The sequence below is a fragment of the Phyllostomus discolor genome, chromosome 6 (assembly GCF_004126475.2).
Source record: "Phyllostomus discolor isolate MPI-MPIP mPhyDis1 chromosome 6, mPhyDis1.pri.v3, whole genome shotgun sequence".
NCBI classification, from domain to species: Eukaryota; Metazoa; Chordata; class Mammalia; order Chiroptera; family Phyllostomidae; genus Phyllostomus; species Phyllostomus discolor.
In genome coordinates, this window is record NC_040908.2 from 29,311,205 (window position 1) to 29,455,383 (window position 144,179).

Consider the following 144,179-nt stretch of genomic DNA (forward strand, 5'->3'; position numbering starts at 1 on the left):
CGTTCCCCCCCCCCCCGAACCCCCAAGGAAGTCTCGATGAGGCTGTGAGGTATGAGAGGTGTCCCAACCCTCGTGCAGCTGGGGCCCAGCTGGAGAGCCCAGGCCACACAGAGCACAGCCTGGGCACATCGGGCCTGTCTAAGCTGCTGTGAGGGCAGCCCAGGGAGGTCTCCAGGAATACACCTTTGTCAATCAGCGGATGGAGGGGGTTGGGTGGGGGTAGGCAAAGGAGGAAAAAGTGGGGACGACTGTAATAGCATAACCAATAGCATACAATTTAAAAAAATAAACAGATTGGGAATTAAAATTTATTGTTCAAATCGGGACACTCTTGAGAGTCGGCTGGAAATGATGCTGAGCCTTATGCTGGGCCTCGTCCAGATGGACAGGCTGGATGCTCACTCTAGGCACCTGCTAGGTTCTGTGCTCAGATTCTCCGAAGAGTATAACTTAGGGCCAAGGCGGCTCTATTTTAAAAGCTGATTGTGTTGTCGAAGAAGAGGCTGTGCTGTCGCCCCATTTTGGCTATGATCCGGGGCTGCTTGGGGAACTGTGCTGAGGCTGTGTACGCTCCTGGGCCCGGGGTTTTCTGAAAACAGAACAGAAAGTGGGAACTGATGAGAGTGTGACGCCAAAGCCCTGGAGCCTCCTGGGCCTGGCTGGCAAATCCCCAGGGAGGGGGACGAGGGCCGCACAGGTGTGGGGGGAGGCCCGTGTCCTTGCAGCCCAGAGCGGTCCGTCAGCTGCTCTCCCCAAGGCTGCAGAGCTGCCGAGAGACAGTGGACAACCAGTGATGGCCTGGACCCACGGGCGAGGAGCCTCACCTGCCCCACAAAGCACACTATCTCCCACAGGCAAGTTGTCCCTGGGAATGCCATCGTCACCCCTCAGTCTAGGAGTAAGGGATTGGAGAGAATGGATTCCCAGCCTGAGAGGCTGACCTCGAAAGCCCAAACTCGTGTGTTTCTAGCGCTGACCCAGCATGAGCGGCAGGGTATTTCCCTGCCCTTGTCTGTGGACCACGGGGTCAGGAGTATTTGCAAGGAGTCCATGCATTCCACTTTTTGAAAGTCATCCTTTCATTTTGATGAAATTCTTTAAAAAATTATTGCGCCGAGTATTTAAACAAAGCTTCTCTTCTGCAGTGATAAAATGCAAATGACTGTCATTTTCATAGACTAAGACTTGGACGTCTTAAGGTTAGGGTTTTCCATGCTGGGGCACACACACATATTCTCGAAATCCAAAGGGACTTTTTCTCGGGTTGCTGGAGAGACCCCAGGGTCTCTGTGTGTGGTTAGGGGAGGATTCTATTGTCAGAAAGGCCTGGGTTCAGGTCCTAGTCTCGGCTCCAATGGCTCGGTGTGACCTTGGGCCATGGGCTGCCCATGCCTCCGCCAACAAATGAGGCTCTGAGGCTCACGGGAAGCCCTCCGGGAGAGAGAGCGCTGCAGGCCAGGCACTCCACCGCTAGCTACCACTGCTAGTATTATCCCCGTTACCACCTTCTTGTCATTTCCTTCCTTCCTTGCAGCTTGTTATCTCTTCAGGAGACAGTGAGAGTGGAAACCGGATTACCCTGAGAGTGGGGTGGACAGTCAGCCCAGCGTGGATGAGGTCAGCTGCCTGCAGAAGCTGCTTTAAATGACAGGATGTCTCCCTTGCCAAAAGCAGAGCAGCAGCCTGGAATCTCATCAAGTCCTGGCCGGATGTCAAAAAAGCTGAAGCCTTTATTATGCTATTAATGAGCAAGCAGCCTGTGTGAGGAGTCCTGGAAGGCCAGCCCACAGATAGGTTTGTGGGCCTGCCCCCCTAATCCCCACAAGAACCACCCCTCAGGAGGCTGCCAGTTATGGTTCTCAGCCCTTGAGAACATCTGGCTCCGTTCCCCAGCCCTGATTTCATTGTCACCAAGCAACCTTCTGGTTGTCCTTGGCTTCCATGAAGAGTGTCCTGTAAGGGGAGACACTCCACAGTGCAGCAGCCCTGAATGCCAGCGACCCCCTTGTGCACACTTGAAGATGAATGCCGCCCCTTCTGGCTTCTGGATCAGTTTCCTGGGCATTTGGTTAGCATGACTCCAACCTCCTGAGGACGCCCAGCCCTGTGAGCTCCAACAAACTCCCGTGTCTGGATCACGGTGATGCCACTAGGGTATGAAGACCAGATTAAAGGGTCCACCAGCCTTCTGTTGTTGGTCTGTTTTTAACTTTACTGGCAGGGACTCCCCAGTATTCACACCTCCAGATAAAGACCATATTACCCCACACTGCAACTGGCAGCTCCAGAACAAAATCCTGAAGGCGAGGGCCTGGGCCACCACAGGTGGGGCTGGGGAGGGGTCCTGCGGCCCAGACGGCGGCAGCACCAGCCCTCTCCTACCCACTGCCCAGCTCCGCCCCCCTCCTCCATCCCCCAGGGTGGGCCTGTTTCCTTACAGGCAGAATTTGTGTTTCTGTCTCCCAACCATCTCAAACAAGGCTACATACTAGCGAGTTTGAGGAACTTTCAGACTGGGGTGCAGGCTAGAAACACCGAGGTTATGGAATTAAAACTGTCTTTTAACATTTAAAAAAAAAGCCACTGTTCATAAATTCCATGTTATGCTTCTGAGATCTTCCCTAAGCCTTTGAGGCTCTCACACACTCCCAGATTCTCCCTTCTCTATGTAACTCCAAGGACCTGGGCCTTCTCCCTGTCTGTCCGAGTCTTTAAAGGCAGGACAATCACTCATGCCTTAATGGTCTCCTTTGGTTCAATAATGATGTTTCTGCCCTCAGTTTTCGCTCTCAGGAGCCACACACACAAAGAAAGGCAGCTCTGGGTGGCTGGGGACAGCCACTGTCCACGGCTTGCCTCAACTCATCAAAGGCGTTTCCCTACAAGGCATCCAGGTCACAGGACGGATGGCTGATCGCTGTGCTGGCCATTCTCACCCGGACCCATAATTCAGCTGCAGCCTTCAGGAGTCACTCTGCACCCAAACCTGGCCGAAGGGCTTGCCAGGTGTTGGAGCTCTATACCCTTTGCTGCCTTGACAAGCACTTACATATATACTAGCATTGTATATGATACCCCCACCCCATGCCCACTGCCCACTGCCCCTAATACGCAGCCATAAAACCTATAGCCATCATCTGTCATTTCAAATACTTACTGAACAGGAGGGCAAGAATCGAGGTACTTTGGATTGAAAACAAGAAGTAACAGCACTTGCTGAAGGAATGTTCAAGTTGTAATGCCCTGGTCCTGGACCTTCGTGCTAAAATGTAAAAAAAAGAAGAAGAAAAGTGTTTCATAATTACTAATATTTGATATATTTTAATGCCTTATTTGCCTTCTACATATAAACACAAATCAGTGTGACACTGTAAAAAGCTGGATTTGGGCCCGGAAGATCTCATCAGTGTGTGCCCCAGCACAAGTCACGGGGAAATGGGAAAAATACTTGCTTTATCTACTTTACCTGCCTGGTGGATGGCGGGGAGACTAAAGGTGAAGTGACTGTGAAGGTCTCCCCTTGTCCCTGCCTGGGCACCCCCCACACCGGCAGGCCTCACTCCCCACTAGTCCCTCTGACTGTTGGTAGTGACTTGCTGCTTCAAGCTGCTAGCTTATAACACACACTTACTCTTTCATATAAAATCTAAGTCCAAACAAGTACTCACAGCAATTCATTGCCATAAGTACGATGCTATGAGATTAATATAAATGGGTGAAGACAATTTTAAGAAGACAAACATCCCAACAGAAAAATTAGCAGAAGGCAATTCCCAAAGAGGAAATACAATTGTTCAAAGAAGAAATGATTGGGTGGCTTTAATCTTATTAATAACCAAATAAGATCTCATTAAAACAACGAGATTCTTTTTAGGGGGGAGGGGGAGATCTAGAAAATTAGCGAAGGTTAAAAAAAAAAAGGAAGGGTTAGGGTTAGGGAATGAGAGAATGAGAGAGAGAGGGAGAGAGGGAGGAAGGAGCCCTGACGCGTGTGGCTCAGTAAGTTGGGCATCATCCCGCAAAGTGAAAGGTCATCGGTTCAATCCCGGGTAGGGGCACATGCCTGGGCTGTGGGTTTGGTCCCCTGCTGAGGTATGCTCGAGAGGCAACTGATCCATGTTTTTCTCTCATGTGGATGTTTCTCTCCCTCTCTTTCTCCTTCCCTTCCCCCTCTCTAAAAAACAAATAAAATCTATTTTAAAAAAAAAGATAAAACAAAAACTTTAACCACCAGCACAGACACTCTTACTGATTTCGATGGAAGTATAAATTTGATTAACTTTTCTGGAGTATAACGTGACAGACTATGAAATAGCTTAAAAACATGAATACCTACCTGAACACAGAGAAAGTGAAAGAGACCGTTACAAGACTGCTGCAGAAACCCAGAAGAAAAATGAGACCTGGTCCCGGGGTGGCAGGGAGAATGGAAGCAGCCAAAACACCACAGGAGACAACGGGACGAGGCGTTAGCCTTTTATTTCATTTTCTAGTCATTCACTTTTTTCCCTTCCCATTTTCAAATACTGGTGCAATTTGACAAAAATGAGTCTTTCTGGCATGGTCTTGAATCTGTTTCTAAATAGCACAGCCACTAGGGGAAGCGGGCGGAGGCAGAGGTGTGCCAGAAACGGATCGCTGTTGAATGGGCACTTGGGGTCTGATACAGCATTTTGTCCATGTGGTGTATATTTTTTAAGTTTTTATAATACAAAGTTAAAGAACATATATTTATTAGTTTGACCTAGCAATGCCACTTTTAGGAATTCATCCTGAAAAAACAACTGAGAATGTGGGCAACTATTTGCTATAAAGACATTCACTAGAACATCATTTCCAAGAGTTAAAAATGAGAAACAAACTAATCCTGTGTGCCTGGTTACATAAATTGCTATTATTTCATCCAGTGTTGACGGATTTTTATGGACATAAAAACTATTCCCAAATATTCTTCTATTCCCAAATAGAAGCTTAAAAAATGTGCTTAAAAAAACTGGGAAAGGAATGTTTACTAACAGTTTTCTTCAGGTAGTAGCATGTTGAGTAAAAAGAAACATTTTTACCTGCCAGAATGACCACCATCGATAAACCAACAAACAACAAGTGCTGGCAAGGATGTGGAGAAAAGGGAACCCTAGTGCACTGTGGGTGGGAATGCAGACTGGTGCAGCCACTGTGGAAAACAATATGGAATTTCCTCAAAAAGTTAAAAATGGAACTGCCTTTTGTCCCAGGGACTCCACTTCTGGGACTATGCCCTAAGAGTCCCAAAACACCAACCAGAAAGCATACATGCACCCCAATGTTCACAGCAGCATTACAATCACCATGATACAGAAACAGCCCGAGCGCCCATCAACACAACAGTGGATAAAAAAGCTGTGGTACAGTTACACAATGGAACACTATGCAGCTGTAAAAAAGGAGGAACTCTTACCCTTTGCAACAACATGGACGGACCTGGAGATTATCATGCTAAACTAAATAAACCAGTCAGAGAAAGGCAAATACCATATAATCTCACTTATATGTGGAATCTATTGAACAAAATCAGCTGACGAACAAAACAGAACCAGAGGTATGGATACCTGGAACGGGCTGACAGATCTCAGAGGGAAGCGGAAGTGGGGGGGACTGGATGAAAGAAGGTGAAGGGATTAGCCAAAGAACACAGACGAATAATCCATGACTCAGACAACAGTGAGGGAAGTGCAGGGGAGGGGAGGGCAGAAGCTGGGTGGAGGCGGACAAACCAGGGGGCAGGGGTGGATGGGGGACATCTGTAACAGTATCAACAATGAAAAGAAAATAAATGTGTCCATCATTTAAAAAGAGAAGAAACTTTTTTTGCTTATCAGCACTTTCTAATTTTTCTACACTGGACTTGATTGCTCTTAAAATAATAAAAACAATTATACCTAATGTATAGATGACTGAATACGGAAAGGAGTAAAAGAGAAAAGGAGGCAGGAAAACAAGACAAAATTAAGAGAACGTTAGAACAGAAAAATGTGTCCCGTGAGATCTTGGGCCACAAATTAGCCAAAGGATGTGGCGGATTTGGCGGGACAAGCACCCAGCTGCAGGCCCTCCGCAGGAGTCAGGGGCGGGGCTTCCCATTCGTTCTTTCCCGTGAGCGGCACAGCAGTGTAATTAGGCTCCGTTCTCAATTACTCCGCCAAGAATGGAGTCTGTTATTAACAGCCAAGCACAAGTCTGATAATCAAGGGATGGATGTGCCTCATAATTTTACAACCCATGGCAGAGAGATAAAAACAGTAATGTTTTCAAACCACTGCATACGCGGGACGGAGACTGTTTTCATATGGAATGACCTCTGCGCTCCGACTGGAGAAGCCGGAGCCACCATGAAAAGAAAGGCACAGAGAGCCGAGGGGCCCCGGGCAGGAGCAGTCTGCGCAACGTCCCCTTGGTTTGGACGTAATAAGCACAGTACTCTCAAGCCAGGGTGGTAGATGGGACAAAAGATGCTGCCGTGTGTACCACCATTGACTCCATGCCTATGACAGCCCAGCTAGGGTGGCCAAGCAATGCCACCATTTGCACCCTTTCTCCCCAAGCCCCACGTGGCTTTCATTCCTAAACTTCCAACTTGTGAGCTCCTGGGGAGTGCAGGTGCTGGGCCCAGCGAAGCATGGATGTCTGCCTGTGTCATCCAGCAGCCTCCCTGCGTGGTCTTGGTCACCTGAGGCAAAAGGACTAAGACCTGGCCCTGGCTGGGTGACTCAGTTGGTTAGGCCATCATGGTATGCACCAAAAAGTTTGCCGGTTCCATCCCCGGTTGGGATACATATGGGAGGCAGCCAGTTGATATTTCTCTCTCTCCCTCCCTCCCTCCCTTCCTCTCTCTCTAAAAATCAATAAAAACATATCCTCAGGTGAGGATTTTAAAAAAATGACTAAGACTTAGGGCAGAAAGAGATGACTGAATGCTATTTGCGCCCCCCCCCCCCCCCCATGTGTCAGATGAAATCTTTTAAGTGGAACATTAGGAAAGTGGATACAGGCCCAAGTCCACATTCCAGAAGCCACAGGGATGCTGTTCTAAGTGAAAAGTAATGATCGGGCCAGGGTCCCACCATGGGTGGGAAACAGCTCCAGCAGAGTCCTGGCTCCTGTCCCATCCAAGGACACGTGAGTGGGCAATTTTGGACACCGAAACATACACACACAGGGAACACACCATGTCAAGATGAAGTCAGCCATCCTGACAAAGATTGCCAGCAAACCACTGGAAGCTCCGAGAGAGGAAAGGAGTAGAAGAAACCAACACAACTGGCACCTTGATCTTGGACTTCTGGACTCCAGAACTGTGAGACAATACTCACATATTTCTGTTGTTGAAGCCACTTGGGTTGTAGTGCTTTGTTACAGAAGCTCTAGCAAATGGATCCACAAGTGTTCGGCTCATTTCTCCATTCAACTAATACCGCACAGTTGCTGGGAGTTGGGAATGCAGCAGTACATAATGGTTTCAGTCTCCTTTCTCTTATTCCTTGGTATCAGACAATTTTTAACTTGTTCTGATACCAAGAACAAGTTGTTATACCCAGAACAAGAATAAGGTTGGTTAGGGCACATGTCTATCCAGAATAAAAACTGAATTTCCCAGCCTCCTTTGCAGGTAGGTGTGGCCACGTGGCCTATTTCTGGCCAATAGGATGGAGGTGGAAGAAGTGTGCACGCATTCCAAGGAGCCTCCTTAAGGAGAAGGCAGCTGTCCATCTTCCCTGCCCTCCTGCCTGCCAGCCTGTCCCCTGTTCTCAGCTCTCTGGAACCGTGGGAATGGAAGCCATGCTTAGCGGAACAGCACACCGAAATCCGATGCTGTGGAATTGCCACACCAGCCCTAAACTACCTACAGCAGGCACTTTGTACAAGAGAAACATATATTCCTACCTTGTTTATAAGTTATTTGGGGTCTTTGTTATTGGTAGCAGAACTCAGTCTTAATGGAAAAAGATACACATGTTTCCCACTCTCATGGGGCTTACATTCTAATAGGGAGTATATACTTCACCAAAAAGTATACTGACAATATGGAGTATCACGCATAGGAACACATACGGTGCTGTGGGAGAACATGTTAGAGGGTAAACTGACCTGATCACAGGGGTCTGAGAAGTCCCTTTAAAAAGCCCATTTGAGCAGAGACCTAAAGAACAAGGAGGAGGAGGCGTCTGCGGGGAGAAAGGCTGAAGAAAAGTTTGTGTAGGGAGCAGTAATAGAAAGGTTGGGCCTTCAGGCAGGCCTAGGAGGAGGGCGCTATTCATTTTAACCCTGTAGGGACAAATGCACTGCATCAAAAAAAATGAAATGAAATGAAATGAAATAAAGTGCATAGGCTCCCGCCAAAAATATAGTTAGGAATGTGAAATTCAGCTTTCTCTCTACGGTTAATCACTTCATTGTTTTTTATGTGCGTGTTAACACTAAGAATAGTTTTACAATTTAATTGCACATGTAAAATGTTAAATGCCACCCTTTTACTTCCAATCTCCGCAAGTCGTCGGCATCCTGGAGCCTCTTCATTTGCCCGCCGGTGTGCTGATCTAACAGGGCACCCCTCCAGCCTGCTCTGAGGCAGGCTCCCCACCACGGACCAGCCCCGGGCACTATGGGAGAGCTGCCCTGTCCCTGCTGCCATTTCTAGCTCACATACCTGCTCTCATTCGATCCTCACAACAGTGCAGGGAAATGCTCTCACCTCCATTTAACAGATGAGAAAGGGGGGCTCAGCCGGGTTAGAAACAAAAGACTTAGCCCCTCAGCTGTGACAGCCAGAGCCAGTTACTGACCCTGCTTCTCCACACTGGGCAGTGTCAGTGTTGGTTCTAAGCTATTTTTTTAAATCATATAGCTAAAGAGAACCTAGAAGAAGCACATAGTCTGTCCTTATTGATCCTAGGCACAAACAACTTACAAATCATACTTGGCCCTAGCTGGGTATCTTGGTTGGTTAGAGCATTGTCTCCATACGCCAAGGCTGAGGGTTTGGTTCCCAGTCAGGGCACACACAAGAACCAACCAATGAATGCATAAGTAAGTAGAACAACAAATCGATGTTTCTCTTTCTCTCTCTCCCCCTAAAAATCAGTAAGTAAGAAATTTTTTAAAAACACAGACTTGAAAGGGTCAGAAATAAAATTTACAGCCCATAATGTCTACATACACACATAAAACATAAGTAATATGCAACATAAATTGAAATTACCACATGAGATAATGAAAATGATCCCCCCAAATGTGGTGGGATGGGTGTGAGAGGAGGACCATATTGCACAAAGAAGAAAACAGGTGTCTCCACAAGGAGGGTAGGGTCCTGTGTGCAGGTGGACATAGAGAGAAGCCGGGGGCTTCTGGGAATTCAGGAGGAGGCAGGTGGCAGGGTGTAGCCAACCAAGGAAATCTGAGGACTCTGCAAACATCCATTCGTATCTTCAGAGGAAAAGAAGGGAGACAAGCATGTGGGTGGGTGGGGCACAAGCCAATCTGTCAGGGGCCAACAGGTATTCACGTTTGTGAAATTTAAGAATTGAAGTCTCACTTGGCACTGTTTATTTCTACCGAGAGAGGAACTGTGGCCGTCTGGGTTTCCAGGTACGGGCTGCGTGTGGGTGGGGGGTGGGGGGTGGTGACACTGAGTGATCACAAACCTGCCCACCCTAAATATGCAGCTAGTTTAGACATGCAGGTGCCAGGGCCCCCCTCCCCCAGGCAATTCAGAATTGCTACAGGTGTTTGCTGGCCCACCCTCCCGTTACTGCACGACCCTGGGAGCAGAAGAAAACCCACCATCATTAGAAATATGTGGAACCCAATGAACAGAATAAACTGACGACCAAAATAAAGCCAGAGGCATGGATACGTGGAACAGACTGACAGGTCTAGGGGGAGGGGGCAAAGTGGAGGAAATAGGGGACATATGAAATAGTATCAAAAATAACACAACATAAAATAAAATAATTTTAAAAGAAATCTGGGGTCATACTTCTGCCTGGGACCTTCCAGTCAAGCTGGCAAGCCCCTACTCCTGGTCACAGAGATTGGTCCAGGATCAGGCACAGGACCACCACATAGCCAATCAGAAGAGCCTGCCTTTTCACTACCTGGCGCCAAGCAAGCAGGTGTGCATCTGGGGCTGCTGGAGGTGGTCTCACTCGTGGAGAGGACACATCCGAAGGATGGAGAAAGGCAGATATAGCCTGCGTGCCTGAGGCTATGTGCACCAGTAAATTCCACCCCACCTTTGTGTTTTCATTTTTTGCTTAAGCTAATAGGGATGGGTTTCTGTCACCTGCCACTGAATAAAATCCTAATATATTCTTTCCCCAGTTCCCAGTGAAGACACTGTTTTAAGAAAGGAGCGCAGGCAGTTCCTCTCACACTCACAGCCAGGCAGGGATCTATGACTCCGCTGGTGTCAACAGCATCGGAAAAGTGGCACAAATTTTTTAAAAAGAAAAATTTTCCAGGAATTCTTTTTCTTAACACATCTGTAAGTATATTTGAAAGGTTATATTTTCCCAAAAATGTTACCTGCAAGTGAACTCATCTTTGAGGACACAGAGACGAGACCTGCTTTCATCATTTTAATGTTCAGGTGCCATCCAGTTGGTGCTGGACTCATGCCAGACAAGTTGATCAATTATTTTTCTGCCCCGCATGAAACTTTAAACTATTGGCTTAGTTTCTTTTTGTAGTTAATTTTTAAGTACAGTTAGTATATAGTATTGGTTTCAGGTATGTAATATAATGATTCAACATTTTTCTACCTTACCATGTGGTCACACCACTAATTTTAGGAATCATCGGTCACCGTGCAAACTTAACACAATATTACTGACTACATTCCCCTTCCCCTTTTTCACCCATCCTCCACCCTCTCCCCTCTGGCGACCATCCCTGTTACATCTGCTTATGAGTCTGTTTCTGTTTTGTGTAGTTTGCTCACTTGTTTGTTTAGATTCCACATACACGAGAAATCATATAGCATTTGTCTTTCTCTGTCTGACTTATTTCACTTAGCAAAATACGTTCTAGGTTCAGCCATGTTGTCCCAAATTACAAGATTTCATTCTCTTTTTAAATACTGCAAACTATTTCTCTGTATGTATATACTAAATTTTCTTTATCCATTCATCAGTCGATAGATACTTAGGTTGATTCCATATCTTGACTATTATAAATAACACTACAGTAAACATAGTGTATTCTTTTGTTAGAGTTGTATGAGTTCCTTATATATTTTGGGTACCAACCCTTTTATTGGACATATGATTGGTGAATAACTTCTCCCACTCAGTAGGTTGTCTTCTTGTCTGCTTGATGGTTTCCATCACTGTGCAGAAGCTTTTTCTTTTAAGTCCCATTTGTTAGTTTTTGCTTTTGCTTCCCCTTATCAGCTTAGTTTTTAATTAAACTAATTCCTTAAGTGCAAAAACAGCTGGAATGATTCAGCATTCTTTTCTAAAGCTAGTTTTAATGCAGAGAGTATGCCACAGATGTGATGTCCCTTTGCAAACTTCTACTATTAAATGTGACTAGAACGGACAAATCATGTAACGCTCATTTGTGTCTGTAGACTCTCTCCTGTTTATCTAATCCCTTCCTTATTCTTTATAGGCTTGTCAGGTTTTAGGAAAAACAGAAACATCTTGGAATATTTCTGACATCAAATAAAAGAACCCCATTTTCACTTGACATTGTGAGATTGTATCCCTACTGTCAGGAAGGTCGTGCACGTCTCCTCTGGCACTTTACGTGCACCTGTGGGAACTGACTGTAAAGAGCCCACTTAGCCAATCGCTGCAAGCCCCAGGTCACATGACCGGCTGATTTCCAATTAAGTAGGAGGAAGTGGCACCATGTTTAGTTAAGTAACAAAATATCTTTATGTTGACCATTTTAATGGCTTTTTTCTCAAATGTTATCTATTTTCTGACTTTTAAAAATTGTATTTGGGAAAAAAAAAGAAAAAGAAAGAAACAAAGTCAACAACTACCCTTAATCACAGCACCTCAGCATAGCCACTAAAAGCATTTTGGTGCATTTCCTGTTGTTTATACTCATTATTTTTCTTATATTATTTTAATCATAATATACATACCAATCTATATCTTGCATTTTTTCACTACATATTAGATCACAAACTTTTGTTCCTATTTTATAATTTTAACAATTGTTTCAATGGCTGTAAAATATTTCTTTGAGAGATATGCAATATTCTTTTTTAATTATTTCCCTCCTATTAAATATTAAACTGTGGCTGTTACTATCTTGCTATTATAAATAATGCTTTAATAATATCTTTGTATAGATTTATTTCTGTGTATAATATTATTACTTTAGGGGGATTTTCTCCAAATGGATGTAGTGGGCTAAATGATAGAAACAGTTTTTATAGCTCAATACATACTGTCAAAATGCTTTCCAAGGGGTCATGTTAATGCATAATTCCACCAGCAATTAGATAAGAAAAGCACTGAGTCTCCACAGTCCAAGTAGATAGTAGGGAAAAAAGGTTTGGGAAAATAAAGTCTTCCTTACTTTTCTTTACCATAACAGGAGAATTAACTAGCAACCCCAGTGGCCCCTGCATGTCCAGAGAAGTTGTGCAGAACATCTGGTGTCCTTCACACTTGGGAGGGAACAGAACTTATGCAGTTTGCTGGGAGGTCAGGAGATTTATTTGGGTCATTTATAAAAGCAGTTAAATCAATTAAAGGGCAAGAGGAAGAAAAATCACCAATGACAAATTTTATTTTGTTCAGCATGGATATGACTAGGATTTGTTGCCATTTGCTTTCCTCCTCTTAAAAAAAAAATCCTGAGGAAATGGGCCCTTTGGGTCTTGGGATTCATGGGGCTTGGTCATTATCAAGGTGCCCAAAGGGAATGGTGGCTGGGAGAAGTCTCCAATACAATTTTTTTCTGTGGGTGCAAAAAGGCCTCTTTTCCTTATGGTAGAACATCTCTCTGGCATGTATTCCTCAAAACGCACATAAATACTCTCCTTCTCACAGTCTTTTCTATGGGCAAAACAATTATGCTGATCCATAATCAATGATTATGACTGCAACAATAACTGAAACAGCCAATAAGTATACAACCTTACAATGGTAATTTGAAGATTAAAAACTGTTTTCCAACCAGATAAATCCCTCACCAACTGCTTCTGCTGAGAGCCACCTACACCCTGTGGACAAAATATAATCCACCAACTGAATCCCTGACACAAACAAGAAGGTTGCATTTTTTAACAGGTGAAAAGACTCATGAGAGGCACCTAAGATCCTAGAGGATTTTCAACTTCATAGTTAATGTACCTTTGACCCAGCGATCCCACATCTGGGAATATATCTGAAGAAACCCAAAACACTAATTTGAAAGAACATAAGCACCCTGTGTTCATTGCAGTGTTATTTACAATCACCAAGACATGGAAGCAGCCCAAGTGTCCATCAGTAGGTGAGTGGATGAAACAACTGTGGGACATTTACCCAGTGGAATTCCACTTGGCCAAAAAAAAGAAGAAAGTTTCATCATTTGGGACAGCATGGATGGACCTAGAGAACATTATGCTAAGTGAAATAAGCTAGTCAGAGAAAGACAACTGCCATATGATTTCACTCATATGTGGAATCTAATAAACAAACTGAATTAACAAGGAAAATGGTGGCAGACTTGTAGATGGAGAGCAGGATGACAGCTAGTAGGGATGGAGGGGTTGAGCAAAAGGGAAAAGGATTCATGGTCATGGACAACAGTGTGGTGATTGCTGGGGGAAGGGGAGTATAAAGGGGATAAATGGTAATGGAAAAAATACAATAAAGATTAAATTTAAAAAAACAAAGTTAATATATTTTTACAACTAAAAAATCATATAGTAACCTGCTATGCCTTCACATGTCATCTACCCCTTTTTTAATAGGCTGCTCCTGGAGACCTGATGCATAGATGATTAACAAATTTCAATGAGCTAGTTTTCATGGATGATGGAAAGAAGAGAGGAAGAGATGTGCACCTGTACATATCCATCTTTTATAACCTGCCTCATTCTGGAAAGGGCTTAAAGTGACCCAGAGAATGTCTGTAGGTTGTACTGTGTTGCACCAGATCCACAGGTCAGATTTCTGGTGATTGCAGGTTTCGTGTACCAACAGTGAGACCGCGGTCCTGGGTCTACAGGGCTCACATGGCACCACGTCCTTACCACGCAACTGCACACAGAACACGCCTTGGAAGAGTTAAAGAGTTACGAGTGTTTTTAAAAATCAAATAAATGCAAAAAAGTTAAAGTGAACATTATTTCTTGGGAGGGAACCTTTTCAGTGGTGGGAGAAAGAAAAGAGGAAAAGATGTACAGATTTTGTTCAACACCTTTTTTGAGCATTGTACGAGGGCCTGGGTGTTGGTGAATAAGACAGCCTCTTTCTTCATGTACTTATACTTCAGAGAGTGATGACAAACTCTCTAATTCAATGACAGAAACATTTTACATTTTAAACTCCTATATATATAAAAACACAAAAATAAAAAGCAAAATCCCTGAAACACTTTGGCAAATATGTGTTAATATTTCTTTACTATAGAGTTTATACAAAAAAGATCAACAAGAAAGAAGGTTAAAACTCCACCCCGCAGATGCCTGGGAAAAGACTAACCAGGAAGTATGCAGGAAGGACCAATAAGGGATAATTAGAATGTGTACCCTCAGATCCCAGATTAAATTAAAATAATAAGAAGCCATTCTTTTACTGTCAAATAAATATTTTTAAAAATAACAATAAACAAGATTTCATAAAATGGACACTGTTTTGATTGCTGGTAGAGATGTAAATTAATATACTTTTTAAAAAGCTTTGGAAGTATAATCTCTATCCCCATAAATCCCATTTGTGATAATCCATAGAAGTGACCCCAAAATTTAGAAAAGACTACCCATTGTCCTGTGATAGTACTGGTCTTTTGACCTGAATATTCAGTATGTGTCCTTGCATAACAAAGTACTGAATGTGGACAAAAGATGTCATAACACAGAAGAATTCTCCACGGAGCTGACCATTTATAAAAGTTTATCCCGTCAAATACCTCTGCTTAACGCGGGGGCCCACCGTCACACACAGAATGGTGTCTTTGTGAGTCCATTTCTCTCCCTCACTTTAAATGAAAATAATAAATTGAAAATAAAATGCAATCCACTTCAAAGTGAAACTGCAGATTTTACCAAAATATGCACTATTTCATGAAGCTGATAAAAATGATAGAGAAGTGCCCACATGATGGGACAAGTCTTTGACTGACCAATGAGAATCCAACAAAGTTAGGTAAGTTAACGATGGAGAAGTGGAGAAGGTCATGTGAGGGTGGGGACACTGTCGGCACCTCGGAGAGCGACTTGGAGTCCCAAAGGAGGGGGCCTGGGGAAGACTGAGGAAGCTTCCACCAGTTTTTCTCAAATGTCCCTCCTGTGGTGTCATGAGAATGTCAGACCTGAAGTGAAGAATATCACTGCACTATTGTAAAATACTGTCAAAGATAGGCCTGACGGGTATGGCTCAGTTGGTTGGGTGTCAGCCTGCAAAGCAAAAGGTCACCGGTTCAGTTCCTGGTCAGGGCAACTGATTCCACTGATTGGGGTTTCTTTTTCACATCAACGTTTCTCAGCCTCTCTTTCTCCCTCCCCTCCCCTCTCTCTACAAGGAAATAAAATATTTTTAAAAGTGTCAAAAATATACTAAAATCAACACAATTTCCTTTTTTATCTAAAAAGCCCCAAGCCTCCCTGTCATTCTAAGGGACAAGCAGGCTCCCACCCCTCCCGCACCCTCCCTGCCTGGTGCGTAGCTTCCAGCTGTCTCTGCTCTCTGTCTCCCAAAAATACTTGAAATCTCTTGTTTGCCAATGTTTCTCTTTATCCACGTGAACTTCCTTATTCTTTTACTATTGTTTTATTGAGATCTGAGAGTGAGAGGAGATGGATGTATGTGGCCAATTTGCCATATTGGGCAGGGAATCACACATTACTCTTAGCACAGAAAATAAAGACTTTTGATCAAATAGCTATTATCCACATAATCACATAAAACAGGAATATTCAAACGGTACATATCAGTTTATAGCACATAAATAGGAACTCCATCCATTTAACTTATCGATTTTCTCTGAAACTATTCTACTTCACATTTAGGCCACAATGGGATCCTCTCATAAGTATCAACAGACATCTATTTTACAAGAAAAAGTCTGTGAACATTCCCAACATAATGCCTCTTTGTAAATTTTATTTTTCCTTATTTTGTAGATGCTTTATGAAATTAAGGCTAATGTCTACAAGTATAGTATCCATGTTTTGTGCACAGAATGGACAGTTAATAATAAAATGTCTAAAAATTGGGGCCCCTTCTCATATTTTCCCCTCTTCCTTTCCTTTCCTTTATCCCAGGTACCCTAATTCTCATTGCCTCATCTGTATTCCTGGGGGCATGACAGAGGGGAAAGAGGATGGATCTAACAAGTCACTAATACCTTAGTAGTAAATTGGATCAATATACTTCTCCTTCGAGGAGCTTTTGCATTTAAAAGAAGACACAAGAAAAGGAGAGCTCCCTCCCAAAGACTGTTCAACAATGAAATCACGAGGAACACATGTCTCCTGTCTCTCAGACTCGCACATCAAAATCCCTGCTGTGGAGTCTGAGGCTTTGCTGCAGTGGGTGGGGAAGTACAATTTAAATACAAGTTTCCCTTCTGGGCCCCTCAAATACCTTGTGGTAAAGCCCTCGGATCCAAAAACTGAGAGGCTAGTGAGCAGTGTTGTTTCTTTGACTCCTGCTTAGGCTATGGACGGGCTCTGAAGGGACAGGCATGGGCGTCCCTTTCCCCAAACAAGGCTTTTCCTCACCCCTGTCCTATCTCCTTCCTCCACCTGGAGTCAGCCCTTGCTGGGAGGCTTACGAGCGACTGTGTCAGAGAGTTTGGGAGGTGGCTATTGGAAGGAAGACGGTATGGGCACTTCTATCAACAGATAATATTAAACTTGAGTCACCGGTGTCTAATATTGGGTGCTTTGTTTCCAGTGGCGCATGCTAAGCCATTTGGTCCTGCACCAGATACATTCATCATGAATCATAGACTCTTGTTTAATACGTGTTAAGTTTCTGGGTGCTGGAATGTGTACTTGGCTGGGTTGTTGACTTTTGAGTGTCCCTGCCCTGCAGGAAGGCAGAGGGAGCACCGATAACATGTCTCATCTGCCTCGGAACGTTGAACAGGGCTACCCGTGGGCCTCACACACAGAACCACCAAAAAAAGATGTGTAGAGGGGATGAAAGAACTTCTGTGGAAGTCAGCTAGACTCAGCTGAGTCCAGCTTTTTGCAATAAGGCTTTGCTGAGAAAAGGCTGGAAATTCTATCATCTTAAAGATGTCCCAAGGGAAAAAATATGGCAAGTGAAGAGAAGTCAGTATACAAGATTCTCAGCAGGAGCCTAAGCTCCATCCATCCATCCATCCACCCATCATAAGGATCTTGGATGATCAGGACCGAACAGTCAGGCTGGCAGGCAGACCTTCCAGGAGAGAGAAGCCTCCTCCCTGTACACCCATCCTACTGCAAAGAGGGCCAAGCAGGCCAGTCTGGCCCCATGAACGAGCCTCAGGGGAGTTGCGACTCCAGAGACGACATAATGTCTGCCACGTGGACTTGACCCCAGATCAGCTCCACCTTAATGCTTCTACCAAGGCATTAAGCAAGTCACTTGACCGTGCTCACTTACCAGGGAGCCAGCTTACAGCCCAGGTTTTGAGGTTAGTATAGACTGGGTCGAAGTCCTGGCTATACCTCTTAATAACTGTGTGACCTCAGACAATTAACTTCCATTTCCTAAGCTGTCAAGTGGGGATAATCAATACCACCCCGGCACGCTGCCGTGAGGGCTGAGTGAAACGGGACATGTCTGCCACCGAGCGTTGTGCCTAGCACCAGAAGTCACTCACTGCGACATCATTAAAGTTGGCCCTAACAGTAGAAGCAGATTTGTAAAGTTTCTTCCAATTCTAAGAGTCCTTAACAGCTCTGTGACCTCGATTTTAATATTTATAATCATTTAAGCTGAATGATAAAATCAGTCAAATGAGTTTTTCAGATAAAGGCTTATAATGGCCTAAGGATTAGTGCATTTACCTCAAGAGGCTTCGAGATAATGTCCTCGCAAGCGTCATTTCTTTGCCACACTCACACCACACGCCACCATCTCCCACTGCTGGGATCAAAGAACTTTCCTCTGCAGTTCATAAATTGGTGGATCTAAACCAAACCCATAAGTCTGCTCTGGGAATGCCTGTTTAGGACAGACACGAATCGCAGCCCTGGGCTATTTCTTTGTTTTGAATATTTTAGTATTCTTTTCACTTAGTTGAAGGACAGGATGTTCCAAATCAGTGAATCACTTTCATTTATAAACTGGAGTGAATGAGGTGACATCAATGAAAATGGCGGAATAAGGATCTCCGAAAACTTCTCCTCCATAAAAGCCATGAAAACAAAGGCAAAACTTGTCAGAATCAACTGCCTTGTGCTATTTCCCACACCAAGCTGCTTATCGTGCAAGATACGTAGCCTAAACTAACAGCAAATTACTTTCAATTGAATCTGTCTTTACTAAGAGTAAACAAATGCTTATTTACCCATGGCATCCATTTAAAGTGTGTATTCCAAAGGAAATACAATATCACCCAGTAGGGAAAAAAACTGGTGTCTCGACTGCATGCTGCCATGCCAACTGTGTAAAGCATTTACAATAATCTCCTTCCCCACACACATTCACACCTGTGCACACACACATGCACACAGAGAGCCAAGGAAGGGATAACAGCCAACAGAGATAACGTGCTCTTGGAAGGCACAAAGCAGTGTGGAGGAATGCAGCCTGGCACGGCAGGGTGGAGAAAGCTGAAGAACAAATGCCTGGAGAGGTCCTGCCAAGGAGAAGGAGGCCGATTTGTTCCACAGAACCCAAAAGAAGCTTGGGAATGTCAGGCATCATCGAACGTTTTCTCCCCTAGTCCCAAGTCACCTCACCCTCAGCGGCCAGGTAGCTTACCCATCCTACATCCCTGTAGGAAACAGAGGGTTTAGTTTCTGGGGAGACTGCACCAGAGATCTGGGCTCAGGAGCACAAGACACAGTGAGGACAGGGGCCTTTACTGAGGACAGTAATTAAGTGAACTGCTGCCTTAGAAACAGTGAGATCTCCAGCCCCGTCTCCCATTCAGTTCACAGAACACAAGCCAGTGGCTTATATCCCAGGCAGGAGAGGCTGAGGAGTGGTTCTGAAGCACATGATAGGTCCAAGAGATGTAAACATTTATGGTCCTCATCCCATCCATCTCCTGTGAAATCCAACCGGAAATAACCCCTACCTTACTGGTTTCCTGCGGCTGCTATAACAAACTACACTATATATTTGATAGCTTAAAACAACAGAACTTTATTCTTTCAAAGCTCTGGAAGCTAGAAGTCCAAAATTAATTTCACTGAGCAGCAATCAAGGTGTTGACAGGGCTGTGTTCTCTCTGGAGACACCAGGGGAGAATCCATTCCCTGCCTCTTCCAGCTTCTGGTGGCGGCTACATTCCTTGGCTCGTGGCCGCATCACTCCAGTCTCTGCCTCCTGGTCACATTGCTTTCTCTTCCTTTCTCAAATCTCCCTCTGCCTACCTTTCCTAAGGACACATGATTACATTTAGGGCCCACCAAATAATCCAAGATAATGTCTCCATCTCAAGACCCTTAACGTAATCACACAAGTGTCCGCCCTATAAGGTGACATTCGTAGATGCTGGTGATTTGGACGTGGATGCCTTTGGGAGCCATTACTCAGTCCACCACACCACCCGAATACAGAAAATTTCCAGTCAGCCTTCTGGTTTCTCGCACTTAAGTGTTAGTGACATCAAAACTTTTTCACCTTTGTAGGATATCTGAATTTCTTGTTTGTTTGTCTGTTTGTTTGTTTTTTAAAGAGAGAGAGAGAGAAACATCAATGTGTGGTTGCCGGGGGCTGTGGCTTGCAATCTAGGCACGTGCCCTGACTGGGAATCAAACTTGCGACACTTTGGTGTCGCAGCCCGCGCTCAATCCACTGAGCTACGCCAGCCAGGGCTGAATTTTTTGTTTTATTAATTACCCATTCATGGCCTTTATCTGTTTTACTTTCTACTGATGTTTTTCCTATAGGCTAAGAGAACTTGAGATAAGACCATTAACCCTTTATCTGCTATGTATATTGAAAATACTTTTCCTAATTTGCACTTTCCTATTAACTTGTTTACAGTTTGTTTTCTAATATATGCAAAAATTTTTAGTGTATATAATCAAATTTAATACCTCTTTTCCTTTGTAATTCATCCATTGCTATTGTCAGAAAATCTGCCTTATCCTAAAATTAGATATATGCTAATATATGTTCTCCTGGTTTTATGGTTTGAAAAGTATTTACTTATTTAATCAATATGAAATTTATTTTAATATGTGGTATAAAGAATCTAACTTAGATTTCACTTCCAGCAAGATGGAGGAATAGGTGAACGCACCGTACCTCCTCGTACAACCAAGATTAGAAAACCAATAATTTACAACAATAATTTACTATCAGAATAACACCCAGATCCGGCAGAGGATTTATCTGAATGGAAGTCGGGCAGCCAAGAAGTTGAAGTAGACGCGTTCATCCGGACTGGTAGGAGAAGACGAGCCGGGTGGGCGCGGGGCTGGCTCAGGTCGGCGGTGGGCGGAGGTCGGGGGAAGGTTTGGCTCGAAATCGGCGCAAAAGCCATCCGGCGCGCAAGAAGGCAGCGGTGATCCCTGAGTACGCAAGCTGTGGCTGGCAGACCCAGAGGGGTAGCGATTGTGCACCAGGGCAGAACTCGAGGCCTGGAAGCCCAGACAAGGGTCTGAGTCCAGGGGAACGGAACTATCGCCATTGTTTTCTCCCGCCCCGCTCCCGCTCCCGCCCCACCCCCACATATAACGTCACAATCTAGCAACTGGGGTGCCCAGCCCCAGTGAGCACCTAAGGCTCCGCCCCCCACCGTAACAAGAGCAACCAGACCGGAAAAAAAAAAAGAAAGGAGAGACAGGGGGGAAAAAAAATGTTTTCAACAGAGCAGATCAGTCCCCCAGGACTCATCCTTTTGAGCGACCAAGAATTAGCCAGTCTATCAGATGCGCAGTTCAAAACACTGGTGATCAGAAAGCTCACGGAACTGGTTGATTTTGGACGAAATTTAGATGAAAGAATGCAGATTACCATAAAACAGATGCAGGAAGACACGCGGAGGAGAGCCAATAGTGAAAGGAAGGAATATGAGTCTCAAAACAATACAGTGGACCAGAAGGAAGATAGAATTAACCAAGCAGGAAAGCATGATGAAATAAGAATTCAAAAAATTGAGGAAAAGATTAAGAGCATCCAAGACACCTTTAAACGTCCCAATATCCGAATTATAGGGGTACCAGAATTGGAAGGGGAAAAGCAACAGATTGAGCACGTATTTGAACAAATAATAAAGGAGAACTTCCCCAATCTGGCAAAGGGAACAGTCTTCCAAGAAATCCAAGAAGCTCAGAGAGCCCCAAAGAAGTTGGATCCAAGAAGAAACACACCAAGGCACATCATAATTACATTAGCCAAGGTAAAAACGAAGGAGAGAATCCTAGAAGCAGCAAGACGTAAGGGGACAGTAACCTACAAAGGAGTTCCCATCAGACTGTCAGCTGATTTCTCCAAAGAGACCTTACAGGCAAGAAGGGGCTGGAAAGAAATATTCCAAGTCATGAGAGACAAGGACCTACATCCCAGATTGCTCTATCCAGCAAAGCTCTCATTTAGAATGGAAGGGCAGATAAAGTGCTTCTCAGATAAGGTCAAGTTAAAGGAGTTCATCATCACCAAGCCCTTATTTTATGAAATGCTAAAGGGACTTATCTAAGAAAAGAAGATAAAGAAAAGACATGTATAGTAAAAGGACAGCAAACTCACAAATATTAACAACCACACCTAAAGCAAAACCAAAAGAAACTAAGTAAACAACTAGAACAGGAACAGAGCCACAGAAATGGAGGGCACATGGAGGGTTAGCAGCAGGGGGGTGGGAGGAGGAGAGAGGGGGAAAAGGTATAGAGAATAAGTAGCATAGAATGTAGGTTGAAAATAGATAGGGGGAGGGCAAGAATAGTACGGGAAATGTAGAAACTAAAGAACTCGTAAGTATGACACATGGACATGAACTAAAGGGAAAAATGTGGGTGGGAGGGGGGCACAGGGTGGAGGGGAGAGAAGGGGGAAATGGGACAACTGTAATAGCATAATCAATAAAATATATATTAAAAAAAAAAGAATCTAAGTTAATTTTTTGAAGTTATTTAACAACTGTCTAACATAAACTATCTCTTCCTTTCCCTGTGGATTGTCATATCACCTTTCTCAAATATATAAATTTTATATATTCTAGTGTCTATTTCTGAGCTCAGTTTGGTATCTTAATTCCTCTTTCAGATGTTTGCTGTATCTCTCCTCCCCCTACTCCCAAGTTTCTAGTTACAAATAAATAACTATTGTCCATCAAACCATCCCAAAATAATTTCACATTTTTCTCATTCTTTCTAAATGTTTATATAATTATTTATTTTTTGGCATTCTACTGGTCACTTATCTAAAAGGGTTCATTTTTATCATAATACATGTACATGTCTTTGGACATTTTTAGAAATAGGAAAGCATGTTCACATTTTTTAAAGAAAAGCACCTAGAGATACTTTTCCTTTTTTGTTGTTAATACAGTGATCTGCTGAATGTCTCTGATGATTTTGTGTGTCACTCATTTTTCTGGGTGCAAGGTATAGAGGACAAAAACAGACAGTTCTCTCCAACTTCATGAAACTTACTTTCTAATAGGGGAGATCGACAAAAACAGGATAGGCAAAAATTTAGATGTAGTGTGTCAGACAGTGATGAGTTCTATAGAGAACAGAAAATAAAGGAAGGGAGGGACAGAAAATTCTGAACAGGTGACTGGGGATGACGTCACTGAGCTATTATGAGTCAAGACCTAAAAAAGTAAAGACACCTTTACTTCTTTCCTGTAAACTAACATAAATGGTTAATTGATATTGATATCGCTGTTATAGCTTCAGGTATACTTTAAGTATATTTTAAATCAATTACATAATCATTCATTGTTTATCTACTTCAATGAGCAATGTGTTAATCTTGATATAGCAAAAGGCATTGCATATTTTAAACCTCAAATTTACCATACTTACAGGAGTGAAATAAGATGTTGGAAATCTCTGAACTGTAGAACGAAATACAAAGTTCCTATATTAAAAAAAAGATATGATTTACTAAATTTATTTATTTTTAAAGATTGTATTTATTTATTTTTAGAGAGGGGAAGGGAGGAAGGAAGAGAGGGAGAGAAACATCAATGTGTAGTTGCCTCTCACACACCGCCCAACTGGGGACCTGGCCCACAACCCAGGCATGTGGCTGACTGGGAATAGAACCAGTGACCCCTTGGTTCACAGGCTGGCACTCAATCCACTGAGCCACACCAGCCAGGGCGATTTTCTAAATTTATTTCTATTATGAGGGCCTTTGTTAATTTATTCCCTATCTCTCATTAAGTATTTAAGAATGCTCATCTGGATATAAGGGGCATAAATGAGGTTGAAAAGCCACCAGTATTGATTGTTAAGTATGTATATAGAAAGGCATAAATGCAATTATTAAAAGCAACTTAATAAGTAATAAGTATATTATTACCTGGAAGCATACTTGGGAACTGGAGGAGGAAGTACATCATATTGTCCTGGTGACAGCTGAATTGACTGCACAAATGGACAAGCACACAAATAATAGGTTATCATAAGTCTTAAACTCACTTTTCTTATTAGCTATCATTCATAATCCTCTATTTTATTACTGTATAACATTATATAATTTATTATCTGTTCTAATAGTGGAAACAGCATATTTCCAAAGGTGGAGCTTCAAAACATCCCAGACATTCACATTTCATGGTGAATTTTATGACTGTATGCCTAAGATGATGTGTTAAAAGCCATTATACAATTGATCATATTCTACTTGTACTGGATTCAACAAACCATTCAGCCATCATTTGCTGAGCTTGTCTTATGGGTAAAGAACCCCACTAGATGTGGTGGGGAGTACAATGGTAAGAGAGAGATTGTCCCTGACCAGCAGGAGTGAGAAGGTATGTACATAAATAATTCTAATATAAAACAATATAATCAATGCTGAAAAACAGATTGAAGATTTAGGAGGTAGGGAGAGATTAAATCTAACTGGATGACCCATACATGTGATGACCCATAACATCACAGACAAATAGTGATAAACTAAAAGCTTTTCCTCTAAGATCAGAAACAGGAGAAGGGTGCTCACTCTCTCCATTCCTGTTCAGTACAGTACCAAAAGTCCTAGCCCGAGTAATTAGGCAAGAAAAAAGAAATAAGGGGCATTTGAATTGGGAAGCAAGAAGTAAAACTGTCCCTGTTTGCAGATGACATGATCATATATATAAATATAAATATATCAAATATGTATTTATAAATGTGTCCATAGATAAATATATAAATATAAACAAACAAATAAATATATTTATATATAAATACATCCTTATATAAATGTAAATATATATATATATTTTAAAACCCTAAAGACTCCACCAAAAAAAAACCCTGTTAGAACTAATCAACAAATTCAGTAAAGCTGCAAGATACAAAAACAACATACAAAAATCAGTTGAGTTTCTATACATTAACAATGAAGTATCTGGACAAGAAATTAAGAAAACAATCTCATTTGCAATAGAATCAAACACAATAAAATACTTATAAATTGAACTAAGGCAGTGAAAGATCGGTATACTGAAAACTGTAAGAAACAAATTGAAGATACAAATAAATGGAAAGATATCCATTTCTTTGGATTAGAAGAATTCTAATGTTCATGGATTAGAATAATTAATATTGTTAAAATATCCATACTATCTAAAGCAGCCAATAGACTCAATGAAATCCCTATCAAAATTCCAACAGCATTTTTCACAATTCAGAAAAACAATCCTAAAATGTATATGGAACCACAAAAGAACCTAAAGTCATAGCAATCTTGAGAAGAACAACAAGGCTGAGGGCATCACACTTCCTGGTTTCAAATTATATTACAAAACTCATATATGCAGTATGATACTGGCATAAAAACAGACACAGAGACCACTGGAACAGAATGGAGAGTCCAAAAATAAACCCATGCGTATCATCAACTTATTTTGCCAAGGGCACCAAGAATACACAATGGGGTAAGCACAGTCCCTTCAATAAATGGTAGTAGGAGAACAGTATATCCACATGCAAAGGAATAAAACTAGACCCTTATTTTATACCACTCATAAAAATTACCTCAAAATGGACAGAACACTTAAATGTAAGACTGGAAACCATAAAACCCCTAGAAGAAAAAGGAGAAAGCTCCTTAACATTGGTCTTGGCAATTTTTTTGGATATAACACCAAAAAAAAAAGCAAAATAAGGCAACAAAAGCAAAAATAAACAAGTGGGAAGACATCAACCTAAAAACCTCCTACATAGCCAAAGAAACAATCAACAAAATAAAAAGGCAACATAAGGGATGGGAGAAAGTATTTACAAACCATATATCTGATAAGGTGTTAATATCTAAAATATATAAGGAACTCATACAACCCATTAGCCAAAATAATCCAATTAAATTGAACAAAAGACCTGAGTACACATTTTTGCATAGAGACATATAATGGCCAGTAGGTGTGAGAAAAGGTGCCGAACACCACTAACCATCAAGGAAATGCAAATCAAAGCCACAATGTGATGCCACCTCACAGCTGCTAGGGTGGCTGTTATTAGAAAGACAAGAGATAACAAGTGTTGGTGAGGATGGAGAGAAAAGGGACCCTTGTGCACTGTTGGTGGGAATGTAAAATGATACAGCCAATATGAAAAACATGTCCCTCAAAATATTAAAAATAAGGAACAAAATGAGTGTGTGGAAGAGATCTCCGCACTCCATGCTCACTGCAGCATTACACACAACAGCCACGCTATGGAGACCACCTGCACGTCCACTGACGGATGGGTGGATAATGAAAATAGGATATGTGAACAACTGAAATAAATAAATAAATAAACGTAAAATTCGGCCATAAAAAAGAAGGAAATCCTGTCTTTTGCAATAACACGGTTGAACCTGGAGGGCATGGTGCCAAGGGAAGTAAGCCAGACAGAGAAAGACAAATGCTGTTTTGTATGACTTATACGTGGAATCTGGAAAGCCTGTCTTTGTGAAACAGAGTAGAACGGTGGTTGCCAGGGTCTGGGGCGGGGATGGGGGTTTGGTCAAAGGGCTCAAAACTTCACTTACAGGGTAAGTTCTGGGAACACAAGGTATAGCATGGGGGCCATAGTTGATAACACTGTGTTTGTGCACTTGAAATTTGCTCAGAGAACAGATCTTACATGTTCTCATCCACACTCACAATGGTAAGTCTGTGAGGTGATGAACGTGTTAATTAACTTGATTGTGGTAATCATTTCACAATGTATACGTAGACCAAATCATCACCTTGTATGCCTTAAATATATACAATTTCATTTGTCAATTATACCTCCATAGAGCTGGGGGGAGAAGTTATGTAAATCCAACCAGGTGATCTAAAGATGGTGAAAACAATGAGATTCGAGTGGTGTTTTAAGGAAGACAGAACTGCCTCGAGGGGAGCAAGGGAGGGATTCTGAGAAACACTGCAGAAGAGACTGCCCCTCTGCCCGTTGTCAAACGTGCTGCAAACTACTTGTGTGGCTCCATTGTCCCGGGTTTATGGATACTAACTAGCTCAGAGGTGCAGGAAATAAGGAGCGTAAGGGTCTGGCAGGCACAGAGACTGGGATATGCAAAGGAAGGGAGGGTGAGGAGGAGGAAGCCAAATGAGGAGCCAGGGGAGACTGACAGGAGCTGGTAGGAAGGAATTATATTACTAAGTCCTGGGAAGAATCCTTCCTGAAGTGAACAGTCTACTCCCCATCCTCCATTATTTTAAAAATCGGATTTAAAAATACAATACTGCCTTTGCTGAAAATGAGGCATCCATACGTATCCTGGCATTTTATGCCACATGCCAGTTCCGTGATTATATTTCACCCTGCTGCTTTCATTCACATACTGATACACAATTTTGATTACAGACACAGACTTTTGTGGATACGGTGATAACAACAGTAAATATAAATTTTATGATGAACTCCACATTTTGTCCTGATGCACCTGTACCTTGTTACTTGTTCACTTGACATAACAAACACCCAGAAAATGCTGGTGTTGTTTTTTATCCTCATGTGGAAGCACAAAAGTATATTTTAAGTAGGGGGCTTTTGGGGCTGCAGCATACTATTTCTTGATTTTGATAATGTTTACATGTGTTTGCTTTCTATTTAGTTTATTTCTCTTAAAGATTTTATTCATTTATTTTGAGAGAGGAGTGGGGAGAAAGAGAGAGAAACATCCACATGCGAGAGATACATCAATTAGTTGCCTCTCACATGCCCCCAACTGGGAACCTGGCCTGCAACCCAGGCTTGTGCCCTGACTGGGAATTTAACCAGGGACCTCCTGGTTTGCAGGCCAGCACTCAGTCCACTGAGCCACACCAGCCAGGGCTTTCTATTTACTTTAAATAGTGCATTATGCTTTATATGCTTCTTCTAGCATGCTTGCTCACTCTCGTGTACATATACACACATACACAGGAGGAGAAAGAAGAGAACTGAGAAGTGAAAATAAAAACATTAAAGCAGCTGTTTATCCCTCTATATTCAGCAACCACATAGAGTTTTGATTTAAAAAGTACTTATGAAAAAACTCTTGGACAGCATTAGTCTCAAAAGAAACATTGGTTCCCATAACTTCTGTATTTGCCCTACTTTACTTGGCACTGGCCATTCTTTGCTATTTAGTATAACTGAGAGAGGGCTGACTTTTTTTTTCCATAGTCGTGACTAGTCAGCTGCCTTATGCAAGAGACTATTTCTCTGCACATTGCTGAACTTGTTGCAAAATATCTGGGTGGCTCCATTGTCCTTGGAGATTTTATATATACACATGCATTTTTCTAATTCTAAAATATGCTTCTCAGTACTTCATTTGCAATGGAGCTCAGAAATCTAGACAATGTGCCCATAAAAATGCCTGATTCTAGTTATTGTTTCAATCCATGTTGACAAGGTACTCAGAAATCTTGCAATAGCTGCCCTGGCTGGTGTGGCTCAGTGGACTGAGTGCCAGCCTGCGAACCAAAAACTCGCTGGTTCAATTCCTAGTCAGGGCACATGCCTGGGTTGCGGGCCAGGTCCCCAGTTGGGGGGTTTGTGATAAGCAACTACACGTTGATGTTTCTCTCCCTCTCTTTCTCCCTCCCTTCCCCTCTAAAAATAAATAAATAAAATCTTTAAAAAAAGAAATCTTGCAATAGCTTGGAACCATACAATATGGAAAGATGATATTAATGTGGATACTTAATTCAGTTCTGTTGTACCAACACCATTAATGTCAGAAACTGGACTAAGTGAAAAAAATCTAACCCTACCTCTTAGGCTCTTTGCATGACAACATTCTGAGAACCCACATCCATAAGGAGGTGGGAGAGAGGGGAACATTTTCACTGCGTCAGAAGCCCTGTCGGAGTGATCGTAAGGGAATGCAGCCAAAGGGCTGGCAGGTACGACACTTTTAGGTATTATTGATAGAAATTTCAAGTGTACCTACTTTCTGAGAAGTAAAGTCTTTTGTGTTGTATGGAAGTGTCACTGAGTCACTGCTAAGACTTTTTTGTGGAATGAGAACTAGACAACATAGGACTTGCTTAAAACGAAGTATGCCTGATGATACTGTTCTTAACTTTACCAGTACCTTGTAATTTCCATCAGTTCCAGATGAACTAAGAATTACAAGTGGGTCCCAATCCCTGAGATACATTCTTTCAAAAGAGAAAGGTATCCATCTTTCAAAACCCATTTTTTAAAAGATTTTATTTATTTATTTATTTTTAGAGAAAAGGGAAGGGAGAGAGAAAGAAAGGGAGAGAAACATCAGTATGTGGTTGCCTTTCATGTGCCCCTAACTGGGGACCTGGCCCGCAACCCAGGCATGTGCCCTGACTGGGAATTGAACCAGCGACCCTTTGGTTCACAGGGGGCTGGTCAATCCACTGAGCCACACCAGCCAGGGCATCAAAATCCATTTTCATTTGCCACCTTCTTGACATACTTGCATGTGGCATTAGTGCTTTGCCTTGCACTTGCTCTTTGGGAATTCACCCTCTAAAGTATCTGCTAAATGAGCCAATTTTTAGGGCCCTTTTTCCATTTAAATGGTGTTGCTGTTGGTACAATGAAATGCCCTGTCGTATCTATGTTTTGCTCTTCATTCTCCCAACATTTAAGTCTTGAGTTCCCTACATATTACTTGCCAGCTTGGTCTCGGGCACCAGGTTTCTCTCTGTTGTTACCTTGCTGAATGAAAAACCATCCTGTTGAAAATCCCTGCAGTTGTTATTTTACCATGGAGTGCTTCCAAATGAATGTGTTTTCAGAGATATCGTCAGCATCACAGCTATAAACACCACTGTCAAAGATCAATGAACTGGCAAGATCCAGTGCAAAGACCTTGAGGTGGGAGTGAGGGTGGCAATTCAGGAAGCTTCCAGCAGACCAGTGGGGCAGGAGAGAGAGAGAGAGAGGGAGCAGTCAAACAATGAGGTCTGGAATGAAGCCAGTTCACAGTAGGACCTCGGACCCTGAGAACAGCCACTCAGAGACAGCAAGCACAAAGATTTAAACCCAGCAGCATTCTCAGTCAAGAGGGGGGGTGGCGGGGAGAGGGGCGGGGGTTGCCCTCCAGGGAACATTTGGCAATGCCTGGAGACAGTGTTGTTGTTACAACTGAGAGGGGGGATAGCTAACGGCATCTAATTATCCAGGAATGATGTTAAACATGCTACAAAGCACAGAACAGTCCCCCCATAACAAAGAATTATTCTGTCCAAAATGTCAGTAGGGCCAACGCTGAGAAAGCCTGAACCAGACATGTAAGTGGAGAAGTCAAAAAGCAGTTGGATATATGAGTCTGGATTTCAAGAGAGAAGTCTGGGCAGGAGGTGTGATTTAGAAATCACAAAAAGATGGTCTTCAGAGCCGGGACTGAATGAGATCACCAGGGGAGGCAGTGTAGATAGGGAAGGGTCTGGGTGTAGGAGCACTCTACACGAGAGAGGTCGGGGAGAAGGGGCTGAACAGGCAAAAAGGCTGAGAAGAAAAAGTAAGCCCTGGATGGTGTGGCTCAGTGGATTGAGCGCCAGCCTGCGAACCAAAGGGTGGTAGCTGGTTCCATTCCCAGTCTAGGGCACATACCTGGGTTGCAGCCAGATCCCCAGTGTGGGGAGCATGAGAGACAACCACACATGGATGTTCTTCTTCTCTTTCTCCCTCCTTTCCCCTCTTTCTAAAAAATGAATAAATAAATTTTTTTTTAAAAGAAAAAGAAAAAACGAGGACTGAGGAGGAGGTGTAAGGGATTTGGAAAGAGATGTGAGATAAAGCCACCCAGAGAGTGGGAGAAGAAACAGACTGGAGAAGTCCATTCAGTGGCCATGTGAGGTGAAGTCTGTAAAATGAGGCCAGTCATTCGCGACCTGGATGAAGGTACAAAGTTCCCAGAGAGTTAGATTTAACCAGGTTTGTGGCTTTGCCAAACAAGTCAGATATACATACCATCAGGGGTAAGGGAACTGAGGGCGTATGCAGGGAGCAACTCTGATGACTAACTATGGGATTTAAGCTTTGCAAGGAGGAAAAACACCAGGAAGCAGAGAGGCAGTGTAAAGGTAGTAGGATCAGTGGACTATAGATTGGGGAGAACAGGAAAATTTGGAGGGCTGGGGTACTAGAGTGAATGAGGCTGAATACCAGGAATGATCAGAGTGGGTGTATGCAGTTGAGACCACACAGGGTTGAAATGATCAGTCTTGAAACAAATCTAAGAAGTGAGTTGCTGAAGCAGAGGAGAATTCAAGAAACTGAGAAGCGAGATTTCTGGAAGATCACCCACACATGTACAGCAGCTATGACAGGAGTAGTGGACAGAATGACAGGTAGCAAAGGGAGCTAAAATCATCCATAAATAAGGAGGGTGAGCCCTAGGGTTGGTGGAGGACTGCAACAGTGGGGAAAAGCACGTCACAAAACTATGTACGAGGTCTGTCCAGAAAACGTCCAGCTGTTGTTAACACAATGAGAACAGTTTGTGTGACATCCATGTAACCTGGCAGCCAAGGAGAGTGGACTGGAATGCACAAACATGAACAGTGATAACCCCACTGCAGTGGGGGTGGTGGGCGCTATTGAGTGAGTGAGCATGTGTGCTGTGTGGCCATCGCATTCAAAATGACTGAGCAAGTAGAGCAATGAATCTGCATCAGCTTGGTCTTTTAAACCTTTAAATTTTGCCTAATACCAACCCTCTGTGTTTTCTTCTTTCCACAGTGAGCCTTGGCCTACCCTCTCAACCCCCTAAAACAAGACGAAACGAAGCAGAAGGAAAGTGAAGGATGGTGGGAATGAGGAAGAATGACTTGGCCTTGGATGTGGCCAGGATGACTGCACATGAAGCGTGGTGTCCCGATACCAAGCCATAAAAGTTTAAGCCTAATTTAGTGCTTGTGTTCATCCACTGAAGTGAATAGGGTAAGATTTACCCATTGAACTTTTATCATTCCGTCCTGTTACAAAGCTATAATTGGCAAAGCAGTAAGATGGGTGGGCATGTGGGATACAACATGCACTCATCCCACAGAAAAATTCTTGTCCATCCTACTAACCACAACCACTCCTATTTAATTTAACTTCCAATTGCAAAGCATTTCTTCTCAGATTATTGCAACGATATTCTGATGAGGTTGTGAAGACTGGCATTAGCTAGTTGGAAGACTAGCTTCCTTATAAGCAGCAGGGGATGTTAAGGCCCAAAGTCCTAAGTAACAAAGTCCAAGTCCCGACTCTGTCCCTTGAACAGGCACTTGTCAGCGCTATGCCCCTCTGTCGAGACACAGCTCTTGGATGCCGCCCATCCAAACCCTGCCCCTCGTGCATGGCCAGAGCCACAGGGTAGGTTGGAAAGAGCACCGAATTTGGGCTCAGAAGCCCTCAGTTAAAAGTACTACCTCTGCTACGAATTCGCTATGTACCACCGAACAAGTTACTTAGTCTCTATTCACCTCAGTTTACTTGCATGTAAAATGGGGATAATATCTGTTCTGCCTATTTCAGAATGCTTGGGAAGAACTGCTGGGAGACTATATATAGAAGCTCACAGTCAACTATTAAGAGCCCCATAAATGTCACGCATTATTCAAGGTCCATCTTGAGTCCTACTTCATCCAGGGAACCCTCCAACCTTTCAATCCAGCCTGCACTGAACTCTTCTCCTGAATTTCCTGCTACACTATTTATCTCAGCATTGACTACATTTGCTCTTGTATTATTACTCAAATATTTCCGGTTCAGGAACACCTTCCCTCCACAGAGCCTAGCACAGCGCCATAAGCATAGCAATGCTCCACACTGTCCATGTCATGAATGAACTGGTGGAGCTGAGAGTGGAATCTTACCTTCCTGGTACCATGGTGCTCACTTCTACAGGAAACTTTGGAAAAAGCTTTCCTATGATGTATAGTTACATTCATGCTCTAATAAGGCTACTCACTCACCGAAAGGCAGAGTTTTCTCTTTAAAAGGAGAGAGTACATTGTGTGAACTACTTAAAGAGATAAGAAGCATGGCCCAATCGCGTGGATAAGATCCCAGAGGCTCCCCCACTGGGGGAATCCTGCCAAAGTTCCCTCCAGAGGGAACATTTCCCCCCACATCCTCTCTTTAGGAGAGGAGGCCTCACAGGGAAAAATCTCGCTGGACATACAGGGTCCAGCAGAAGTAACTCCTGTTTGAGTGCAATTGGTAGGGTAATAATACGGATGTAATAATTTATAGTTTTAATCTGAACATTTCACCTAAAATGTCATATGGTATGTTTGAGTGTGATATCGTTATGTTACAGAATTACATGCTTATGATTTTGCAACACAAGAGTTTATGATAAAAAGGGGGCATTATCTGTGCCAGATCCTGTATTTGCAAATTAGGCAGGCCTTGTTTGACTGTCTGTGGCAAACAAGGCATCCTAAAGCTTGTTAATTTCTCCTGGGGAAGATACACTCTGAGTTACATAGAAGTTTCCCCCGGGCTCTTGGGAGTGTTCCCACCCAAGCCCAGGTGTTGGTAGTGCTTTACCTGATCTCTAGCCAGAGTGCCGGGGCTTGACCGTGGTTTGTCTTTAAACGAGTAAGTGGCCACTTGCTTCTTCAACAGGTCCAAGAAGTTAGGAGGCATGTACAGAGGAAGGTCATTCAGTACTGGATTGTTTCTGTGCACAAGAGGTGGTTTTTTTCTTCCTTCGTTTTTAAAATTATAGGTTGTGGACACTGGATTTAATAGGGATTCCTCAAGAAAAGTTTTCAAGTGGTAAGTGCCAGGAACAGGAGTAGCCTGTGGAAAATTGACATCATTTTTCAGGGCAGTGTGTAAACCAGCAACATCTCCAAAAGCAGCATTCTTGCAATGGTCACTCTGAAGCGGCATTTCTCTTTGTTTTAAAGTTTAGTGAAATTCTACTAAAATATAGTAAATGCTCTGTACAGAATCGTATTTCAAGATTATTTCCATTCTGAGACAACTACTGAATTATAGCAAATGGATTATGGCCGTAGTTAAAGTTTTAACTTCTCAAAAAGTAGCTTCGTGGATACTTAAATTTGAGACTCAGTTCGACTATAAAGGCCTCCAGGCCTCTAGTGAGAGCACTCAGGATGTTTCTCGACTAAATACAAGTTACCCTGCCTCTGCTGAGTAGATGCCCCATGTTCCCGTCTAGCCCTCACGTGGGCAGCTAGAGGACAGGAACATGAAGCGGAGGATGAATTGGCAGGGCATGTTGTCTAGTTAGTCCCATAAGGGGTTTGGTACTTTCAAATCCCAAACCACAATGCAGCTCAATGGCCAAACCTGAAAATTTAGTCACTGCTGCTCTTTATGGCCCTCTTTCCACTGAGTACTCAGCTCAGTTGCGCTGTTAAAAAGAGTTCAATTCCAAGAAGGCTTTGGCCCATGGGGCCCTTCTGTTATTGCAGGGTGTGGATAAGAAATATTTCTACAATATAGAAACAATGCCTCTTGAGAAGGGGATCTTCTGGTCATTTTATTTTCGTATATTACCCCCTTGCTTTCATACGCTGACCACATTAATTGATGGCAGTTATCATAGGCTCTCTGCCACCTAAGATGAAAACTGCAACCCAGAAACCTCTCCATAACAGATGCTTTTTTCTTGCTCATGTAATATTGCCACGTTCATCAACTGGGTTGGTATTATCCAGATATTCTGTAATGCAACTAGATTTTTAGAGTTGTTCTACTTTTCCAAGCTTTTAAATTAAAAATTTAGTTTCTTATTCATTTGCTAAAACTAAAATTACAAGTATAAAGAAAGGCCCACTGTTTTATTACGAATGAAGTATTGGTGACTTGAAGGCAAGGCCGATTAAAATATGAATGGAAAAGTATGAATAGAAAAGAATGACAATGTACATACTGTTAATGTGGATCTCCACCATCTTTCTCTTTCAAAAGATAATCTCTTCTGGGTTGGTTTCTATTAACAAACATAAAATATGCTTATTCACTTGAGAGGCAATTCCCTAGAAGTATAATTTAGAAACAACTTACTTGAATTAATTAATACCTGCACCAACTTGGTCAGCTTGAATAAAAATAAAAGCTGCATTATGTCAATGTTACTGGTAATATTTCTTTAAATGGCTACTTATATGATTTTAAGTGCTTTTTAAATATCTAAATTCTCTTTGGGGGAATTAGAGCAATAAACATTCCCGTCTGACAGAGATGCCATAAGGGTAATTGGATGTGACAAAACTGGGTGTTCTCAGGAAGAAACGAGCTGTGTGAATCCAAAACTGTATTATCATAATTGCTGTTAAGATTCATGGCTCAGTCCTTTTGTCCACTGTAGTAGGTGAAGAGAGCTTGTCCTCAGATGAGAATGAATGGGGGACACGGCAGATTCTGGTGCCAGGGACTGTGTAGATATTATGCTCTTAGATGTTCTAGGAGCTTCAGGAAACCTCAAAAGAGAATAATAAAGGAAAGGAGCCTCCACCTCCTCCACTCCGATGACATCCCAACTCGCAGACAAGGCCCTCTGTGCCGCATTTACCCTTCACAGTGAACGACTCTGGGGCTGGTTTGGTGATTGTGATTTCAGGTCTGTCACTCTTGCTATTTGTGTGCATTCAAAAGGAAGAGAGGAAATATATGACAATCATCTTCACTTAGCTGATTTTTACTTCTAGCAGGTAAATGTAGGTAGCAGTGCAGGGGTGATCTCTGTCCTGCACCTGGACATGCAAAAGGCTCCCCACATTCAAACCAAAGAGGAAAATGGAAATCTCTAATGAAGCCGCTGTGTGCATTTATGAATATTAATGAGTAAAAACTGCTTGGATGGTTTACACTAAAAAAAAGATTTATGGCTCAGGAGATTGTGCTGGGAACTCAAGGTCAAAGTGCGTAGTCATCAGATTAACATGGTATTGGGCTAAAAATTCCTGGAGATGAGGCAAATGTTGCCAATTGCCATTTCCTAGATTTACATACATTATCAAATATATGTCATATAAATATGGTATAGCCAGTTCTCTCAGCTTATCCAGCTAGCTGTGACACAAAAGAGTCAGAATGATAGAACCAGACAGACTTGGCCTTGAACTCCAGCTCTGCCACTTACCAGGTAAGAGCTTTAGGCAAATTACTTACCCTTTAGGAGCCTCTGCTTCCTCTTCGGAGCATAAAAGCAGGCCTACTAGGGTTGGCATGAGAATAAGGCATTGTATATGTAAACACTTGCGCCCACAACCAGTGCCCAATAATAAATGGGAACTTTTATATTTAACATCTCATCTGCCAAGTTGAGCAGATTATTTTGGTATTCTTCAGTCTCCAAGGATGCTTTTGTCTTCCATAATAAGTACTCTATACCCTTTTATTATTTTTCCACATCTGATTCAGCCTCGCTGTTAACAGACCACAGTTGTTCAGTTTTTTTCCCTTTTGTGCTACTCCTACTAGGTAAAATCATTACAATTTTGATTTCTACTTTCATTTATGCTTTTGTTATTAGTATGAAATGTGGGTTATCTCAAGGAACAATGCATTAAAAATAACAAAGAATTGAATCAGGAAAGCTGATATAATTCAGTGTTCTTGTCTAGTAATTTATATCCACTCTACTTATAAGTACCCAGAGCTTTAGTTTTACTATGAAATATGAGCATTTCTCTAAAAAAAACATTGTTTCATACACACTAATTTCAATTTCTCCCTATATATCCCCTTTATTAGATGTATACTGAATGTTCTCTGTTGCACATTTTTAGTTACAGAAATCAAACTTTCCCAGGCGTGTCAAAACAGGTCTCCCACCTCTACCTGGGCCAGGAAGATGAGTTGGGAAGGACAAGGGAGAAGTAAACATGATATATCCAAAGGAAGGTAACTGGCAGCTGCTGTTTTGTTTTGCCCAAGGCAGGTGATCTAAACTCCACCCATCCACCACTTCAAATTCGCTTTACGGGTGAAATCTCTTTACAAAAGATAAACTCAACCATTAAAAACTAAACAAAGGTAGTTTAAAATACTTTATAAACACTAAACTCAAAAACAGTGTCCATAGACAAAAGAAAAAAATTCTCTAAACAGGGGGAAACCAAAGGAATCTAGTCACCCTATTAAACCAGTCGTCGCGGGGCATTTGCAGTAGGGAGGGGATGAACACAGAAAACAGAGGGCAAATCGGTATAAGGAAGTAAGGCAGAAGAAATAAAACGAAGTACAGCTCTAATAAAGATCAGAAGAAAGGACCACAAGGTGGTGAGAACAGATAAGAGAGAACAGGAGAGGTGCAAAGGCCCCAGATTAGAGACGTGGGATTTGGCGCGGAAGAGCCCGACGAAGGGAAACGGTAATTGGGGGCACCAGGGGTAGGCGGCGGTACCCGGGCCGGGACCACCTAACCGCCAAGCCCCAAGTCTTCCCTTACTTCGGTGGCCGTGATGGGGATGACTGGGTAGCCCATTGCAACCTCCTCAGTCCTTAGGCCGAGACTTGGTGTCTGGTTGCCAGGAGGCACCTCCGGCCACCCGCTCCTGAGCGTGCGCAGGGGACCAGCTAAGTCTTTCTCCAACGGTGGGGGAAGGGAGGTGGGCACAGACTTTGAAGCCCCGCGCGCTTAGCGTCACGCAGAGACTTAGCTTCGTGCAGAGACGCACGCCTGCGGAGTTGTCAGAAAGCCCCCTGGTAAGTATCTGCACCAAGACTTTTAAAGACGGATTGTGAAGGTTTGAAGATGCCATCATCTCTGTCAGCCCTTTCGTAAATCACCAGCAATCCCATACCCGCTCCCCGCACCCCCCCCCCCCCCGCCCCTGGAAATGGGGCAGAATGCTTGGTAGGCATACTTAGCTTTAAGGCAAAAATGAGCCTTGGCACCCACTTTCTAAGATTGTTTCTAAGTTCTTTCAAATGAAAATTCTGTAGGTGTCGCTTCTCCTGCCTGAAGTGGAGTGAGCACTAGACCCAAGAGGCTTCACTGTGAAACCACAGGCCACCTTTTCCTATCTGTGCAGACCCTTTTTCCCTTTCCACCTCTCGATGTAGCATCTCAAACCTACAAACATCCGCATCTTTAAAAACAATCCCTCCCCTCAACCTTAGATGCTTTACATTAATTTCTCACAACCCTGTGAAGTAGGTATCAACCCCATTGTATGAATGAGGAAAGACGCTTCCTTGGACAATTTACCTAGCATACAGCAGTGGCAGAGTTCAAATCCAGATGACTCCAGTGCCCCAGTCCAAACCACCATGAGATTCCTGCTCCCTTTTAGGAACTTTCAAGAGTAGACTCAATTTTTTTCACCTCCCATATTTTCCTAAAACCCATCTTAATCTGACATGTACGTATACCTGTCCATTAAAAAAATTGCACTTGCTAAACTAACCAGTGATCCATCCAATGGCTCAATCCAATGGGCATTTTTCAGCTCTTAGCTTTACCTCCATTTGTCATTGCTGCACTGATTACCCCGCTTCCTCACTCCTGAATCCCTACCCCTACCAGAACTTGAAGGTTTGCTGCCACTTGCTATGACATGTGCTTCTTTGTCCACCTCCCCATGAGTGACTATGATTGAATAGAATGTTCAGACCCAGGCACAACATTCAGTAAATATGGGCTATCATCACCTTTAGGACAAATGCAAAATTTACAATCTAATCTCTCTTCCTTCCATCAGAACACATTTTGATGTATGGTGTTGACCCTAGAACCCTGGGTTAGGGGTACCGACACCAAGCAGTTGAAAATTCATGCATGACTTTTGACTCACCCAAACTTAACTACAGTCCCTCGGTATCAAGTTGGTTCCAGGACCCCCCCAGGTACCAAAATCCTCAGATGCCTATAGCCCTTATGTAAGATGGCTTAGAACAATACATACAATTGACTCTCTGCATTCATGGATGTGAAACCCAGGAATATGGAGAGCCAACTATGTATTTATTGAAAAAACACACACACACACACACACAAAAAACTCATGTGTAAAGTGGACCCACACAGTTCAAACCCATGTTGTTACAAGGTCACCTGTACCTGCAAACCCAAAACATGCCATCTTCAGGGTCCTAGTCTCCCCATCTGATAGCCCTTCTTTGACAGCCTGATACACCTTAAAGATCAACTCCTCTGGTAAGTCCTTAGGCCTAACACCCCTTGTAGCCCAAAGGGACCCCGTGCCTATCATTATTGGAGGGCTCATTCTGGTAACTTGTTCCCAATTTCAAATATCCATAACACAGGTTTTTGTCTCTAATTCTGAGCCCTTTTAATGCAGGATTAAATTATTTATTGAACACATGACCAGTTTTCCTCCCTATAGATAAAATAGGAGGGGCTACAGAAGTGCTTTTCAAAAATGTGCATACAAACCCATGGGGTTTCTGTTAAAACTACAGATTGGTTCAGGTGATTCTGTGGGCAACTGTTTGCACAAGTGACTAGAGGACGACTTCCTCTTAAAATACTGGGATTCTAAATTCATTTAACATATCCTTAAAAAATATAGAAGAGAAAAAAAAATAACCAGGCACCTGGTTTGAAATCAAGAATTCTAAGGCCAAGAGGCAAGTAAAAACCAGTTTTCATAAATGTAAGAGATTAATCAAGTCCATTACTGTGTCTCATTTCATTTCTTAAGAAAACTGGCCCAGCAGACTAGGGACTGGTACCCTAGAGACTAAAATAATATGATGAAGGTACAGAGAAATCTAGAAACCCATACAAGGTGTGAAACAGAAGGGAATATCTAGATGAGAAAATAGCTTGAGTATCTCAAAAATAGAAACAGTATGGGTCAATGATTTCAAGGACTTCACTGATAAAACAGATTAAGCATGTAGGATAAACAAAGTGGCCTCATAAAAACACATGGTATTATACCACTGAGAAAAGTTTAAAATATTTCAGATTATAACAAGCATTTTTTCTTTGATAATACAAGACCACAATAAGTAGAATTTAACAGTGCTTCTGCTATGCATCACACCTTCAACAAAAATTACATTCTAGGATCATTTTTAACTGCAGTAAGTGATGGTTTTGTTAGAATTACCTGAGAGCAAACATGCTACAGATAGCATCCAGTAAAGAATTATCACTTACCATTATCCAGCTAATATAAAACAGGAAACATGGTAAAGATTTGAAGGTTTTAAAATTACGGTCCTGGGTTTGATTATGCTGTATGAAGTGATTACGAACTCACTCGTTTGTGTTCAGTAACCAGTTAAATTATATAAAAGTGCTCTGTTTCAATTTCCTGTAGAATCAAATGCTTACTGTGTGACTTATGTGAATATTACAAGAATATAACATCGACCCTTCATGATACACAAAAGTGCTCTACAAGCGTGTTTGTTTCTCTTTCTACCTTAACAATTTATACTCTGGTTGTTGAAACCGGAAAAACACAAAGACTAACTTCGCCAAGTTTCTCATTCTATAGGGTCATAACTACTGGTTTAACAGGACAGTAACACATCGATGGAACATTTACTCCAAATGCCAAGGACTATGCTAACTGCTTTTTACCTTAATCAGCGTAAAAGCCAACTGAGAGACCCATTGGACAAATTATACCTATTACTCATTAAGATAACTGAGGATTTATAGTGACCTCTTCAAGTTTACACACAGCAGTAATATGAGTCATTGCAATAAAATATCAAAGCTCAGGTGCCTCGAAGAGCCAGACATATGAATCTTCTTCCACCAAATACCCTGGCCGGCCTTTCTTCTGACTCAACTTTTACGTCTAATGAAGATCTTCCTACTTAATTGATTTGCCTAATACGCAGTAACATAATGTACCATTAGGATCATCAATTCTTTTAACATCCCCTGTCCTACCTGAAACATACCTATCACTGTTTTTCCTCACTAACCATCCAGTTTTCTATTCTCAGGTAGAGTAACAGTGGTAGTAAAATAGTCAAAGATGGGTAGAAACCTGCCAAATGAAATTATCCTCTGCAAATTAAAAACCTTGTGGCTATAATAATCAATTAACAATTATACCCCCTGGTTTGCTGTGGAATCTCTCATTAAGTACTAAAAAAAAAAAAAAAACCCTAATTAATCACCTTTTGAGGACCTTAAATTATAAAGAAAGCACTGGTTTAGAAGCAACAACAAATATGTTTAGCTACTGCCAATCCACTCCTAAAGAAACTTTTTTTTTTTTGGTAAAACGTAATGCAGATAGACAGGCACAACTGAAGTAAGTCTCCTTTGCCTTGTGGCAGAATTAAAAAAGCACAGTAAGTAAAACATTAGGAAAGAGAGGTTAAACATAATACCCCTTCCTCCTCCCTAGATTTAGATTATTGTATTTTTCATACATTTAAAACTATCACTGCATGGCTAAAGTCAGTATGGACAAAAAGTTGAAAAATATATTTAAAAGGTATGAAAACAGTAAAACATCTACCTTATGCCAGTTCCCATGCTAGGCACATTTACATAAGGTTTTTAGTCTTTCACTTGAACTTTTTTGAAGGAGGTATAATTTAAAAACCAAACACAATCTTGACTACTCAAAAAAAAAAAAACTTATCTAAATTATACCAAGTAACCAACCACCTGCACATTTGATTCTCAAAATTATTTGACCTCAAATGACTCAGATTCAAAGCAACAGTTGGGTAAAATTTTTTTTATTGGAAAACAAATATACAACTTGGAATGGATCTGAGGCAAATTGTGCCGTAAGCAGATTTTAAGTGGCTAAACAAAGTTTAAAAAGCAAGTAACAATAAAAGAAAATGTTTCTGGTACAGGACCAGCAGTACAAAAAAATAGTGTACGAGTACCTGGATAATACACCCGTTTTGCAATAGTGCAACTTTAAGTACATATTGTTGACTGTCCATAGTCCACGCAGAGTTACAACTCCACACTGCAACAACAACATGCTGACAGTTCCTAAAGAAAACTACTTAAAAAAAGGCATAACCCAGATGTTCCCTCATTTGACCAACTCCTCCTAAGTTTAGATGTGCAGAAGGGCTTAGATATATCCAGAGTAAGCCACATGCAACATGTTACTTGATCAATTTTCTAAAATAAGGTTTTGGGACAATGACAATAGGGGAAGAAAACATGGAGGAATGAAGTCCTAATTACTATACATGCATATTTTTTGACAGTAGGGGAAACCTTTTACAGATAAGTTACAAACAAAGAAAAGGCAAATAAACAATTTTGTACAAGAAATTTAACACATTCTGTACAATGTCTTCACTTTGCTGTCATCATTTGTACAAACTCTGAAAAAGAAAAAATATACAAAAAATTGAGTCAGTCAATGGCAAGACTTGACAAAACCAATCACATTTACTGAAACACTGAGCAATCTCTATTCCCCTTTCTTTCCTCAAAATTATAAAGTACCGAGGAAAACTAGCTTACTGCCAAGGCTGGAACTTCATAAACCAAATTAACAAATAAACCTAATTAACATTTTAGATAGCTGTTGTAAATAAAAAGCATTCTTGCTCTTAGTTTAGTATTACAAATGATACTTTTGAATCTGAAGCATATGTAAACAGTTGCAGACTAAATCTAAGGAAGGGAATTCAATGAAGAAAATTACCTTAATTTCATTTTGAGGATACTGAAATTAAAGTCTGAAGCTTTCAAATTATCTCATGAATATTATACAAAAATTGTTTTAGGCAGTTTGGAATACAGTACCCCTCAAACTTTAATGCATATAAAATCACCCATTAGGAATCCTGTTAAATGCAGTTCCTAGGTATACGGGTAGGACCTGATAATAGTTCTAAAATGTTCTCAGGTGACAGGGATGTTTCCTACTGTATACACAACATTCTGAAGAGCAAAAGGTTAGAAAATATACTGTTCTAGCATCTTAATGGGGTGAGGAGCTACTAATTTTGACCTATCAGATAACTAACAAGTACTTCTAAACTTAAAATAGAAGCATAAAATGAGGTAGCAAAAGTAAAAGACTTACCTTCATAGTTTACTTGACCATCACCATCAATATCTGCTTCCCTGATCATTTCATCAACCTCTTCATCTGTTAACTTCTCTCCAAGGTTTGTCATCACATGGCGAAGCTCTGCTGCACTAATGTAGCCATTGCCATCCTGGAAAAAAGTCAATAAAATGTCTAGTTGAAAGGGAAGTCTAATAAGTTTACTGAACTTCACATTAGGGAGAAAAACAAACTTTAGAAATCCATACAAATTAAAGAGCATCTACAAATAATTGACCTAAGAACTAAACATCAATATAGGAAAGCCAAGTAGGATATCCTACATTAAAATCACCATTTCTTAGCTCTAAAGTCAAGCGATACAGCCCCTTTACCACATTAATGCAATATCCAAGTTACTAGGAAAAGCTTATGCTGAATTTATATCCTCATTTCATCCTCAAATTCAAATTCAATAAATTCAGCCCCTGAAACCCTACCTTATCAAACACACGGAATGCTTCTCTAATTTCTTCTTCACTGTCTGTGTCTTTCATTTTTCTTGCCATCATTGTCAGAAATTCCGGGAAGTCAATTGTGCCATTACCTGAAATGGTTTGTTTAGTCAAAACATTACAATAGAATTTAATAGTCACTTCAACTTCCCCCCAAATTAAAAAGACTTACCATCAGCATCTACTTCATTAATCATGTCCTGTAACTCCGCTTCTGTAGGATTCTGCCCAAGAGACCTCATTACAGTTCCCAATTCCTTTGTTGTAATAGTCCCATCACCATCCTTGTCAAATAGTGAAAAAGCTTCTTTGAATTCTGTTTGAGAGACCACAATCCAAATATACAGGTTAACCTCCTAAGTGAAATTAATCAACTCTTGCTTAATAAAGGGCTCTAAAAGATATGAAGGTAGCACCTGAAAAGGAATTTGAATTCCTGAAAGATCAGATGAGAAAGACTTGAGGCATTTTGAACATCTTTAGCTGATCATATATTAGTATGTATGCTCTACTAGGGAGTTTTTTCATCTAAAATCTTACAAGGAGCTGTAATATCTAGACCATTATTATTTTGAGTTTAAAGAAGAAAAGAATCAAAACCCCAAATGACTGACCTCTCCATTTTCTGTTAACGCTGCTCTGGGAACATAATTCAAAATTATAGATCTAACCCCTCAACTCAGAACTGAAAAATAGTATAGTTGCTCTATAGTTACTCTAGAGAGCAACTATACTATTTACATTTAGAGGATTCCTCAACAAATTACAATTGTCTATTTTATCAAATACTAAATTAAAAATCCAAAATTTGAAACTTCAGAACAATATCCCAGTAGGCTAGCTTTCTTTTCTGGTAGACAGATGAGACTAGCACCAAATAACCTGTACTGATGTTAACAATGGGATGGATGATCAAAGACATGAATGGCCAGTTTTAGCTGTATTACTGAGAACACTGATAATTTTAGACCTTTCTTTAGATTATAAAACCCCCAAACTTGCAAAAGAGTTAAATATATTATTGCCTAAGATCTTTTTACAAAATTATGTTGTTTTTATTTCACCACTAGATTACATGTAATGCTGCTGGAGCGACAGTTCACAATATCCAGCTTTACCGTTTTTAGACAGAGAAACTAAAGCAGAGATTAAATCTGGTAGTGCAAGGTTCATATGAGTAAGATAACCTAGTACTTTCCAAGTATTAGGCCCTATAAGCAAGCAAATACAAAAGCAGTTCCAAAGTTCAAGAGGCCATACATAAGTTCTTCCAACATATGCAGACCATTTAAAATTATGTACCTGATACATGTTTAAGAAATGGTGTGCCCTTCCAAGTCTATTATTTATGCCCTGCCTGTCTATCCTTGCTCAAATTCATATACCTCCCAGTTTCATTTCTCATAATCTCTTTCCTGGACTCAATCATTCCTTCTACTGATTTTGCCATTAACTTATTTAATTGCCTTATGCCTCTTAGCCTAAAACTAAACTCAAAACTTAGTTATATTTTAAGTGCCAAATTCTGGAAGTCACCAATACTCCATTGGATGGAGTACTCATACCCATTTCTTCTCTATCAATCGACAATTAAAACTGCTTCCAGCTCCAGCTCATCAGCTGACAATGCTAAGTTCACCAAGAATGACGGAGCTGCCCAATCCAAGTACGTTTCCGTATGTGAGGCCATAAAGCACAGAACTCTAACCAGCCTTTGGTACTCAAAACTGCTGGAGTTAAAAATCCCAGCTCTGCTACTTACCTCAGGCAAACTAAGTTCCTAAAACTTTTCTGCCTCAGGGTGCTCATTTTTTTGTTAAACAGGGATAACTGTACCAACTTTCTAACTTTATGAACTTAATCACTACATGTTAAGCACTCAGAACTATGGCAAGTAAATACTTAATGAATGCTAAGAAAAAGATGATCTCCTTTTCCTGCAGTATCCAAACTACACTAAAACCCCCCTCAAACTTCTCTTGGCCTCCACAATATTACTTTAGTTTACATCTCACCTTAACCATGCCAAAGGCTCTTGGCTCCTAATTGTCTCTCTTACAAGTAGATATGACCAACTTTGTTATTCTTTCTTCTTTCCTTAGCCATTTTATCTATGCCCACTTATAACAAAGATTTCTTATCTTAGTATACTCATCTTTCTCTATAACATATTACCCTTTATTTCTGACTTCCTACAGGCAGACATCTCCCCTGGATGACCTCCAGCAAAACTTAGGAAAATGAATTCTACGTTCCCCTAGGAACATAAGCAAAAGCCATTTAACCTCTTTCCTCCTAAAAATCCATCAACAAGTCCTGTAGAACTCTGGTATTATTTAAATACTACTGGATTCTTCTTCATCACTACAACCAATAATTTGGTTTATGGCCCCATCACCTTTTGCCCAGACAATTATGATAACCCTGCAAACTGGGTTCTTTATTTAAAATTACCCTCACAACTACTTGGGTCCTATTTACCTTTTTTGGATTACTGTGTTCCTTTCTTCTGCTTAAAATTTTTGTATTGTTTAGTTTTTAGATCAGGTATCACTGAATAGTTGTAGTTTGCTACATTCAATAGTAACACACAGTTTCATTCTGTTTAAACATACTTGTTTTCAGAGGAACTCATCTGATACCAGAAGCTACGCATCGAATCTACTCTAGACCAATCCAATGACAAAAATAAACAAATCCCACAAATAGCAGAATTCAACAGATTTCCATCTTAAATTTTTTTTAAAAACGTGATGTAGAAATATTGTCTAAAAATATACAAACCATTAGGGTTTTAACACATAGCATCTACTACCTACTAACTTAGTCTACAAGAAAATTAAAAGTACTTAGAGAGTTATATTTGTTTACATTACATTCTCTGCTGTAATGCTAAGCCACAAGGATCATTTACCACCACCATTATGTTCAAAATTCTGAATGTGTAACCAGTTATTATCCTTTTACTATATGATTTACCTTAAAGACAAATTCTACAAGATGCATGATGTTAACTTACATGTGTTCTAAATTTCAACATTTTAACATCTAAAAACTATTAAAATGTTTGCTGAAAAAAAGTGAAAAGCAGAAAATAAAATTTTACCTATGCTGTAACAATGCAGTTGATTGATATGAGAAAGGAATAAAAATATTTTAAATGTCAAGGTTTATTCCAAATTTCTATTTTATTTTTACACTACAGAGCCAGAAACACCTGTAAAAATTCCTTGAAAGGATAAACTCAAAAATACAATTTAAATTCACCTGCCTTTACAGCTTACCACCTATACTTTCGAACTAGTATAATCTTCATATGTAGGAGCATGTCATTCTAACCAGTAATTCCCAAGAATGACTTCAAATATAAAAACAGGAGTCAAAACCTAAACACAAGGTAAGAAAACAACAGGTCCCGACTATCACACAGAACAGCTGTCTTCAACAACTGATAGGACCTCCTCCAAATTCACTGTAGTTGTGCCTAAATTAACCTCTATGTATTTAGAAAGCCAAACTGAATCCCTTTACAGGTCATGTAACATACATTTTTTGGCACTATGAATTGTTGCTATAAACTGAGTACAGTTAATTTCCTTTAGAAACATTCTTGTACATTTTTAAAATTTGTCCTCTACATGTCAACAATTACTGAAATTGTGGCAGAGTCAAAATTAACGTGTTAATGGTATCATACTAGACTGTTCTGGATTGTTCTTTAAGAGAAAGTAATGTAAACAATTCTAGTAACTCTACCTAAACAACAGCATGCTTTTCTTCTAGACCAAATTATTTGCTATTAGAATTTCTAAACAAATCTGTAATAATGATGATACAAAGATAAAAATAGCTTAAAGTGTACCTTAGTATATATTCAATGTTGCATTACATGTATGAAGCTTGTGTTTTAACAAGTCTTAGACACTAATATGCTACTGGTCACCAGTGATTACAATTCACCAGATAAAGACAAAATTTGTGTTTACCTCAAAGGTGGACATTGAAACATATCAAATTCAGGAAAGGACTTTGGGACCAGGCACAATTAATTCTTAGGATAGGGTAGGTAGTGTTCTAGAACATTTATTTGTGTTCTCCTCCTCTTTGAAAATAAAATTTATTCATTCAAGAAAAACTTATTCAATCCTTACTATGTGGGAGGCACTGGGAACACAAGAAACAAAAAAAGCCCCTATCTCACAGGGTTTTTATTTAAGTAGCATTAAAAGCTTAGGTTCCTGCAACCTAAAAGTTCACTAAAGACAACCTGGGGTTCAAGGAACATCTTTAAAAGCCTAGGAAAAGGCAGAGTTAGGGAGAGAATCTACAACAGATTTTTTCCTTCCACTACCAGTTGAAATTTAATTGTATGATGGAAGTTAAATGACAGAATTTACCTTAAAGGCAATGTTCAAATGAACTACAACTATTCTTGATAATAATGCTGTATCAGTCACCGAAGTCTGATCCTCATATTTCAGACACAAACTTTTTTTTAAAGAAGCGTGTGTATTTGGGAAGGCAGTAATAAGCATCACCTATGTGACGAGCACCTTGAGTGATACATTTTCTCCCTTAAAGTAAACATTTTGTGCTATGTACCAGTAGACATAACTAACTGACTGGGAACACCAAGAAATGAAAGGCTGAGAGGAAGGCCTGATGTATTAAGACAAGGTAAGAGTTTAAGACTAGAGCCCTGACCAGTGTGGCTCAATTGGTTGGGTGTCACACCGCAGATGAAAGGCTGCCAGCCCAGTCCCCAGTTGGGGTGTTTACTAGAGGCAACACATCAGTGTCTTTCCATCTCTTTCTCCCTCCCTTCCCCTCTAAAAATAAATTTTTTAAAGACTAAGAATATTAGATAGCCCAGGTCAGTTACTGAAGGATATATAAAAAACTATTTTGAAATTAATTTTCCATTTAATTGATACACTTAACAATAGTATAAACCACAGGTGGCAAACACAAGGCCCGCAGGCCAAATCCGGCCCTCCACCTTGTTTATACAGGGTGACAGTGCTGAGCTCTCAGATTAACTGTTATGTAGTTACATTTATACAGTCCTAAAATTACATATGGCCCTTTGAAGGCAACCATGAGGCTGAGGCTGATGTGGCCCCCTGTGAAAATGAGTTTGACAACTCTGGTATAAACCAACAAAGAAATTATTTCTGAAGCTCTGCTTGGTTACATTAACACACTCAAGCATGCAATTTACCAAACCTACAAAGCAAATCCCAGGTTTAAATAAAATTCATATGGTAAAAATAAAATCTGCTACTTTTGGTCCTTAATGCTAATAGCTTTCTACTTTATATAGTCCTTTCAAATGATATTTGCAATAAATATTTGAGGAAATTAGTGATTTCTGGCTCTTCCAAATTTTTGTTTATGGGGGATGGGGAAGGACTTACTTTAAATGGGCTATATCACTGAGTCCTATCTGGGTAACTCACAGTTTTCTCTAACATTAGAAGAAAGTGTTAGCCCTGACTGGTATGGCTCTGTGAGCTGGGCACTGTCCCGCAGACCAAAAAGTTGTCCACTGGATCCCTGGTCCACGCATGTGCCTGTGTTGCAGGCCAGGTCCCCAAACGGGAGTGTGCAAGAAGCAACCAACTGATGTTTCTCTTGCACATTGATATTTCTTTTCTTCTCTTCCTCCCTCCCTCTCTAAAAATACATAAAACCTAGAAAGAAAATGTCATATATATATAAGAAAATCTAAAAAAAAAAAAAAAAAAAGATTTTATATTTTGGGTACTTTTAACTCCCTGACTACTAAGAAAATTGTGACAGTTAAAACTGCTTGCTTTATGCTTGTGTTAACAAGCCCCTACTCTAAGGAAAGGAATAGTTCAAAAGACATTTCAATATTGCATTAAAAAAAACCTTTAGCAAGTTTCTCCAACATTTTGATGTTAACCAGACAGCTCAAAGTATAATAATAAAATCAAAAGTACATGTTTACTGGTATGGCATAGACACATGACTTCAGCTTTTATGTAACAAGTTCACATATTTCCATAGCAAACCAAAAGAGACCAGATTCAAGAAGCTCATCTCAAATAGCTGTCACTGCTTTGTGAGACACAATTAAATATGTAAAACAGAATGCTGTCTTTTTGGATCTAGGTTTTTCATTGGAGAAATGGTTATTTCCTGACTATATATGTAATTCTAAGGTTAAAATACTAGCTACTTTAAACTGGGATAAATTCAACATTCATCTTCTGATTCTACATATCAAGTCACTTACTATAACACTACTTGGTCCTCATTTTTTGTAGAGACTGATCTGCAGTTCCAGTGTTAAAAACTGCCCAGAATTCATGTTTTAGAGTAAGATAACCTTCAACAATGACAAAGAAAAAAGCCAAAGACCACCACTAGGCTCCAAAATATATCCACACGGCCTAAATACATGTCTTCAGTTACAGTTAGCCCTACACCTTTTTCAGGCAAGTTTACCATCTCACTTGCCAAAGCAAGTTCAAATACTATAGTGTATTACACCTTGCTACAATCTCCTACACACAACAAAGTCAATTCTTTCATACAAGTATCTTATTTTGAGATTGGCTATTCAATTTACAATAAAAGCCAATGGGTACTATCAGGCAATGTATTCCTCACCTGCAATCTGCTCTTCAGTCAGCTGGTCAGCCTACAAAGAGATCAAAGAGATAAGCAGGTAAGTGACTGGAAACTATGTAGTAGATTAACAGCTACAAAAACAAGTCTTAAAACTTTCCAGGTTCAGCCCTGACTGGTGTGGCTCAGTGGGTTGGACGGGTCCTGAAAAACCAAAGGAAAGGCCTCTGGTTTGATTCCTGGTCAGGGCACATGCCTGGGCTGTGGGGTCAGGTCACTTGGGGGTGTGTGTGAGAGAAGCAACCAATGGAAGTGTCTCCCCATCCCTTACCCATCCTCTAAAAATAAATAAAATTTTAATACATAAATAAACAAAACTCTCAAGATTCAGCATACCATAAACTTCATTTAGTTCAACATTCCTTAGTACCAGTAACAAGCATATAGGTTGGAGAGAAAATACATACATCTAATTTACCATCAAAACTAAGCTGTCTTGACCCCAAGTTTAAGATAAAATATTTCAGAATATGCTTGAAAGTCTAAATTTTACAAAAACATAAAGAGCAAACCTGGCATACTAAAAAGTTTAATTGGAGTTATCATTCTAAAGTAAAGACAGAATCCAATAGATGTTTCCTTTTTGCAAAGTTGGCATACCTAAACTTAAGCTCACCTCATCTAGTAGATATAAATCAATATTACTAGAAATCTCCATTGAACAAGAAATAATGCCCAAGGACTATATTCAAAATTGCCCCTATAAGTGGTTCAACACATCATCTGGACATAAAGGTGATGTTCCAAACCTCAAAATAAGCAAAATTTCATTAACAAGATTAAAATCCATGCTGTCTTGGAGAGGGCAAACATGAAAGCTACCAGTTTTTACTTCTTCTCACCTGCCAGGCGAATGCAGAGAATTCAGGATTCTGAACATTTAAACTACATTATGTACCAAATGTTAAGTAAATCCAGCCACCCTTTTTCTCTTGACTTTTGAAATCCCAAAGTGAGCCTAAGGTCTGTGATGTCTTTAGCACATGGAGAAGTTACTGGATTTTGCTTAACAAAAAAAAAAAAAAAAAAAAAAGTTCTGGTATTTGCTAAAACCCTTTATATGATGTTCTTATTCAGTCTTCACACTATCCCTATAATGGTATTATTATCTCCTACCTAACAAATGGAGAAAAAGGGGCTCGGATTAAATTTCAGGGAGTGGGAATACAAAATTAGTTAACTAGCAGAGTCAGTATTAAAGACTAAGGTGTTAGATATATCCAATGCCTTTAAGTTCATAATTCAGAGCACCATAATATATGAAGATATATGCAAAGTACCAAGACTCTTGTTCTTCCTGTGTCCTTCATCTTTGGACATTTTATTGCTTATCAGTATACATTACCCATGAAGCAACTGCTTATTGTGGTTCTGGGTAGCACTGATGAGAAATTAAGTCTCCTCTCTAATATACATGAAATCAAATACACTATGATTATTCCATTCATTTTTTGGTATAAAATGAATAAACACTGCCTAGTTTCATTCTTTTTAAATGAACACACCCCTGGAAAGGATAACACCTTAATGTAGAACAGCATCGTGTTCTCTAGGTGACAGCATGAGAAAATGTGAGAAACAAAAAGCATGAGTTTCTTTCCCTGCTCAACAATTCTGATCTGACCTCAATGCAAAATGAACTTGTTTCTATTTAAAAAATTAAAAAGGAAAGTCAAAAGCCTAATAACTTAAAATTGAAGAGCCAATAATTTAAGTTAAAATGCAGAAGTTTATAAAATAAAAAATTATCTCCAGTATTTGATATAAAATCAGCCATAGATTGTTTTCCCTAGCAATAATAAGCCCAGTAAATCCACTCAGTTATACTTTGCCATATAGAAGATTTACTTCTAGTATGATTTCATTTTGCAAGATTTCTATCATTTCTGAAGGAAAGGCAACATGGTACACTGCAGGAAAGAGCATAGTTTTTTGAGTCATCACTGGGCTAGTATCTTAATACTAACTCTGCAACTTAATAGCTGTGTGACCTTGGACATGTTACTCAACCTCTCATAGTCAAGTTCAGCTGTAACATAATACCGACCTTACAGGGATATCAGAACAGAGTAAATGAGAAACTATGTAAAGGGCTAGCCCAAAGAACTCAGTGATAATTATTTTATATAAATTTACTAATCAAAGAACCCACAATGTTAATTATTAACCCAACTAGTTCAACTTCCACAGAGAAGGTAAACACACACGGCATTATCAAGCCCTTTACAACAAACCTACTGTGTTTCATCTTAACTTTAAGTTGAGAAAATATATTTCCACAAAATGAAACCACCAGTTGCAGCCCAGGGGCAGATGCGGAAGGCCCTGCAGCATGTGTAAAAGCTGAAGGATTGATGGGCTATGTGCAGAAAGGGAGGCACTGGGTTTGTTCTCCAAACATGGTAGGGGGAAAATTTTGGGAAAGTTCATTTATATGAGAAGAAACAAGGATGTCAGCTGTAAAAGAAAACAAAAAATTTTCAATTGTGCTTAGCCAAGTCCAATTTTAATGGCCTCACACCATCTTGCCCAGCTCCTCACACCTCCATGCAAATGCAAATCTTAGAAAAAGTCACAAATGAACTTCAAGGAATAAACTAAGCACATGGGAGCCTAAGATACTCACATAACATAAAAAGGACCGTGTTGTTTTTGCTTGAAGTATTTTGAGAAATTTAGAAAAAAAATCATATTTACTACTAATCCAGAGCTCAAGGTTTTAGAATAAACTTTATACCAGCAATAATCAGATCAAAGCCTGCCTACTAAAAGCAGGAACACAATACTCCCTAGCACTCTAACTTGTAAACCTTTTCCAACTACATCAAATATATTTGGTTACTTCTGACTATGGAGAGTGACATTTTCTTACTTAGAAGAACTAGAAGAATTATACTTTTGGGAAAACTCAAGCTCATTAACATGTGTGTTTATCTCAGTAAAGTGAGGAATAATTCACCAGAGAGATAACTAGTTCTCACTCCCTTTTTTTCTACAATTCATTTCATTCTTCCTACTGCTTTTGTCATGCCAGAGAAATCTTCCAGGCATTAGTATACCCTCAGGGTCAAAACCTCAGGTCAGTTGTAAACACTGAGAAACGCTAATATAAAGCACGGGTGACTTGAAGTGAATGCATTATGTACCTATTAAATATTTCCTAAATGGCATTCAAAAGTAGGTATGAATACTCTTGGAGCTTATCTAGTGAAAGGCAGTACACAAATCATCCAAAATTCTTATCTGAATGGGTGAGTCCATAACCTTGAAGTGGAACATAAATTTCTATCCTTCATTCGTTCCTCTTTCTTCCAAGCACTACACAGATACAACACAGGCTCCATAAGTAAAATTTTCCTACAGTTTCAGAAATCAAGGTATTTGTTTTACCTACATCAAAAGCAGTCTCTAAATTAGTTCAGTAATTGTATCAGGAACTAACTGTACTTACTGTTAGTTGGACTAAAGGAAAACTAACAAATTACTTCGTAAGAATTAGGAACTTTACCAAAGGCCTGATTTGATCATTCTAGCTTAATCTAGAACTTCCTGTATTTTAATAGAGCCATAGTGAATTTCCTCAATCTAACAAAAATAGATGTCCTTGCAGTTTGATGGAATAATGATGTAAACAAGTGACAAATTTTCTACCTCTTCATATCTTTTATTTATTTAAAGACCCCCTTCAAGTCTTCTTAGAGCAACCCCCCTTTCAAAGAGCAGGTACCAACTACATGTAAACCCAAGAGCTATGTGAGCAATCTTAATCCACTTTCATATAAACGTTTTTATTCTTAAATTTGACCGAGTTCTAATTTTAAATCTCCAAGTCTTATTATTAAGAAGTTACCTGAAGACAATTTCCAAATCAAATAATTAACGATGACTGTTAGGTCATCAATTTAGGAAACAAACCAAAAAACTTCAAGCCATCAACGATGCAAACAGTAACGACAAAAGTTTGTCACTGGGGCAAAGCATAGATAAACTACCTATCACCAAGGAAAAAACCCATTCCAGTTTTTGATCCAATCGGACTGAAAAAATCTTCATTTAAAAGCATTTTAAAATTTACATCTCAATTCAGAACTCAGATTACATGCCTATAATACACACTTTCACCTGAGAGTAAATTCAACCAGCATATTCAAATTCAGAAAATAAAAACATCAATATAGAATGCATCAAACTTAAAATGAACCCTAATTTAACCAAGGTGAAGTCCTCTCCCCACACCCATACAGGCTGGAGGTTTCAGTTGGCAAGGATTTTCAACTCTTGTTTAAGATGTCACCTTACCTCCTGGACACACCCATCGCTGTAATTACTTGGCAGAAGGAACCACAAAATAAGTATTGCAAATTACCGCCCTCGTCAGATTTTTTTTTTTTTACATTATCAAGTTCTGGTCTCAAGTGACAGGAAAATGATTTTTAAAATTCCCTACCCCCAAAATACTCTTCTACCACACTACAGTACTTGACAACCTATTTTGGTACAAATGAATTGGACTGCACGTTAAGACGATCTGGCAACTTCTGTACAGAAATACGAACAATTTCCAAGGGGACTGGAGGGGGGAAATGTGTGTGACCGTGGTTCCTTGACATTACGGAGTGCACGTGATTGCTCAAAAATAGGATATACTCAGCGGGCCCTTTACAAAAGCATCCTTCCAGGTGTTACATGAGAATTAAGACGAACTTCCACGACAGTCACCCAGGAGCTTGCTTTCTTTCCATAGGTGGTAGACAGGAAACGCCTTTCAGCCCCTAACTGGACCCGATAGGTTTCTCTAACAAGATGCGTACCGCGAAGACGCGCCTTAATTCACATACAAAGCTCATTTCCTCAAACAACAAAGGCACTTAAAATTTTTTTAAATGTCCTGCCTGGAGGGTGGGAAAAGGCCCCAGGGCCCAGATGGAGGGGAGAGATCGGCAGTCACCGAGCTTCCTCCTCGCCACCGGAGGGGGAGGGGAAGCCCTCGAGGCCACCCTCCCCCACCCATCCCCAACTGGCTGGCCCCGCAGAGCCGTGGCCGAGGGAACCTCCGCAGCCCTGCAGGTGCCAGCGCAGCAGCTGGGGCACGAGCAGAGCGGGCGGCGGCTCCGACCCCGCGCCCGGAGCCTGCCGCCCCGCCCCACAGCCGCTCCCCGCCTGGCGGGTTTGGCCCACACAGTGCGCTGCACCCGCTCGCGCGCCCCCCCCTTCACCCCACCCTCAGCAACGGGGTCTGCGAGCAAACGGCGGCGCCGGCGCTCGCCTGGGTCTCGCGCACTCCCTCCCGCCCCCATCGACGCATGGCGGCCACAAGCGGACAAAGGCGCTTCCTGGCGCCGGCACTAACCGTCCGTTGGGCTTTTGAATCCGGCCCGGAGCTGACCTTTAGAGATGCTCGACCCAAGGCTTTGGCGCTCCCGCTCCCCGCACCCTGACACTCGCTGGCCTCCCTAATGTGCTGGGCTGCCCCTGCCCAGGATCCATCCTCACCCAGCCAAGCCCCTGAAAAACTTGCGGCCTCACGGGCAAGACACCTGGCCTTCAACACCCTAGGGGACACCTCCCTGAGGAGAATGGGGGTGGTGGGGACACCTGCGACACAACAGCCGCGGGCCCCCCAGCCTCTTTCGCGCCATCCCGCTGGCAAAGACCATTTCTGGAGGGTTTGAGGAAGGCAAGTTCCCTTTCTTTGGTCGATCTGCTTCAGCCTCTTTCCCCGACAGGCCAAGCGCCGGCAGCTTAGCGACGAACTCACCATGCTGCTAGTGCTACCGGTCTCCGAGACGCGACCACACAACCACTCAGCTCGCTTGCTCCACTCGGACTAATTCTCCCCCTCCGCCCCCAGCGCCTCATAAACACCTCCCCCCGCCAGATCCCTCCGCCGCACGTCAGATAACGGAACCTCACGAACGAGTCCCGGCCAACCCCCCACCCCCCCCAACTCCCCACTCTTTTTGAGACCCCTTTATCATCCACAGTTATTTGATCGACGATGCAAGGGATAAAGGAAAATGGACAAACAGATGACGTAAGTGGGTTTCATTCCCTAGTGAGCCGTTTAAAAGCCGGTGGAGTCTAGCCTTCTTGGCACTACTTTGCGGCGCGGAGGAGCATTGACGTAGTGACGTATACAGATATTCGTTGAACCAGCCTCTGATTGGCTGGTTTGTACCTGCAATGCGTCACTCGGACTCTCAGCAGCCACCGCCGCGGCCGCCGCAGGGATGCGGTGCTACTTCTGCTGTTGCTTCTTCAGCTGCGCTGTCTTGGCAACTGCGCCAGGCGGCAGAGTCCGTTCCCTTGCGCTTGTCTGGAGAACCCTCCCCCACCCATCCTTCCCTCTTGCACTCACACACGCAGTTTGCCGCCCCTTGTATCCGGGTAAACGAAGGCACCTTAAGCCAATGCATAATGAAGCTGAAAGACCACAGGAAACCCCCTACCTGACTCTCAGCTTCTCAGCTTCCTATGTCAACCTCGTGGAGGGCACACATTTCACATTTCAGTCCCTCACAAAACTCATGAAAATCTGGGGAAGGGGCAAATGCAGCTGCTCAGTTGACCAATCTGAAAAGATCTTCCATTTATACTTACCCTTCGCCTTTCTTGCCAGGGCTAACTTACCAGGAAAGAAAGTCAAAAATCAGTATCTGAGGTTCTGAGAGATTAGTCACTCCCTATAGCCCCTTGATACTGTAGAATAATTGGGTTCTAGCTACTTCCTTAGATCTATATGACCTTGGATGAGTCATTTAATTTTTAAGCCTAATTTGTAAAATGGAGGTAATAATACCCCTCACAAGATTATTGTAAAAATTAGAATTATGTAAAGGTTAGACTAAAATGCTGAAGCACCTGGCATGGGGTAGGCACCAAGCAAGTTGTCACTATACTATATCTTCCCCTTAAAACAAATTTGCGAGACTTTTGGCCAAGATGGAGGCGTAGGTAGCGGCACTGTGCCTCCTCGCACAACCAAAATAAGGACAACAACAATTTAGGAAAAAAAAAACAGTACTGACAGAAAATTGAACTGTGTGGAAGTCTGACAACCAAGGAGTTAAAATAGACACATTCATCCAAACCTGTAGGAGGGGCGGAGTTGGGGGTGGGGGCCAGATGGAGAGTGATCTCGGCAAAAAAAGCTGTGGCTGGTGGACCCTGGGCCCAAGGTGGCAGCAGGCAAACCCAGCAAGGCGGCGGATTGTGGAGGGGCACAGCACACAAGGCGGCTGGCTGACCGGGCAGTCCCACATTCGTGCCCAAATAAACTAGGTGAAACTGGGGAGCAAGACAGACCATGCAACCCAGGGCTCCAGTGCAGGGAAATAAGGCCTCAAAATACCAATTGAAAACACCTATAGGGGTTGAGGTACTAAGAGAGACTCCCAGCCTCACAAGAGAGTTCATTAGAGAGACCCATAGGGTCCTAGAACATACACAAGCCCACCCACCTGGGGAATCAGCACCAGAAGGGCCCAATTTGCTTGGGGGAAGCAGTGAAAGGGACTGAGATCTGGCAGAGAGTGGAGCAAGCACCATTATTCCCTCTTGGACCCCTCCCCCAAATACAGAGTCAGAATGCATCGAGGTGGTGAATACCTAAGGCTCTGCCCCTCACTATGTAACAGGCGCGTCAAGACAAAAAAAAAATGGCACAAATGACAGAACAGATCAAAGCTTCAGAACAAATATGACTAAGCGACCAAGAGATAGCCAACCAATCAGATGCACAGTTCAAAGCACTGGTAATCAGGATGTTCACAGAATTGGTTGAATGTGGTTGCAAATTAGATGAAAAAATGAAGGCTACACTAAGTGAAATAAAGGAAAATGTACAGGGAACCAACAGTGATGGGAAGGAAACAGGGACTCAAATCAATGGAGTGGACCAGAAGGAAGAAAGAAACAATCAATCAGAAAAGAATGAAGAAACAAGAATTTGAAAAAATGAGGAGAGGCTTAGGAACCTCTGAGACATCTTTAAATGTTACACCATCTGAATTATAGGGGTACCAGAAGGAGAAGAGGAAGAGCAACAAGTGGAAAAGTTATTTGAACAAATAATAAAGGAGAACTTCCCCATTCTGGCAAAGGAAATAGGCTTCCAGGAAGTTCAGAGAGTCCCAAAGAAGTTGGACCCAAGGAGGAACACACCAAGGCACATCACAATTACATTATCCAAGATTAAAATGAAAGAGAGAATCCTAGAAGCTGCAAGGGAAAAGAAGACAGTTACCTACAAAGGAGTTCCCATCAGACTGTCAGCTGATTTCTCAAAAGAGACCTTACAGGCAAGAAGGGGCTGGAAAGAAGTATTCCAAGTCATGAAAGGCAAGGACCTACATCCAAGATTCCTCTATCCAGCAAAGCTTTCATTTAGAATGGAAGGGCAGATGAAGTGCTTCTCAGATAACGTCAAGTTAAAGGAGTTCATCATCACCAAGCCCTTACTATATGAAATGTTAAAGGGACTTACCTAAGAAAAAGAATATAAAAAACATGTGTAGTAAAAGGACAGCAAACTCACAATTATTAACCCACATCTAAAGCAAAACCAAAAACAAAGTAAGCAAACAACTAGAACAGGAACAGACCCACCAAAATGGAGATCACAGGGAGGGTTATCAACAGGGGAGTGGGAAGAGGAGAGAGGGAGAAGAGGTACAGAGAATAAGTAGCATAGATGGTAGGTAGAAAATAAATGGGGGGAGGGCAAGAATAGTATGGGAAATGTAGAAGCTAAAGAACTTATGACATATGGACATGAACTAAAGGGGGAGAATGTGGGTGGGAGGGGGTATGCAGGGTGGAGGGGAGTGAAAAGGGGAAAATGGGACAACTGTAATAACATAATCAATAAAGTATATTTTAAAAAAAGAATTTGCCCTTTTGGGTGTCTAATCTTTCAGATTTAAGTGGACATTTCATTTCTTAATTTATTACTTTTTCTAGAGGCAGGGCCTAGAGATGGCCTGCCTCTCGCCAGCCTGCCATATGTAGGTTCTTGACCTTGTGCAAGAAAGATTTCACCATGCCAATCCAGGTGATTTTGAGAGTATGTTTCCTAAAGCTGGGACAGTGAAACAAGCAAGGGCTTAGGACAGAAGAAGCAACACAGGGGACCTTGGAGACAGGTTCCAGGGGTTACCCTAGGATGAGCTGTCACTGCCCATTGGTTGCAACTCCCATGGTTGCAAGTCCCATGGGGTCCCTTAGAGTTTAGGAGATGAGTGCCTGTGAGGGAAGGGAAAGGCACTGGCATGCTCCTGGAGGGAGAGCACTTCTCAACGGACATTTTAAAAACCACACGAAAGTTAGCTCCTTGGAACTGAACCCTTGTGCCCTGTTGTTGGAAGTGTAAAATAGTTCAGCCACTGTGGAAATCAGTGTGGCATTTCCTTTAAATATTAAAAACAGAATTACCACATTGATCCAGCAATTCCACTTCTAGGTGTGTACCCAAAAAACCTGAAAGCAGAATCTTAAAGAGATACTGGTATGTTCATGTTTACAGCAGTATTATTCAGGATAATTAAAATGTGGCAGCAACCCAAATTTCCATCAATGGATAAATGAATAGGGGAAATATGTTATGATGGAATATTATTCAGCCCTAAAAATGGAGGAAGTTTTATAATATGCTGTAACACGAAATAAGCCAGCCACAAAAAGAGCAAATAGTGTATGATTCCATTTACATGAGGTACTTAGAATCATCAAAATCATAGAGACAGAAGGTAGAAGGATGGTTGCCAGGGGCTGGGGCAGGAGGAATGGGGAGTAACTGTTTAATGAGTATACAGTTTCAGTTTTACAAAAATGAAAAGAGGTGATGAATGGTAGTGATGGTTGCACAACATTATGAATGTATTTATGCCACTGTGCCACTGAACTGTATAGTTAAGAATGGCTAAGCCCTGGCTGGTGTGGCTCAGTGGATTGAATGCCAGCCTGCAAACCAAAAGGTCACCAGTCCAATGCCCAGTCAGGGTAAGTGCCTGTGTTGTGGGCCAGGTCCCCAGTTGGGGGTGTGTAAGAGGCATCCAATTGATGTATCTCTCACACATTGATCTTTCCTTTCCTCTTTCTCCCTTCCTTCCCCTCTCTCTATAAAGTAAATAAATAAAATCTTTTAAAAAAAGAATGGTTAAGATGGTAAAGTTTATGTGTATTTTATAACACAAATCTTTTTTAATTAGCTTCTTGGTCCCACCCAAAATAAGCAAGGGTGCCCATAACCTGGAATATTTAACAAGCGGATAGCGAACACAAGCAGTGTGAAACTCAATTTGAGCATAATGTAATTTTTACCATAGAGGGGCCTCACAAGGCACAGAGGAGAGGACCCTAACTTACCACAGAGGTTCCAAAAAGAATTCCTAAAGATGACTTCTAAATTAAGCCTGACATGGTAAATGGGCAGGAAAAAGTGGAAAGACATGAAGGAAGAGGAAAGCAAATTCTAGATGAAAGAAAAAAACAGAGCAAAGGCCCAGAGGCATGTAGTTGTGTGGCCCGAAGGAGTGGTTAGGCATTACTGGAGCTAGCTGAGCATGGCAGAGGGCGCTGAGCAGGTAAAAAGGAACTGGGGTTTTATGTTCAAACTGCAGTTCTTCAAGAAGATTGTTTGCAGAACCACCATCCAGAAAAAATCATCTTAGGCCACATCAAGTCCTTAGAATTTCCCAGTAAAAACCACAGGTATGTAGACCCTTGAAACCTAGCAAACAGCATTTTTAGCACATCAAGGTGAAATCACTCCTTCTGAGAAGTTTCCTTCCAGAGCATTGTCCTACCAGCAAAACCGAGACCTTTTCCAGTGGCTATCTACACCCATCTGTAAAGCTTCAGTAGAATTCAACCTCTTTTATCCAAGTTAGACATTTTTAAGTGCCTTCAAAAATATTTCTTTTACTAGGGCAGAGATGGATTTTCTTTCTGTCATTCATGCAAATCAGACATAAAATGAGTGCTTTTTAAATTAGTATTGGCAACCTCGTGACCTTTCTTTCAGATGAATGACTGACTGTTCAATGAAAACTCAGACCCTGTGCTTCTATTGTCCTTGCTAATATGGTGATGTAATGATGCCATGGGAGGAAGGAGTAGGTTAATTAACATTATTCCACAAGTGAAATACCATTAAGAATGTTATTTATACAGAATTTAACATTTTGCTTAATGTTATTAAGCAGAAGTAGGTACCTCTGCTTCAGAATCTGAACTCAAGACACAGCCCTAAGGCCATCATAACATACTCTGCATTCCTGTAGCTCCCAAGTATTTCCGAAGTATTCCTCACAAATTTGTCTCTGATTCCTCCTCAGATGGAACAGCCATCAACAATCTTTCCTTCAGCTTCGTCACTAAAAATATTCCCTCTTTACACATTATCCCATCAGTATCCAGTGATTTTACATATGATATTTTTAATGATGGGAAATTAAATGACAAAATTAATAATCACCTCCTCTAGAGAATGAATTTTTTTTAAAGAATTGAGGCATAACAACGAGCAGGAGCTTAAGTCTAATACACAGGTGCATACTTAGAGATGTATGTGTTGAATCAAGGAAGTTTTAAACAAATATTTGGTAATGAAATATGTCTGTTAAAGAGATTACAGAAATCTTCTTCCTGGTTTCTTAGATCGGATTTCAGTAAGGCCTCTCTTGCAGACTCTTCCTTGCTGACCTCTCCAAGAAGAGAAAGAAAATGAGGGAGGGAAACGTCAAGATTTATATTTAAAGCCATTGTGGTTTATGTGCATTTGAGACTGCTCCAAGCCAATTTATTTATAGCTCATTTGTCTTCCACGGGATGACATCCAGTGCAGCCTGACTTTGGCCATTGCCAGCAGAGAAGCCAAGTTGGTGACAACCACTACATCAAAGCATAGGACAAGCTGGTTGGCTTTCTACTTCCCCTCCCAGCCAGTAAGATCTTATAGCTTTCTACCTTAGTCATATAGCTTTCTTGGGAAAATGAGAATGGACTTCCTCTCCAGGCCTCAGTTCCTCAATTTGCAGAACAAGTCCCATCCTTTGATACTTTCTTCCCATAGATCTTCTCCTCCAGCCAGTCGTGCTAATGAACAAGAGCAGAGGACTATCACAGTGGCATTCTTGATTGTAAGGCCTGTGTGAGTCTCAACAGGTGAAAGAATTAAGCCCTAAATGCCTAAGGCAGTGATAGTATTACATCAGCTTCTCTCCTAGAATGATACTTGTTATGTGTCAGCTTTGAGAGAATTGAGAAAATAGTACTCAAATCATTTTCTTATTCTTTGGTTTGGGTAAGGAGCCCTGGTTGAGAAAGTTACACCGTCCTCTTCCAGGATTATGGGGTAAAACAGAGCTGGGACAAGAAGCCAACCAGGTCATGAGAATGTCTTGCCCGCAGCATCCTCAGTTGAATGGGAGGTGAAGCATGCTTAGGAAAAGAACTGAACCTTCCAGACATCCTGACTGGGCTCGTGCTCATGTACACACAGGAAATGTTGAGGGTCATTAACTTTGATATTGACAATCTGCCATTCATTCATTTGCTCATTCAAAAAAAACCTGAGATGTCAATTTAGGGTGACCATTTATCTAGATTTGTCTAGGACTGAGGGATTTTCTGGCAGACAGGACTTTCTGTGCTAAAAGCAGTCACAGACAAACCAGGGCCACCATAGAAGCAGTGACAGTTCATTAAATAAATACCAGCACACTGTTATGTGCTATAAATGTTCTATGATAAGAATGAGCACAGGAGACCCTGGGAACATGTAGGAGGACAAGGTAACAGGCAAGAGGAAGACTTCCTAGAGAATGTGATCCATAAGAATTTGAGTAGAGGTGAAGAAAGGGGAAAGGGAATAGATGCATAAAAGAAGGTACATCATTACCACTTCCATCAACAGCATCATCATCACCACAATTCACAGCCACTGGTTATTGGGTGCTTACCATGGGCCGGGAACCATGCTGATCATTTTACATACATTGGTCACGTGGTTGACCATTCCATTCCTCTTGAAACATTCTACTTGGCTTCTGAAGTGTCCCTCTGCCAGCATTTCTCCTTCCTAACTGGACATCTCTTGTTTTTTTCTGAGGTTCTTTCACTGGCTCCTTCACCTGTTGCTTAAAAACTAGTGTGCCTGCAGTGTGAGAATAGTGTGGTTCTATTCTCTTGTGACTTTCAGCACCTGCCCTGGGCACTCTTCCCATTCCCACAGCATTGGTTCTGTGCTAGTGGCTCCAAATATGGATGGCCAGACGTATGGTCTCTCCTAAACCCCTGATCAGTATTTTCAGCTACTCAGGCCAACCCTAACGTTATGGGCTCAGTTAAGAGTACAAACGGAGGTGTACATGGCATATATTAAATGTGTTAGAGTTATAAATCAAGCTAACAAACAAATGTAATATATTCTATCCTCCTACCTTGACAAGCTTTCATAACAACATGGAAGATCACGGTCAATTTTAGAATCTTGGATTTCCACACCAGATCATGGAAGTGTCAGGAAGCCATTCTCTCACCCAGAGCCCACCTGTTTCTCTTCTCACCCCTAGCTCTATTCACACTTTGAGGGGCCTCACATTCACATGTGAGGACACTAGTCCTCATAACCTAGCTTCATCAATAGCCCCACAAATAACTGCCTCTCAACCATCCCTAAAGGCCTGCATCTCGGGATGTGCACCTTAGAGATGTGGGCTGCTCTCCAGAGAATGGACCTGAGGAAGAAGTCTATACAGGCCCTGGAAGCAGGGTCAGTGCTATTTGAGCAAGGAGTTTTGTGATCCTGGGGACTTAGGCAGTCTTGAGTGGGGGTGGGAGGAGTGTGGAATCTAGGTAGGGAAGTCTCCTTGGCCCTCTTTGGAGGGGTGCATCTGGAGGAGGGCCACAGGAAGGACCTGCAAAGTGAAGCGAGGGCAGGATCCTCTCGTGCAGTCCTGAAAATGTCTACTGGCAACTTCTCCTGGAGGCTTTCAGGCCCTGAAACATCACATCCAAAACTGAGCCCATCATCCTCCACCCAGACCTGCTACCTTTTATTCTGGTCTCATTGAAAAGTGCCTCCCTCTATGTACACTGTCACCCAAGTCTGGCTGAACTACTTGCAGATATCTGGATGCACCACACAGTTTCCCACTCCCATGTCTTTGCTCAGCTGCTCCCTCTGCTTAGAATACTCTTCCTCCCTTACGCACTGCCTGCTGCCCATAGCTCATACCTGGCTCAAGCACTGTATTCCCTATGATGTCTTCCTAACTTTACCAACCCTCTCTCCTGTTATCAGAGAGAAATAATCACTCTCAAACTATCCTTACAACCTTTTAATGTACTATTTCCTTACAGGTTGTTGTCCCAACTAGGCCAAGTTCCTTTAGGGACTTGAATACGTTTTTACCCTAACCACCTTGCATGGTTCTAGGACACAGTTGATGCTTGGTAAATTTTCTTGAATGAATAGCTGGATGAATGGACTGAGATAATTATCATTTTGTACATGCCTTTTCCACATGGCTTTTAATAAGCAGGAGATTTTTACAAAGTATGAGTTACCTTATAAATACTGCAATATTTTTATGAGAGAAAGTAGCCAACAGGATAATTCTAATCTCCTTATTAAGTTATTATTTATGTCAATTTGAAAATGCTAAACATGTACTTAATCAAATATAACTTTCATCTTCCTTGGGATTATTTTGGATGTCATTGTACAAGAATTGTTTATACAATTTTAAATTGTTCTTCCCATCTTATTTAAAGAATTTATGGTTCTGATGGTATTAGTTTGATGAAATTAAGAATGAAAGCAATTAGCACCACATAATTAAGCTAAAATAATTGTGCTTTCAACTCTGAATGTCTTCACAGAAAAGGCGATCGATACTGTAGTCAGTACCATGCTGGCGGCGTGGGGCCCACATGGAGGTGGGAGCTCTCTGCAACGGACCTCATACTTTAACTTCGTTTCCTTCATACCAGTTTGGATTTTATTACTCCTCGGCTGGTTGAATAGGTGAAAAATAGCATTCTCATTCTCAAGACTGGGAAGTTGGCATCATCAGGGGTCCTCTTTTCCCTCCCCTTGTTTTCCATTGCCCATCTAACCAGCTGGCCGACATGTCTAGGTTCTGCTCATGGAACTTGGAGTAGGTCATTGTCTGCTTTGGAAGAATATTTTAAAATGTTCTAAACTAAATTCAGTTTCCCCTCTGGCTGAGAAAATGGGAGGCACTTAGTGAAAACATCTTTATCTTACCGCCACATCCCCACTTTCACTGGGCCCACAGGGGAACGAGTCACAGCCTCTGCCGTGCACGTGGCAGCTCAGAGAGACGGAGACGTGCCCGCATTACAATAATGGGATTGATTAGGAATGAAAGAGTTTCTGTTTTTCCAGATGTCAGCTTTTTTTTTTAGCTTCCAAATATTTTCTCAGAAATGTAGTTCTCAGTTTATTTTTAAAAATGTCAACTGTGTAGAAAAGTTGAAAGAATAGTACAATAAACCATTTCTATACTGTCCACTTAGATTCGGTATTTGCCTTCTCTTTTTGTATCTGTCTGTGTGTGTCTCTCTCCACACATTCACACAGACAGATGCGCATATTTTTTTGATAAAACATTTGAAAGAAAACTGCAGACATCATACTTCAGCCCTAAATTTCAGTGTAATTTTCCTAAGAATAAAGATTCTCTTACAAAAGTACAACACTGTTATTTTTGTATTTTTAAAATCCCTTAATTATCTTAGACCCAATCTATACTTACATTTCTTTAATTGTCCCAAAAGTGTTTTTTTTTCTATCTAGGATCTGACAAGGCTTGCATTTTGCAAGGTTACATCTCTGTAGACTCCTTTAATTCTTTTTATCCAGATCAGTTACCCCACCTTTGTTTGTTCATGACATTTATATTTTGAAGAATCCAAACCAGTTTTCTTTTTTTACAGTGACCACACTCTAGATTTGTCTGATTCTTTTTACTTCCCCCCACATTGGAAGGGGTATTAAGATTGGATAGTCAAGTAGAGTTGTCTCATTGTTTCCTCCAAGTGTTATTTAACTTGTTTCTCTGTCCTCTGTATTTCCCATAAATCAGAATTTATTTCTCAAAGGCTTGTCAAGACTCAGCTTGAAGACTTTGGGCAAAAATATTGTACAGAAAATAGTGTATATTTCACACTGCATCGTATCAAGAACACACAGCCCTTGCTCCATTCGTAGTGATGATGACTTCGATCACGTAGTTAAGACGGCTGCTACCAGACCTCACCCGGTGAGGGGACATTTTTCACTTGTAGTTAATAAATAACCTATGGGACAATACGCTGCTTCCATGTAAAGTCCCTCTTACCCCCAACAACTCTTGTCCTAGTGATTTTATCACCCACTGATGATTCTTACAGCGTCATTACACAGCAAGTTACAAAATGGTGGTTTTTCTAATTCTATGATTCCCTTCTATATGCATTAGCTGGCATTCTTTTTGTGAAGAAGTATTTGCTGTCCTCTCCTCCTCTGAGCATTCCTGTTAACTGGGGGAATTTTTTAAAAATTCAGTGCATCATAATCTATTATACTTATCTTAGTTTTTGCTGATAAAATTGTCCCAAAGTTGGCCAGTGTGTGCTGTTCAGCCCAGCTCCTGTGTCCTTCGAACATATCTGTAACAGTTGTTGAGTTGTTTTTGCTTTCTGGCACAAAATGTGCCAGGCTCATCCTGTACTTTCTCTGCCCAGAGCCGGAATCAGCCATTTTATTCATGGATCCTCAGAAATTTTTAATGCCTCCTTTTCTGTTTTTCATTCCAAACTTGTAAAAAGTCATCTTTTTGTGTTTGTTGTACTCAGCCTATCCATAAATACTTCAATGAATTAATTTCCTTGGTCCTCAGGAGTTTTTCTTCCAAATGTCAATTTTACTCTTGCTCAGTGCTCAATTACTTGTGTGCTCTCTCTGTGAAAGTGTTACCGTCTTCTTTAGTCTTTTCCCAAGGTGCTATCTCTATAGGTATAAAAAGTGAGCACTGGGTCGAACTTGAAAATGGATAGTATCACAAAGCCCATTAGGAACCTGCAGCTGAAAGGCCCAGACAAGCAGCGCCTGCACAAGAGAAAACGGGCAGGGTGCCGCTGTAACTGCCTCTGGCAGAGAGGCCACATCTTCCCACAGCCCCCGTTCTCATCTTCGCACCTGCATGCCTCCTCAAAGACAGAACTGGGGAGCAGTGGAAGCTTTGCTTTAATCTCAGAGTTTGATGCTTGGGTGGGCGACCCCAAGGTCAGGAGAGAAAAGGAGATGTAACTACTGCCCCAGGTCTCCAAGTCCATTTCAATAGTTTATGTGAATCTATAAGACCATTATTTTGACTATATATACAGAAAACTCCTATGTTAATTTTTCTTGTGTTCATGTTTAACTTTCTGTGTTTGAATATATTCTATCTGAATTTATTATATTTTTTAGTAATAAGTAAAATTGGAACAATTATCATATTAAAATTCTTAGTTGTGTACCAGTCCTCCTTCAGCTGATTCCTTCTGTATCTAGCGGTGTTATCTTCCAGCAAACCCTGCATTACACTTCCCCTAGCCCAGCAAGTGCCTCCTGGGCTATGCCTTCTTCGGTCTCTGAGTCATTTGACATACACAGAGAACCATCACTGCAAAGGGACTCAAGGATGGGGGGTGGGAGGCGATGGGGGAGAGTAGGAATTTGTATTCAAGTCACCACCAACTAGCTCTATGATCTTGGGGTAAGTTTTATGGCCTCCCTGGACCTCAGATTGCAAATCAGTCACATGGTCTCTTGGTCTGAAGTCCCTTATAGTAAGGCTAGGGGAGAGGGAAAGAGATATCCTAGGAATATTTTTTCTTAAATTATAGATCATTTGAATGGAAAGAGATTTCAAAGATCATTTAATGTAACCTTCTAATGAGAAAATCAAGGTCCTAAATTAGGACCTTTAGGTGATTTGCCCAAGGTCCTGCATCTAGTTGAAGGAAGAGCCAGGCCTAGAACCCAATTTCCCTGACTTCCAGTCCTTTCTATACTGTACATGGCTGACCCCCATTTCCACCCTCTTTAAAAGTCTGCAAACACTCTAACCCAGCCATAGTAACTTCAGTAACCCCATCTCCCACCTTTTCACCTTTGTGTGTGTGTTTATCACTTCTGACTATAATTACAGGACCTAATGTCTTTGCAAGACTCTATTTTAGGTTCTGTGCTAAGCATTTTACATTTAGCATCACATTTTACATCCTCTTGGCAAATTTATAGGTTGAGTTTTACAACCACCCAGGGTTACAGATGGAATAGCTGAGGCTTAAAGGATTTACATAATTTGCTCCATCACACAGCTAGTAGGTCTAAGAATTAGATTTTGAACTCATCTGTATCTGACTTCCAGACCTACCCACAGCACTTTTCTGTCTGTGAATACAGTGTTTAATCATTCTTCTATTCATTGCCCAGGTGCCTACAAAGGATCCACTAGGGCCCAGCATAGGGCTCTAGGCACTATGTGAAATAAAAAGAAACTGAAGTTCTAACTGGAGATAAGAAATCTACAAACATGGAACAACTAGAATATAATTCAAGGCAGATCCCACGAAAATTGTGTTAAACTACACCCCCAAGAAAACTTGAGTACCTACTATATGCCAGTTGCAATAATGGGTACCTGGAAGGTACAACAACAAGGAAGACAGACCCAACACTCAGGCCAGAGGTAACGCCATATCAGAGTGCATATAAATGCCTTATCCCTGATGTGATCAGAAGAGGCTGGACTTTAGGAATGATTATCTGAGGCATCTTAGGAAAAGAGAATTATCCCCCAGTGGGAAGTGGAAAATGACAAACATGGGTATTTTAGGGAGTTGAAGAAGAGCAGAGGAAGTTTTGGGTTTGAAATGAATACTGATCAGGCCCAGGAAGTCCTTCAGGCAGTTTTATCCCCTCAACATCAAGAGACAGGCTCCTTTAAGATGGGAATTTGACTTGCTTCACTAGCCTAGGCTGACTCACTTCTGAGGTTGCTACACATTTATGAAAGAATAGTTTAACTATTTACATTTCTTTTTTAAAAGATTTTATTTATTTATTTATTTATTTATTTATTTATTTTTAGAGAAAGGGGAAGGAAAGGAGAAAAAGAGGGAGAGAAACATTGATGTGCAAGATCTACATCTATTGGTTGCTCTCACATGCCCCCACCTGGGGACTCAGCTTGCAACCCAGGCATGTGCCCCAACCGGGAATCGAGCTGGTGACCTCTCATTTCACAGGCCAGCACTCAATCCACCGAGCCACAACAGCCAGGGCTATTTGTATTTCTTTACTAGATTTCGGAATTATTGAGTCAGCTTAAAATCTTTGAGACAATACATTTAAAATTAGTTTGGTTGGTGACTCAGTTTAGTTTGGTGTGAGATCTTCAAGTCTCTTCATTGGAGACTGCTTTAAAGTTGTTGAATTATGGAGTGAACACACTATTATCATTAACAGTGAAATCCTTCCTTTCAAAACTGAGGTTGGGTCATGACTTCCTCCCCACCAAACTTTGTGTCCTTCCATCTGGAATCTTATGATACAGTAAAACAACAACAACAAACAGGAGTTCCTGGGGAGGGAGGGAGAATCTTCTTTCTTTAGACAAGTAGCTTTTCTAGCACTATAAACAAGCTTTAAAATATTAAAATATGCCAACTGTCATTGAGGCAATGAAAATAAATGCCCCATCAAGGTCTTCCCCAGTCTCAGCATTCTGAGATACTTCATGCAGATACTGTTGAAATTGAATAGGTTTTTTACAACATGGTAAGCTTCCGGAGGACCATCTTCCAGAGGCTCCACCTCTACTGAGAGGCTGCTTCTCTCTACAGGAGTCTGCTGCATGTCATTTTCTCAATTGCCAATGCAAAAATTCACCCCTGACTTAGAGGGCAGTGTGTTGGTAAGTTCTGTGGTATGCAATGATTTAATGCCCTGAGAGTCTGTTACTATGCAACCAAAGCTAAGGTCAATTATGACTGTTTATCAGTGACCCTCAGCATCTCTCATGCCTCTTTCACTGCAGTCTATTTTGAAGAGCAGACACTTTAACATTTTTAAAGGGAACCAGAATTATCATTCAAATGATAAACTGCCACACAGAAAGACGTGCTCTTATGATTCACTGAAGTACAGGTCTTAAGAGGTTATGCATCCCGTCTCAGTGTTTATTAGAGATAGTGAAGACAAATAGGCCAGGGAACAAGTCAGATATTGCATATCATAGATGCCAAGCTCAACAGAATGATCTGATATTACTATATGAGCTATATAACCCTGCAGGGCAAAAACATGTTTTATTCAGGAAAATGATGAATCAAGTCATTTCTCTATAGAAAGCCATTTACAGTTCATTTGGAAATTGAACTCATAATCTCTAATAAAGCCTGTTTATATCAACAATGAAGGAGTTTCAAATAAATAAAACTAAAAGCAATGATAAATTAGCTTTCTAGCCTTTATATGTTTATTACATTGTAATCATTCAAACCCACTAAAGTCAAATTTGTTTTACCAATTTCCTAAATTCAGTCCAATGAGCTCCTGGTTCTTACATAAAACCAATTCATATTGTCAAGTGACAGCAAGAAAAATTAATAGCATGCTGGTTCTTACTATCCAAAGGGACTGTACTAAGTGTAAGTAATAATATAGGCTTTTTGCCATCCAGCTATCTATTATTTAGATGTAAGTTCATGCACTTGCTCTGAAACCCTTAAAATGGCAATGAAATAAAAAGCTGACCCTAGGGAATATGTCATACCAAGTATACTAAAAGGATCCCTAGGGCCTTAGGAAATAAAGAGCTGTGCTAAACTTCTATTGAAAAAATCATGATGACAAAGCCCTTTGCATTTAAAAATCACTGTTCATCAACATCATTGAATCAATGGCTGGAAATGAATGGAGAGGTGGTCTCATTTTGCTCTCTGCTGGGCACCTAACTTCAGATACTGCATTCACAGTACCAGCTACAAATCAGGTCAGGAGACTCAGCTCAGAAAATTCCCCAGGATGACAGGGTTCCTCCTCGGCAGAGGCCCAAGCTGAGCTGAAGCTTGCCGAGCTTGCGGGCTGCTGCCTGCTGCCTGCTGAAGACCTACTTCTCACTAATGCACTGTCAGTCTCTAAGATGCTGGCTTTCCCCAGAAAATCCAAAATGCTTTCCTTCAAAGGAGCTCAATCATATGCTGTCTTTCTTTGTACTGGGGCTGCGAAGGCCTCAAAACGTTTATTCCTCCAAAGTCGGCCTTACAGTATGCTATCAGGTATTTTTATGAATTAGGACTTTCTGACAGAGGCGGCTGTTTGAAAGGAGACCCGGGACAGCACAGGGCAGGTCTGAGACAGGCTCTATATAGTCCAGGCGCTTCCCTCATTCCGCTCTGCCTTCGGTTTTCAGTTGCGGGAAGGGAGGGCCGATGAGTCCTCATGGGGGAATGTGGGAGGAAAGTAAACAGAGCACGTGAACTGCGCAGAGCTGCTGAGAACCCAGAAAGGATTATTTTCTCCTTCCCAATCATGGGGCAAATATTCCTGGAGCGAGACTCTGCATAGCATTTAGCAGCTGAGTAATGGCTCCACAGGCCTCAGAGTCAGGACTGTGGGGAGGTCCGTTTCCCCTAGCTAGCTAGCCTGGGTGGGGGTGGGGAGAACGGGAAAAAGATTTCAGAGGCAGGATGGCCAGGTTTGAATGCTGTGGCACCATTTAACAGCTGCTGCCTTGAGTGAGTCACTAACACTCTGAGCTTGTTTCCTCTTCACACAGTAAAAGATAACAGCGTCTATGCTGGAGCGTGACTGCGACAGTGAGAGTGAGTGCATGTCAAGTGCCTGGCTCTGTACAAACGGGCTGTCCGCCATCCTGCCCCCACTGCCCCCTCCCTTCCCAGGCTCCATGTTGGACAGGATGCTCAGCATCCAGCAATGCAGCCAGCCCTCATCACTAGCCTTCCTGAGGCTTGTCTTATTTCCATATCACAGTTGCCAGGTCCTTGGGAGCAGCAGGCAGGCGGCAGCATCTTGCTCAACTCTCCAGGTCCCCCAGGACCAGCCCCAGCTTACTGCTTGTACAGAAACCAAGGGGAAACCGGTCTTTCTCTCTCTTGCTCCTCTTCTGCTGTAGTCAGGCCTGCAGCCAGAAAAAGCCCAATATCTCCCTCCCATCGTTTCCTGCAGCCTCCACACTTCTGAATGCTCCAGACCAAGGCCGCTACTTGCTCTTCAGCCTTGTGTGCTGAACTCAGCTCATGTTCCCTTAGGGGAGTCATATCGGGGACTTAGGGAGAGGTCCGGGGAGGGGGAAAAGTAACACATATGTAGTTCAGAAAACGAGTTCCCATCCACTCCTTAGTCTGTCCCTCCCCCTAGCATTAAATCAAGACACTGTCCCTGAATCCACAGTACCCCTCCTTCTTGTGGATGACATCAGGAGAAAGAACTCCCTTTACTGAGCACGACTGTGGCCCAAGCACGACGCATGATGATTTATAGAAGCTGATTTAGTTTGCCCTCAGAACATAAGGAAATAAGGTAAATCCTATTGGCTCCATTTTGCTAGAGAACAGAAAGAGTTGTCTGCCCTGTGGTAGCAGAGCCAAATGCTGAACATCAAGAACTGAAGTGAAGAAATACTGGGTATGTTGTTGATGAATGGTGCCATCCCGGAGAATGGAAAGCTAATGCTCGAAAGCCCAAACTCCTCCATAGCATGTGGGTTACAGATTACATATGTGGGTTAGGGGTTTGGGGTCATGCTGGGAGCTGATTGATCGGAGGTGAGGTAAGGGTAATGAATCATTTCTTCAGGTCTTGAGGACAGCTCTGGGGTCTTTTCCAGTGGCCTTCTGTCTGGTCTCATGGGAGAGCAGCCAGGGGGTCATTGCACCACAGGGTTCAGGAACTGAAACATAACTTCAGTTAAAGCATTATCTTTAACCTACCAGAGGTCCGGACCTGTGACTGTAAGTCAGGTCCAGATGACTGTCCTCTGCTGCCTCGAGGGTTGCTGATTACTGGGGAAAAGGCTAGGTCTCTGAGGGGGAGAGAGAGAGAGAGAGAGAGAGAGCGTGTACACGGGGCGGGGGGTGGGTGCAGGATGATTTCTAGAGCCAAAATTTAAAATTAAATGTAATCAAAATCATAAGGACTTTCGGTATCAATTTTACAACTGAGGAAACTGAGGTTATGAGAGGTTAAGTCACTCCTGCAAGTCACAGCCAGAAAGTGCCAAGGCAGGGATTTGAGGGCCCAGGCTGTCTGACTCCAGAGCTCACCCCCTCAGCTTCAGCAGGATGCCTCTGATAGCAGGTGGTGGGGTGGGAGCTGACTCATGGCTTTTGATTCATTCAGTCCTCTTTTCTGCATTAGCATTGGTTCAGCCTAATGAACAAATATTGCATTATGCCTTTCTCACTTTGCAAACATCCACATGAGGCTGCTGCAAAGAGTCACAGCATTTCCAGGTGACATATTGACAGACTGGCTGGCTGGTGAGTAAGTTAAAAAAGAATGTTAGAGTCCTTAGAAATCATCTGAATTGGGAATTCTTAAGCTGGAGTTCAAGGATGGGCCTCAGGGGAATATCTAAAGCCTTGAATTTGTATATACATATATATTTTCCTAGGGCAAGGCCCAGAAGTTTCATGAGATTCTCAAAACGGTTTGAAGCCCCCAAGGGTTAAGGACTGTGCGTGGCCCGGGCTCCGGTGGAAGCAGACCTCACGTTCTCAGGCTGGCTCCTGCCATGGCTCCGTGAGGCAGCACACTTTGTGATTGAGAAAACCCAGAGCTAAATGCCAGAAGCAGAATCTGAGCTCTGAATCTACTGGCAAACATTTTAAAGACTCATGAATTATTAAAATGGTTAATTAAGTCAACCTTCACCAGAGAATATTTGCTTTTCCTCCTCATCATTGAGCTCACTGTGAAATTTGACTTCCCTTCATCGTTTGCTTAAGCAGAAGGTTAGATCCCTTTGTTCTTTCTTCGCTGGTCTGGGAAGAACTTTGAGAGGCCTGCTGTGTTTAATAGTTGCAGCTTGCTCTGTGTACCTCGGTGTACGTGGCTGGGAGGCTCTCAACCCATTCTTGTTTTCCTTGCCTTCCACAATTCAGCTCCATGCAGCCAATCTCCCACCTTAATCCCACACCCTCTGCTTTGTTGGCCTCTCTACTCAGAGGTCCACATCAGCCATGACTGTTCCCACATCTTCCCCTCTTACTCAAATAGTCCTCCCCACCGAATGCTATTAGTGAGTCGCCTTGAACCAAAAATATATAACTATCCTCAAGTCAGCCTACGTGTGAGATCACACTGGCCTCCCTATACTGTGGAGCACTGTTACCAGGTATCTTTCTCCTTCCCCTCCATACCTCCATCCTACTTTCATGACCCCTCTTTGATTCCATATCCTTTATTAGAGTTTCTAGTTATTTTCAGTATGTAAAGCTCCTCTATTTCGAACCAGATTATAAATCCCTTACAGGGAAGGAACTTATCTTTTTTTTCTTCTTCTAATGTATTTACCAACAGGTTTTGTGCCAAGCTAGATACCTTATAAAAACTGTATTCATAGGCTCCTCCTCACCTCCATGGTCTTTGAAGTTGCCCACTTGCCAATAGGCTTCATTGCAAAATGAAAATGTAGGGCCCTGGCCAGGGGCAAGGATGTCAATCTCCCACATCCCATAAGACCACAGCCCCAGCCCACGTTCACTAGATGACTTCCCAGGAGATTGCAACCTCCCTGCCAGCTGCACTCGGTACCTAGGTCAGAGGCCTCCTCTGCGTGGCTGGCCAAATGCCCAGGGCAGGGATCACTGTCACCTTGCTCCACCATGAGATGCTATCATTGTACACCCAACCCAGACCTTCTCCACCCCTGTGCCCAGGTCCCTGCCAGGAACAGAGGGCAACAGTGGCACACAGGCCAACCCTCAGTGACGCAACCCAGTTGCCACCCCACAGTGGAAAGTGGCAGTAACTATGACATATTGGTGGGGAAAGGGGAGGCCGGGTGAGGCCCAGGTGGCCAGGGGACAGGGAGCAGAGAGTCAAGAATCATTCTGAGGAGGCAGGAAGGCTAGGAAGACAAAGTTACAAGAGAGTCAAGGCTCCAAGCCCCTGAGTACATGCTCCATTGTCTTGTTAGACTTCACTTACAGAACCCCAAATAGAAAGTAAAATTACTGGCAATTTTAAGATAGTGAATGACGTGCATTAAACCACAAGCATGGGGCCTTTCAGAATTATGTACCGGTAATCACACTGGGCACACACCCATGAAGCCAGCCCTGTTTCCTGAAATTGTTGGCATAACTGTATCTGTGAAAATACAGTGGAATCACAGGCAATTCACTAAGGGATTTGTAGAGTTACCCTAACACCAATGGATACCACCATTTACCCTATCTACTATTTTGCAAGGATTCATGACTTGGAAATATAGCTTTAGGGGATGAGTAAAATTGGCCAGTAAGGCACATACTTAATATTTAGCAACCAGATACACAGCTTGGGCAGAAAGTTACTTTTTTTTTTTTTAAGAGGCTGATTTAACTGTGAACTGCCTCCCTTTCTTATCTCCCACAAAATTCAATGATCTGGACTTCTGGCCAAGATGGAGGCATAGGTAGACACACTGTGCCTTCTCGCACAACCAAAATAAGGACAACAAAAATTTAGAAACAAAAAATAACCCGTACCGACAGAAAAGTGAACTATATGGAAGTCTGATAACCAAGGATTTAATATAGACATATTCATCCAGACCAGCAGGAGGGGCAGAGTCAGGCGGCTGGGTGGATAGGACTCGCGGCAAAGCGGGGGCGGCAGCTGGTGGACCCAGCGAGGCAGCGGACTGTGAGGCGCACAAGGCAGCCGGCAGACCAGCCAGTCCCACATTCGCGCGCAGATAAGCCAGGCAAAACTGGAGAGCGAGACAGACCACACAACCCAGGGTGCCAGTGTGGAGAAATAAAGCCTCAAAGCACTGATTAAAAACACCTGTGGGGGTTGAGGTGCCAGGAGGAACTCCCAGCATCGCAGGAGAGTTCGTTGGAGTCCTAGAACCTACTGGGTCCTACAATGTACACAAAACCACCCACCTGGGAATCAGCACCAGAAGGGCCCAGTTTGCTTGCAGGAAGCGGCAGAAGGGACTGAAATCCAGCAGAGAGTGGAGCAAGCGCCATTATTTCCTCTTGGACCTCTCCCCCACATACAGAGTCACAATGCAGCAAAGTGGGTTGAACGCCTTTGTGAGTCTTCACAGGTGTGTAAAGACCAAAAAAAAAAAAAAAAGGCCCAAACCAAAGAACAGATCAAAGCTCCAGAAAAAATACAACTAAGCGACTAAGAGATAGCCAACCTATCAGATGCACAGTTCAAAGCACTGGTAATCGGGATGTTCACAGAACTGGTTGAATTTGGTCACAAATTAGATGAAAAAATGAAGGCTATGTTAAGTGAAATAAAGGAAAATGCACAACGAACCAAGAGTGATGGGAAGGAAACTGGGACTCAGATCAATAGAGTGGACCAGAAGGAAGTGGGCCAATGGATTAGACCATCCAATCAGAAAAGAATAAAGAAACAAGAATTCAAAAAAATGAGGAAAGGCTTAGAAACCTCTGGGACATCTTTAAATGTTACACCATCTGAATTATAGGGATACCAGAAGGAGAAGAGGAAGAGTAACAAGTGGAAAAGTTATTTGAACAAATAATAAAGGAGAACTTCCCCATTCTGGCAAAGGAAATAGACTTTCAGGAAGTCCAGGAAGCTCAGAGAGTCCCAAAGAAGTTGGACTCAAGGAGGAACACACCAAGGCACATCATAATTATGTTACCCAAGATGAAAGATAAGGAGAGAATCTTAAAAGCAGCAAGAGAAAAGGAGACAGTTACCTACAAAGGAGTTCCCATCAGACTGTCAGCTGATTTCTCAAAAGAGACCTTACAGGCAAGAAGGGGCTGGAAAGAAGTATTCCAAGTCATGAGAGGCAAGGACCTACATCCAAGATTCCTCTATCCAGCAAAGCTTTCATTTATAATGGAAGGGCAGATGAAGTGCTTCTCAGATAATGTCAAGTTAAAGGAGTTCATCATCACCAAGCCCTTACTATATGAAATGTTAAAGGGACTTACCTAAGAAAAAGAAGATAAAAAACATGTATAGTAAAATGATAGCAAACTCACAATTATTAACAACCACACCTAAAGCAAAACCAAAAACAAACCAGGCAAACAACTAGAACAGGAACAGAACCACCGAAACGGAGATCACAGGGAGGGTTATCAACAGGGGAGTGGGAGGAGGAGAGAAGGGGAAGAGGTACAGAGAATAAGTAGCATCGATAGTAGGTAGAAAATAAATGGGGGGAGGGCAAGAATAGTATGGGAAATGTAGAAGCTAAAGAACTTATGACATATGGACCTGAACTAAAGGGGGAGAATGTGGATTGGAGGGGGTATGCAGGGTGGAGGGGAGTGAAGGGGGAAAATTGGACAACTGTAATAGCATAATCAATAAAATACATTAAAAAAATCAATGATCTTTAATGTTTCTCAGAACATAAATGGTTAAAACAAATTTTACTCAATTTCTCTTTCTTTCTTTCTTTCTTTCTTTCTTTCCTTCTTTCTTTTGCCTCAACAAGAAGATTAATGTAATGTCACACTTTGGTTTTAAACCCAGTAAGCTGTAACTGTTTTTCTCTCCCTCACATCCTTAATTCATGACTGTAACTGAATATTTATCCTAAAAAGATTTTTAAAGGCTTTATTGGTCCAACTGTCACTGGCCTGGATCAGATTCCACAATGGGTAATGCTACTTGTTTTGTTTTTTAACATAAGCACATAGTCCCTTCCCTCAATAACTGAAGTCTTGATGGAGTGAGGCAGCCTTCAAGAGCAAAATTTATGAGCTGGGCTGGGACAGCCCATTTGCACTGATGACATCTAGGGAAGCGAACTGGGTGCTTCCATCGACTATGAATTTTCTTTCTTCATCTGAGCACTCCCAGACTTGGGTGGATGTGTGTACCTCACCCAGCACCCAGCCACTGGGTTAACATCTGTAAACTGCTAATGAGTTGGGGAGCTCTGTAGCCCACAGAAGTGAGCTCTACTGTCCCATAATTGTAACAGAACAAGAGTCTCAGAATGGAAATGAGCTGCTGGAATGCTGGACAGTTTTGCATTTTGGTGTCTGAATCCTGGGAACAAGTTCCTCTGTGGTTGCTAGTAACTACTCATCTGCAAGCATTGCAAGGGACAGAGGTTTTCTTTATCTCTTGGTGTCTACTGCATAATGAGCATTCCATAAAACTTACTGAATTGATATGGCTCCAGCCTTTCTCCATTTGCACCTCCAATTCCTTCCTTGAGAATTAATATTAGTATCAATGGCCACATCTCTGCTGGAAATTTTCTCTAAGAAAATCTTACTTGTTGTTTCACTGGTCTGGGGAAGCCATGGCAATGTGAACACACTTTCCAGGCTAATGTGAGTTCAATGGATTTCTCCCTTTCTAGGCTTCCACTTCACAGAGGTGACTTAGAACCCTAGGGGCCCATGGAGGAATAGCAAGTGCCCCCATTCCTCACTAGCTCAGGAGATCACTACAAGGACCCACTGACCTTTTGTCTGCAGGTCATTTCTCTAAGCTGAAACAAAGAATTAAATTATAGGCCCAAATCCCCATTAAGCCAATATTCATTTTCCTTCTGCTTGCATGGCAAGCAGTAATAAATCTTGCTTTGTATGGCCTCTGTCTCCTCATTCATTCCCTCAGCTAATAAGATCAAGGCTATTCATGAAATTAGATTAAATAATTTGCCTCTCCTCCTTCTAGAAGATTTGGAGCTCTCACTGACCTTCTTGAAGAAGAAAATATTATCTTGTTTTTTTTTTCACCCAGTGACCTGTGAATATTCTGTCATTTAAAAAGCAAAAGTAAAAAGAAAGAATGAGATAGAGAAGGCAGGAAAACTGGAAGTCAGCTTCTACTAACTAGTTTTGTGGACCCCGACTCTCTTAGGGCCTCAGTTTCCTTTCTGTGATATACAGAACTCTGATGAGAAAGCTATCTTTAAAGATCCCTTTTGGCTCTAAAAAAAATCTAGATATCTCAGAGGGTTGAAGCCTTCATGGATGGACTGTAATTTTCCAGGCCTACAGAAATTGTTTTCTTTGTAATCAGAATGTTTTTTTTTTCCCTTTTCCTTTTAATAGAGTAGAAAAAATGAGCTTAGATTATACATTTAGCTGATTTCTTTCTAAACTACAGGATTCGTTTTCTGAAATTGCTATCTTTTCCTTCAAAAGCCTCAGCAATCCTCAGGCTTGTTAGCCAGCTTCATCGCTTTCCTGTTAGGTCTGTGAAATAAGGAAGCCTTTTAGAGTAGACTCAAAATGAGCAGTGACAGACACAGGCGTGGCTGAAGAGGCCCTCTGCACAGACCTTCCCGGAGGCCAAGACCACTCCCCTTCCATCATCTTCTAACATCCAGAACCCTATTCAGAAAGTGAGTGACTAAAACACGGTTTGTCAATTAAGCCAAGGATAACTATTTTTCAAGTGACTATTGCATGCATTAAACCATTGTTTATAACCCTTATGTTTATAACCCTAACAATCATATGGGTCTTAGTTAGTTTTTTGTTTGTTTGTTTGCTTGTTTGTTTGTTTTAATCTTCAACCTGAGGATACACACACTGATGCTGGAGAAAGAAGATAGAGAAACATTGATCACCTCCCACCAGGGCCAGCCCAGGCCTTGGTTTTTAAAATCAGAGAAAGCCATGTTACTGGGGTTGAAAGGACATTTCCATAAAAGGAGATCATCTCAGACGATTCTAGAGAATAAGAGCATGGACTCTGCAATGGTCAAAATAGGTCTGAGTTCTGAATCCACCATTTTCTAGCTGTATAAGCTTTAAGTTCCCTGAATTTCTATGTCCTCATACATAAAATGGAGGTAATAAATACTACTTACTTCATAGTATGGGACAAAAAGCAATTGAATTAGATTATGGAAAGGGCTTAGTATCATGTCTGGCACATAGTAAATGCTCAATAGATACAGGTATTATTAACAGTGATACTGCATTAATAATACATAAGTGAAGTAACACTTGTTTGCCCTACTCCAGAGAAGCAACAGTGGTCTCGGGCACCACATGCCTCTCTGGGCTTCTCCGGAGTTCCTGAAGCAAAGTAAAGTGGGAAAATGCCATATGTTTCGATCATTAAACATCATGGTAAATTTCTTTGAAATACCTCAAATTATATTTTAATGTATACATTTCTTTCTTCAGAGACAGAGAATAAAAAAACAAACAATTTTTAAAAAATAAGTTCTTTAAAACCAGGAAGAGAGAATGATTTCTGGCCCTTTGTTCATGACATGGGTGAGTCTGAGCTCTCACACTTGGGTAGGACTGACGCTCTGGCCACAGCCAGCTGGAGAGGTAGTGAACCCCAAGAAGAGAGGAAACGTGGACTGTCACAGGTTGTGGCACCATATGGCCTAAAACAGCCCAGGATACAATGATGCTTGTTAGACTGAATGCATCTACTCTTCCGTCATTCTCAACCCTTAGAAATCTGATGGTGTCTTAAACCCAGGGAGCCAGTGACTCCTCCTGAGTGGGATGAAGCCCTGATGGAACAGTAGTCCTACTTTTTACTTTAGAATTCAGATCCACATTGAGATGAAGCTCCAACATTCCTTTGGGTCAAGGGGTGGCCCAAAAGGCCCAAAGGGATTTGTGTTCAGGTTTGAATCTGTCCTACCTCCTGACCAAAGCCAATGCTGTGTCAGTGAATACCCATCAGAGGGTCGCTAATACAGCGTGCTTACATTATGGAATCAATAGCAGATTTAATCTGGCCCTCTGTCAGGCACGAGGGGATAAACACAGAAGTGCAGAAACTTTACCAAGATTGGCTCCAAATTGTGAAATGTCGCAGTCTGAGCTATGGCCCAAGCAACCCTTGGAACAAGCTCACCAAGCTGGCTAGCTAGACCTGGAATGATCTGGAGATGACGTAAGTGGAGAAAGGGAAATTTTCTCCTCCCAGATGTGAAATAGCAGGTAGAGAGACCCAGCCAGTCGCTCAGGTACAACAAGAGGCTATTTGAATTGAGAAAAAAAAGGTATCATGTAAATCATAACTAAATTATTGGAGGGAAGACACAGTAGAACAGGAAATGAATATGCAGATAAGTGAAGCCTCCATTAATGGCTTCAGTGCATTTATCAGAAGAGATTTCAATTAACCTGATGAAACCAAGGCAATCACAGTAGGATGAAGAGACGGATTTAGGATGAAGAGGCAGATAATCTCCTGTTGTTTCCTACAGCAATTTATGAGGGAATTGTTTCAGGGGAAAGCCTAGATGGGAATTAACCCCAAAATAATTTGTATTAGGGCCTTAAAAAAAAAAGAAGTACCCTAAAGACAGTGGTTCCCAAACTTAGCTAGGTATTTGAATAATTTAGGGATCTATTAAAAGTTCCAAAGCTCCAGGCCACTCTGCAGACCAATTACATCCCAATTACATCCCAGTTTCTATGGTGGGACATGGGCATTAGTAGTTTTCAAAACTCTTCATTGATTCCAAGATGCAGACAAGTTTGGGAACCACTATGTGGTAGGTACTATGCCTCTTGGAGACATGTCTGAAAATAGCATGTTAGGTTAAAGAAAAATAAATACAGTCATTTAAAAATGACAAGAAATTAGCCTGCCCTAAAACAGAACATCACTACTTGGTCATTAAAAAGAAGAAAATCTTACTCTTTGTGGCAGCATGGATAGACCTGGAGAACATTATGCTAAGTGACATAAGCCAGTCAGAGAAAGACAATACCATATGATTTCACTCATATGTGGAATCTAGAGAACAAACTAAACTAACACACAAAATAAAGACAGACTCATAGATAGAGAGCAGGCTGACAGCTCTGTGGAGGGGCTATGGGCAGTTAGGGGGTGGAGGGATAGAGCCAAAAGGAAAAAGGACTCATGGACATGGACAACGGTGTGGTAATTATGAGTGGGCAGGGGTATAAGTGAGATAAATGGTAATGGAAAAAATATAGTAAAAAAAAAACAGGACAGGACACATGTCTTTTTTGGGTTTTTTTTTATTTGTAATTTTAAAAAGAGTTTATCTGTGTTCAAGAGAAATGGATGAAGAGACACAATTTTTAAAAATTAAGCAACTAGAGTTAAATTCAAGTAATTATTGAGCGAGGACCTTAAACTTGGGGTCTGGGAGTAGGAAAGAAATCAAGGGAGTGTTTTACCATTACGGATATAGCAATTTGTATATTTTTGCCTCATAAAATGTTCACATCTATGATACAATTTTAGTTTGTATCTCTGTGAAGTAGGCAGGCAAAAGTATTGTTTTTCTCTCCCACTTCCACAGATGGGAAAACAGACCAGGAGAGTCTCCTGATGTACTTGGCCTTACAGAGCACAGCCAGTGGCAGGAACAGGGCTAGACCTAGGTTCTTCAGAGTTCCCAGTTGAATGTCTTCTTCTCCACACTATGTTGCCTTTCTGCCCCTGAAAAGTTGTGTACCGTGATAACTAGAACAAGAAAACCTGACACTTGGAGAACAAAAGAGTTCTGCTACTAGGGGGGAAGAAAGTAGAAAAGATGTCAAAAGACACATCAAGGTGACAGCAAAGTGCTGAACATCCTGCCTTTCAGGATGCCTCATGCATGTGAAATGACGTTAGCACTCTGGATTTACCTCCAAATGTACATGGGGTTGGTGGGCAAGGGTCAGGTCATTGAGGTCACAAGAAATGATTTTTAGGACAAAAAAAAATGGATGTACCCTGGCTGGCGTAGCTCAGTGGATTGAGCATGGGCTGTGAACCAAAGCATCGCAGGTTCGATTCCCAGTCAGGGCACATGCCTGGGTTGCAGGCCACGGCCCCCAGCAAGTGCACATTGATGTTTCTCTCTCTCTCTCCCTCTCTCTCTCTCTCATTCTCCCCACTTCCCTCTCTAAAAAAAATAAAAATAAACTTTAAAAAATCTTTTAAAACATTAATTTAAAAAAAGAATTCTTGAAAAAAATGTGTATAGCCTTACAGATATTCTCCTTTGGCCTACAGTTTGAGGACCCTTCTTAGGTCAAGTAGATTGTGAGAGTGCCAGTGAATGTTGCCCTGGATTCTACTGCTTGCAAGAAATAGAAATTCACTGGAGTTGGTTTAGCCACAATAGGATGGAAGGCTGACTTACAGGCCCTAAGGGCAAGAAGGCCCTGAGGCTTAAGGAAAGTCTAGAACTGAGAACTTACAAGCTGTCAGACACCCAAGGGATACATCTCTCCATCTTTCATTTCTGTTTCTCTCCGAGTACTTGTGTCTATTTTTTTTTTCTGGGAGTTCCCTCTGCTGCTCCCTTCACGTGTGGGATCAAAGACAGACACCCACAGCTCCCAAGTTCACAATCTAGCCCTATGAACCAAGTCTCTCTCTTTCATTACCCCTCTCTCAAACACAAACTCCCATAGAAGGAACTCTCTTGGCCCAAAATGGCTCAGGAATCCACCCTTGATCCAATCAACTATGACCACGGTTCAGGGTCTCATTAAGCACAAACAGCTTTGGAATGCCACACTCTACAGATGGCAATAAGACATTTATAGATAGGAATCATTTAAGCTGAGCATATACCTCAAAATATATCTACCACTCATGTTCACTAAGATGGCTATACTAAAAAAGAAGGGGAAAGAAAAAGGAGAATAATAAATGTTGGCAAGAATGTGGAGAAATTCAAATTCTCATGTAATGTAAATGGTGATATAAATATAAATGTATTATGGTGCAGTTGCTATGGAAAACAGTTTGGTGGTTCCTCAATAAATTAAACATAGAATTACCATATGACCCAACAGTTCTATTCCTGGGTATATATCATATCCAGAAGAATAAAAAACAAGTGTTTAAATGAGAATTGTACATAAATCCTCATAGCAGCACTATTCAGCATAACCAAAGGGTGGAAATAACCCAAATGTTTGTCAGTTGATGAATGGATAAACAAAATGTGATATGGCCAGTCATACAACAGAATATTATCTAGCCATGTGAAGGAATGCAGAGCTGACACACGTTACAACATGAATGAACCTTAAAAACACTATGCTAAGTGAACAAAACCAGACACAAGAGACAGCATATAGTATGACTCTACTTATATGAAATATCCAGACTAGGCAAATCCTTAGAGACAGAAAGCAGATTATTGGTTGCCAGGAGTGAGGGAGAGGTAGGAATAAAGAATGACTGCTTAATAATAAAGGGTCTCCTCTTTGGTGATAAAAATGTTTTGGATCTAGAAAGTGGTAATGGCTACACAACTTTGTGCAGGTATTGTACTAAATGTTACTGAGTTGTACGCATTAAATTTTTGTTATATGTGTTTTACCACAATAAAATATATGCCTACCACATAAAAGTGCTCTGAGAAAACTGCTCACGTTCACTCTCTCGTAGTAGCCTAGTTGGGAATAATAACTAATACATTAAGTCATTCACTCCTTCAGCAAGCAAGAATGAATTGAGCATTTATTATGTGCCTAGCTGTGCTGGGCATTAAGCACATGGGGATGAAGAGGCCAGTCCTCAGGCTCAAGGGGCTGACAGATTAGTGAAGCACATGATTCCAACATATTGTGATAAAGACTGAGACAACTCGGCGGGGAGTGGGGGGGGGGGAATTAGATGAGGCGTGACTGTAAAAGACTGATTTAGGAATGAGGCAACCCCTGAAGTTATCCCTGAAAGATGACTAGGAGTCCTCCTGGTGAAGCGGCAGGCAGAGAGAATGGGTGCTCCAGACAGAGGAAAGAAATGTGGCCAGTGGAGGAGGGGCTAAATCATGTGACAGGGGAGGGAGAAAAAGGAGGAACCAAAAGACAAAGGCCTTTCTCCGCTCTCCAGGAGAACTTGAATTTCATCCCAACGTGCCTGAAGGATCCTCAACAGGAAACTGCCAGGAGGGAAAAGCAGAGTCTAACAAGATTGCGACAGAGGGGGTGGGGAAAGGCAGAACAGAGTAGTAGTAACTCAGAGGTGACAATCAAGAGAAGGGAAAGAAACAACAAGAGAAGAGGGGTCAACAATGTCAGAGTGTCAGCAAGGTCAAGAAAGACGGGCTGCAGGTGGTCATGGACTTGACACTAAGGGGGTCATTCGTGGCTGTTGCACACTTCTATGGCCATGGCGGGCTATGGCCTCGCCAAGTGTACTTTCTTGTGAAGTTGGGCTGGGAAGGAGAAGAATCTCAGCATGACGGACAGGGGACCTGGTTACGTGCTTGGAAGAAAGACAAGATGGAAAGTTAGGGGAGAGCGGGGACCTGAGGAAGTAGAGAGGTGCCAAGGCTGCAGAGCTCTCAGGAGGGGCGTTACCTTTGACTAGATAAAGAACCCCATGGCCTCCAAAATGTGATGGAGGAGGGGAAGATTTGCTTCTTGGTGGGGCAGAGGAGTACCTTAAGGATGAGGGAGTTCCTACCTGATGGCTTTTGTTTTCTCCGCAAACCTCAAGGGGAGGAAAATGCTAAGAGCCGAGATGGGGAAAGGGCGAGTGTGCTGACAGGGACGCTAACTAGGGTTTCCAGGCGGCTCAGCAGCCCGCTGAGGCTGCAGATGACGACTTTGTAGTAGCGCCAATCTGCGTGGGCTGTGATTTTCTCCAGCAGAGCTCAGGAGCTCAGAAGTCAGAGAGAAGAAAGAGCCGGCCTGATCAGGCCGGGGTCCAGCCGGATCAGCAGTGGGACCGTGGAGGGGAAGGGGGTTTAGGCGAAGGAAGGTGATGAGATGGCTCCCGCAGCTTAGGCCGAATAAGGAAGGAAATGAAGAAGGGGGCGGGGTGGGGGATTTGATGCAATGACAGAAAGTGGCAAGGGAAAAAGACTGTAGGTTTTGAGGAGGCTGAAAACCCAGCATAGGAGTGGGCGGGCTGGGAGGTGGGAAGCTCTGATCAGAGTGGGCTGGAGAACAATTCAAGGCAATATGTAATCAAGTGCTAAATAGGATGGCATGAAATGTGAGTGGGCATAAGTGCTGGGGAGGAGGGGGTGCTGGGGGATGTGGAATGGAGTGCTCACTGTGGTTTGGGGAGAAATCCAGTTCTCGTTTACAGCCTGCAAGGCACCCCCGGTGGGGAACTCAAGGTGACAATGTAGCAAATGATACCTTGAAACCTAGAAAATGCTGGGTGGATCAGACCTTTCAGAGGTGGTTTCTTTGGTCTCAATAAAGGCAGAGCGTGAACAAGAGGAGGGAGTATGAAGATGCTGTCAGTCCTGTCTGTGAAATGCGGCCGTCCTCTCTGTGTGGCGCCCTGCAGGTGTGCTCTCCTTCCCACCGGGCCTGCCTCACTCCTTGCTTCAAGCCCCTCTTTGATGCCACAACCCCTCCCCGCCCCTCAGCTGGTCTCGAAATCTAAAGAAGCCCAATGCACACTGTACGTTTCCCCCGGGGTAAGAATGTGAATTAACGTGGGGTTTTTTTTGGAGGAGAGGCGAGTGAGAGAAGTTGTGAAGGTGGTCCTTGTTGAAGACAAGGTTTGCAGCATTTGCTCTGGCTCATGGAGCCTGCAAACAGAGAAGGTAATCGCTGGCCTGACGTAGCAGAGCTAGCGAGCTGCAGAGCCCAGAGCAGGCCAGCACTTGCTCCTCCGCACCGTTTGGAGGGAGCCAGCTGGTTTCCTTCCCTGCCTACTTCCTTGGCCATTCAAAACCTGAGCCTCCCTTTCTTTCACTTCCTATGATCTACACTGGAATCAAGAGTAAGTATTTGTGGTTCTTCCCTGTCAGATACCCACTTTCCATTCTTTCTTTTGATCTCAGCACCCAATTTGACTCTGATGAAGTGCCTTCACCCCCACCCTTGGCACATCCATCTGGGTGACTCTGTCCAGTGATGACCATGTGGTCCAAGACAATCATGCTCACTGCCGTCTCACTGAAATCTGAATCCTGAGTCAAGACTGATGGAGCTATTTGTTTCAGGAAGGGGGCCTTACCTGAGGGGCAGTGCCTGGTACTAAGATCCCAGGCCCACTCGTTCAAAACCAGTTTCTAAAGCTTTTCTTTCTTGTCTGTATATCCTTTCAGAAAAATCCCCATGTATCCATTTGTGTGAGTGGGTTCTTAGAGGAGCAGGGCTGGCAGGAAGAATTTCGTGTGTGTTTTTTTTTTGTTCTTTTGTTTTGTTTTGCTTTGTTTTATATGAGACCTCTGGAGATGCAATACATCAGTTCCCCAGAACCCTTTCTTGGAGTGTTCCACTTTGCTTCAATACTTGCATTGCAGAATTCTACAAGCTTTTTATAATTGCCCTCAAAAATGTTTGCTTCCTAGAAGAAGTACGTTATAGTTATGAAAATAGACAACCAGGATATTTTTATAAGAAGCTCAGTCTTGCCCTGGCTGGGTAGCTCAGTTGGTTAGAGCATCATTCCAATGTGCCAAGGTTGTGGGTTTGATCCCAGGTCAGGGCACCTACTGGAATCAACCAATGAATGAGTAAATAAGCGGAATGACAAATCAATGTTTTTCTCTCTCTCTTTCTGTAAATCAATAAATGAAATTTTTTTTTAAAAAAAGCTCAACCTTTGGGGCCTGTGGCAAGCACCTGAGAGAGAGCTTGCCCCATCTGCAAACCTTTTGAAAGTTGTTCTGGGATCTGCTACTGAATAATTCTGTCTGTTTCAGATTCCCCTACCCTCGAGTCCCCTAAGGCGGAAGGACGGGAGTCTGGACTAACATGGCCAGAGACCTCTGTGACACAGGTTTTGTTCATTGCTCCAGTAGCCAGTCCAGAGATGGCTCTAGACACAAAGACTTCCATTCCCTCCTCCCAGGTGCTCCTCAAAATTGAATGATGCAGAGACAGAATTTCCCTGGACTCTCTATGCTGTCCCCTTTCATCCCCACTCAACCAGTCTATTGGCCCCTGAAAACTCACTTTGAAACTTCCTAACTCTTGCAGGTAGGGGTTTAAGAAGGGCCCATAAAGTTATCTTCAGTGTTTATCTTATTTACCCACTCCTTCTTCTTCACACGTCCTCACATCCTTCTGCTTTCAAAACCTTCTCTCAGGAAGGGTTCTGTTACCAGTCATTTATACTTTGAGATTAATATCAATGCCAGTATTTCCTCTTTTCCAGGAATGATTAGGTTTTCAGTCACATTTCTCAGTTTAGACATCAGCAGTCTGGGTAGGAAGGGAGCAAGGGGAAGGAGAGACCTTCTTCTTATCTCTGAAATAATATGACAGTACCAAGCACTTTGCAGACATTGTATTATTTAAATAGTGAATTCAGATTAAATGACTTAATATATGTACAGTGTTTAGCATAGTGCCCAGCACATAGTAAACAATCAATGAAAACAATAATCCTCATAACAACTCAATGAAATGATCATTACTGCACTTTATAGATTAAGAAACAAAGGTAAGGGACTCTCCAAATTCACTTAGATAAAAAATGCAGGGCTAGGATTTAAACCAGACGTACCTGACTCCAGGATGTGCTCTTCCCATAACAGCATTTGTATTTCAAATCAGTGAAGCCTCAGCTCTCTCAATCTGCTGACCAGTGCTTCTGGCCAGCAGCTTGGGCACATGGGAAGGTATGTCCTAAAATGCTTCATTTTTAACAAGACTTTATTTACCTTGAAAAACTTTTCGATTATTTTTTTTCCCCACCCTTGTCACTGCCCAGAGCAGTAGAGGTTATTTCTCTCACCTGGTACTCACAGCACTTCATGCTGGGGAGGCGGCAGCCCAGGAAGATAAGGAAGTCCCTGCAGTCCTAAAATGTCAGAGTCCAGCCTGGTGTAAGCCTCTTTAACTTACCTATGTTCCTGGTGGGCCTGGAAAAGAGATGGGCCTGTGTCTACTTCCTTCCAGGACAAGACACCAGGCCAAGTGCCTAATGAGGATATAATGATGCTAATCTATGCCTCCTTCCTCCCTTAAATTTCCCCAGTCATCACATCCAGGAACTCTCTGTCCTAGCTGTGTGCCTTTCCAGGAAAATGAGTGTGACTTACTGCTAGGGGTGGTGGGGGCTTTGGTTAGAACTTGGTGTTAATGGGATTACCCTTGAATGAAGCAGGCAGAACAACACTAAAATAAAACTCTGCCTCATGTCTGACCACCTCCCACAGTGGAGCTGTGGGCTCACAAAGACAAGAGCCTAAGTTTAGCTACTGGCTGAAAAAACAACTCAGAGCCTGGGGCCCATACTAGACAACATGGTCATTTATGGCATCTGCCCTTCCACCCTTTTAAGAATGGAGGGATATTCGTGCCAGGACACAGTCTCCCTCAAGTGCTCCCCTGAACGTGCGCTGACTACAGGGATTCTTTGTTCCTTGAGGAAAATGTTTTTGCTATATGATAAAGCCTCACCTTTCGTTGGGAGGTTCTGTGTAGTGCCCACTTCCAGCAGAATTCAAAATAAAATGCTTCCAAAAGATACCCCCCTCCCACAGGTGGCTCTGAGGCGCTAACATGAACCGGACTGGAGGCAAGCTGCACAGTCCCTGCTGAGTTCAACGTTCCCTGGGTCCCCCTCGATGGGTCCAGTGCAATGTCTCCCAATAAACGTGAGCCACTCTCCAGCCTTGCAGGTTGGTAGAGAAGTCTAAACAATGTGAGGAAGTCATTCCAGGGCTTCTCCCAGGTTTCGTCAACCAGGCATGATGGCTGATTAGGCAAAGATCACCCACTGAGGTCCTTCTGCCTCCAAATCATACAAGAATACATGGACTCCACAGCACTCCCCTTGAATAGGTATGCTTACAAAGGTTTCCCTCCCTTGTACGAGAACACTCCTCTGCAAGGCTCTGCATTTCCCTCATTCAGTTTTATCCATCAATATTTTTTTTTGCCAAATCTCATTTCTTATCTGACTGAGCTTCACAACTAGGCTGATACCAGTGACGAGTGAGGTCTGAGAAGGTCTGGTAGCCTTGTCATTGCTGTGAGGACTGGATCTCTGGTCTCCCTTGTTTCCTTAGTAACTGGGAAAGCCTTCTGTGCCAGAGCCCTGAATAGGACCCACCTGCAGCTCCTGTCCTCCAGAGCTCTGATGGTGTCAGGACTGTGGGCAGCAGCAGGTCTCAGGTGCTGGGCACAGAGCCCAGTGAGGAAGGCTGGAGCAGGCGGAATGCAGATTAGGGGACAGGCAAAGGATTAGGTCAGACCTGAAAAATACCTCTAGAAATCTATCGCCCAGCTAAGAGGATGGTCAGGAGCCAGATCAGTACAGAGTGAGCAGTGGGGGATCTAGGAAGACAGTATGTGAAAATCAGAAGGCAACCTGTCAAGAGTTAGAGTTGAAAGCAAATGAGGAAAATAGTAAAAAACAAACAACAAAAAACCCCAACCAATTGATTGTTTGCAAAAGTGTCAATGTAACTCAATAGGAAAAGGATATTTTTTTGAACAAATGGTACAGAAACAAATACTTAACCATTAGCAAAAATGAACCTTGACCATTTTATATACAAAATTTAACTTGAAATTGATTTGTAAGGGCTAAAACTATAAAACTTTTAACACAGAAGAAAATCTTAATGACCTTAGGTTTGCCAAAAAAAAATGTTAAGGATTCCAAAAGTATAAATTATAAGAATGTGAATATATTTAACGCTGAATTGTATACTTAGAAATAGTTAAAATGGTAGCATTCATTCTGTTTTATTTTACCACAATAATAAAAAAATTATAATAAAAGAGAACAATTTCTCTTCAGGGAGTTGCACAGGGGGATGGAGCTGAACAAACTATAAAAGAAAATGCAAATTTAAAAATTTTTGTACTTTAAAAGACACTATTATAAAAAAGAAAAGGTGAAACATGAAAAATTGCAAAACCTTATCTGACCAAGAACATGTTCTAGAACATACAAAGACCTCTTACAACTCAATAACAGTAAGACAAACAACCCAATATTTTTAAATGGGCAGAAGATTTGATCAGATGTATCACCAAAATATATAGATGGCAAATGAGCACCTGAAAAGATACCTAAAATAATTATTCATCAGGAAAATACAAATTAAAATCCATAATGAGAAACCACTATATACCTATGAGAATGCCTAAAATTTCAAAACCTAACTATAGCAAATGTTACAAGGAAGTGGAGCAACTAAACTCTTCATACACTGCTGGTAAGAATGTAAAATGGCCAAACCACTTTGGGCAATAGTTCGGACATTTTTCATAATGCTAAATGTGTACCTCCTGTGTGATCAAGCCACTCCACACCTAGGTGTTTAGCCCACGGGAATGAAAGCATGTGTCCACAAAAGGACTTGTCCTGAAGTGTTCACAGGCATTTTGTTTGTAATAGCCGAAAACTGGAAATGATTCAAATGTTCAACAAGCGGTGAATAATCAAATTTAGTATTTTAAGACAATGGAATACTACTCAGCAATAAAAAGGAATGAACTACTGACATATGCAACAACGTGTGAACCTCAAAATAATCATGCTGAGAGAAGTCAGACACAAAAAGAGTAAATACTATTTGCTTCCATGTATAAAATTCTAGAAAATGCAAATTAAGCTACTGTGATGGAAAGCAGATAATTGCTTGCTTAGGATCTGGGTGGGGGTGAGGAGAGTGGCGAGGGAAGGATTATGAAAGGGCAGTAGGAAACTCTGGGGAGTGGTAGACATACTCATTATCTTGATTGTGGCAGTGGTTTTATGGCTGTATACATACCTATGTCAGAATATACCAGGTTGTCTTCTTACAGATGTGCAATTAATTGTATATCAGCAATATTTAATAAAGCATTTAAAAAAAAAGTGAAGGAAAAAAGGAAAAATCCACCCCGTCTTCAATAGGCAATACAGGATCGCAGCTAGAATGCGGCTGTGGAAACTTTACTAGGTTTGGATTCAAGCCCCACCTATGACTCACTAGCTGTGTGATCTTGGCCAAATCTGTGATCTCACTACGCCCTGCTTTCTTCATCTGTGAAATGGGAATAATAATAGTATTGTGAAGACAAAATCATTTGGAATTTGCAAAGCATTCTTCAGCTACATGAAATAGTTGCTAAAGAATGAGAAATGTGGCTGTCATCATCACCATCATTTGTGATGCCAATGACGCAAATGCTGGCGTTTCAGTGGAGATGGGCACCCAGGTAGGGAGGTGAGAAAGAGTAGTTGAAAAGTCAAGAATTTGAGGCTGACTGGGATACCCAGAAGCCCTACTGCCCCAGTGGTGTTTTGCAGCAAACCTCTGCCCAGCCTGAGCCCATTCCCCAGGTTTAGCCAGTCTAGAAGCTGCAGGGGAGAGAGACAGGCGGATGAACCTGGGTGAAAGTGTGTGGGTGGAAAATAAAGACAGCTTGGCAGACTGCCTGGGAATCCTTCAAGAAATTTCCATGTTTCTAGCCAACATCTTGTTGGTGCCACATTCGACACACCGGAAGATGAACTCTTCTCTGTCCCTGTCACCCTGAAAGTGGCTTCCTGATATATCAGAGAGACCACCTTCCAGCCTTGCCACATTTTTCAGGCAACTGCCCCTTGTGGCTTAATCTCAGCTAAACCCAGATTTCAGGCGCCACCTGAGAGCATCAGCACCAGTGAGCTGCTTCCAGTCCGGGCACTCAGACCACTCAGTCCCTGCCCAGAGGAACAGCCACAGGGCAGCAGCAATGCCACTGGGGCTGACTACTCATGGTAAGGGCAGCAAAATCTGCAGGGAAAAATGCAGGGTTTGAGTGGAAACACTGAACTGGTGCAGCTGGAGCCTGGGGAGGGGAAACAGCTGGTCAGAAACCCTTTGCCAGGCCAAGTAAGCACAATCTGAAAAATTCGTGGAATCAGCAGTCAGGACTGTGGTGGGATCCAGCTGGCCACAGGCCTGGGTCCAGGCAATTTCATTCTCAGGGAGAGGTTCCTGCAGGAGCAGGAAGGAGGAAAGAAGCAGGAGAAGGATGTTTAAATAAATAAATAGGGACTGGCCAGGCCAGTGCCTCAGTCTCTGAGAAAGCTTGAGCCAGAGTCAATGGTGCTGCATGGTGGATAGACATCTCAGTTTGAAGGAACCACAGCCAAGGACAAGGGCTCTTGAGAGCTCATGGCTCAAAATCCAACTCCACTGCTATGCTGGTTACACTCCATTTGTCCCTGCCCCTCCTCCTCTGTCCTGTTCTGTGCCCAGGAGCTGACTTCTTGAGAGTGAGTCACCTTGGTTCTGGATGAGTTTGGCCCATGGGAGGAATGGGAAGGATGGAAAAGTAGGAGAAAAAAGAGGTCATGTATTTCTTCCCTGCTTCCTCCTTGCCCAGAGGTTGGTCCTGGCAGTGGCTGTGTCCTTCCGTGACTCTAGGTCCACCCCCATGGTCCAGTTCTCGCCCATCTCTGGCCTCACTTCTTCCACTCCGTGATCCTTCAGGCTTAATGGGTGCTGTTGCTTATCTCTGGTGCCTTACCAACTCCTGTTTGTCACGTAACCCTGCCCTTACCTCTCTAAGTGAAATGTCTTTGTTTGAACCATATTCAGTGGATCCTACCCCTTTTAGGACCTGTCTGATATAGTCACTTATTAGCTGTGTAGCCCAGGGCATTAATCTCTGGGCTCCATGTTCTCATCTGCAGGGGACTAGACAAGATAATGCACATAGTCAGCCACTGCTGTTATCCCAGGTGACACTCCAGCGGAGGGCCCTCAAGATGATGACTCCCGGATTCCACATATCTCCTAACCCCTTCTCGTACCTCCCTGAGCCTATTTTCCCTTAGAGAAACCCTGCTCACTCAGACCGAAGGAGAGAGGAAGAATGTCTCTCCGGCTCCTCATCACCCTGGCCCGGGAAGGCAGCAGGGCATTCTGCCAGCCCAGCACGTCAACCTTCCACTGCCGAAGGTCAGCCTGCCCGGAATAAGGAAGTACACGCCCTCAGCCAGGAAAGGTAAATCCAAACCTGAAAATACAGGAACTGAGCCTTTCCATCAACACAGGCCGGCTGCCTCGTTGTAGAGCCCTGTTTATGAGGCAATAAACCATTTAAATGGCTATTTTGGAAACCGCATGGTCTCCTTGAATGGCTTATGAGAAGATAATGCCAATAAGAGCTCCAGGGGGAGTAGAGGGCTGGAGGGTGAGGCTGGGCACCTTTGTCTGAAAGGTGCAGGTTTCTTCTGGGGAGGAGGGACACTTAGGAGGGAACAGCAGCCCCCAGAGAAGAGGCTGTGGAGTGGGTACCCTTGAGGAAGACTCCAGGGTCCAGGCAGAGCAGCCTGAACCAGAGGTACTAAAGGGCAATTTTTCTACCCTGCAAAGTTGTGCGTAAGAAAGAAATGATTTTTCCCAGGGAGTGGGAAAAAGGAAGACTTTAGTGTGGTAGTCAGAAGCATGGCATAGAGTCCTGAGTTTAAATTCTGGCTCGGCCATGTATTTATTTATTGACCTTGGCAAGTACATTTACCCTCTCTGTGGCTATAGTTTAGCCACCTATAAGATGGGGATAATGGTAATTACAGGCTCCTCTTAAAGAGTTTTTTTGTGATGATTACAAGAGACAATATGTGCAATGTCATGGAGCCTGGCACATGGTAAGCACTTTAAAAATTAACCATTATCATGAATGTTCCCACTATATCCATTCTTTCCATCTAACCACCTTTTCCCAGCTCCAAAGAGAGCAAGGGTCCCTGGGAGATTAACGTGTAGTAATTGACACCTCCTTCTAGAAGGGTGATATAGAAAAAATTCGGGCCCAGATCAACTCTCACAGCCCAGCCCAACTCTCTCCAGTGTCCAGAGGCTGCTGAGGAAAAAAGGCAGAAGCTGAGGGGAGCTGAGTGACTGGTACCAAGTGAACTGTGTGCAAACAGCTCAAAGAACATGGACAATAGCTAGTGGTCCCTTTGGGGCAGCACCTTGGACACAAGACTGGCAAAGCTGCACATGCTTACACCCCTTTGTAGCAGGTAAAATAGTTGGAAGAGGGTCTCAGTTTCAAAAACCCACTAATACATAGGAAATACAATCTGCTGAGGTTAGAAAAATATGTAGCAAGAGAGGGTAGTGAAAAGGGAAGAGGTCAGCTGGTTTCCAGGAGGGTTCCCAAGGCCATAGCTGACCTTGATGAATTTTCCAAAATCTAGGCTATCCCTCATCAGGTTCCAAAACTTGATGTGATCGACAGGTTGAGAGTGGATTGTCTTTTATGAATAGATTAATATTAACCAAAGTAATAAAACATGATATATAGACCAGAATGCTAATCCCTCCCTTCCTTCCTCCCTCCTCCTCCTTTCCTTCCTTCTTCCCTCCCTTCCTCCCTCCCCCTTCTTTCCTTCCTTCCTTCCTTCCTTCCTTCCTTCCTTCCTTCCTTCCTTCCTTCCTTCCTTCCCTCCTTCCTTCCTTCTTTCCTTCCTGGTATTCAGTGAACATTACATGCCAGGCAGCTATAAATAGAGCACAGTCTCTCATCTCACAGAGCATACATTCTAGTTGGGGAGATAAAAAATAAATACCTATCAAGAGAATCAGAAGGCAAGCCACAAACTGGGGAAAATATTTACGAAAGATATATTTGAAAAGAAATGTTAACCAAAATATGCAAAGAATTCTAAAAATTCAACAAGGAAATGAACAACTCAAAAACTAGGCAAAAGATCTGAATAGACAGCTACCTCACATGACAAATAATGGTATGAAAAGATGCTCAACATCATGTGTCATTAGGGAGTTACAAGTTAAAACAACAACCAATATACTATATACCTATGAGAATGGCCAAAATCCAAAATACTGACAAAACTAAATGCTGGTAAGGATGTGGAGCAACAGAAATTCTCATTCACTGTTGGTAGGAAAGAGAAATGGTACCGCCACTTTGGAAGACAGTTTGGTAGTTTCTTACAAAATAAACTTACTTATCACTCAGTCCAGGAATGGTGCTCTGTGGCATTTACCCAAAGGCATTGAAAACTTATGTTCACACAAAAACCTGTACATGGATATTTAAAGCAGCTTTATTGATAATTGCCCAAACTCGGAAGCAAAGAAGATGTCCTTCAGTAGGTGAATGGGTACATAAACTGTGGCAATTCATACAATGAAATATTATTCAGCCCTAAAAAGAAATGAGCTATTACACCATGGAAAGGCATGGAGGAAATTTAAATGCATACACTAAGTGAAAGAAGCCAATCTGAAAAGCTACATATTAAATGACTCCAACTACAGGGCGTTCTGGAAAAGGCAAAACTATGGAGATAATAAAAACATCAGTGGTTTCCATGGGTTGAGGGAAAGACGGATGAATAGGCAGAGCTGAGGGGATTCTAGGGCAGTGAAACTACTCTGTATAACACCATAATGGTAGATATAGGTCATTTTAAATGTGTCAAAATCTGTAAGATGTACAACAAAAAGAGTGAAGTCTCACCCTGACCAGTGTGGCTCAGTGGGCTGGGTGTCATCCTGCAAAGGGAAAGGTTGCTGGCTCGATTTCTGGTCTGGGCACATGCCTGGGTTGCGGGTTCAGTCCCTGGATAGGGCAAAAACAGAGGCAACTAATCGATGATTCTCTCTCACATTGATGTTTCTCTACCTCTCATCCTCCCTTCCCCTCTCTAAAAATCAATAAATGAAATCTTTTTTAAAAAAAGAGTAAAGCCTCACGTACACTGTGCACTTTGGGTGATGGAGGTGCGACAAGTGTATCTCACAGGTGCGTGGGGAGAGACTGGGGGACAGGGGGGCCCTATGTGGGAACTCCGTACTAACAGCTCCATTTTGCTATGAACCCACCTAAAAGCATAAAATACGTGCAGACACACACACACACAATTTCGCCTATTACGTGCTGATTTTCTAGTCATTCTCATGGGCCAACCTTATTCCTCAGCTCTTGACATCTCCCTTATACCTACCTATGTAATCAACTGCAAGGAGCTGATGTTTCCTGGTGATGAATCAAAGAGTAAAACAATCCAGAAAAGGTAAGAAGCTGTGGTTTCTGCTTTTGGGAAACTTAGAGTTAAAATGGCAAATAAAATAAAACAAAACATGAAAAAGACTGAAAAGTCCAGTCCCTCACATTTGCAGAATGTCTGGGCCTTTCTAAGAATCATCAGAAACCGTGCTCTTCCTTCATAGCCTCCAAAGGCAAATAGCTAACCCTCACCGACCACTTCCTATTTGTCTGGCACCAATCTAAAAACTTACATGTAGTTATATGGTGTGGCCAGCTGTGTTTTGCAAAGACTGCTGCCACAGTATATCCCATGCAAAATGCTCTTACAGTGTGATGTGATGTTTCTCACATTGAGAGCCAAGATCTATGTTCCCTCACCTTGCAACTTGGTGGGCCTCTGTGACTGCCTGTATCAGTAGAGCATGTCAAGAGTGAAGTTCCATGACTTCCAAGATGAGGTCATAAAAATGCCATCCACTTCTGCCTTACTCCTGGGATGCTTGTGTTTGGAAACTAGCCACCATACTGTCAGGAAGCCCAGGTCACACAAACAGACCATTCAGCTGACAGGTCCAGCTGGGATCGCAGCCAACCGCCAGCTTCAAGGGCTCCTTACACATGTGAGTGAGAATGCCTTTATTAAAAAGACTCTAGCTCCAGCTCCAGCCATTGTCAGGCTGATGTTGCATGAGAAACCCTGAGCGAGAACCGCCTAGCTGAGAGAGATAATAATAAAATGATCGTTGTTTTAAGTCACTGAATTTAGAGGTGATTTGTTACCCAGCATTAGATAACCAGGACACATGGTTACTTCAGTGATGATTTAATTGTCTGTATCCCCTGCTGAAACATAAGCTAAAGGAAGATAGAGACTGAGTTTCTCTTACCCACAGCTATATCCCTACAATCTACCTGCTCAACAAGAATTTGTTAAATGAGTGATCACAACATTGATCCTTAGGATCCACTCCATGGAGTCAGTAAGGCAGGCACTCTTATCATATTTGTAGATTAAAAAAACAGAGCCCAAAGAGGTCAAGTGACTTACCTGAAACCACACATCCAGTAACTATCAGAGTAAGGCTAGGCCCCATGTCTCCATGGGTGAGACTCCTCCAGCACCGTGCTCACAGTGTCTTTCTCCTGCACCATGCTCACAGCAAGCAGATCCCACGTGCATGGCTCTGTGTAACTCGCTAGACTGGGGTGGTCCCCTGGGATGATGGCATCCTTCCTGAAACAGATGATCTTTACATGAAGTGTGGGAGCAGACATGGAAGATGGCATGTCTGTGAGAACCGAGGAGGGAATTTCAGGACGAGAAACAGCTACCTGAGTGACTTTGGTAGCTGTCACTCAAAGGCAGGTGTGGAGTTGGCCAATAGCTTTCCTGGTTAGAGAGAATGGACAAAAGAAGTCTGGGATGAGTGAGGACAGGAAAACCAAGGGCTCTAGATGTAGGGAGGTCTCCCCTATTAAGCCCAGCATCTGCCAAATCCCTGAGTTGTCCAACTTCTGGCCTAAAGTACCTCGTGATCCAAGGAAGGAAGTTGGCTCCAGAAAAAGATTTCTGTTCCTAGAGCAGCCATGACGCTGATGAGGAAGATGACATGACTCCATCTGTCCTGGAAAGGGAGATTACAGACTAGAGAAGTGGAAAAACACAGTGCATTTTTTCCTTTATTCCTTGTCTCCATTTCTTACCACTGGAAGAAAAAAATGACGATCAGAATTTCTCTTGAGTGCTGGCAACAGAGCTCAGGCTTTTATTAGCATGCAGTAAAAAGGGCATTGACCGCAGTACCAAATAAATTAAATCCTGGTTGTCTAGGAGTTTAACATCTTGGCCCTTCTAAATTCACTTGCCAAGTGATTTACTTCTTTAGCTCCTTTAACCCAATATCCTCAGCAGCTCTGACCTTCCAGTAGCTGCCATGTATCTTACCTTGGGGATAAAGATCACAGACAAAACTAGAAATGGGTCTTAGAAACAATCCATAAAGATTGCCTGTGTTTTAGACATACACGCAGTGGAGGGGCAAGGGGCAGCCTGGGTGATAAGAGACATGGGGTGTACTCAAATGGCTGGGAGGCCAGTCCCGACTATGACTGTGTACCAGTTTTCTAAGCTTTTTGGAGCCTCAGTGTTCCCATCTGTCAAAATGGGAACAGTGTTTCATTAACATGGAGGACAGCTCCCTAGAAGTAAGATTTTAAACTAAAGTACTTAACTTTACTCTAAGAGTTTACTGAGTACTTTCCACGAACAGAATGAGATCCCCAGTGGAACATAAAATGTAGTCCTCATTCTCAAGATTTCCAGGCTATTAGGGGAGATAAGACACATACAGAACAGCATCCAGCAGAAGGCTGGCAACAGTGGCAGAATGGACTGTAGAGGCGATAAACATTATGATCAGGAAGGAAGGCTGCATGGAGGAGGTGAGAGTTAATGTGGGCATTGAAAGACAGGCAGTATTTAGGTAGACACACTAAAGTCATATGAATTTAATGTACAGTAGAATCTTTAATAAAAAGTGTATTACCTATGCCCTGGCCAGTGTGGCTCAGTTGGTTGGAGAATTGTCCCATAAACTGAAATGTCGCAGGTTCAATTCCCAGTCAGGACACAAGCCTAAGTTGTGGGTTTGATCCCTAGTCAGGGAGCATACAAAAGGCTACCGATCGATATTTCTCTCTTATATCAATGTTTCTCTCCCCTTCTCTCTCCCTCCATTCTTCTCTCTCTCCCTCACAAAAAGTGTATTGCATAAATATTACTATATTAAAGCCACAGTGTATTCATAATCTGAAACTGCTCTGTGGATAGACTGCATTATTTGTTCAGAGACATTTGCTACCATGTCCACACAGCCTCTCCCTGGTGACCCTCCCTGTAGGAGCATGACCTCCCACCCTACTGAGGTCAGAGTTGGCCATGCGACTTCCCAATGGCAGTGATGTACACCACCTCTAAGCAGCTTTTAGAGCCATTGAGTGGTCCCCCACCCCATCCCTTGAGTCTGGTTGTATTTCCCCTGGGGAGCTCTGTAGTTAGGACATGGGTAAGAAACTTCAAAACATTAGAAGAAGACAGAATATGAAGAAAAGGAGAGGAGCAAGAACAAAAACTAAAGGAAAAAATAACGTTAGTTCCCAACGCATAGCCCTGAAGGTTCCTACAGGAGGGAACAGAGCTTGTCTGCCCTCTCCCTCTCCCAGTGTTCATGCACCCTCGCCTTCCTGGGGACTGGCACCCAGGCTAAGGCTCCTCAGCTATAAAACCCAGAACAGAATTTGCAGAACTAAGCCTGATAAGTTAGCCTGGTAAGTAAAAAATGTCCAGCTGGCTGGATGTCTGGAGCCAGGCTTCTCTCCTCTGGCTATAAAGAAATTTACCTGAAGGATGGGCTACTCAGAAAAAAGCATTGAGTTGGGAGTTGGGGGACCTGGGGCCCAAAATCTGAACCTGTCCCTGATCAGCAGAGTGACATTGAACAAGTCACATAACCTCTCTGACCCTATCAGTGAAATGGGGCTTGGAGGACTGGCTTAGGACATTCGGCCAAATTGCCATTTCTTTCCTGTAACACCAATCTCCTCAACTCTTGCAGTAGGCTTAAGGACACCTCTTTTGATCATTTCACTATAAATGGTAAGTGCCCCAGAATTGTTCCAGTTTCTCATCTGCAGTAAGGGTGGGAGTAATGACCTAAGGTTCAACGATGCCTCTAGCTCCTGGCTCTTGGCTCTGTGGAGCAGCTGGGAGTGGCGTTCCTGGGACATGAGCTGGAGGCTGCTACAGTTTGGCTCTCTCCCTGAACAGCTGGTGTGGAGAACAGGGAGGGCAGGACAACCTCTGAGGCTCTGGCCAACTGCAGTGTATATTAAGGGCAACCCAGATGGCCGCTAGCCAACAGCCCATGCCTGTGTAATTTGCAAGCTGTAGTTTCTCTCTTTGGAGGTCTGTCTCCAGTATTTGGGGAAGGAGGTTTATCTCATTCTACTTCTGCACCTGCCCAGAGCCTCTGAGTCTTCTCCTTCCCCGGGGCCAGTCTGTGGCCCCTCACTCGGGCTCCAGGACCATTGTGCTGCCTAGAACAGGCTTTAGAGGTACGGCTCTAAAGGATGATCACATTCCTTGGCCCCTCTCTATTCCAAGCATGGATACAGGCTTGTCTCTCATTTTCCAAAGGCTGTGAGGTTAACAAAACTACTGAAGGCTCGTGTTGGAAAAAGAGAGATACAATTACAGAAGAAAATCAGTTAAGTTGGAGGGTGTCCACAGACTCTCCTGGAGTCCACTGGTCGGGGGTGCCCTGCTGGCCGTCTCCTCCCCACAGCCTGCAGGCCTACCATCTGACTCCAGAGCTAACTTAACTCCCACAGACAAGGGGGCCCTTGGCCAGACTCACTTACCTGAAGTCCAGGCCCAATCTCTCTGTCTTCCCCAAGACAGAAGAGGAAAGCCCCTCTTCCGCCCCATGAGCAGTGAATGAACTTCTTCAGCGAACAGTAGTTCTGTCTGCCCATTAGGAAGACAGCCTTCTGTATTAGAACACATGGCCATTCATTTCCTCTTATCTCAACCTATCCATTTCAGAATCAGATCTGAGCTTTCCTCTGCATAACCAAAAAACCCCGTGTTTTTCCCGAAACAAAAATCAATCTTTCCCTTAGGTATTTTCCCCCTTTCTCTTGCTCAACAGAAAACAGTTGAGGTTTTGGAATTATTTATTGTGTTGCCTGCTTTAAGCCTTCTGGGTTGCAGGGTTATCGGGGTCTGATATGAGAGTGCCCTATCAAATAAGTAAAATCAAACACTAACAACCTTATTTGGACCAGTCAAAATTAAAGGCATAAGGGGCCGGGCAACCTGCAGAAGTAGGTCCTTCTACAAGTCAAGGTTTTCAACTAAGCATAGAATTAGAATGGCCTTCGAGCCTGAGTACGTGGCTTCATCAGCCAGCAGGACCGAATTACCCTTGTGTTTATTTAATTAAAAAAAAAGGCAATGACCTATGAATACACAGTGCTTGACATTGAAAATTGCTACATTAAAAATCCAGCTCCTCTGCCGATTACAGCAGCCTCCAGAGTTCTTCCAAATTGTCACCTAGGCTGAATATGACGGCAAACAATGCTGTGAAAGTAAGTAATCCGCTCTATAATTATTTTAGTGGTTGCAACTGCCAACCAGCAAGCTCACTTATGAAAAAGGAAGCAGTCATTCCTTATTTAAAATGCATGAATATACAGTCTCTTGATTGTGGAAATAATCAGCAGACTATCTAATGTAACAAGACTTAGCCACAGAAGAATTAATTAGGGTGAAACTGATTAAAGAGAAGAGGGTAAAAATCTCTCTGTGATGACTCAGGCTCTGATTAAACTCAAGCATTAATTCTCACATTCTTTTCGAATTAAGAGCCTCATCTAAATGCTCCACATTAATATTCCAACATACCCCACCCTCCCTTAACTGAAGGGAAATTCAGACATTTCTAATAAAAGCTAAATCCTGTTCTTGTTGACTGTAGAACCTCTGTCTTAAGGATTTCAGGAGGTTGCAGTTATTATTATTATTATTATTATTATTACCATCATTATGATGATGATGATGATGATTAGTTTAAATGAAAGCACAAGGTGGGGGTGAAGGCAGTGAAATCTCCAAATTCATTGTGGCCTTGAACACTTAGGATTTTTATTAGGAGATTTTTCAAAAGCTAAAGGAAGCATGCAACACAAATAATTATGTGACAGCCTCTTGAATACTCTTTGTCTCACTGTAACCTGCTCTGGTACAGATAAGAGGCCCTTGACGGGGTCATATATTCCATCCCACGCCCCAAGACCCATCCATAGTTATCTACCATCTCCTGAGAGGCCTCCTGCCCAGGACTCCACAACTCCCTTGGTAACACGATCAGGCAGTTAATATATTCCCAGCTCCAGCTGGTCCTCCCCTCCTCCCTCTGCAGCCATTTGAAGGATGTGAGGAAAAGCTTCCTCTGAATCATTGATTTTTCTCTTTTCACTTTTCCTCCATTAGGAACTGGCTCTGGTGTTCCTGGCTCTTCCCGTCCAAATTATACACATGTTTCACAGGGTCACTGACCTTTCCTTCCTCCTCCAGGGACTGCTATCTTTGCAGGTCTTCTTCCATCTGTCACCTTGGTTTTTGTCCCATGGCCGTTATGGTTGAGTACATCCTTTGCCTGGGCTGGGACAGGCGCCTCACACACGGCTGAGTAGCACCCACAGAGGCCTCTGAGCTGTCCCTCCCCACTAGGTCTAGGGGATCCACTCCAGTCAGTCCCCTGAGGTGGGAGCAGTGAGGGTTGCCAGCCTTACCAGAGGAGACAGAAGTAAAGAAGCAATTTCAAGCCCTTTGTGTGGCCTGAATCTGCTCTTGCTTTCACCACCCTGAGAGGCAGTCATGTTCTCATCTGATGGGGGAGGCAGTGCTGTTCACAGAGACCTTCAAGCAGAGTCTCTCTTCACCTTGGGAGTCCAGCCAGGCTCCCTGCCCCCCCACCCACCCATGGAGTTTGCCAAGCTGTCGTCAGGGGACAGGGCTTTCCAGGCAGAGGGAACGGCATAAAATGTGGCAGGTTTTACCTTCCTGGGAGGTCCAGTTTATATTTATGACCAAATAGCCATGGTGTCTCCCTGCCCACGCATCCCTACTTGCTGGTCTCAACTGCTTCGAGCATAGCAGGGACAGGTGTTGGTGGAAGAATTCAGCCACCAGGGAGCTAGCTGCAGGACGACCAATGCTGAGCCACGGACGCAGTCCAGACACTCCTTTCCCACCCCTTCAGTTGGGCTCCCCCTCAGGGCCCAGACACACTGTCTTAGGCCCTTGGTGCATGCCCTCACCTCCAGCCCCAGGTCCACTGTGCATGACTTTGAATGACAAAGGAGGAGTGTGGTGAGGAGCAGTCCCTTCTCTTCTCTCAGGAAACTCCTTTACCTCTATGTAAATTTGTGGATGCAAATTGTCATGAGGAGGCAGGGACCCCAAAGCAGCCCAGCCCTGAATGCAAATAGTTATGGGCCAGGAGGGATAGTCACCCTAATAGCATGTATCCACAGAGCCTGGGACGCCAGGCTCAAGGGAAACGCCCTGTGTCCTGCACGGAAGCAACCGCAGCTATAGCCAGTGCTTTCTCTCTTCCCTCTCCCCTCCGCCCTCCCCTTTACTCTGTTTTATTACACTTTCTCCCTCAATTCGGTTATTAACAACATGGTTCTGAGGACCTACCTGGAGTTTTAACTTTGTTCTAGTTACTGAAGAAGATGCAAGAGAAGATGTGATCCCTGCCTCACTAGCTCCACGGGTTGACAGGAGGATGACATTAACTCAACCAAAGCAATTGACAAGCCATGGGAGATGGTGGTATCATACATACAGTACTAAACCGGGAGCCTCCAATTTAACACTGAATAAAATCACAGAAAGGGAGCAACCCTGGACGTGAGCTGGGGTGATCAGGAAGGCTCCAGGAAGTCAGTGGGACCTGAATTCAGTCTCGAGGCTGCGTTGCCGTCACAAGGATTGAGGAGAGAGAGGACACATTCCAGGAAAGGGTGGGACTAAGCAAAGCCCAGGGCTGCAGGGCAGGTTAGGGAGCCTTCAGCCTGCCCGGAGGAGAAGGTCCCTGCTGGGAGGAAAGGAAGCTTTGCTAGGCCTTGAATGGCAGCTTTAGAGGTTTGGAAGTTAGCCTCTGTTGGTTCTCAGACTTTGGTGGACTATAATGTTACTGGGGTGCTGGTTGAAATAAAAGGCCTCAGCCCCCAGCCTCACTACTTGTGAGGCATTTAAACAAGCACCAGGGTGGCCCACGGGCTCATTTGCTGAAGGTCCTCTTCTCACTATCTTTGTCCCTCCTACAGGCAAAGCTGGCCTTTGTTTGCACCATGGAAACCACAGGGCCACAGGGGGTTCCAGCTTCTGCAAAGATGGTGAGCCTTGTCTCCTAGGAACCTGGAGGCCCAGGCAGGGAATTGTTTTGACTGCACTGTAGCCGAAGGGAAAGCAGGCCTGACGAACCAGCGCTAGATTCATTGCTACAGGAGGCTGGAGAAGCTGACTCAGACCCTGGAACCACGTGGGGGCCCCTTCTTGATGAAAAGTGGAGCCAACAAAGAAATACATTTAAGGGAGATATTTTTATATTATAAAAGCCTTCAGCTCTAGGTTCCTTTAAATAGCAATCTCCTCTTAGCCCTGTTATATACAGTGAACCCAGATTTGTTCTTTAATAAATGTGTTTTATAGCAAGTTATTCACCCTCACTATTAAATCGCTGTTTGCTCAGCTTCTCAATGTTTACTCAGGAGTTTTCAAACCTGGAGAAAAGTTGAAAGGATAGTACAGGAAGACCTATACAGACATACCTTGGAGATATCATGGGTTCTGTTCCAGACCACTACAATAAAGTGAGTGATAATCTTTTTTGCTGGTAGAAGGTCTCGTCTTCAGTTTGTAGAAAATGCCAACATTTGCTGAAATGCAATCAAGCAAAAGAGCAATAAAACAAGGTATATCTGTAAATTTATCTACCGAGGATTAACATTTTCCATCTGCTTTTTCCACTTTACGTAAATATACATACATAAATATACATAAACATTCTGTCCAGAAGGTATCCAGCCATGTAATATGAAAAAATAGAGGCATTTATTGAAGAAGATACAAGATACAAGAAACAATATACACAGGACAATGACACCTCAGTCCCCTTCAAAGTAGGCATGTTGGGACCTCACACAGTTCTCCAATCTTTGTTGACTGCAGCCTGTACACATTCAACATTCTCAGTGATCTGTTTGTTGCAGGCCTTCCAGAATGCAGATCACTTTCAAGAGATTCTTCACCATCTTTGAAGCATTTGTGCCACACTTTTACTTGCGCTGCACTCATTGCATCATACCCAAAAGCCTTTTGAATCATCTGAATAGTTTCCACAAAGGAATGTTCAAGCTTAACACAAAATTGGATGCAGATTCATTGCTCTACTCCCTCAGTCATTTTTAATGCAATGACCACACAGTACATGTACTCACTCAATGGCGTCTACTGCCCACACTGACTAGTACAGTGGAGTCATCATTGTTCACACATGCACATTCCAGTCCACTCTCCTTGGCTGCCAGGTTACATCAATATTGTGCAAACCATTCTAGTTATATTAATAATGGCTGGACTTTTTCCAACAGACCTCCTATATTTATATATTATATACGTATACACTGTCTTTTTGCAAAAGCATTTGAAAGTCAAAGCTATCATGACACGTCACCTCAGATATTTAAAAGCCGGAACATTTCCCCTAGTATCACAAGAGCATTATCACACCTAATAAATTTAACAGCGATATGGTAATATTAGCTAACTTATAGAGGATATTTAAATTTCTCTGATTCTCCCAAAATACTCTTTATGGCTTAAAAAAAATCTAGGAGGCAACGAAGCTTCACATAGTATATTTCATTGTCACGTCTCTGTCATTTCCAGTAGTGTACAACAGTCTCCTGCTTGTTCTTTTTTTAATGACATTGCTGTTTTGGAGGGTGGTATTGTTGGTGGATTTTTGTTGTTGTTGTTGTTTTTATATTGGCAATTTTGAAGAGTCTAGGTGAGTTATCTTGTATAATGTCCCACAATCTAGGTTTGTCCGAATTGATTCAGGCTAAATACTTTGGGGGAAGGGTACACCACAAAAGCGATGCTGCCACGCCATGCCATGGTGTTGGCTGCCACACCATGTCTATTTGTACCGTTAGTGACGATGCTAAATTGGATCACTCAGCTAAGGTGTGCATTGCACATTTGGACTCTTGATTTCATTTAACCAAGCACTGTGCAGCTTTTGTTAATTCAGATTATAAAGTGCCAGAGGGCAAAAACTAAGCATCTTCTCCTTCTGAAAATAATGCTTTATGTTTATAAGACTTTCATGCAGATGATTTCATTTGCTCCTCCGACAGCTGAGGGAGCTATTTTTATTCCCATTTTACAGAAACGCAAAATCTCACAGTGCCTAGGAACCCCGACATTGAATCCCAGCTCTGCCCTTTAACAAATTTATTTTAGGGCACATTACTTAACCTCTCTATTAAACCCTTGTTGGCAAAACAAACCTTGGTGCATAAATTGGGGGTAATAATATCTTCCTCTCAGAGTTGTTGTGAGGACTAAATGAGGGCACTGAAAGTAAAATGCTTGACATTGTGCTTAGCACAATGCTCAAAAGAATGCTCAAAAAATAAAAGCACTGTGTGTATAGAGCTGAACACATTACACACACACACCCAACAAACTCATATATACTGATACTCAGGGAGGTAAGGGTCTGGCCAGTGGTCACTCAGATGAACAAAGAGCAGAGCCTAGATTCAAGCCCCACCCACCTGGCTCCAAATGCAAATCCTAGACCCATTCTCCACACACCATCTTCCTGACATGCGCCAGCCACTGTCACTTTGTAGGAACCATTCCATCAAAATCATTTGAATAGTGTGTGAAAATTAGACCTAAGTTCCAATGTCTATTCCCACCTAACTTCAAGATACATAAAGCAAGGCCCTGCTGCTCTCATTCCACAGGGCTGGCCAAGGCGTCCCTGCCAATGCCCTTTCTTCCCAGAATTCTGCCCATGCACTGCGGGCAGTTCCTTGCTCCGTCACTTCGCAATTTGATAACTTCTGCAAACTCACCACATTAAACACTAGTCACCATGCACCCAGAGGCTGCTCATGGTGGCTGGACAGCATGGTGTGTTTGATCCCAAGTGTTCCGCTGACCTGCCCCTGCAGAGTGACTGGGCTGGAGGAGGGGGAGGACTAAAGAATGGGCCTTGGTTGAAGAGGGGAGAGGCCTCAGGGGTGTAGGCCAGGCAGAAGTCCCTGAAAGCTCCCCATGTGTTTCAGTTGGAAATTCCCCTCCTTTCCAATAGAAGCATTGGAAATGCTTCTGTTAAGCACCTTAGCCCCAACCCCAGTGTACAGAAGGGAAATCCACAGCATCAGCAGTTGCAGCAGCAGCAAACCATCAGTTTGAGTCAAAGATCTTTATTCATGTGAACTAGGATGAGTCCTGTTCCAACCAATCCCACCTGGCTGGTGTTGTGAAGTGTGGGTTTGCTGTTCTGATGCATGTCTATGATCCAGGAGAAGGGAAAGGTCACTTCTGATAAAAATTTCACAGAGGTGGCAGGCTTTGGGGAAGGGTGGGCTGGAGTTGGATAGTCAGCAGGGAGGAGGAAGGGTGGTCCTGATTTGGGGGGATGGGGCACAGAGCACCAGTAAAGGCACCCAGGGCGATAACAAAAGTCCGGGTCTGAGGATGGAGGGAGGATGCGTGCAGGGGAGTGGTGAGAGACAGGCGCTGAGGAGGCAGGAGCCCCTCCCTTCCAGACACAGAGCAGACAGACCGTGGCCATGCAGCAGCTGAATATTTCATTGACGGAAAATTAGAGGTGGCTGTGGTACTTGGGATGCAGCTTCTAATTTCATGGTCAGGTGTGCCCAGATGGCTGACTAGGCTGTAGGAGGGAGGCACTCCCGCTCCAGGCTTCCCAGCCCAGGAGGATGCAGAACTGACTTTCCTTCCCAGTGATGTCAGTGGCTGTCCACACTCTGGCTCTGGGAAGATGAGCAAACCAAGCCCCAGACTTGCCTAGGTTCCGGTTATTCAGCATGCATACACTTAACACCTACTGTGTGTCAAGCATCATGTTAAGCACAAAGGAGATGTAGATGCCTCTGCACTGGGAGATAGTTTGGGGACACAGACCCCATGATAAGTCTCTAACCGTGAGAAGAACAAAGCACTGTGGGTCCCTGGAGAATGACCAACTACCTGAGGTTTCACACAGTAGGGCCTGTTATGCCAAAGCAATCCCCAGACCGAGAGGAAGGGGAAGGATTCTCACCAACATTTCGTGAAGATTTTGTTTCAGCAAGGTGTTGTGCTGGGAGCTTGTTCTACTACAACCTCTTATCCTCACTGGCACTGTAAAAGATAGGTATTATAATTCCTAACTGCACAGACTAAAGGTACCCAGGTGGGAACACATGTGAAAGAACTTGAGAATGTGGGACATTTAGCAATTTGGGGAGGCCGGACCACTGGAGGTGCAAAGGGGAGCTCGCAGAAATGAGCCTAGGAGGTGGACTGGGGCTTTGCCCCTTAGGGTAACAAACTTGGACTTTATCTACTCGGCTGTGGAAAGCCTCTGAAGGGTGTTGAAAATGAAGGTCTCAAATGTTCTCTTTTCTCCTTATAGCCAAATGGCCTCTCTCATCCTGGCCTTTTCTCCTAAGCATTCTTCATTATATCAACAAATGTTGATGGTAAAGTGTGAGCCAGGCAGTGTGCTGGGCGCTGGGGATGCGGCCATGAACATGACAGGGCCTGTGCCCATGGAACAAGAGAGGAAGGGTGGTAGAGGGAGACAGACAATACCTAGTAAACAGAGACACAAATAAATAAAAGATTGTGATAGGTGCTGTGACAAAAACAAAACACATACATGGAAGAGAGAGAAAAAGAGAGAGAGATGGGAAGGGAAGGGGAAGCGACTTTAGTTAACTGTCTCTTCTCCTCACCATGGAGCTGTGGTTGTTATAGAGTACAGGGGTCTCAGGGCAGGGAGTTAGGGGCAGGGGGTATTTAATTTCTCCTATATCAAGTCCTTTCCTGAAAGTAAGTTACCTTCTTACAGAAGTATGTTCCTATTCTTGGGCCACTGATGCTGCTTCTCCCCAAGACCCAGACAAAGGGCCCCTAACTTCATCCACAGTCTAACCTGATTCCAGGGGAGACTAAACCAGCCAGAGTCATGGGATGGGGCAGCCAGAGGAGTGGTCCCTGGATCCCAGAGCAGAGAGGAGGAAATGCTGAGGCCATGCAGGTGGATGTTTGGAGAGCATTTTCAGGGGTGGGTTCCTTTCCCTTCACCCATAAGTACTGCAGAATTTCGTCCTCTTCACAGCCAACAGGGTCCTTTTTCTTCGGAACCAGCCCTTCTGCTCAGGGCCCAGTCTTGACCGGTCTTCCATAGGCCTGGAGAAGACTTTCTTAGACCCAGGCCCAGTGGTCCACAGAGAAACCAAGTCAGGAGGGGTCATCTCTTCCCCAGCTCAGAGAATGTCGAGCACTTTCAATGTCTCTGCTTTCCCTTTGCAGTGGCCAGATTGGTATTTGTCCTGGGAACGGGGGAGGAGCAAGTGAGACGCTGGCAGGGTGGCTTGTCGTGCCCCAGTTTCTGGTCCCTGTTGCCAGAGAAGCAAAAAGGGCTATGGCATGGACCTCAGAGGCCCAAGGAGTGGCTTCCTGGGAAGTGAGGCAACCTGCTGGGTGCTGGCAAGCCAGTCAGACTGGTGGGGCTAGATCCCAGGCTGGACCGTCTTGGAAAGAGACTTGGGAAACCAGGCAGAGTCTTGGCCAGGGCTGGAGCAAGAGCTCAGCTCATGCCTACACTGACCTGGCAGGACTAAGCTGCAGTGCCATCTAGACTAAAGTCAAGACACGTTCCCAAGTTCAGAGCAGGAGGCAATCCATGTTGGGCTGGTTATTATTGCCTCCCAACCCTCAAAAAAAAAAGTGCTTCTGGCTGGGTCTGGTCTTATTACAGCATTTTGTCTTCTTGCTTTCCTCAGGAAGTCATGGAAGCAACCTGTCCCGGAGAACAAGTTGGCAGCCACCTCACTTGCTTAGAGGACCTCTTTCCACCCACTGTGGGCATCTCCTAAAGCCCAGCCTTCCGAGAGGTGACAAGAAAGGAGAGTGGTGTTAATTTCACGGAGCAGAGCAGCATGCCTAGCCAAAGTTGAAGATAATGCAGAATTTGAGGACATGTGCATGAAAGAGTACAAACCCATCCGGGCAATATTTTTGAGATTCCATCTCAAAAGCATCCTTAGGCTGAATAATAAGGAATTCAGCCCTCTTCCTCATCCCTCTCCCTCTCTCTCTGTCTCTCCCTCTCTCTTTCTCCACCCCCTAAACACACGCGCTCCCCACATCCATTTTAGAATCTTTTTTTCTGCCACAGTCTGCCTCCTCATCCTCCTACCCACCTCCCTTCTCAGCAGGAGCACACCAGGACAAGAATGTTACTACAGGAGCCTCCCGGCCAAAGGAACTATTTCTCAGAAGGAGTAATTAATGCAGACCTGGCCACAAAGTCATGGCGGCCCTGAGCCCGTTTCTCAGTCTCACCGTGTCTGAAGTTACCTGAGAAATGATGTGATTGCACCTAGTGCCTCAGCTGCCCGGAGGAGCTGCTCTCCTGTTGTTTTAGGAGAAGGCTAACTCCCTTCCGAGGCAGGGGCTGCTTGGTGCTTTCCCAGGGGCCGGCTGCTCTCTGCAGTTTAGGAACAGCACTTATCAGACATGGACTCTCTGGAAAGGGCCTGGAACTGAATGTGGAGTGTGAGGATATGTGTTTTTCTTGGGGTTGAAGATCTATTTGTTCTGCCTGATTCTCAAAGGAGTCAGAGACCCTCCAAATGGGCGATACATAAAACAAGAAACTGAAATGTTCTTTATCTTATTTTGCTCCCCAGTAAGTTTGAGTTTTATGCAATTCCACCTGGAAAAGGGAAGCCTGAGCCCAGGGAAACTGGAGTTGAACATCCTGCATGTGCAGGGCCTTGGAGAGTTACCAAGGGAAGATCTGAGCAGGACACACGATGTTACCCTTGGGGAGGAGACTCTTGAGCTGTCTGGAGTGAGAGGATCAGGAATGAGGCGGATCAATGGCCTTGAACCCCAAAGGAGAGGCCAGTGTACCTTTCTGGGACGCAGTCCAAGCTCTGCCTAGAACACACAGCTCCAAAAGAGATGCTGTGCAGATTCCAAGCTGCCAAATCCCAAAGGCCTGAGAAATACCCCAACCCCAACCAAAGATGTTACCTGGGCATCCCCCGCCCTTGCCAGCAGGATCAGGAGCCCAAAGCACAGTCCACTGCAGAGGCAGGTCTAAGACAACTCAATTCCAAGCCCCGGCCTTCCCTGACCTCCCACGCAGGGTGGAAGAGAGAAAAGGGCCTCCACCCATCCACCCACCAGCACTGAGTCCCTTTAGCCCTTGGCATGGTAATTAACCGGGGGAAGTCATGCATCAGCCTCAGCAAGCTAACTGGCAGGAGCTCCCCCCTGACAGCAGAGCTAATAAGGAATTTGCTAATGCAATTTATCACTTTAAAAAGCCATGTGTCGGTAGGGATGAGCACTCCTCTGCAGCAGTCAGTCTGATTGTCAGAGGCAAGCGGCTCTGGGCAGGGAGTGAGCACCATGTTTCCACTGAATCAATGCTGCAATGCAGCAGGCGGGGGCTGGGAGGAGGGGTGACGTGCCAAATCTGAGGCCCCCGGGAAGCCCTCTCTGCAGGCCTGTTCTAAACACCAATTAAGAACCAGAAGGGCCCTGGCCCCCTGTCCCTGTTGGAACCTGCAATGGCAGCCCCTCTGTTCATGCTGCAGTGTTAAAATAAGATACAACTCTGTCCGCAGTGACAGGAAATCTAAGTCTCAGCCAGCAAGTGTCAACACGCCAGACCCCACTGGGCTCCTACTGGGCGAAGGGCTGATACCATGGGCAGATTTGCTTTTTTCTCCCAAGCCCCTGCAACCGACACCATCCAGGGCAAGAGCCACCAGTCCTGAGCCGGATGCAGGCAAAGGAGATTAGAAATCCACCTTAGACCCAACAAGATCTCTGTTCCCAGTTTAGACAAAAAGCAACTTGCTTTGAACGTTCAGTGTCTAGCAAAAACAAAGAATGGTTTCTGGAAGGGGAAAAAACTGCTGCTGTGAGATCTTGCTTCAAACACTCACTCCAACTGTTTTCCCCCAAAGCGAATTCATAGAGAAACAAGTGAAGCATGTGGGAAGGGAGCCCAAAGCTACTAGGAGCACTATGGGAGGGACAAGGAATGTCCATGTGCCTGGATCCCCACTGCTTTCTGGAACAGCCCTCACTCTCAGTTACCCGTGGGATTGAGGAGGGTCTAGGGAGAGTGGTGAGGGGAGACAGGCCACCAACACTCAGAGAAACATCACTCCTGGTTTCAATCAGCTCAACTTTCCCCCAAACCAAATGTTGACCCCAATTTTTCCCTGTCCTTTACATTTGTCTTTGAATTTTGGTGGACACATGCAAGGAAGCAGGGGGACCAGGTAATGGCAGGGTAAAGAAGAAAAGCCACGCTAGGATCCTAGACACCCCAGTGTGTGTCCGCCACTCCCTATGTAGGGAGTTGAAGCCACCTGAGTGTCTGTCTATGAACAACCCAGAGGCAGTGGGCAGTGGGCATGCCCCTGGCCTCCTGAAGTGGCCTGGCCAGCAACCAAGTGGCCCAGGGTCTGGGGGACACAGCCTCCCAACCTTGGCCCAGGGGCTCAGCAGCCAGAGCTAAGGAGCAACGAAGCACATCTGCTGGGCTTCCTCAGGCTGAAGAGAGCCCCGGCCCCCTTTATGTGCTCTTGAAAATGTACTTTAATATCTAAGGTCCTATCCACTTCTTTAATCTTTTTTTTTCCTGATCTCCTTTCATATTTATTTTTCCAACTCAGTCTTAATACCATTTTGCCAAGTTCAAAATAAAGATAATCCTTATTGATATTTGATTGGAACAACTGAATCAATAGATTGATTTAGAGAAAATTTTTCACTTTTCTAAAAGTGAGTCTTTCTGTTCAAGTTAGGGTATATTTTCCCATTTAAATAAAGCCTTGCAGTCCATGTACTTTTAAAAACTCCACATTGGGCCCCAGCTGGTGTGGCTCAGTGGATTGAGTGCTGGCCTGTGAACCAAAAGGCTGCAAGTTCAATTCCCAGTCAGGGCACTTGCCTGGGCTGCAGCCAGGTCCCCCGTTGGGGGTGTGCAAGAGCAACCCATAGATGTATCTCTCGCATGTTAAAGTTTCTCTCCCTTTCTTTCTCCCTCCCTTCCTCTCTCTCTAAAAATAAATAAATAAAATCTTTAAAAACAACAACAACTCCACATCAACTCTGAATTACCTCCCTTGAAGGCTCATTTGCCAAAGATCCTATAGACTCTTGCATGCTAAGGGGGTAATGTGTTACCTCTTTCTTGGTTTTGAGGTCAGTTACAGTCTAAAGGGGCCTCCTAGGTGCCTTAACTCAAACCATAAGGCACTGGGACAAACAGCCACTTTTAGGTGTCTTGGCCTTGTGACCTTCAAACTGGACTCTAGGTCCTGGTACCTCCCTCAGTCTGGATCCACGCCACACACAGGGAGATAGTCTCTAGTCCAAGGCCAACTAAACAAAAATTCCCCTCACTTTGACCAGGTCAAGACTCTATGTCCCAGGAAGGGGAACCAAGGAAGATAAATCCCTGCCTTTAAGACACATAGTCGGTGGTTAACTTGAGAGCAATTATTTGTACAGATTCTCCCAGTTACAGCCCCACTCACACCCCACTCTCAAACAACCCCCCGCATGGCCAGCTGCATGGGGCCAGCCACGCAGTCGCACAGGGCTGGGCACTTACATGGGCCCTGTGTTTGCTTTAAAGGTCTCTGGTCACTGTCTTGGAATTTGTAATACTTCGGAACAAAGGACCCCACATTTTCATCTTGCACTGGGGCCCATAAGTTCCAGAGCTGGTCCTGTTCCTTGGCAACAGGTGGAAGGTCACAGATCTCAAGGAACATCCCGAGTCACACTCAGGGCCAGCTGACACTCAAGCGCAGGCATGTCTGGGTGCAAAGCCGAGCGCTTTAGCAAACTCTGTCTCGAGCAGCAGGCAAGGCCTCACTTTGGCCTGCAAATAAGCCTGGCTGATGGATTTTTAAGGGGACACATCACAGGGGACTCGATGCTTCCTTTTTCAGCCCCTCCTCCTTGCCTGCTCCTGGGGTCTGAGCAGCCCACTTAGCAGAATCTCAGCAAACCTTACTGGTTGCTGTCTGGACTAACTCATGCACAGGCCTGCTTAGTGTTTCCTGAGTTTAGACCCCAGGAGTGAGTGAGCAGCCTGCATTCTTTCTTCCATTTCTGCCTCTCTCAAGACCTCCTGGGAGTCTGGGCCAGCAGGAAAGAGCACTTCCAGACCATTAGCAGGAGCACCTCCGGTCTCCCGGGTCAGAGGAAGCCGTCATGGCGGAAAGAGAGAAGGGCCCGAACTCCTGTGTCATAGTCCATGAAGGTTACTTAGCCACCAAGCAGTGCTTTCGGGGAGGAGGGAGGGTTAGGGCTCTGGCCTGGAAAGTTCAGGGCCACGTGTGCCTAGGAACTCTCAGGATTCAGTTCCTTCAGAAACTTCGGTTCCCTCAGCCAGGAGAGCGAAGCTGGCTTGGGCTCTAAAGGTGTCAGGGCCCTGCAGGGAGGGTAGGGACTCAGGGAACTCCTCAGGGACATTCACTTTTTGAAGAAGCCTTTCCTCCTGAGGCCTGCCCTCAAGGATTCTGGCAGCAAGAGCAGGAGTCATTTGTAATTTCCCAACTGGAGAGGTAGAAGGAAAGCGTTTAACTACTTATTTCACTCCATCCATCCATGTATGCACTCATCCCTTCATTAATTTAGCACTCATCGAAAGCTTATTTAGGGATCAGCTGTGCTAAGTGATAGGAGAACTGTTGAGAAATAATGTGACCTCCAGCAATGTGGGATCTAGATGTGGAGTCAAAGTTAGCACCCGTGGAACAATCGGTGGGATATGGTGTAGTCAAATGGAATACGCGACCAGCGCTAGATTATGTGGTGAAACAGTTTGGGCCGAGGTGCAGTTTGCTGCTCTCTGAGGGCACGCTGTGTGTACCAGGATGTGCTAAGTTCTAAGAGATACAAAGGCAGATGAGACCTGCTCCCTGCGATGGAAACTTGGTGCTAGTTGGAGAAACACACGCCACCGGACAACTTGGATACACACAGGGTACTGTGGAAGCACAGAGGGCCGCTGAGGCCAACCCAGGTGACATGATGTCTGAGCTGAGTTGCTGGCACCGTACAAAGGAAGGCTGGCTGGTGTTCCAGGCACAGAGAACAGGATAGAAAGATCCAATTGGGTGTGATGGAGAACTATGAGTAGGAAGTTCTCAGAAGGAGGTAGAGGCAGAAAATGAGATTATAGAGACAAGCAGAGATTAGATCATGCAGAGCCTTGTTAAAGAAATCAACCTCCATCCCTGGCTGGTGTAGCTCAGGGGATTTGAGTGCCAGCCTTTGAACCAAAGGGTCTCTGGTTCAATTCCCAATCAGGACACATGCCTGGGTTGCAGGCCAAGTCCCCAGTGGGGGCCACATGAGAGGCAACCACACACTGATGTTTCTCTCCCTTTCTTTCTTCTTCCTTTCCACCTCTCTCTAAAAATAAATAGATAAAAATCTTAAAAGAAATCAGCCTTGTTGTGATGGATGGTGGAGACCACCAAAGGATTTTTAATAGATAACTCCCATGGCTGGGGGGAGGATGGACTTGAGAAAAACAAGGCTACAGCTGGGGGACCAGTAATGGTCCAGGTGTAAAGTGCCGGGACCTGCGTCACAGCAGGGATAGTGAAGGCGGAGGAGGGAGGACAGATCTTACTGTTCCCACAGCCTGGAACGCATTTTCCCCACCTGTTTTTTACCCAGTTAGAGATACACAGTCTTTGATCTTAGTTCCTCTGAGCTGCCTCCCTCACCCCAGACACAGGCAGGTTCCCCTACGACACCATTACATTGCTCTGGGCGCCTGTGTTCTTTACTCTTCCTGCTTGTCATTCTAGGTTTATTTCTGAGGTTATTTGATTAATGTCCGGGTTCTTCATTAAGACTGGGTCTTAGCCCATTTGGGCTGCTATAACAAAAATATCATAGACTGGGTGGTTTAAACAACAGTTATTTCTCACAGTTCTGGAGGCCAGGAGACCCAAGATCAAAGTGCCGGGAGATTCTGTGTCTGACGAGGACCTGCTTACTGATTCATAGCTGACTGCCTTCTAGCTGCGTCCTCACAGGGTGGGAGGAAGGCTACAGAGCCCTCCGGGGCCCCTTCCATAAGGGCACTAATCCCATGCTCGACAGCTCCACCTCACAATGAATTACCTACCAAAGTCCCCACCTCCTGATACCATCACATGGGGGCAGGCTTTAAACATGAATTTTAGGGGTGCACAAGCATGCAGCCCATGACAGACTGTAAGCTCTACAGAGGGGAAAACCATGTCTGTCTCTCTCACTACTGTGTCCTCAGCCCTTACCCAGAGTCTGGCACATAATAGAGACTCAGTAAATATTTCTGGAATGAAGAGTTGACAATTTGACTGCCGTTTGGAAGCTCTATGAGAATTCAGAGAACATCTCTGTGGGCTGGAAGAGCTGGTGAAAACTACATAGAAAAGATGTAAACACAGAAAAAGTTAAATAACAACGTAAGACAACAATACAATAGAGTGACAAAGCCATACATGATACGTGTCAATCAGAAGGCATAGTGTGTTAAAGGAGGGAGAGTGTATCAGCGATGATGTTTTTGTCAACAAGTAACAAAAAACCTCAATTCAAATTGACATTAACAGCAAGGGAATTGTTATCTCTCACAGCAGAGGTTCAGAGGGAGGGCGGGCTCAGCATGTTGGACACAGCAGCTCCAGAAGTCCTTCCCCCTGCCCTGCCATCCTCGAGAGGGCTTCTCCCCCAGGACGGGTGGCAGGAGGCCCACGGGGATCCCAGACGTGGAAACAGCCTACTGAGGAAGAGGGGGCCGTCGTCTTCCCAGGTCTCTTCCCCAGGAGCTCCGCAGCAACTTCTCCCTTCGTCTCCCTGTCCAGAACTGGGTCACGTGCCCATTCCCAGCCTGACCACTGGAGAGGGGAATAGGATTTTCCATAAAGTGTGTGATTGTTTCTAACTACTATGCTGTATGCCTGAAACTAATACAAAAATAACACTGAATGTGAACTGTAATGGAAAAAGATAGATAAATAAATATCCCACTGGGGGAAAATGAAGGAGCAAATACCCTGTAGGATCTGCTACATATGACTACATGGGGAAATGCTCATTGGCTAAAAGTATCCACTGCAGCCCACCTCTTTGTATAACTTACATGCACTCGTCCCATTCACCCCCTCCAAAGAGGTCACCCTGCTGAAATTGTCTAGAAAAGGCTTGGTGGAGGAAGTAGGATTGAAGTTGGGTCTTTAAAGAAGGGTAGGACTTGTACCGGTGGAACACAGGCAATGCGAAATGGGAGCTTGGAGGTGGGACTTAGCCAGATTGGAACCCAGGAAACGCCCCTCCAAGAACTATTGTTTAATCCCAGGCAATTCTGTGTGATGGGAAGAGCTAGGCTTTGGTGACAAAAGGTTTAGGTTCACATCCTGGCTCTGCTACTCCAGCTTTTTAACCTCTTGGAATCTCACGTTCCTCCTCAGTGAAGGAGGAGGAGGGGTGGCCTCCCTGGAACGCGATCAGGACCGCAGCAGACTGTTTGGGACCGAACCTTGCACATGGAAAGAGCCCAGCACATGTGTTTTTCCTACCTTCCTTCCTTGGAAAGGAAGGCCGTTCTAGAGGACACTTGGACTTGCCAACACGAACTTCAGTCCCCCTGTGAAACACAGGCAGCACCCCGTGCTCCCATGCCAAGACTTGAAGCATGAGTTTTCATTCTCATTTGAGTCTCAGGTGAATGTTGGTTCTCTTCTTGCCTTCTTTATTTCTAGCCCTTGACCCCTTTGACATAAACTTTGACTGCAGAAATCCACGTGAGAGCAGAGGGACTTATCTAGAGCCACAGATGCAGAGATGGAAGAAGCCTCCATCCAAGTGCTTCGTTATCTAAGGTCGTGACAGCCCAAGGAGGTTAGAGCTGTGCTTCGTAATACATGGGGCCTCACAGACCCCTGAGAGGACTGGTGCATGCCGTGGATGCTCTTACCTGCGAAATGCACATGTGTGCAAAGATTATTGCATAGGTATTATTACATATTATCGCATATAATTTCTGTGGGTTCTAGGACACTCTGAAGCATTTCCTTGAACACCATAATGAGAACGCCTGAATTAGCAGGTTTGTTTGGGGTGGTCTGGGCCTGTTTTCTGCAGGCAAATAAGAAAAGAACTGGCTTTGTATCCGTGTAAAACCACAGCGACCTGCAGCTTTGGGAGGAGGACGCCTGCTGCCGGCTCCTTTGTTCCTGGCTCCGTGCCTGGGCACAGTTTGGGGGACGGACTGTGTGCACGTGCAGACACTTGGAAGGTTTGGATGATGCAGATGCAATGCTGACTTGAGAAAAACCAGCTCAGTGTGTTTTGGATGACACGTTCTTTGTTCTGAAAAAGAGGATTGCCTATTTAAGAGTTCTTTAAAATCCAGGGACAGAAAAACAAAAAGGGATGCAGACCGGAGAGAAAAAAAAAGTGGGATTGGGGAGGGGGGAGTCAGGAAGACTGCCCCAGGAACTTCAGCCATTGGTGGAGGTGGGGGAGGGGCTGCTAGTCTGGGCAGGGTCCAGCAAGTGGCATTTGCGGGGATTTAGGGCAGCAACCTTGAAACCGTGCGCAGCACTTATGTAAGATTGAGAAAACATCAATTGTCCATATCAAAGAATGGGGGAGGGCTGCCTTCCGGGGTTGTGCAAAGCCCAAAACTGTCCCAAGCCTCCGGAGCACTGGCGCCGCCTCTGCGGTGTGCAGATGCCCAAGGACGCTCGTGGCCCTGCCCGGAGTGTTAGCGGCTGTGAGGGCTGCACAGCGGCCCCTTAATGGAGCTCCCCAGGAGGACGACTCGATCGTCTGCCTGCATTATTAATGCATTATGTCATCTTTCCTTGCATTTGCTTTCAGCTGCTGAAATTTTATAGAGCACTATTATTAATTGAAGCAATTAGTGCTGGGGATATCAGCACGGCCACGTCAGAGGGCTGGGCATGTGCAAGGCAAGGATCTCTCCCCCACTCTCTCTGTGCCCCCTTTCCCCCTCTCACCCAACCTCCTCCCTGCGCCTCCCCACCCCCACCTCTCCTGTTTCTACTCCGCCCCCACTTCTCTCTTTCCCTTCTCCTTCTTTCTCATTATCCCTCCAGAGACACTTGGAGTACCCACTTTTCTAGGCTGAAATCATTGTCTCCCACCACTCCCCCAGCATGGGACAGAACCAGTGTCGCTGTGGCTGACTCCAGCCTGGAATCCCTGACCTGGCTGAACTAGAATGGAAGACCATCCCCTGGTGGGGGTAGAGAGTGACAGAAAAAGGAGAAACTCACTGCCTGTCAGACTCATTCACTCATTCATTCATTCATTCATTTCTCCTCTGTGTAAACCCAGCCTTACAGTAGGTGCTATCCAAATAAATAGGAGAACTAACTCCTATTAACAGAACTCAGGCCCCTGGGACTGGCATTGCAGCCAGAGTGATCAGACCAGCCCCCGAAACAATTAGAGCAAAATAGGGTGCAGCAGAAGGTCTCAAAGGAGTGGTCCCCAGGGATCACCAGCTCCTCGGAGCATGCCCTGTGGCCCAGGTAGTAAGAAGACAGGACAAGGGAAGCAAAGGGGCCCCGAGGGGTGAAAGAAGTGAGGTGTCTGCAGGCTGCAGGAGTATGGGAGCAGGGGCAGAGCAGAGGGAGAAAGGAAGGAAGATGCAAGCTGGACAGGTAGAGAATGGGGGTAGGGGAGTGGGCGGGGGGACTGGGTGGGTGCCCACTCGTGAGATGGAAGCTCTCAGCCTGCCCAGCCCAGCCCAAGTTGAGACGGAAAGGCAATGGAAAACCTGGCCAGGAGCCAGGGCACCAGGACACCAGGGCCCACCCCTCAGATCCTTTCATCGGGAATCAGAACCGACACCTGAGAGGCCACCGGCTCAGGTTCCCTGTAAAATAAACAGCAGGATGGAAACATTCAGGATGAACAGTCACCGGCTGCTCCTCCCCTCACTCCCTGCTCTCTTCCCACCTCGTTGGCACAGGTGCACCTTGTGTCACAGAAAGGGACCTCCTTAGAAGTCTGGGGGCGGGTAGTCTACATGGATGCAGTAATTCTTACTGGGAGTATGCACTTGGTCTTTAAATGTTTTTATTATGAAAAGTTTAAGCACATACATGCAGAGAATAAAATAACGAACATCATATTACTATTGCACAGCCTCAAAAACGATCACTCATGGTCAATCTTTTTTTATCCATGTTCTCCAAACTTTTGTGGAGGCAGGTGCTTGTGTTTTAAGGTAAGAACGGTCTGCTAATTTTTCTTTCTTTTTCTTCCTTTTTTAAAAATTAAAAACAAATATACACACACTGTTCTGACAGATTTTCATATATGAGGCTTATTTAAATGAGAAAAAGGGATCTATCATTTGCTAAATTCTCCCAGTGTGCCCAGGCAGACACAGGGTCCTCCCTATGTTGACTCCTCCCACAAACTGGAGAAGTAGAGATAATTAAACATGTGAGACAAAGGTCACATGCAGTAAATTACAGAGGTCCACAAAGTCCAAGGCCCCTATCTTCTCACCTTCCAAGGGCCCTGCTAGAAGCTAAGGCCAAAACGGGAAAACAGATGAAAGATGTTGGGAAAGGGGGTGCCGATGGCAACCCCTAATGGTCTGACCTCAGAACCCTGAACTCTGCTCCTTGCCCTGGTCTGGTGGAGCCCCCTCCCCTGCTTCTAGGACTTTGACGTTGACCATCCTTACCCCATGCCCTCACTGAAACCTGTTCAAGGAAAGAAATGCAGGCCCAGTAAATTTTCTGCAAAAATGGAAATGTTCTATTATGTGCTGTCCAATATGGCAACCACAAACCCACGTGGTTATTAAGAACTAGGAATGTGGCCCTACATGGAAGGCTTTGAGTGCCAGGTAAAGAAGACAGAACTTTGTCCTAGAGGGGGTAGGGGATTATTGGAGGAGCAAAGGAATGGTTGATGGGAGCAGGGAGGCTTTATGGCTTTATTTGCTTATTGGTTTGATTGCTACCACTGACTGATCATGGCCTTCCATGTGGCGGACCCTGGTCTAAGCTCATGTACAACCTCATATAATTCTTATGTTTAGCTCTGTGAAGTTGATGTTTTACAAACGGAGAAACTGGAGCTCAGAGGTGCTAAATGTCATGCTATTAGTGAGTGACAGAGGACTTTGAACCCACGTCTGGCTTGTTCCAAAGCCTTGAAACTCTGTGCAGTTCTGGCTTTAAGAAAATCCAGCTGCTATCAGGATATAAAAAGGATCAGTAGGAGGAGAGTAATGAAGTCTCCTACACTGGTCTCCAGAAGCAGTGCTGGCACTCAGAGAGGCCAAGTAAATCCTTGTTTATTTACATTGAATTGAGTGGCCCTGGCTGGTGTGGCTCAGTGGACTGAGCGCCCGCTTGCAAACCAAGGGGTCACCAGTTTGATTCCCAGTCAGGGCACATGCCTGGGTTGGGGACCAGGTCCCCAGTGTGGGGTGTGCAAGAGGCAACCACACATGGATGTTTCTCTCCCTACCTTCCCTTCTCTCTAAAAATATATAAGTAAAAATCTTTTTTAAAACTGTAAAATACAGTATAAAGGTATTTAAAATAAATAAATACATTGAATTGAGTGGAATTTCTAGAAAATCCTTAATCCTGACCAGGCTGCCAGGAACTAAGTCTGACACAGACCCCTCAGAAATCTGTCCTCACCAGATGGGCTGGGGATCCAAATTGCTTACAGGCTTGCACGCAGTTTACCATCCATTAGATCTGCTAATAAGCTAAGCCACTTGGCAGGACTGTGCCCAAGGGCTGTGGTCAGGCCTATGGCTACCCAAAGGAGACAGATATAAAGCCTCGCTGTATGCAAGTGGCATTTCCTCTGGCCCTACCTTAGCACACACCTGTCCCTGGGTTCTCTCCAATGGTATCTGAGCTAACCTTCCCAGCTGGGAAGAAGGGCCTGGACCAGGGACCTGTGGGGCCCAAAGATGACATGAACCCCAGAGACACAAAGTTCAAGGAAGCAGGATCAGGAGACTCTGGTCTCTGGAATATCACTTTGATATATCACTGGAATATCACTTTAAGTGACATTTGTCTTCATACTCTGCAGTGCCAGGTTTAGCCCTGTGACCCCCAGGTTCTCTTGTCAAAACTCTTTTGGACAAACTCATTTATCTTGAGATGTTAGAACATTAAGTCTAATTCATTACAATCTTCTATCCCCCTCTAGGGAGAGTTGCATTCCGTAGTGGAATTACAGGCCCTCCAGGTTTGGGAGGATGGGGGCTGAGCTAAGCTCTGTCTGTGGACAGGGCCAGCCTGGTTGATAGTTGAGCAATTTGGAAAGAGCCTATGAGGAAACAACTCCAAGCAGGCATATTAGATCAGATGAGGCAAGTCCTTCAGTCTGCAAGTAACTCCTGAACACCTCCTGCGTGCCCCACAGTGCGCCAGGAGCTGAGAGGCAAACAGATCAGCAAGAGAGGCAGCCTGAGAGCATAGAGAGCAGGCAGAAGAGCGTTGGACTCCGTGACGGAAGACTTAACTGGGTTTGAATTGGAGCTCTGTCACTGATGAGCTGTGAGATTGTAGACAAATTGTTGACTTCTCTGAGCCTCCTTTCTAGCTTTCTTGGATTTGTGAGACAAAGCTGAATGGTTAAAAGCTTAAGCTTTGACAATAGACAGACCAAGGTTTGAATTCTAGTTTTGTCTCTCATTAGTGGTGAGCCTTGGGAAAATTCTTCCATCTGTCTGTGCCTCAGTTTCCTCAACCAGAAAATGGGGACAGCAGTTCTATCCTGCATGGTGATTGTAAGAATTAAATATAATAACATAAGTGCAATGCTTGGTACAACACTTCAGACAGAATCTCAGTATGTTAATTATTATATTAATCCCTTGTTTCCCCAGGATTAGGTACCAGAAGAGGAGAAGAGAAAATACTGGGGAACTGGGAAATGGGCATCAGAAAAGAATCTGGGCCAGTGGGAGGATGAGGCCAAAGGATCAGGGCTAGGCTCAGGCCCCAGGGACCCTACTCAGAATCACAGTGCAGTTGTGCACAGGGGTGCCTGGCTGAGGGGGCAAGTGGGGGCTGAAGTCCAACCTAAACCCCACAGCCTGGACAAGCTTCGCCTGTGCTGGCAGCAGCCTACACACAGCCAAGGAAGCAATAGGATGAGGCCTGTCCTTAGAGGACAAGGTGGTTCTCAGCATCTGAGACAGCAGAGGTATAGAAGAAGGAAGTCCTGCAGCTTACAGTCTGGCAGCAGGCACAGCTGGTGCTCCAGGGACAGAACTCAGCTGCAAAAGCCTTGCATGGGAGGGCAGCTCAGTTCCCAGACCATTGCTGACAAGGCAGGCACTCAGGCAACACGGCGGCCAGCAAGCACAAAGCAAAAGGCCTGATCATGGAATGGACTGCAAGGTCTGGCCAGGCCTGGGCACAGAGTTGACTCTGTCCTGGGTCACAGAGGATGGGCAATCAGAGACTGGACTTGCTGATAATGGTGATGAAATGGGCAGGCTGTGAGGGCAGGGAGCTGGGCAGATCTTTACAAATTTTCTTCCAGATCTGTTGGCAGTCTAATCATGCCCTTTATAATCTGTGAGGCTGTGTGGTAGGGTTCACTTCTTTCTGGAAGGGTGGCCTCCCAAATGGAATGGTGTCAGGAGCAAGGAGCTATTCCTCTGCCCAGAAACATTGGCCTCATGGTTCTCTGTGCTCCTAGTATGACTGTGTCATTTCTTTGGATGGCGTCAAAGGTCACAAGTTCAGGTGCTACAGGATCCAGGCAGTAGTATTAATGGGAGAGGGAGGCCAGAGGTAACAATAGGGAGCAATAGGGAGTGGTAAGGACTGCGGCACACCAGGGAGTGAATGTTTCCTTTAGGGTAGGCAGCAGCTGCTCAGCTTAACCGATTCCTACCCAGTGGGAATATGCAACCGGTGCTTTCAGCGCTTCCAAAATCTAAATTTTCGTGTAAAATCTTCTATTTTTAAATACCAGAAATTAAATTTATATATTTGTTTGCTTGTTTGTTTATAACAAACTCCTTAGGTTATCCTGATGTCGACCAAAACCCCACAAACATCTGTGGATCATTCACGGCCTCTGGCTTGGGAATTCCTGTCTACAAGATCCCCTGAAGATGCAGCCCACCCCCTACTCCCCAGGAGTGACTCCAGTCCACTCTTTCTTTCTTATTCCAGAAGCTCTGGACTTCTGAAGACGATGGGAAAGATGGAAGAGAGCACAGAGAAAAGAGGCATAATGCTGAGGGCAAACCTCTCAGACTGTATCATTTCGCCCCCAGGACCTGCTGCGTGCCCGGCCTCCACGAATCACGCACAGAAGCTGGGAGACGGGAAGGCCACTCTGAGACCAAGAGGGTCCGTGGTTTTGTTCCGTGTGCTGCGGGCTGGTCACAGACGAGAGGGTCCATGGTTTCCCTCTGTGAACCATGTCCTTCCTCTCCCCTCCTTCCTGAACCAGCTTTTGCGGCTTCTTTAGCTCTGTGGTAGTTTTTATAAGATGCATCTTACTGTCTGGGTTTCATTAGTGAGCTATTACTTCTGTCAAAGAGGAAAAATCATCCTCTACCTTTCAAGGTTCTTCTGGCTGGACTAATAAGCAAATTAACATGAGATAGATGAGTAGGAGAAGAATTAAAGTTTAATAACACAAACACCTCCTGTGTGCAAGGGAGAGACCCAGGAGCACTGACAAGTCACCGAAACAGTGGAGGCCATCACTTTAAATACACCCTCACTCGCCTAAAGACAAAAGACGATGGTGGGAGTGGAGGGTCAGTTACTGGGTGACCAGGACAAGCGAGGAAAACAAGGGTAAGATCATCGTGCAGATTTCATTCCTGTGCCTTCCCCACTGACAGTGAGGGCAGGCAGGGCACAGAGAGGGAAACCCCCTCACAGATGGAGATTCCCCCCAAATGTAAATGTCCTTTACAGAGGAAAACTTCTACCTGGTAATATCCCAAAGAGGCATATTTCCGGGCAGCAAACTCTGCTCTCCTTCACTTCTAACGGCTCAACTTGGATTCTTTCAGTTGTGGTTTTCACCCTGGGCCCAGTGGACTCCGAAGAAACAATGACTGTATCCCCCCCACCCCCTACTGGGAGAGCACAACCCAGTAGGAGGAGGTGAGGGGGTCTAGGTATAAAGTCTGGCTTCAGAATAATGAATCATAAGCATTATTACGTAGCCGAGAAACGTGAGATTCAGAGGGACTTAAGTCCCCTGTCAGGGGTCACAGAGGTAGTAAAGGAGGCAGGCTCACACCCAGAGTCTCCGCATTTGTTTTATCATATTTTACAGCTAGGTCCACAGATGCTGCCTCCCAGTGGTTTTCACCCCACCCCTGCCCCCAGGGCCTTTCAGTGAGAAACAGGGTCGGAGGCCAGAGGACAGGCCCTGTGCCGGCAGGTCTCTGGAGAATGTACAACAAGGGCAAGATAGGGCCTTTGGGTCTGGCTGGTGAGAGGAGATGCATGCAGAACTTCACAGGAGAGAACAAGAGAGTGTCCATTGTTCCTTCCTTCATTCCACAGGCTTCTGTTGTGTGGCCTGCCCACACACTGCCTGATCACCTGATCGGCCCTGGGCCCAGGCATTCATATGCCCATCAGAAAGTAGCTGCTGGGCAGCTGAGGGGTGTTGTGCTGTGTTTGCACTGATATTTCCAAGCCATAAATTGGTTATTTAATGGTGGCTGCTTCTTTTCATTAGTGGTTCAAGCAAATCATAAAGGTGCACATGGAGCCTTTGTGCATGTACTTCCTTCAAGTCCCTTCCATGCTCCTAGGGAAGACAGAAGCAGCAGCAGCATTTCTTGACGAGCGGCAAGTGAGTGTGGAGTCTCCCCGGCGATCTCCATTTCCCTGCCCAGCGTCCCCGTGACCTCGGGCCTGGGGCAGCAATTTCACTGCGCACATAATTTTTGTTGCCTCTTCCCTCCAGCTCTCACTCGACCATCGTGGACTTCTTGGGTCTCCTCACCTTTCAGCTTCAGCCTGTTGCTAACCAACCACCCAGTCTTCACGTCTTTCTTTATCCAAATCCTGGACGGGAAGTCTGGTGGAGTCCACTTGCCTTTGGCTCAGGATGTTCTCTCTTTGAAGGCTGAGCCTAATGAAGGCTCCCGCTACCTCCCTCTCAGGAGGCAGCGAGTTGTCAAACCTGGGCATTAAAGGAGGTGGCAAAAGCTGTGAAGGGATTCAGGGTTAACCTTGAATTTAGGCAGAAAAGAAGCCAACCCATGATGCATTGTGTTGAGAAGTTTCAGGGGAGAAATGCTTCACGCCAAGAGCTATCGTTTCACCATTACACTTCTAAACAGTGCTGACCCACAGAACACACTGTCGTGATGAAAATGTTCTCTGCCTTGGCTGTCCAATTTAGTGGCCCCTGGCCACGTGTGGCTATTGAGCACTTGAAATTTGGCTAGCGTGCATGAAGAACTAAATATTTTACTTTAATTTAAATCTAAATTTAAATCACCACACGTGCTAGTGGTTATCTTATTGGAAAGGGCAGTTCTTGAGGTCTCTTTTAGAACATATATATATCTTGCTGGGAGGCTTAGACCTTAAGCAATTATCTGCCCAAACTATAGTTTAGGGAGTGAAAGTCAGGGACAAGGGTGTCAGGGAGATGCATTCCATTTGGCCAGCATGAGGCTTTAGTATGTTTAATCAAATGCCTAGTTTTATTACAGGGCCATATGTGCAATTTTCCACCTCGATAGGCATGTTTCGTTTTGACTCCAGCCTCGGTAAAAGCCCTTCAGTGGTTCTCAACCTTATTTTATTTGCTTCTTATGGAAGTCCAAGACGGGGACAGAGTTGAGAATGTTGTGCCCATTTTACAGGTGAGAGAATGAAGGTTCACAGAAGCCCCCAGGAAGGGCCATTCTCTGCCTTTTCTGTCTCATTTAAACAGACACTGGAAGCCACGGGCTTGCATGTGGGGCTGGCGTGCCCCTGGCCGGGCCCAGCAGCCCTCAGAGTGTCTCTTCCCCAGCACTCCATTCTCGTTCTCATTCAAACATCATCTTGGTTCACTTGTAATGTGACCCTGCTGCTGTCCTAAGACTTATTTAATTCACCACTCACCCATACGCCTGCCTACCTGACTGGGCTCCCAGCCTTCTGCTGTGCTTCCAAAGTCCTATCATACACGGGGTCCATCAGCAGATTCAACTGGGTGAGCTGGGAGGGAGCAAAAGCAACCCTCTAACTTTACCAGCGACGGAAGCCTGCGCCCCGGCCTTCTCTCCACCTCGAACCTGATCCCAGCCCCATCCCAGTTTTCCATTGGCATCACACCGCTTATCTACTGGCTTCTAGAATTTAACACCTGCTTGACCCCTGCCCCCTTCCTGAATGACGGCCTCTCAACCACCACTGGCCCACTCAGGTTTCCTGCCTCCCTGACCACTGCAGCCCACACTGAACTCTGTCTGCCCACCCCCCTCCGCTACCCACTGCTTACTTTCCCCTTTGTCACCACTTCATGTGCACATTACTATATGACAGTGGCAGAGGAAGGAGACCTGTCCGTTCGAGAAGGAAAGAATGTCTAGACCTATAGAACAGTTTTGTAAGACTTTATTTGAGCCAAATTTTGAGGACATGCCCAGAAGTAAAATCCCAACGGATTGAGAAAATGCTCCAGAAAAATGGCAGTTTTGTGCTTATTTTATACATTAGGATCAGAGAAGAAAACTTAAGGAAGGTTACTTGAAATCCACTGGTGGTAAAATTAAGGAGGCTGGAGAAAGCAAAGCAGGGAAATATCTAGGATTGGGTTAAAAGCAAAATGGAGAAACATATTTCTTGTACATCGGTGGGTACACAGGATGGTTCATAGTGAACATTCACAGCACACAGACATGCGGGGAGCAAGGCAACAGTGGGGGTTCTGGGGTCTCACCTCTGGAGCCTGCAGTTGTGCCCCTGCAAGGGGCCTAGAAGAGAAAACTACTCTGACATTTCAAAGATGTGTTATCTTAGATGCATAGGAACAGTGGACAGGGCTCACTGAAGGTAAATATTGGCCTTTGCTCAGGAATCCATGGGTGGGGCGTGTGACAACCCACCACGGCCTGCCCGGCTAGAAATGTGTGATCAGATATGTGGTTACTTTTGGTCACTGAAGTTGTCGGGCTGCCATATGCTCCACCCCCCCATAGCTTGTCAGGTTTACTACATAGTCCCTTTTTCATTTACAGTGCAGCAAGGAGGGGCAGGTTGTGTGACCTTGAGCAAGCAATCTGACCTCTTGCAGTCTCACTTTCTAAAGAAATTGCAGTTTTCAGGGGCTGGACCAGATTAGGGATTTTTTGAACTGCTTTTCCCGGGAGGGTTCCTCAGAGACTGCTCTAATGGAGGGGAGTGGGGGGTGGCAAGTGGATTGAGGCTTTAGTATTTCCCCTACCCCTTTGACCAGAGATCTCACCTTGATCTGATTAAGGACGGGGTTCTCAAATGTTGCTGAGAGAGAGACAGAGAAAGAGACAGAGAGAGAGAGAGATTTATAATTAGATGATCCAAAGAGACCCTTACAGCTCTAACATGTCAAAGTCTTTTCTCCCCAGTGGGCTGCAGGCAGAAGGATGACCCCTTTCTCCTGCTTGCTCCACAGTGTCCCTCTGTGAAAGAGCTCTGGATTCCTAGATAAAGGGGCCACACTTCAGTCAATGTGATTTGATGAACTAATAGCAGAGCAGTTCTCACCAAAACAACCTCATTGGCTGAAAACAGGAGAGCCAAACCAGGCAGCAATGTTAACTGCTTGAACAAGTCTATATCCACCTTTCCAAGCCTCCGGTAATGTGTCTATAGAAAAGGAGGAAAGAATTTGGAATAGGTCTCAGGCTCCTTGCACTTTTTTCATTGGTCCCAGGGACCCTGAAGATACATCCTCTTCAGCCTATCAGCCCCAGGCCTTTCTACGAGCTAATCTATTAACAAACCACAGAAATCCTGCTCTTCATTGTTCCCCTCCTTTTCTTCCTCTGACATAACAAGGGTCTGGGTGGGGATTCCTCGGCTGGGTGTGGGGTAAGAACAGCTCCTGGGTAGACCAGGGACAGGGCCCAGTGCTGAGCAGGAAGGGCTGACGTCAGAGACTTTGCTGTGCTTTGGGTGGTTATTTTCGACGCTCTGCTTACATAGAAAGTTGGGTGAGGCAGCCTGGCACATTGAACATGTCTCTGTGAAAACTGAAAAAGGAAAATTGAAAAAAACACACACAAACAACAACAACAGCCACCTCCTAGTAAGCCGACTCCTCCTCTGCTTGTGAAAAGGAGCGTGGCCCTGTTTTGGGGAGCTCGAGGCCCTACCTACCTGGGTCCCGAGGCTCTGGAAACGCAGAGGGCATTTTCATCCAGCCTTCAGAAGTTTCCTTTTGTGGCATCGTGGTGTTAAAAATATTCCTCCCTGAAGGTGCAACCGCGGCGGAGCAGATGTCCCTGACTGAGCACTTGGGAAGGAGCTATTAAAAGGCACGTAATTAGGTTGTCATCCTGGGGCCTCTGAGCCAGGCTTCCGAAAGCCATCTTTGTTGAAAGTTTTCCAGACGTCAAATATTTGCAGAACCCGATTTACCAAAAAGGCTTTTAATACCCAGCAGGACTGGGCTGTGGGCAGCAAAGGCAAAATGACGCTGTGGGCCAAGGTTGGCCTCAGTCCCCGAGACTCCTTTTTCTGTGTCCTTTCCCCACTGGGGGTCCTAGCCTGGCTGCCTAATTTCCTCTCCCCTCCTCCTCCACGCACAGCCTCCCATCACAATTTGCTCTGAGGGAAGGCTTGATCAGTCATTTACCCCTTAGCATGAACGTAAGTAAGCCACTGAGCACCTTTCCCCTCTTCTAGAACGCAGGATTCATGCCTGAGCTCTGTACACCTTAGGGAACAAAAGGCTTTGTTTCCAGGCCTTCCTACAGACCCTGAAACTGCACTGCAGGCAGCCACCTATTCATCTATGTGTAAGGCTAGCCCTGATTCCAAGCTCCATTCTGCTTTGGAGGCATATCTGTTGCAATCACTCCCCTATCCTGCAGGATCATCTGTCCATCTATGTCATCTGCGGTTTATCTAGCTATGCATCTGACAGTTATTGAAAGTCTCTGTGGCCAGAAACGTGCAGAGTGGTAAAGAAAGTGACATGCTTCAGCAGTCATGATCCTTGTCATCATGGGGGGAGATAACATTCACAGGGAAAGACATTCATCAGACACTCACAGAAATCAGTGTGAAACAAAGGGGAAGGAAGTACATGGTTCGGTGAGGATGCATCAGAGGAAAAAGTGACCTGTCAGGAAAGTCAAGAAAGGCTTCCCAAATGACTGAGCTAAATGACTGAGATGACTGAGCTAAAAGCTGGCGGGGTGGGGTGGGGGGATGGGGGAGGAGTATGTACATGTGTGTGCGTGTGTGTGTGTGTAAGGGGACATAAGCTCCATCACTGGTTCCTTCAACTGGAGGAACAGCTTGTGCAAAAGTTGTGGCAGAGCCTGAGAGGAAATAACATTATATTTATGAGACCTTTTTCCTATTGGGCTTTGGGAAACATCAAGGACTGTGGTTAGAAAATAAAAAGGTAGGGGAAATAAGAAGAATCTGAAACCAGTTTCGGAAACCCTCTGCAGTAGACAAACTTCTCATAGGCAGTAGAGAGATGGCTCTACACACTAGTATCAGGCCAGGTTTTCTTTGGTGGCAAAGACAGCTGGGCCTGACCTCCTTCTCCTGGAGGCTTTCCCTGACATTTTAGCCTGCTTTTTACCTGTTAGCAATGTATCATGGCTATTCCCCCAGGTCAGGAAATATTATTTTATAGAATTGTTCGTGGCTACCTAATATTTCAGAGAAGAGAAAGCCACAGTTTCACTCAAGGAACCCCCTGTTGTCAGACATTGAGCTTGTTTCCAATGTTTTGTCATCCCAAATAACTCTTTCCTGAATAGACAAGTTGGTATTTGGTTTTTGCCCACTCATCTGACTTTTGCTTAGGATACATTTTGCTACATATTGATAAATGTAAGTGCCAGTTTTATTAGATACAAGTTCTCTTGCCTGCTGCCCCTGTACACCCAAGATCTTGGTGCTTTTCCCACTCTGCACAGGGATCCTGCTGGGTCCTCATCCATCAGCTGAGTTTGGAGGAAGGGATGGGAGGGGTCTCAGCAGGAAAGAACCTAAGTGGGCAGTGGGTCTGGGTGTGGGGTGGGGCTAGGGGAGCTCACTTACCACTTACATTTTTCTCCACCCGATCTTCCCCATCACAGTGAAGCAAGTCTATCTATGCAGGCGGAGGCCTCTGCCCTGCTGCTCGGCACTGCACTCCACCTGTGAGCGGGAATGGCTAGACCTCCGGCGGTGAGCTCTCCACAGGAACTTTCTCCAGAAAGCTCACAGCCCTGAGAAGAAGTGTGGGGCTGCCTAGAATATATGTCAACAGAAAGACCCCCTGGAGGAGACAAGGCTGGGGAACAGAGCAGTCTGTGGTTTGGAGGTTGTTACAGATGTGTTGTGTAAATCACCTCATCTCTCTAGGCCTCTGTTTCTCCAGCCCACATGTGGAGTTAATCCTCTTTATTCCTACTTGACCAGGGTGATGCAAAGCTGAAGTAAATAAATATTTCAACTTAAAATGACTTAATCAACATGAACGTATATGGGAATGCACAGGGAGAAAAGACACTGCGGTTGAATAAGACATAGGGCGTAAGTGGGGTTTGTGTTTTGTTCACTGTTGTACTGCCAGTGCCTAGAACTGTGCCTGCACATCACAGACACTCCGTGCATATTTGTAAAATGAGCAAACAAACACCTAAGCTCTTAGCCTGTCCCAGACACCATCCTAGGTGCTTCACAGGCATCTCCCACTTAGCCCTCACAAACAGCTCTTCACCACAGGGGCAGAGAATATTCCCTTTTTGCAGATACAGAAGCTGAGGCTCACACTGGTGAAGTCACTTCCAAGCATCATACAGCCAGTGTTGGACAGGATTTGAATTTCAAGGTAAGGTCTTCTGACGCCATCCCCCACCTCTTTCCACCTCGGTGATATGTTGCAGGAGAAAAGCTGCTGGGATGTATGCTGATGTTACTTTGCATTAAATGAGACCACCCTTGTGGAAAGCTGAAGAGCCTGGCATGCAGCTAGTGCTCTGCGAATGGAATCTATCATATCATACTATTTATTAGTTCATATTTCTTATAACCATGTTCTTAGAATCTCAAGGGCAGGGGTCATTCTTCTCCAGAAGGATGAGGAGAGTAGTTGCATGACATACCGATGAACTAAATAGCAATATTTTATGATGATCATAAAGTGGAAGCAGAATTGCTTCCTTTGAGGCAGGGCTCTGTGCTTTGTGCACAAAGCTAGTCTGACTGTGACTTTAATGGGCAGCCAGAGCAGGCCATGACTCTCCAGTGACTCGGAACCCTGGGGGTCAACAAGGAAACAGGGAGATCCGGACACGAAGGAAAGGAGCAGCACCAGCAAAGGAAACTCCAGAGCCCCTGCTCTGTCCCTCCGCAGACACGCAGCAACCATTCTAACAGGATCTGGCCATGCCCACAGGGCTTGCAATCTGATAGGCTCAGTGTGTCTGGGGTGGGCGGGGCCTTAGAGAGAATCAGGCCCAATCTTCTGGCTCCACATTTACTGTCCGGGACTAGCTGGTGCCGGAGGCGATTTACTCAGGAACCAGAGGTTAGGGTTACTGGAAAACTTCCCTTCCCACCCAGAAGCAATGCAGGAAAAGGGACTCAGCTTAGCCTTCCAATCTCTAGTTTTGCCCTTCATCTACAAAATGGAATGGTAGTTTCTCTTCCATAGGGTTGTAGGCGTTGAATAACATATAACATGAAAAAGTGGCTAACCCCGGTACCTAACTCATTGCAAGGGCTCAAAAAAATCAGTTGCCTCTAGATAGCACTGTGTCTGAGGTCAACAACTATCTGAATTATAGCTGGCCTGGGTGTCCTGGTCCTTTTAATTGTTCACATAATGATTGTTGAATGAATGAATGCCTGAATAGCTAGAATCCCTCCATTAATGTTTCATCTCTTCTGATAAATCTTGCCTGTTTTAGGTCTCTCTCAAAAATCTCTAGAAGGTTTAATATACCTATTTCTTCCCCCCAACCTCCACCCCTTCCCAAAGGCCTGGGGTCCACAAGAAGGCCTGGGTACCTGAGAAGGAAAAAGGACAACTTTCATAACAATGGCAAATTCACAGAGTTGCCAGCTCCTCCTGGCTGCTTGCATCCTAATTTTGGACCTTCTTGCTCCAGTATGCTATGACAGCCAGCTTTTCCCCACTCCAGGCTATATGGAGGATGTTAAAGATAGCGTCAGGCCACCAGTGAGGATTTGAGAGGGGCTGAGTTGCCCTTAGGGGTGAAGTGATATAATCTAGTTAGAATTGGGGAGGGAATAATTTAGAGGAGTGGTTAGAATTTGGGCCTTAAGATTAGAGTTTGGAAGTCAATTGGAGTTAGGATTTAGTTATTAGTTACCATCACATTTCTAAAGGAGAAATGGAGAGCTGCTAGCAGCCAGATATGGTGGGGACCATCACTTTAAGCTGAAGTTCAAAATATTTTATTCCAGGGACCTGCTTATTCCTAATGGGGAGCCAGAGTCTTCACTGACTGGTGCCTCAGCGGGCCAGGGTGTTCCTGCACGCGGAGCAGGGTGAGCATCTACTGCACACCAGGTGTAGAGTCCAGCATAGAGGGCCCCAAAGGTGTTGGGGACAGAGCCCCTTTCAATGAAGCTGAAGAGACCAGGATGTGAGTGACCTGGTCTGGGCCCATTTCTGTCATAGCCAAGTGACTTTGGGGAAACCTGGATCTCAGCCTCGGCTTTTCTATCTGTAAATGGACCTAACCTCAGAGAGCTGTTTGAGACACCTTGAACGATCATGGAAAGAAAGGAAGAAAGGACTTTGAAGTCAGTGTGTTTTCTGGCAATGTAAGCTATTCCAAAGTGAACTACAAGGTAAAGTCTGGGCCCCTTACCCTCAGCAGAGGCTGATCGTTCTCCTTTCCTCCATAAAGTCCCAGGTGTTCCTGTTCTTGTCATACCCACCCAGTCCTTCCCAAGACCATTTCCAGCAAGGACTTATGCCTTCAAACAGGAACTGACAAAGAAGCAACTCACAACAAAAGCTTTCCAGTTTCCTAGTACTACACACACACACACACCAGCCAGCCCTGGAGCTGCAGCATGACCAATCCTATGAGTCACTTGAATAAAGTGTGGTCTCAACACGTATTTATCAAATGAATGAATGAAAGAGGGAATGGGTGAGTGAGTGGCTCTGTGAATGGTTAGACACGCCCTTGGGGAATGAGACTGCTTCCTAATCCAGAATGCTGAGTACTCCCAAAGAAAGTCATTTGGGACTTTTCTAGTGAGTGCTCCATGACAGAGCCACACCCTGGACTTTTCCTCAAGCCACCTGTTTTTTCTTTTCTTTCCACCTTCATTGTAGGGAGCTGTATCCTAGATTCCATCGGGATCACATATGTTAGACCCTACATCTGGTATGCAGTAGATGCTCAATAAATGTTAAATGAACTGAAGAGGGAAATAGAAAAATAAACAACACTTGGGTTCTGCTTTCCAAAGGTTTATAATAACAGGAGGGAAAAGATAGGTACAGAAGTACTATATGACAAAGCACCAAAGAAAGGGCCATGAAGCATATGCTATAGGAGGTCAAAGACAGGAAACCTTACTATGGGCTGAAGAAGTCAGGAAACATTTTCTGGAAGAAGGAAATTGAGTTTGAGGCTGGACCCTGAAGGAAGAGAAAGATATGGAGGCAAAGGAGAAGGTGCTGCTGATAGGGAAAAGGGGGGTGGCTCCCAGGAAGAAGGCCATTTCAAGTTACGTTCAGAAGACTCGAGTAGATTTAGTGTAGCCGGAGAGCACATTCAAGCAGAAGAGTGTGCCTGTAGGAGTAGGTTGGGGTAAGACTGTACAGAGATTCGAAGGCTCAAAGAAGGGATTTGGACCAGGCAGCTAGTGAGGACTTCTGAGCAGTGGCAGAAAGTGAAAGGAATGCTGGGAGTTGTGGGAAGATGGCTGGAGAGGAGAGAAATGAGCAAGGTGAGTGTGACAAGGTAATGTGCCAGCTCAGGGCTAACAGGCCACTTCCATTTCTTTCATTCATTCGTTTACTCACTTATGGATTGGCCCCCACCACATGCCAGGCCCTGCAGATTTAAACATTGCATAAGCCTTCCCTGTTTCCCAGGGCCCTGGGCTCTACTCCTATCCCAGACAGGAGAGTCCAGCCCCGAGGCTTGAGGTCACACGGCCCTTGCCAAGGGCGAGGTTCGGGATGAATCTGCTCAGAGCTCTCACCTGCAGCTTCTTTCTACAAAACCTCTAATCCTCCCTTCCAGGGTCCAAGGCCCACAACTTCCCGAACACGACCCACCCTGACCACCACCCTTCCCTAGTGGCCACACCTGGAAGGCAAGGAACTTCGGGAGGAAAGGGTTGGCCTACGAAGGGTGTGGCGCATCGAGACTGCCTGGGGGCCGGGGAGTAGGTTAACCGGAAAGGGCTGTGGCCAAGGCCAGGGACCAGGGCCTGGGGAAGGCTGAGGAATAGCCTAGTACGGCGCTTCCTGACCCCGCCCACGGGCCCTCAGAGGCTGGGCCAGCAATCCGCCGGTGGGGCGCGGGGCTAGCGCGGCTGGAAGAGAATGTGCCCGGGGGGCCGGAGCGGGGCTCGGGGCTCCGGGCTCGGGAGCTCTGCGCCCTCTGCCGTACGCCGGGCTCCACTGCACCGTGGGGTGCGGTACCAGGCGGCGGGCACGCCCCTGAAACCCTGCTGTCTGCTGCAGCCCCCTCTTAGTCGGTGTTCTCCAAATTCCTCCCTGGAGATGGGAGGTAGACATAGAAGCCTTTTTTTGTAATGAGAATAGAGGTTCTCCTGGAAGTCCCCTCCCCTAAGGCACTTTGGGGACCGCCTTCTCTGAAAATCCATTAGAGATCTTTGTTGGGATAGCAATGGAGGGGTGGAGGGGTGGATGCCATCTTCAAGGATATTTTAATTTGGATATTTCAACATTACGGATATACCATATGTGCCTGGGAAGGAAAGTATTTCATTCCTTCTCTCAGGCAAGCTTTTATTAGTGCTCATTTGGCCACCCTGAAGGTGACTCAGAGCCAACAGTCATACAGCCAGAGTGCTGCAGTTGTGAAAAGCTAGTTTTTCCTGCCATGCTTTGGCTTATATTAGTCACTGGGAAACTGAAATTCCCTCCTCCAGGAAGTCTGCCTTGACTTTTTGGGTGAACTGTTACAGGAAAGGTCAGTCTCTCTCAGCGAGCCAGGGTCTCTTCATTTCCCGTGAGTTTTGTGTGGTCTCTCCAGGCTCATTCAGCGCCGTGGGCAGAAAATCCTCATTAGCCGGGGCCCTTCTCTAAGGGAGAAGAAAGAGAAGGAGAACAACGATTAAAGAGAGCAGACAATGCCATTCCACATTCAATCAAAGACAAGCTCTCATCGTCTTCCAAGGCCACTTGCATCTGGTCCCACATTACCACTGCCCTCCATGAGCGCCCACCATGGATAATCTGTTTTTCAAAGTGTAGCCAGGAGGTCACGTCCGATCATAAATGCTCTAAAATTTAAGTTAGATTCTCTCTCCTCTCCTCAAATCCTTGCAATGGCTCTCATTTCACTTGGAGCAAAAGCTCAAGCTTCTACATGGGCCTGAAGGCTAAGTTCTCTGGCCCCTGCTACTTCTTGGAGCTCCCCTTCTACAGCTCTTTCTGTCACTCACCACTCTGACCACATCAGCCACCTCTCTGGTGTCGCCTGAGGTGTCACCTGGACATGCCAGACACACTCCCACCTCCGGACTTTTGCACTTACTGTTCCCACTGCCTGGAAGGCTGTTTCCCCAGACACCCACATGGCCTACTCCCTCACCTCCTTCAGGTCTCTATTTAACTGTCACGTTAACAAGAGAGGCTTTCCCTCACCATCCTGTCTCAAATAACACCCTTCATCATTCTCTGTGCCCTGAGCCACCTTGATTTTCTTCTGGCACTTATCATTGCCTGGCATATTATTTATTTTGTTCATTTGTGTGTTGTCTGCCTCTCCAACAAGAACACAAGCTCCAGGAGGACAGAGAGCTTCATCAGTCTTGTTCACTGTCCAGCACCTAGAAAACAGCCTGGCACATAGTCAGTGCTCAATAAATTTGTTAAATGACTGAATGAATGTGCCAGGCACTAAGCCAAGTACTGGGACAGACCATGAATAAACCTGGGCTCTTGCCCTTGAAGAACGGACTGGCAGACAGGCAAGTGATTACAAAGCAGAGTGATGAGTGTTGTGTCTAAGTTCAGATGTATATAAAAGTCTACATGAAGGCTCAAGGGACGAAATAATTCACTCTGCCTGAAAATAAAAGGAAAGCATAAGTATGATATCACCAGGTGGAGGTGAAAGGGAAAAGATATTTTAAGCAGAGAAAACAGCAAGAGCAAAGTCACAGGGGCCTGGATCATTTTTTCAGGTAGTGGCAAGTAGGCTGACCTGGCCTAAGTGCAGGATGCATAGCAGGTGTGGCAAGAGATTAGTTTGGAAAAATTTATCGAGGACATATTATGAAGGGGCTCGTTAGTATGATGATAATTGACTCTCTAAATTTCAGATCCGTACCCAGCCAATAGAGACATTTCAAGGCAAAGGGTCTGCTTCTAACCCCAGACATGGCACATGGGAGCAGCCATAGTCTGCTGCCTGGGAAAGGCCTGGGAACACTGTGTGGTGTCCCCAGGAGGTCAGGCTAGTGCCCAAACACCTACAGGAGCAAGCTGGCAGCTCCGAAGGATCCTCGATGGGGACCCTGCCCAGCTCCACGGGGCCTGAGAGCGCTGGTCCACATCTTTGCAGCCTGATTTCAAAGAGTCCAAGTTGCCAAATGCCCTTATTTTGCAATCTGACTCAAAAGGGTGGGGAGTGGAAAAATTTTAGACAGCAGCCACCAAGGGATCTTGGCTTAATATAACTGGTGATCTGGGAGACTACAGAGGCAGAAAACAATTTCCTTCTTGGACTGAGGGACCAAGAGGGCCTCTCACAGCTGACTCAATATAAAGACTTTTCCTTCAAGCAAAGGGAGAGTGTTTGTATGTTTGCAGGACAAGAAGTTTCTTGTCTTTCTCTTCCTCCTTGGCTATGTTGCTCTTCCCTCCCCTGTTTCTCCTGCCCGTTCTGCCCTTGATCTTTCCCCTCTTGGCTTTTCCTTTCTTTGCTCTTTCTCTTGTCCCACTCTTCTACCCTGCCCAGTTCCCTGCTCTCCTCTCCTCTCCTCTTCTCCTTTTCTCCATCCCTTTAGCTTAAGCACAAGACAAATATTTAAAACTTAAAGAACGCTTTTTGAAAAGGTAAAACCATGACCCTTACGCAAATATAAAATGAAGCCTTTGACTTCATTTAACTCATCCATTCGTGAGAGAACCAGTAAGATGTTATAGCCAGTTCGCTGGAGAACCCAAAACCCAGACACATCAATAGGCAATCAAGGATGCAGGAAGGAAGGTGCAACACTGGCCTCTTCCCTTGCGTCCCTATGACAGAGATGCAACATCATAATGACGATAAAGGCCATGAATCCCTGCAGACTCTGACGACTCAGTGTAGACAGCCCCTGATGTTCCATTGAAAAGGTGTCTAAGGATCTTTGCCCATGTCAAAATCTTTCACAAATTTGCTTGACAGGACCTTAGAAGAGTACAGGAGAGATTGGTGGGAGCAAGTGTAATTTTTATACATCTCCAAACAATTCTCTGTTTAGAGATGGAAACTGATTGTGGCCCAGAGGCTCAATCCCAGGGCAGGAGGAGGAGGGTGAGGACAGTCACTAGCTCTTGTCAGATCTGTTGGTGATGGAGCAAGTGACTGTCGGCCAGCACTTCATAAACCATTGTTCTTCTTCTCCTGCCATCACCTTCTGGCCTTGGACACACAGAGGGAGTCAAGGCAAGGCTGGGGGAAACCTGCCTGCCATGTGACCAGAATAATGGAAGCTCCGGGTGTGAAGGTGGCCACAAGCCTCCTAGAGTCAGTCTTGCTAACCTGTCCCTGACATGTGGCTCGTTCCCTAGATGACACCTTTCAGAACCACCTCACCAGACTCTCAGGCTTGTCTTCCAGGTCTGTGGCAGCTACCCACTACCCACCACCCGACCCTGCTCTGACACTATTGCCCACTGCTAGACCCCATCCAACTTTTCAACATCTCTCCCAAGGTTTGGCCTTCCTGGGCCTCTGCAGTTACCTGGAGGATAACCAGGAGCATTTCCAAGCATTTCCAAGGTGCGCCTTCTGACTAGATATTTGAGCCTGGGAGTATGAAGCAGCCAGCAAAAGTTCCCTGAAAGCAGAGTACTGGGCCGTGGGTGACAGGCTCCGGCTGATGCTGGGGTGAGGGAGCATAGCACAAAGAAGATATGATTTCTGCCCTCAGATAATTTCTAATCTAGCCTGGAAGGTCAAATACCAAATACCCAAGAGGCCCCAGCAGCTGATAGCCAGAGGCAAAGTGTGAGGAGAGGGAAATGTTGGGAATGGGAGGGAGATGACAAATTCTTACAGAATTCCTCATTCCCCTGGAAGAAAGGGCTACTGTGCTCCTCCCCTGCACTGGGAACAAGTGTCCTGAACTTCATCCCCCTATAGAGAGGGCCTGAGGCTGGACCTCAGTCCCAGAGCCCCACCCCCAACTCTTTATTCCCACCCTTGCAAAAGAGAGAATTGTTTAGCCTAATGGTAAATGCCCCAGGTGGGTAATCAAAGGGTTGGAAAGGGTTCTAGGATGCAGGGATAGGCAGGTGATTGAATGCAGGGATAGGGCAGGTAATTGTACCCCTTCCACCAAATGAGGTGCATGAGGCCATGCTTAGGACCCAGTGCTAGGTTCACAGGTTTGGTTGTTTTGGCTACTCCAGTAGCTGTGCAATTCAGAGCAAGTACGTTTTCAGCTCATCTGTCAACAGCGTTGTACTTCCTGATTTATTTAATATTTTTATTGTGGCAAAACATGCATGCTATAAAACTTACCATTTTAACCATTTTAAGTGTAAGTTCAGTGGCAATAAGTACTTTTACATTGTTGGATAACCATTACCACTACTGGTCTCCAGAAATTTTCATCATCCCAAATGGAAATTCCATAGTCATTTAAACAGTTACTCCCATGACCGCCCTCACCCCATCCCCGGTCACCACCACTCTACTCTGTCTTTCCAGATTTGGCTACTCCACACACCTCACGAAGTGGAATCATACAATATCTGTCCTTTTGTGTCTGGCTGATTTCACTTCGCATAATGTCTTCAAGGTTTGTCCATGTTGTAGCATATGTCCAAATCTCATTGCTTCATAAGACTAAATAATATTCAGTTGTATGGAAATACCAAATTTTGTTTATCCATTCATCCACTGATGGAGAGTTGGGTTGTTTCCACCTTAGGTTGTTGTGAATAATGCTGCTATGAACGTGGTGTACAAATATCTCTTCCAGTCCCTGCTTTCACTTCTTCTGTATGCATGCCAGAACTGGGATTGCTAAATCACATGGTAATTCTACATTCAATTTTTTCAAAGAGCCTCCATACTCTTTTCCAAAGCTGCCGCTCCACTGCTCTGTCCCGCCAGCAGCACACAGAGATTCCAGTTCCTCCATGTCCACGCCAACGCTGGTTTGTGGTTTTTCTGAGGGCAGCCATCCTAATGGATGTGAAGTGACCGCTCATTGTGATTTCGATTTTCATTTCCCTCCTGTGTAGCGATGTGGAGTATCTTTTCATGTGCTTATTGGCCATTTGTATATCTTCTCTGGAGAAATGTCCATTCAGGTCCTTTGCCCATTTTTGAATTGGGTTGTTTGGTTTTTGTTGTTGAGTTTTAGGAGTTCTCTCTATATTGTGGATATTATTCCCTTATCAGATACGTGATTTTCAAATATTTTCTCCCATTCCGCAGGTTGCCTTTTTACTCTTTTGATAGTTTCCTTTGACACACAAACTTTTTAATTTTGATGAAGTCCAGTTTATTTTTTCTTCTGTTGCCTGTGCCTTTGATACTATATCTGAGAAATTATTGCCAATCCAATGTCCTGAAGCTTTTCTCTTATGTTTTCTTCTAAAAGTTTTATAATTTTAACTCTTACGTTCACGTTTGATCCCTTTTGAGTTAATGTCTGTATATGTTGTTAGATAAGTGTCCAACTCACTGTTTGCATGTGGATATTCCGTTTTCCTGGCGGCATTTGTTGAATCACTATGTTGCCCGTAAGGGGACCAGGTTGGAGCAGGCCTACCTGAGGCCATCCAGTAGTGTGTGAGTTCTTGACTTCGTGCAGGTAAGATTTCACAACAGGAAGAAGTGAGCCAAGGCTGGGCTGCTGTCAGCTCACTGGGGAGTCAGAGGAAAGGGATCCTTGGGGACAGGTTCGGGGGTTTAACCCCAGGACAAGCTGCTGCTGCCCATTGTTCCCCTGGTTGCAAGTCTTGTGGGAACCCTTAGGGCAGAGGTCCCCAACCTTTTTGGCACCAGGGACGAGTTTCATGGAAGACAATTTTTCCATGGTCCAAGGTTGTGGGGATGGTTTTGGGATGATTCAAGAGCATTACATTCAAGTTCCACCTCCTACTGTGCGGCCCAGTTCCTAACAGGCCTGGACCTGTACCGGTCCATGGCCCGGAAGTTGGAGACTCCTGCTTAGGGTTTAGGAGATGTGTGTCTGTGAGGTATGATGGTGGGGGGGTGGGGGGAGGCACAGACATGCTCCTGGGAAGGAGGCAGAACTCATGCTGGGTCCTTCATTTTTTGAAGACCTTTAAATGTTGGGAGTCTAGGGGAGGATCTCAGTGGAATATTCATCAATTTTTCCAGGTGTGCCCTTTCAGGGTCACGGTCTCTACTGATTGGTCTGAACCAGGGCAGGGGTCATTAGTCATCACATCTGGTCCTGGTGTCCCCCACCTGGTTTTGCTGCTTTTCCTGGCTGGAATCTAAAATGCAACTGAGGCCTAGCTGTTATCACCAGGAAGGAAAGGTCAGGGGATCTAAACAGCATGAGCAGCAACACGCCAGGGGAGGAAAGGCCGCCCCGGCAGGGGCAAGGTCCACTGCCAGTCCCTCCACTGACAGGCACCCAGGGCTCCCTGTGTCTGGCTGTAAACTGCTTGGCTAGTTTGTTCAGCTTTCTCTCTCTTTCCTCACTCCACTTGCCAAGGAATTTTCCTAGCTTCTTGCTATCTTATCTCAACTGACTTCTCAGATCCTGTATCAGTTAGGAATTTTGTTCAACTTTAAGAAATAGAAACTGATTACAATAACTTAAACACACACGTTTTTTAAACAGGCAGGCTGTTTTCAGCGGCTGTGAGGTCTCCATGGGGATCCGGACTCCTTCTGTCTTTCTCTCCCACCGCGCGTGGCTTCCATTCTAGGTTCGCCGTGGCTGCTGGAACTCACGCCAAGCATGTGAATTCCAGGCAGCAGAAAGGAGGAAGGAGGAGGGGCAGAAGAATGCCATTCCCTTTAAGAAGCCTAAGTCTTAAACACTTCCATTTAAACCTCTTTGCCAAAACTTAGTCATCTAAGGGAGCAAATTTTGCCACCCCAAAATGTGTCTCTTTGACATAAGGATTATTTTAGGCTGATTATAATTTTTTTAAGATTTCATTTATTTACTTTCAGGGAGAGGGGAAGGGAGAGAAAAAGAGGGAGAGAAAGATCAGTGTGTGGGCAATACACATTGATGTCTCCAGAGATCAGTTGCCTCTCACACGCCCCCCAACTGGGGACCTGGCTTGTAACCCAGGCATGTGCCCTGGCTGGGAACTGAACCAGTGACCTTTAGGTCTGCAGGCTGGCATTCAATCCACTGAGCCACACTAGTCAGGGCTCATTTATTTTTATTTTTACTTTTTATCCTTATTTAAGGACATTTTTTATTGGTTTTTAGAGAGAGGAGTGTGAGAGAGAA

General features: G+C 44.1%; 3 protein-coding genes and 1 long non-coding RNA gene across 4 annotated transcripts in view; 2 read left to right on the plus strand and 2 right to left on the minus strand.

Moving 5' to 3' along the window:
* Positions 1 to 291: 291 nt before the first annotated feature.
* On the minus strand, positions 292 to 37,706 carry STPG4 (sperm-tail PG-rich repeat containing 4). Its single transcript, XM_028517593.2, has 7 exons — positions 37,368 to 37,706; positions 34,845 to 34,904; positions 33,488 to 33,742; positions 23,853 to 23,917; positions 23,351 to 23,405; positions 3,158 to 3,262; positions 292 to 589 (listed from the first exon to the last, which is right to left on the minus strand). The coding sequence occupies exons 1-7, from the start codon at positions 37,401 to 37,403 to the stop codon at positions 473 to 475; spliced, it is 693 nt and encodes a 230-aa protein (XP_028373394.1). The 5' UTR covers positions 37,404 to 37,706; the 3' UTR covers positions 292 to 472.
* A 3,880-nt stretch (positions 37,707 to 41,586) lies between these two features.
* On the minus strand, positions 41,587 to 55,918 carry CALM2 (calmodulin 2). Its single transcript, XM_028515203.2, has 6 exons — positions 55,819 to 55,918; positions 50,043 to 50,073; positions 43,576 to 43,719; positions 43,389 to 43,495; positions 42,925 to 43,060; positions 41,587 to 42,214 (listed from the first exon to the last, which is right to left on the minus strand). The coding sequence occupies exons 1-6, from the start codon at positions 55,819 to 55,821 to the stop codon at positions 42,186 to 42,188; spliced, it is 450 nt and encodes a 149-aa protein (XP_028371004.1). The 5' UTR covers positions 55,822 to 55,918; the 3' UTR covers positions 41,587 to 42,185.
* Positions 49,569 to 53,655, plus strand: LOC118501086. Its single transcript, XR_004903662.1, has 3 exons — positions 49,569 to 49,580; positions 51,982 to 51,987; positions 53,518 to 53,655. It is a non-coding gene; the product is annotated as an uncharacterized LOC118501086 (long non-coding RNA).
* Positions 55,919 to 136,863: 80,945 nt separating the features above from the next.
* The window catches only part of LOC114498715 (protein NipSnap homolog 1-like), an 11,287-nt gene continuing 3,971 nt past the window's right edge, over positions 136,864 to 144,179 (plus strand). The window contains 2 exon segments of the mRNA XM_036029955.1: positions 136,864 to 137,050; positions 140,290 to 140,500. Coding sequence (XP_035885848.1) covers positions 136,864 to 137,050; positions 140,290 to 140,500 — 398 coding nt within the window.

Excerpts from the sequence above, each read along its gene's own strand:
- CALM2 (XM_028515203.2), bottom strand. Across the intron at positions 43,496-43,575 it reads TAATGAAGTAGATGCTGATG|GTAATGGCACAATTGACTTC; the intron begins GTAAGTCTTTTT and ends AAACCATTTCAG. Across the intron at positions 42,215-42,924 it reads TGGTCAAGTAAACTATGAAG|AGTTTGTACAAATGATGACA; the intron begins GTAAGTCTTTTA and ends TTTCTTTTTCAG.
- STPG4 (XM_028517593.2), bottom strand. The coding sequence starts at position 37,403 with ATGGGCTACCCAGTCATCCCCATCACGGCCACCGAA. Across the intron at positions 23,918-33,487 it reads GCACTCTGGCTAGAGATCAG|TCAATTCAGCTGTCACCAGG; the intron begins GTAAAGCACTAC and ends CCATTTGTGCAG. Across the intron at positions 3,263-23,350 it reads CAACATCTTATTTCACTCCT|CACGAAGGTCCAGGACCAGG; the intron begins GTAAGTATGGTA and ends TTTACATTTTAG.